At 41.7% G+C, this 144179-nt stretch overlaps 3 protein-coding genes and 1 pseudogene across 6 annotated transcripts; all 4 read right to left on the reverse strand.

Annotated features, from left to right (window-relative positions):
• Positions 1 to 631: 631 nt before the first annotated feature.
• On the reverse strand, positions 632 to 36727 carry AGBL2 (AGBL carboxypeptidase 2). Of its 4 annotated transcripts, none has more exons than XM_070428007.1 (18): positions 36316 to 36727; positions 36004 to 36135; positions 35690 to 35753; positions 34371 to 34505; positions 33107 to 33160; positions 31653 to 31838; positions 29306 to 29413; positions 23017 to 23170; positions 20225 to 21007; positions 19079 to 19235; positions 16144 to 16243; positions 15429 to 15529; positions 13374 to 13504; positions 10807 to 10873; positions 8989 to 9114; positions 8404 to 8511; positions 5799 to 5888; positions 632 to 1350 (listed from the first exon to the last, which is right to left on the reverse strand). In XM_070428007.1, the coding sequence occupies exons 2-18, from the start codon at positions 36055 to 36057 to the stop codon at positions 1183 to 1185; spliced, it is 2586 nt and encodes an 861-aa protein (XP_070284108.1). In that variant the 5' UTR covers positions 36058 to 36135; positions 36316 to 36727; the 3' UTR covers positions 632 to 1182. The 4 variants fall into 4 exon arrangements, with proteins under 4 accessions (XP_070284108.1, XP_070284107.1, XP_070284109.1 ...); XM_070428006.1 differs by having other exon boundaries at positions 16144 to 16270; XM_070428008.1 differs by lacking the exon at positions 33107 to 33160 and having other exon boundaries at positions 16144 to 16270.
• LOC139017602 (large ribosomal subunit protein eL15-like) lies at positions 27759 to 28972 on the reverse strand (annotated as a pseudogene).
• Positions 36728 to 40763: 4036 nt separating the features above from the next.
• On the reverse strand, positions 40764 to 77882 carry FNBP4 (formin binding protein 4). Its single transcript, XM_070428011.1, has 17 exons — positions 77612 to 77882; positions 76455 to 76544; positions 72722 to 72858; positions 71927 to 72113; positions 70412 to 70559; positions 70202 to 70322; positions 64146 to 64481; positions 62734 to 62944; positions 58935 to 59059; positions 56973 to 57077; positions 56275 to 56408; positions 55098 to 55285; positions 49907 to 50253; positions 49633 to 49777; positions 48894 to 49249; positions 43978 to 44135; positions 40764 to 41803 (listed from the first exon to the last, which is right to left on the reverse strand). The coding sequence occupies exons 1-17, from the start codon at positions 77829 to 77831 to the stop codon at positions 41713 to 41715; spliced, it is 3099 nt and encodes a 1032-aa protein (XP_070284112.1). The 5' UTR covers positions 77832 to 77882; the 3' UTR covers positions 40764 to 41712.
• A 1621-nt stretch (positions 77883 to 79503) lies between these two features.
• NUP160 (nucleoporin 160) lies at positions 79504 to 116642 on the reverse strand. The gene is made up of 36 exons (XM_070428012.1): positions 116543 to 116642; positions 116167 to 116278; positions 114303 to 114513; positions 113800 to 114022; positions 112446 to 112524; positions 111840 to 111954; positions 110933 to 111091; positions 109229 to 109306; positions 108635 to 108732; positions 106894 to 106978; positions 105016 to 105084; positions 103054 to 103137; positions 102619 to 102789; positions 101775 to 101874; positions 101230 to 101395; positions 100761 to 100888; positions 100511 to 100671; positions 97706 to 97839; positions 96590 to 96660; positions 95760 to 95919; positions 94691 to 94760; positions 94047 to 94145; positions 93229 to 93348; positions 91881 to 91976; positions 91687 to 91781; positions 91497 to 91593; positions 91299 to 91404; positions 88307 to 88467; positions 87256 to 87316; positions 86357 to 86467; positions 86058 to 86181; positions 85204 to 85305; positions 84027 to 84168; positions 82721 to 82846; positions 81298 to 81402; positions 79504 to 80465 (listed from the first exon to the last, which is right to left on the reverse strand). Exons 1-36 carry the CDS (start codon positions 116640 to 116642, stop codon positions 80376 to 80378), a joined length of 4209 nt encoding a protein of 1402 aa, XP_070284113.1. The 3' UTR covers positions 79504 to 80375.
• Positions 116643 to 144179: the final 27537 nt, after the last annotated feature.

Genomic DNA, 144179 nt, shown 5'->3' on the forward strand with positions numbered 1-144179 from the left:
ATTGGTGGTGCCAACAAAATATCCACTGTCTCTGCCCCACTGATACGTGTGGGCACTGAGCGGTACAGAGCCTCTGGCAAGAGTGGGTGGTTGGGAGATACAAGCGGCTCCACCATATTCTCCTATGGTACAGGATAGAAGTTGCCCATGAAGTTTGGGGAAGAATCTCAGAGGAAAGGGAGCAGAAGCCAGCAGCATAGATAAGAGAAGTGAAAAAAGGTATAGGGCCCTAGCCGGTTTGGCTCAGTGGATAGAGCATCGGCCTGTGAACAGAAAGGTCCCAGGTTCGATTCCGGTCACGGGCACATGCCTGGGTTGTGGGCTCGATCCCCAGTGGGGGACTTGCAAGAGGCAGCTGATCCATGATGAGTGAATCATAGATGTTTCTATCTCTCCTCCCTCTTCCTTCTCTGAAATCAATAAAAATATATTTAAAAGAAAAAGAAAAAAGGTATAGGGCTGCAACTCAATGTGATAGGAAGAAAGTAATTCAAATGGGAAGCCTGGCAGGACCTGGAGTGACCCTTTCTGAACATGATACTAGCACGCTGACAACATAGGTGCTTGTGAGGGACCTAAAATACCTGTTCACAAAAGCTTATGCAGTTAACCAATCAATGGAAACAACTGGTTATAGAGAAATAATTTTAATCAATGGGTTTTAAAACTTACATAACTGTGTTAAACATAATATATGCAACATTAAATTTTGGGTAATACATGAATTGTTTTCTATATGTGGGAACACCTCATCCTGAGCAAGTCTGAGATACCACAGTTTGACATCACTAGCAAGTTGTGACACATTTTTAACATGGCACACTCACAGAATATGTTTAAAACAGAGTTTTATCACTTAAAATTGATTTGCACATAATTTTAGACAGGATATCTACTGGTTAAAGTGAGGTATTTCTGTCTATAGTTCCAGGAGAACACACTTGAACTTCTGATAAAGGAAGCTTTTCCATACATCACAATGAAGCTTCATTTTATGAAAAGTAATTTAATGAATGAGGTGTGCATCTTGAAGGCATGCACACAGTGGAAGGTCAGTGCATGTGAATGCACAACACAGCACACCACCAACAAGCGTAGTTACCCACCACACAACTCCCTCATTACAAATGTGTCTCACCCAAAACATGCCAAGGAAGCACCATGTAGTGTGGCCCCAGTGCCCTACGGGAATGTGTATATGTGCAAGGACGGGTACCCCGCCATGGTGGTGTGGCCTCTCTTTGTGGCAAGAAACCTGTTCCTGGACCAGTATGGCTTCGTATCTGGATCTGGCTCTTTGCCGGTGTTTGTGCTTCTCTTTGAAGAGCATGCAAATCCTGGCTTTTCTCTCTGTGCAAACAAGATATAAAAGTTGAGCTCACTTTATGTTGCAATTTGTAAAGTTAGAATAAGGATTCGGGTTGGTTTACAAGGAGTTAGTGAGAAATAGTTGTTACAGGGCAGAGGCAAACCAAGCATTTGCCTTTGTCCCTCAGATGCCAGCTATCTATGGCCAACGTTTTTTTAAAATTTTTATTGTTCAGATTATTACGGATGTTCCTCTCTTTTTCCCCCCATAACCCCCTCCACCCAGTTCTCACCCCACCCCAGGACCTCACCACCCCACTGTCCATGTCCATAGGTATAAGATCTTTGTCCAATCTCTTTCTGCACCCCCCACACCCCTTCCCCCTGAGAATTGTCAGTCCACTCCATTTCCATGCCCCTGATTCTATTACATTCACCAGTTTATTCTGTTCATCAGATTTTTTATTCATTTGATTTTTAGATTCACTTGTTGATAGATATGTATTTGTTGTCACTTTATTGTTCATAATTTTTTATCTTTACCTTTTTCCTCCTTCTTCCTCTTCTTAAAGAATACCCTTCAGCATTTCATATAATACTGGTTTGGCGGTGATCAACTCCTTTAGCTTTTTCTTGTCTGTGAAGCTCTTTATCTGACCTTCAATTCTAAATGATAGCTTTGCTGGGTAGAGTAATCTTGGTTGTAGGTTCTTGCTATTCATCACTTTGAATATTTCCTGCCACTCCCTTCTGGCCTTCATAGTTTCTGTTGAGAAATCAGCTGACAGTTGTATGGGTACTCCCTTGTAGGTAACTAACTGTTTTTCTCTTGTGCTTTTAAGAGTCTCTCTTTGTCCTTTGCCCTTGGCATTTTAATTATGATGTGTCATGGTGTGGTCCTCTTTGGATTCCTCTTATTTGGGATTCTCTGCACTTCCTGGTCTTGTAAGTCTATTTCTTTCACCAGGTAGGGGATGTTTTCTGTTATTATTTCTTCAAATAGGTTTTCAGTATCTTGCTCACTCTCTCCTTCTGGCACCCCCATAATTCAGATGTTGGTATGCTTGAAGCTGTCCCAGAGGCTCCTTACACTATCTTTATATTTTTGGATTCTTTTTTCTTTTTGCTCTTCTGTTTGGGTGTTTTTTGCTTCCTTGTATTTCAAATCTTTGACTTGATTCTTGGGATCCTCCAGTCTACTGTTGAATCTCTGTATATTATTCTTTATTTCAGTCAGTGTATGCTTAATTTCTGACTGGTCCTTTTCCTTTTTTTTTTTTTTTTTTGCATTCTCACTAAGATCCTTGAAGGTCTCACTAAGTTCCTCGGAGGTTTGAATTCTATATCCAGTAGTTTGCTTTCTTCCATTTCTTTCCTTTATGACATGTTTCTTTGTCTCAGCATTTTGGTTGCTCCCCTGTGTTTGTTTGTTTTTATGTATTGGGTAGCTGCTAAGTCTCCTTGAGTTGATAAAGTGGCCTTGTGTAGTATGTGTCCTATAGGGCCCAGTGGCTCAGCCTCCCCAATCACCTGAGGTGGACACTCTTTGTGTACCCCTTTGTGGGCTGTGTGCACAGTCTTGTTGTAGGTGAGCCTTGATTGCTGTTGGTATCACTGGGAGGAATTGACCTCCAGGCCAACTGGCTGTGAGGACCAGCTGTGTCTACAATGGAAGAGCTGCTGTACAGGAGACACCCTTATGGGGCAGGACTTGCTTCAGTGGGGCTTTGGTGCTGACCCTTCCCCTTGAGTGTGTCGCTTATGGATGTGAAGAGTTGTAATCTGGTATGGCCTCACACTCACCATTGGGTACACTGGCTCTTGGATCTCCAAGGAGGTGCAAAGCCAGCCCCTGCCTGGGTCCACCCAGCAAGAGCTACAGAGAGATCTGCAGATTCCTCCTCTTTTTATCGGGTTTGGAAGTGCCCAGATACAAGCAAGGCACTGTGCAGCAAGGCAGGCTGCTACTGGTGCCAGCCTTGGGCCTTCTTTTGGTGGCTTTGGGGCTCCCTGACCTAGCTGCAGCTTGTTTGACAGGTTTTAGGCTGAGAAAGGACAGGCCATTGATATGCAAAAGCTGCTGTACACAGCTTGGGTGGGATTGTAAATTGGGTGGGGCAGGTTCTCAGGGAATCTCCAGGGTGGAGCAAACATCAATGGCTGCCAGTCAGCCCTGCACCCGGGAGGTCCCAGCACAGGAGCAATGACCACTGCGAGCATCTCTGTCTGGAAGAAAGCTGCCCCCATGTTCCTGCCCCGATGCCAGATATCCAGTTTCTCCCTATATGTGTCTGGGTCCCCCAGAGCCTTGCCCAGCACTGGAGTTCAGAGCAAGTGGGAGCTTGTATCTCCCTCCTGATTAAAAAAGCAGCGCACCTGGGTACCAGCCCATTCCCTGCCTCCACACCTCCTACCAGTCTCGCTATGCTTTCTTCTTTACCTCTCTAGTTGTAGTACTTCCACTCAGCCAGCTTTCCCATGGTTCTGGATGATAGTTGTTCTGTCTTTTAGTTGTAATTTTGGTGTAGTTGTGGGAGGCAGCAAGTACAGGTGTTTACCTATGCCGCCATCTTGGTTCTCTATGGGCAACATTTTAATTGCTCTGAGCAGTTCAGGAACTGCATTTTATAAGCTGTCTTGAAGTTGCATGCCTACATTTCTGTTAGAGAGATACTACACTAGGAACTTTAGGGAAATTAAGTAAAGGTACAGGTTTGGAAGGCATTCATCCAGTACACTGGGTTTCACTGAATCCCTGGTTACATGTTGCAGCTTAACCAGCATGATTCAGTTGCAGGATATGGTTTTAGGCACCCACAGCTTCTTGTAATAAATGCTGAATGGGGAGAAAGGGCAAGTCCATCATTTATTTGTCTGTCAGGACAGAAACTCTCTTTGTTTTAACTTTATTTAAACATCTCTTCTTTTTTTTTAAATTATATTTTTTCAGTTATTTCAGAGATGAAGGGAGATAGATAGAAACATCAATGATGAGAAAAAATCATTGATTGGCTGCCTCCTGCATGCCCCCTACTGGGGAGGGGATCGAGCCCACAAACTGGGCATGTGCCCTTGGCCGGAATCAAACCTGGGACCCCTTTAGTCCACAGGTGACCTCTATTCATTGAGCCAAATGGCTAGGGCTAACCCTCTTTTTTCATTGCTCTTCAGTTTCTGTTATACCAGGAGGTTGGACTATCTTGCCACCCCATGTAGGGGGTCATTGCCTTAAGGGAGGGGTCATATCCTACTGTCCTCAAAGGGCCTGGCACCTACTAGGTTCTCCATAGGATACTGCTGAATAAATGAGAACATCAACCTGACAATTCTCAAGCAACAGATTTGAGAAGAAAGGAGGGACTTCCCCTCAGGAGAACTGTGGGTTCTATATCCAGTATTCCTACTCAATCAAGGTTTCCAATCTTTCCCTGGACACGTGAGCTGCACCCAGTGGTATTTGAAACAACAGCTTACTTACCATCTGTCCCTCTCTGCCTCCCTTTCAGGAAAGAATATGCAAGTGCCAAGGAACAAGAGCGATGGATAAGGATAAATATGAGCTCACGCTAACTTATTCTTCTAAGAAAGCAAACCATTCACAAACCTCAGCATTGAAGGATCACTGTAACACGGTGCGTGGGGCACACGTCATAGCTACCCTACTCCGCTTGCTGCTAATAACTCTTTTTTTTTTTTTTTTTTTTTTTTTTTTCCTCTTAAAGTATTACAAAGGGTATTACATAAGTATCCTTTCCCCCCCCCCCCCCCCCCGCCCTTGACAAACCACTACCCTCCCTTACCCCCCAGTGTCTTATGTCCATTAGTTATGCTTATATGCATGCATACAAGTCCTTCGGTTGATCTCTTACTCCCCTCCCTCCTGCCCCCCAACTCTCTCTGGCCTTCCCACTGCAGTTTGACAATCAGTTTGAGGCAGCTCTGCCTCTGTATCTATTATTGTTCAAAAGTTTGTAATCGTCTTTATTATCCATGAATGAGTGAGATCATGTGGTATTTTTCCTTCATTGACTGGCTTGTTTCACTTAGCATAATGCTCTCCAGTTCCATCCATGATGTTGCAAATGGTAGGAGTTCCTTCTTTTTAACAGCAGCATAGTATTCCATCGTGTAGATGTACCACATGCTAATAACTCTTGAGGTGAGAACTGCTGCATTACACTATCACTGTTTTACCTGAGGCGTTGCCTGGAGTTACAAAACAATAGCTGCCTAACAAATGTTCGTTGAAATAAAGGTACCTTCTTCATGGCAAGCTGTTAGCTCTGGGAGAGCTGTCTGCGCCCTTCAGTACCTGGTGGGCTGTGCCCCAGGGTGAAAATTACCTTGGGCGTTCACCTGAGCAGAACAAATCCGAGAAGGTGAAACTGTGTGGACTGTGGATTACCACCCCTTCAAATCACATAATACATTTCAAAACCAAATAAAGTAAATTACCAGCATATAGGTATAATATATATTAGGTGAAATACCTGCTTTCTTTCTTTATTCTTAGTCAGAATATAGCTAGTTGCTTTTGACGGGTCCAGGGAGATGCCTTTGTCTCTTCCATTTAACTGTGACTAGAATAAATGAACACATTCTCATTAAAATTTCTACTTGGACAAGAGTGAGTATGTAGAATATACATTCTCTGAGTGTTTTTCATTCATGCATGTTGATTCATTATGATACTCTAATACAAAAAGAGAGGCAGGACACAAACAAATAATTCAAAGAAAATAATTCAAATAATTCAAAATAATTCAATAATATTCAAATAATTCAAAATAATTCAGTAATATTTATTGAATACCTACCATATGCCAGGCCTTTTACACAGATTCACATCTAATCTTCTCAACCAACCTTATGTTGCTGATATAATTACCCAAACTAGAGGCCTGGTGCATGAATTCATGCACAGGTGGAGTACCTTGGCCTGGCCAGTGATTGGGGCCGCTTGGGGCCCATCTCGCTCAGTTCCAATCAGGCTAATGGGGGCCAGCCACGGGAGGTTGGCTGTGGGAGTGCATTGACCACCAGGGGGCACCTCCTGCATTGAGCACCTGCCCCTGGATGGTCAATGCATGTCATAGCAATTGGTCATCCGGTCGTAACGGTCACTTAGGCTTTTATATATATAGATATTTTAGATGCAGAAACAGAGTCCCAGGATGGTTCAGTATCTCACAAAAAATTACATGGTGGGGGGTGACGTTTGAACTCAAGATAGACTTCAGAGCTGTTTCCTTGTCATGATTACACTAGACCCCAGATGTCCTCACTACTGAATGGAGATGCCTGCGCCTGTGAGGGTTCCTCAGTGTAACACAGCGGGGCCTCTTTATCTCACTGTTACTCACGGGGTAGCATTCTGCCACAGGAGGGCCAATTTTACATTCTACCCACTAAGAATTAGCTACTGTTGTACCAAAACTTATATTTTTACGTAAAGGAACCAAGGACTACCTTAGCTGGTTTGGCTCAGTGGATAGAGCGTCACCCTGCAAACTGAAAGGTCCCAGGTTTGATTCTGGTCAAGGGCACATGCCCAGGTTGTGGGCTCGATCCCCAGTGGGATCTTGCAGGAGGCAGCCAATCAGTGATTCCCTCTCATCATTGATGTTTCTATCTCTCTCTCCCTCTTCCTTCCTCTCTGAAATCAATAAAAATATATATTAAAAAAAAAAAAGAACCAAGGACTTTATAGCCACAAAACTCCAAAGTATAAAAGTCGGTTAGGTGCTTCTCCTCTGTGTTCCCTGCATCCTACTCTGTTATGTCATTTGCTGTTTACTTGTCAAATCCCCAGCCCAGACTCTAAGGTCCCTGAGGCAGGGATAGTGTTTTGTTCAATGTCATATTCGCAACATCCAGGAGAGGGCCTGGCACATGGTGGTTACACAATACAATTTGTTGAATAAACGGCTGGCTGGATGGTAAAACAGCCTGTTCTTATGTTCTGGATATAAAGTCACAAATCACCAAAATTTGGTGTCAGACTTCAGTGGTGTGTAATCCAAAGCAGAGCCAGTCTCCCCACCAAATTTTAGTGTTTCCCTGCTCCCAGTGTCACTGACAGGTAAGGTTGACACAGAGGGCTATTGTGTTCTTCGCCCTGTGGGAGAGACATACTAATTGGAAAAATTAGAGAATCTGTGTGAACGAGAGTTAAGAATGGACCAGAATATAGAGCCCAGAAATAAAGTCATGCATATATGGTCATTTAATTTTTAACAAATGAGCCGAGAATATACAATGGTGTTGCAAAAACTAGATATTCACATGTGAAAAAATGAAACTGTACCTGTCTTACACTATACATAATAGTCAACTCAAAATGGATTAAAAATCTACATTTAAGATCTAACTCTGGAAAACTCCTAAAAGAAAACATAGGAAGTAAGCTCCTTGACATTGGTCTTGGCAATGACTTTTTTTGTTTTGACAACAAAAGCAAAGACAACAAAAGAAAAAAATAAACAAACAAGTGAGACTACATCAACTAAAAAGCACAGCGCAGAAAATCAATAAAATGAAAAGGCAATCTACTGAATGGAAAAAAAATATGTGCAAACATATGTTATTTAGCCATAATAAAGAAGGAAATTCTGCCATTCATGACAACATGGATGATCATGGAGCACGTTATGCTAAGTGAAATAAACCAGACAGAGAAAGACAAATATTACACTTATATGTGGAACCTAAAAAACTCAAACTCATAGAAACAGAGTAGATGGTGGTTGCCAGCTACTGGGAGGTGGGGCAAATAGGGGGAGGATGGTAAAAGGGTACAGACTTTTAGTTATCAGATAAGGTGTGACGATCTGATGTATAACATGGTGACTATAGTTAATAATACTGCATTGTATAATTAAAATTTGCTAAGAGTAGAAATGGACATGTTCTCACCAAAAGAAAAAAAGATGACCATGTGAGGTGATGGATGTGTTAGTTAACTCAATGGTGAGAATCATTTCACAATGTATGCACATCAAATCATCACGTTGTACACTTTAAAAAACTTACAAAAAAGTTTTAATACATTTTTTCCATGAGTGAGTTAAAAAAAAAGTCAAGCAAAAACATTACCTCATTCATCCTTGGTCTTTCATTTTTTACTGTTGAAGAACTGACATTCTCAGAATATTTTAAAAAGGTAGGCTGCTTTTGCATCGTGGAGGCAAATCCTGGTCTTTTCTAGAAGGATTAGTGCAAAGAGAATGTTTTTCAATTGACAGATTGCAATTAATCTGCTCATAATTGACCCAAGTCACCCAACAGTGAAACTCCCACCTCTGAAAGCATTTTCAACTTTAGAAAGCAGAGGGTATGATGTAGGTACAACAGCTGGGAGAAAGACAAGGAAGGAGCTATCCAGGTGTCTTTAGCATTAGCGGGGTCAGGCCTGACCCCTTAGCACCCAGCAACCCTGACTAGCTCCGGCCCCTCCTTTGCCAGCCATTCCACCACTTCCCTCTGGAAATCCAGACTTGGTCAACGCCCAAACTTGCAGCTCCAGAGCACAGCAGAGGACCATGAAAGAGCTCTGAACTCAAGACAGAAAGCTTTCACCTCTGACCCCCTTCTGAATTAGAGTAAACCTTAACCCCCAGTACTGCCGTCAATGGAATACTCTTTACCTGACAGTAGAGGCAGGCAGCAGAGTTTTCTTACCAGGGCATCTTCTTTTGACTTCAACTCCCGTATCATATTATTTTTCTGATACTGTTCATTTCGCTGTTTCCTCGTCTGAAGTGGCTTCTTTTTCTTCTTCTTGTATATCTTCTTCTTATGATGCAACTATTTCAAAAAGTACAGAGAAACTAGTCATAGAGGATCCCAGAGGACTCTTCACACTCAAGACACGATGGCTGAGCCAGTGTGCGGTCCTCAGAGTTACACTGTTGGTTTGCAGAACAAATGGTTGTTACCTCCTTATTGGAGGCTGCTTCCCATGTAACAGCCCCCAAATCCTACTATCATACATACTCCAATGACCAAGTATTTGTGATTTATAATTTAAAGCCAGATCACTTATGGCAATAATGTCAGGTACAGGCAATACTGACTATTTGATGTGTGGTTAAAAGATTCAATTTGGGTCCTGGATGGTTTGGCTCAGTGGAGAAAACGTCAGCCCGCAGCCTGAAGGTCCCAGGTTCAATTCCAGTCAAGGGCACGTACCTCAGTTGTAGGCTCAATCCCCAGCCCTGGTTGTGGGGTGAGTGGGAGGCAACCAATTGATGTGTCTCTCTCACATGGATGTTTCTCTCTCTCTGTCTCTCCCCTTCCTTTCCACTCTAAAAATCAATGGAAAAATATTCTTGGGTGAGGATTAACAACAACACCAAAAAGATTCAATTTGGTTGTTACTTCAAGCAAATGAAGCTCAGGACAAATTTTCTAGGTACCTATGGTGTGGTGGAGCTTAATCTGATGTTGCTGTAAATCCGGTTGAAGAAATTGCAGGGCTGAGTATAATTTGGCTGGCTCCTCCTGACAGCCTTAATCTCACACTATGATGGAGATACTTCTTAATGCAATTAGGAAATCATGTGCATAATAAATCATAAGAAATATTTTGTTGTTTGTAAATATCTATGTAAGAAAACGTCTGTGAGCAGGTGGGGCAAAAAAAGTTACTTAATATGTGAAAGTATGAAAAACTATCTAAGACGACATGAATAAAGAAACACTTTTTAGTCCTGCCAGGTAGTTCAGTTGGTTAGAGCATCGTCCCGACATGGGAAGGTTTCAGGTTTGATTCCCTGTCAGCGCACATACAAGAGTCAACTAGTGAATGCATAAATGAATGGAACAAGTTAATGTCTCTCGCCCTTCCCTTCTCTCTCTAAAGTCAATCAATAAAAAAATGTTCTTAAAGAAACACTTAAAAAAAATTATGGGTCATTTTTTTAAAATAAAATAACTAAAAACAACTTTAAAATTTCAATTTACATTCAATATTATTTTTTGTTAGTCTCAGGTGTACAGCACAGTGGTTAGATAATCACATAATTTCCATAGTGGTCCCCGATATTTCCAGTACCCGCCTGCCACTATCCATAGTTATCACAGTATTATTGACTCTATTCCCTGTGCTGTACTTCACATCCCCACGACTACTTTGTAACTTCCCAGTTTGTACTTCTTAAGACCTTCACCTTTTCATCCCTCTTCCCCTCTGGCAACCAAGTATCAGTCATTTATAATAACCTATTTCTTAACATGGTTTTCACTTTTAGTTAAACTTTCTTTTTTTCACTCTCAGTTAACTTTGGAATAAATATGGAATCCTCACACCCTCCCCTCCCCCCCCTAGATTTTTAAAATGAAAGTTATAACAGACAAAGACTTCATAACCAGTTGGGACACTATTGCTCTATTTTCTGCAGATCTTAGAATAGTTGGAAAATTCCACCACATTATCCAGTGGTGTCATGCTTTTTTAAGGCTGCTACTCTTTGGGTATAAGAGTCTATCTAATCTCACCTCATGTGCTATGTTCAGGAGTTGAACAGGGAGACCGTCTGAGAGGGAACTGTCAGAACCACAGGTGCTGTTTTCAAAAGGAGAGAAGAAAGGGAAAAACCTGTTATTCATGTCTGGAAGTATACCATTCACCAGGCCATCTGCATGGGGTTAGGATATCTAGTCCACTATTTGCCCACACTGTCTGTGTTTTAATTACTAAGAATTCTTGACAAGCATATCCATTCATTCATTCATTTATTCATTCATTCTGAATGCCCATTGCATGCCAGGTAGTGCATCAGGCACAGGAAACAGAGATGGACACGGCAGAGCTTCTGCCCCAAGGAGTCTGCAATCTGTGTAGCAAAAAACAAAAAACAAAACAAAAATAAAAACACCAACCTGCCCTGGCCAGTGTGGCTTAGTTGGCTGGGCATCATCCCATGCACCAAAAGGTTGCAGGTTTGATTTCTGGTCAGGGCACATGCGAGGGTTGCCGGCTCAATTCCTGGTTGGGGGCTCAATTTCCGATTGGGGGCATGCAGGAGGCAGCCAATCAATTTTGCTCTCACATCAATGGTTCTCTCCCTCTCCTTTCCTCTCTCTAAAAATTAATTTAAAAAATCTTAAAAAAAAAAATACCAACAAGCCAGATGGGCAGAGCTGCCCTTGGCAGCAACTGTGAGAAGCTGCAGGATTCTCAATGTGCAGCCCTAGAGAATGCCAGGGAACTGTAATTTGTTTGGAAGCAGGGACTCTGTCTCATTGATTCCTGTCTGGCCAGTACCAGTTCAGAGAGCCAGGATCCTACCAGGTCTTCTTTAAGAATGTATTCAATATATAAATAAATACACTTAATACAAAGAATCTATAGGTCAGAGACTAGGACTATTATTTTCATCACCCCAATTCACCTTTCAAAAGTTCTGGATGCGTGTCTAGACCGATCACAAGTCCTCCCTCACGAACTGTCCCCGCCCCCAGTCTTCAAGAGCTAGGATGAATGAGTCCTCAGATAATGAATCCTTTCTTCTTTTATCATGTGTCACATTATCTTTTCCCCTTTCCTGGAGAGTGGCTGGCTAGAATTGAGAGCTGTGCTCTGCAACATGAGCTCCATATAAAAAAATGTCTCCGGCACAAAACTCAAATCTGGGTAAAGACAGCATTTCAAATCATCCTTTTGCTTGGCCCTTTCCTTCTGTTCTTGCTCCCCCTCCCTCCCGCCAGTGCACAACAAGGAGGAGCCCGACCAGAAGAAAGCCTCCTCTTCTCTGATCTAACTCCCAATTCCACAGCCTTTGAGGCCACTAGATAACAGTCTCTGAGGTGCCTTTCAGAGGCAATGGAGAGCGTTAACAAATGGGATAAGAGCATTAGGTGCAGTATGTATGGCCCAGAAATGCTCAAAACCAGTGTGTTCACACCCAGACAGAGCAAACTCCAACTGAGCTTGTACACTGTCTGCTTCTCTGTGTAATGGTGAGAATGGAAAGGGGGTTCCTGATGCAGAGGCTGGCAAACGGGTTTCCATAATTCCTAACTGAATGCATCGGCATTCCCTGCTGAGTTGAGTCCCCTGGGCTCTGTTGTATGAGTTGATATGCAGGGGACATTTAGTTTTTGAGGGTGAGAGTGGGGTTGGTGCACTTATCCTGGGGAGTTAGGCAAAGGATTCTGGGAGAATGGAAGAGGAGACCTGGTGAAGGGGGCGCTTCACTGGGCCTGATGGCCTGGCTTAAGGTTCCTAAGGAGGCATCTAGGAGACTCAGCCAGCAGAACTGCTTTAGGGTCAGATGTCGATGTGCCACAGGGAGTGTGGGAGAGCCATCCGCTTCCCACTGTCCACACAGACTACAGTGCAGCCCCTGGCAGAAGACCTCCATGCCTAGCCCAGAAACCTTCTGACTGAGGGCAGCTGGTGCAGGCTTGAGGCACCTTGGCCAGAAGCTGGAGTAGCTGGTGTCCCTGCACACACGTGAGATACCCACCCACCTATAGCTGTGGAGACGATGAGGGTGGGGCTGAGATCTATGTACTAAATTAATTCAACAAGTATTTACTGAGCTCTCCCCATGTGCCAGGTACGGTTGTAGAGATGCATGAGATATAGAAGTGAACAAAATAAATATCTCTGGCCTTGTGAAACCTACATCCTTGTAGGGGAAGATAACAAATAAGAGACATAATACAGTTGTAAATGATACAGAATGACAGAGGTGATAAAATGCTATAGGTCAGAGACTAGGAATATTACTTTCCTGGGTGCTCTGAAAAAGTCCGAGCACCTAAGGCGGATGGGCAATGGCAGGAGGGTGAAGGCAGGGGAGCAAGTTGCAATATTAGCGTGAGGAAGGTAGGCCAAATTCAAAAAAAATTACATTGAAGCCTGGCTGGTTGAGCATTGACCTATGAACCAGGAGGTCACAGTTTGATTCCCAGTCAAGACACATGCATAGTTGTCAAAGGAATGAAGTGTATTTAAGTGTGCCATGATTTATTTAATATTTTGCACCTGAGGTTCAAAACCAACAACAGAGCAGAGTAAAACTTTTCTGGTTTTTCTTTGAAATGAAGTTTGTTACCTGGATTCGATGTCAGAGAAAGGGATGTCATTCCAACTTCTTTCTAAATCCGTATCTTGTCCAAGTTCATTGAATTTCTTATAAATTTCCTTTTGTAAGAGCTCTTTAAGCTCTACTAGACACTGCATGAACTGTGGAAATGAAGAAGGAACTATTTTTGATTATTTATTTATTTACTCATCAAATATTACTAAGTATATGCTAAAAGGCACTTTATTGCTGGGGACAGAAAGATGAGTAAGCTGTGCCCTGGTGGGGTGTGGGGGTGGGGAGGGCTAAGTTGGTTGGAGTGTCATCCATACACCCAAAGGTTGAGGGTTCAATCCCCAGTGTGGGCATGTTCGAGAGGCAACTGATGTTTTTCTCTCACATTGACATCTCTCTCTCTTTCCTGTCCCCCTTCCTTTCTCTTTAAAATCAATAAAAACATATCCTCAAGTGAGGATTAAAATTTTTTTTAATTAAAAAAAAAAGGATGAGTAAGCTGTAATGTCTGCTACTAAGGACATGTTAACAGAAAGCTACATGAGCTGTGGGAACACAAGGAACTCTTCCTTTTTGCAACAGCATGGATGGACCTGGAGATTATTACACTAAGCAAAATAAGCCACTCAGGGAAGGACAAATACCATATAATCTCACTTATATGTGAAACCTAATGAACAAAATAAACTGATGAATAAAATAATAGAAACAGGCATGGATACATGGAACAGACTGACAAATGTCAGAGGGGAGGTGAATGGGGTGGACTGGATGAAAGAAGGTGAAGGGATTAGACAAAGAACACATATGCATAGGCCATGCACACAGACAACAATGTGGTGAGGGCCAGAGGGAGGGGAGGGCAGGGTCTGGGTGGAGGTGGGCACAAAGGGGGGAAATCTATAATAATGTCAACAATAAAATAAAATATTTTTAAAAAAAGGAGTGTTTTTGGGGCAGAACACCAAAGAGCACTGCTTTAGCCACTTTTTCCTGCCCATAGCCCATTATAAACTTCTTAACCCAAAGGCCTGATTAATTTAATTTAATTTTATTATTCTTTTTAAAAATATATTTTATTGATTTTTTTACAGAGAGGCAGGGAGAGGGATAGAGAGTTAGAAACATCGATGAGACAGAAACATCGATCAGCTGCCTCCTGCACACCCCCTACTGGGGATGTGCCCGAAACCAAGGTACATGTCCTTAACCGGAATCGAACCTGGGATCCTTCAGTCCACAGGCCAATGCTCTATCCACTGAGCCAAACCGGTTAGGGCTAATTTTATTTTCGAGTAGTAAGGAAGGAAGTTAGAATGGGGTTGTTCAGATTTTGGCCTATGGCAACTATGATTTAACGGGCCACGTTGCGGTCAAATTCTCCTTTAAATATATTTGTTTAAACAGTTGCATCCAGCCCAGCCAGTGTGGCTCAGTGCTTGAGCATCGCCCTATGAACTAGGAGGTTCAATGCCCAATCAGGGCACATGCCTGAGTTACAAGCTCGATTCCCAGTGGGGGGCATGTAGGAGGCAGCTGATCGATGATTCTCTCTCATCATTGATGTTTCTGTCTCTCCCTCTTCCTTCCTCTCTCTGAAAGCAATAAAAACATATTTAAAAAAACCAAAACAGTTGCATCCAGAGTGGTGCATATCAGGTGTTCCCAGGGCCAACAAGTCAGATGGGGTCTAGAGAGGAGGTTGCAGGGATGCTTAGCAGGTGCACAAAGGGCAGGGTTAGTTTTGGAGAAGAGAAAGGACAGCAGGTTTTCTGAAATGGGAGAAAGGGAATCAAGAATGAGTGCTCTCATGGGTACGCCTGGACGTGAGGGAGAGAAGTGCTGAAGGGAAGCTGGAACAATGGCTTCTATCATCTTGGTGAACTGAGGTCTTACCATTTGCTGAGAGTGTGTAGGCTGGGCCTTTCTTATTTTCTTTGATCATAAAAGCTTCAGAAAAATACTAAGAGGAAATAAAAATCACCTGAAATCGCACTGAGCTGACTGTGGACCCATGGGAAACTGATCACAGTAGCGGCATCACCACACTTCTTGAAGCCCCATTTTTACCTTGGTTCGGTCAGGATCACAGAAATCCAGGAGGGTGTCGCAGACGTGGTAGCCTAGGGACTTCAGATCCTCAGTGGTAAAATGAGTGTCTCTTTTATTGCCTGGAAAAAAACCCATAAACATTTCTCATGAAATCTTAATGAGCAAATAAATGCAGATATAATTTACGAATATCTCATTAAAGACACCACCTCTTATTCTAGAACATTGTGCTTCTGGACAGGGTTTCTCTCCTAGCTTTAGGTTGGTTCAGAAGAATCCTTGACAATGAAAATGTTTACAATCATGATGGCTGTAATTGTGAAGCTGTAATTACAATGATAACGTTTTACTCTGTAGCAGGCACTCTGCCAAGTGCTTTCCATGCACTAGCTCATTAAGTAGTACCCATAATGCAGGCACTACTACTGACGTTCACAAAGAAGATGAGGTTCAAAGAATTAGGTAACTTACTCAGGATCATACAACTCGTAAATGGAGCTGAAATTCAAACCCAGATCTGCCTGATTCCAGGCCCTTAGCCACTACACTATATTGCCCCATCAAATACTATATTTCACACTTATATTCTGGGTGCTCAAATTTGGCATAAAGCGCAGACAAGAAAAGCCTCTAGATCAACTCTCCTCTCAACATGTTTAAGGATTTCATCTCCCCAGTGCTTTACGTGGCTCCCCTTGCCATGCTGGCCCACGGTCTACAGAAGTGAGCTCACCCAGGGTGGACCCGCCAAAGGTAGACTCCATGGTGTAGCTGTTCAGGATTCCCATCCGCCACATCACGACTCGTCCTGTTCCTTCTTTGCACTTTTGGACCTTAAAATTACAACTATGAAAAGAGAACTGAAGAGAAATCCAAATCCTCTGTTAATCATAGACTGGCAAATGTAAGATATAGAAGATTCATTGATATGATACAAGAATGTTTCTCTTGGGAATCTACATATTACTTCTAAAGTGTGTCCCCTACAATACTGGTTCCTAGGGATGCTAATAGGTATTAGGGAGGAAAACATGAGTTCAATGGTCATGTTCACCAGGGAGATAAAGGGCTAAGAAAATGGCACAGGCTTCCTCTGCAGCACCTCTCAGGCTATTTAATATGCTATTGTGGACCGTGATGCTCCAAAGGCGAGAGAGCATGTTGCTTTTCATTGCCCATGAACCCTTCCTTCTCCTCCCCATCTTCTCCAGGGGCATTCTGCAGGACTCGGGTTCCTTGAATGTCTGTCTGGGAATGCTGGCTTTCTTTGGCATTCAAGGCTAGTAGCCAACCTTTCTAAGATTTATTTTCTACCCCTCTCCAATTTGAACCCTTCAATATGGTTGGGTTGATCCTCTCTATGTGATTTGTGTATGCCTCAGCCCTACACTACAGTCTCTGCCTGGAACGCTCTCACTCCCTTATGCCAATGTTCTCAGGTCGAAGTTCAGTTTCTTCCATTGTCTTTCATGACCATGCCAATGCTCTTCCCTCTCTTGAAGTTTGTAACAGACACTTGGCACCTATCCCAACCTATCCTAGCCTGTCCTGCTGAAAACGCTTTACATTTGGGAGATATCTCACTACCTTGTGGTTTCTAACTTGTGCTCTATAGAATCCAGGGGTTCTAATGAGGAGCCACAGGGCATTCCTGTCCAAGGCCTGAGGGAGGAGGCCGAATGGACAGTTGTTCCAAGCCTTCTACCCCTCTTCAATAACATAGTTCTGCTTTTAATTGTTTTAGATACTGGGTTCTGGATGTGATTTCACTTGAAGAGATACCTGGCAAAAATCGAAATGTTTAAAAAAGAAAAAAGAATGACCCTAGCCTGTTTGCTCAGTGGTTAGAGCACCGGTCTGCAGATTGAAGGGTCCTGGGTTCAATTTCGGTCAAGGGCATGTACCTCGGTTACAGACTCAATCCCAGGTCCTAGTCGGGGTGCGTGCGGGAGGCAACCCATCAATCAATCGATGTATCTCTCTCATATTGATGTTTCTCTTTCTCTCCCTCTCCCTCTCCCTTCCACTTTCTGTAAAAATCAATGGAAAACATATCCTCGGGTGAGGATTAACAACAACAACAAAAATAAAAACAAAAAAAGAAGAAATGAAGGAAGGAATGAAGGAAGGGAAAGAGAGAGGAAGAAAAGCTTCCTCTTTTTTTTTTTTTAATAATAAGAGCAGCAGATACAAAATATGTCTTAAATATCTTTATGTGAGAAAATTTGTAATTTAAATGTCTTCTTGAATCCAACCCAGTTTCTTCATTATAAGGACAGTTACATTTTGTGGATGTATTTATAATGCTGAAAACCAACTTTCTAAATCAATGCAGATACTCTGTATATGCCAGACTGTCACACTCAGCCAACTATCAAAAACTTGTTGCTTTAAAAAACAACAACAACAACAAAAACTTGTTGCTTTCATTAGCGCTTTAATATCTTTGTTATTTGTGATCTTGCCTTACTCAAACTTTTCTTTGGAGGCTCATGTAACATTAGCATTTTGTCTGTCCTGCAATCCCTGCTTCCACTGCAAATCACAGGATTAATGATAGATAACTCTACCACTAAGAGTCTGAACTTGTGCCCAGGCAAAGCAGCCAGAGCAATTTTTAAAAATCACATTTATTGAGATATAATTCACATACCATAAGATCCACACATTAAAAGTACACAAGTCAATGGTTTAAGTATATTCACAGAGTTGTAATATAAGTTTAGAACATTTTTAATACCTTCCCAAAACCCAGTACCCATTAGAAGTCACTCCCCATGTCACTTGTCCCCAGTTGAGGCAATCACTAAACTACTAGTAAGTTCTGTCTCTATAGCATTGCATAGAATGGAATCATGCAATATGTGGTGTTTTGCATCTTTTCTTTCACTTAGCATCATGATTTCAAGGTTCCTTCATGACCTAGCACAGTGATGGTGAACCTTTTGAGCTCGGTGTGTCAGCATTTTGAAAAACCTAACTTAACTCTGGTGCCATGTCACATATAGAAATTTTTTGATATTTGCAACCATAGTAAAACAAAGATTTATATTTTTGATATTTATTTTATATATTTAAATGCCATTTAACAAAGAAAAATCAACCAAAAAAATGAGTTCGCGTGTCACCTCTGACACGTGTGTCATAGGTTCACCATCACTAAGTCCTAGCATGTCAGCAGTTAATTATTTTTAAAATATATATATATATATATATATATATATTATTGATTTTTTTACATAGAGAGTTAGAAACATCGATGAGAGAGAAGTATTGACCAGCTGCCTCCTGCACACTCCCTCCTGGGGATGTGCCCGCAACCAAGGTACATGCCCTTGACCGGAATCGAACCTGGGACCCTTCAGTCCACAGGCCAACGCTCTAGCCACTGAGCCATACCAGTTAGGGCAGCAGTTAATTATTTTTATTGCAGAACAACATTCCATTCTCTCGACATACTGCATTTTATTTATCTGCTCATCAGTTAGTGGACACAGAATAATTCTTAAAACCACACCTTTCTAAATTCTTCAAGTCCAGGTTGCAGGGATTTACCCAAGATAAAAAAGAGAGACAAAATGGCAAACCAAACACTATTATTGGGTATAGGAAGCAGAGAGTTTCCTTCTTCCTTAGTCAATGAGCAGAAAATTACCTTATGTGCTTACCTTGTCTGGTACATTTTTGCTCAACATGAAAGGAAAGACTCGTTCATGAAGCCAGTACTTGCGATCGTGGCTATTACAGCCATATAGGAAGATGTTATTCTTGCGGCTGTGGCCATGGAAATCACAATACAAGAGAACTTCCCTTTCTTCGAGAAGTCTATTAAGGGGAGCAAACAAAGGACTCAGTGGACTCCAAATGCATGGATTTTTTGGGAGTCTCTTCCTAAGTATGTCTGTTGACACCTTCCTTTCTAAGAAAACGTTGACCCCTAATGGCCTTCAGAGGACCCTACCTCTACCCTCAGCCACTGCTGTAAACGCGGCATCAGTACTCCTTGCCCCTGCCCGACAGAGGGACTTGAGATGTGCTGACGTGGAAAGGGGTGGTGGGTAGGCCTTGTGTAAATTGATAAGTGGAGGAAATCTGTTGAAAGAAAGCCCACCCTGGTGCAGATTTGTGGGAAGAGGGGAGAGGTAGAGAGGTTGTAATCGCAGGGATGAAAAAGACAGAACCAAAGAAAACCTTGGGTCCTCATTTCCAGGGCTCGTTCCTATAAGGCTCAGATCTTCCTGATCTCCTGATCACCCAGGACACCTATTCTGTCTTCCAAATGAGGTCACCATCCCCCTGATGGTCACAGGATGAAGAGTATGATAACAATGCCACACATTAACAGTGGCTGGGTACTGTGCTAAATAGATGACATGTTAGCTCACCATTTATATATATATATATTTTTAAATAGATTTTTATTGATTTCAGAGAGGAAGGGAGAGGGAGAGAGAGATAGAAACATCAGTGATGAGAGAGAACCATTAATCGGCTGCCTCCTGCACACCCCACACTGGGGATCAAGCCTGCAACCTAGGCATGTGCTCTGACTGGGAATTGAACCATGACCTCCTGGTTCATAGGTCAACGTTCAACCAGTGAGCCACGCCAGCCCGCTCTCACCATTTATATTTTCTATCTCTCCCTCTCCCTTCCTCTCTGAAATCAATAAAAATATATTTTAAAAAAAGACTGTCTCCAAAGACATTTCCAATTCTTACAACATTAGAAGAGATCTTCCCTCTTCCCCGAGTCCCTGCTATTAGATAGTGCTCACAGTAACCAGAGAAAGTTCAACAGATTAGGGGACTCACCTCTTGATCATGTTCCTGGTGTGCCAGATGCAGGGGAAAGACTCCTTCAGAATGGTTTTATAATGCCTGTTCAAGTCCCTGCCAGCCAACGAACACCGGTAATTCCCCACAATCACTCCATCTGGATTTAACATGGGAATCACTTTGAAGACAAAGATATCTCTGAGGAGCTCGGCATCTGGGGAGTTGCTAAGAATGAAGTCCAAAAAGCCTTTCATGATCCAGGAGCCATTACTTTCCCCAGGGTGGACCCTGGCGCTCAAGACCACGGCTTTCTTTGCAGCAGCCTCTTGCGTGGTTCGGGATGGGTTGGTGATGGTAAGTAGGTACACAGTATTTCCTGCTAGGCTCCTGCATAAAGTGCGGAGTTTGCAGAACTGAGACTGGACAGGGTTTTTTGCCACCGACATGAGGTAGCATTGCAAATCCGTGTATGTATATGGGTAGAAGTGTGCAAAGAAGCAAGTGTCCTGGTCATGAGGAAACTGAATGGTCCACGTGAGACAGTAAAAGGACTGCTGCCCATTATCCGTGTTGTTCTTGTAGTACTTGATTTCATTTCCTTCTCTCCTCCAGCCAATGTTGTAGGTGTTGGCATCCAATTGGGAGTACATGAGTGGCTTCATTCCTATAGTATAAAGGCTCTTGGGTTTTAGCAAGTTGACGATGGTGAAGCGATAGGTGGCATCTTTTCTGGTGTTCTGAACTCGAAAATAAAACCACTGAGTGTGTTTGTTCGTGTAGAGGTCAGTTCGTAAGGTGAGTTCATACTCATAGGTGTCTCTGTAATGAAGAATATAGAATATCTCTGTAATACCTCCCTCAAAAAATAAATCTGGGAAAACACTGTTTTTCCCTGGTAAAAATAGATCTAATCACAACAGAAAGGCTGCTACATCAATTTGTTTTCTAATTTACTTAGTTCTCCAACTCATATGTTAGGCTAACAGGGACTTGGGGGAAGAACGTGCATTTGGGGTGGGACAGAAGAGTCTCATAATTCACATGCAGCACCGGATGTTTGGGCGCGCTGGGCTTCTTGGTGCCTTTCTAGAGCCCAGAAGGTGGTTTCCAACCACTTCAACCCCTTTCCCCGAAACATACTGAACTCAGGGAAGCCAGAGCCCTCTGTCGGCTGTACCTATATCCTGGGCATCGCCAGGATGGATCAGACCCTTAAGCTTCCTGTGCTACTTTTCTCTCTTATCATCAATTGTTTGAAGATAAGGGGGCTTTGCCGGAATGCATGCACCTTGAGGAAAAGAAGGCCTAACCTGCAGAAGAGGAAATACAAATGCCCAAAACATGAGAAGATGTTCATCCGCATGCATCATGAAAGAAATACAGATTAAAACAGGATATCGTCCTTTTCTCCTCCATCTCAGCAACATTTCAACATTGGGAAACAGGCCCTCTCATCCACTGTTGATGGGAACTGAAATCATGCCGGAGGGCAATGGGGCAAAAACTAGCAATGCTTAGTGTTCAAACCCGTTGACCCACCAATTTTATATCAGAATTTGTTCCATAACACCAAAAATACTAAAAAGTATACATGCACAAGGGTGTGAATTCTGTTCATTCATTTAATAAAAAATTGTAAATGTCTTAATTTCTCGGCAGGTGGGAATAGGGTAAATAGGTATGGAACACTCATATAATAGAATAATATGAACTATTGAAAATAAGGCCGTAACCGGTTTGGCTCAGTGGATAGAGCGTCGGCCTGTGGACTGAAAGGTCCCAGGTTCGGTTCCGGTCAAGGGCATGTACCTTGGTTGCGGGCACATCTCCAGTGGGGAGTGTACAGGAGGCAGCTGATCGATGTTTCTCTCTCATCGATGTTTCTAACTCTCTATCCCTCTGTAAAAAATCAATAAAATATAAAAAAAAAGAAAATACGGACATATGTCTGTGGTATTGTCATAGAAAAACATCTAAAATGTATTAAGTGGAGCCCTACCTGTTTTGGCTCAATGAACAGAACATGGGGGTCAGGGTTTGATTCTGGTCAAGGGCCCCGTACCTTGGTTGCAGGTACGTGCAGGAGGCAACCAATTGATGTATCTCTCTCACATCGATGTTTCTGTCTCTCCCCCTCCCTTCCACTCCCTCTAAAAATCAATGGAAAAATATCCTCAGGTGAGGATTAACAAAAAATAAATAAAATGTATTAAGTGGAAAAAAGCCAATTTGCAAAAACAGTGTCCGAATATATACACCATTACCCTATTTTAAAAAATATATAATTTGTGTGTATTACACAGAGAGAGAAACAATGCATAGGCATCAAACTGTTATCAATTGCTTGTGTCTGGGAGTCATGATTATAGGATTCAAAATTTTGTCAATATAAATTTTATATGAGCACTAATTTCTTTTATAAACAGAAAAAAACAATTTAGATAAATTTTTATTCTGGGGGAAAATATGAGCTATAATTATTCCATTTCTTTTTTTTAATATATTTTATTGATTTTTTAGAGAGGAAGGGAGAGAGATAGAGAGTTGGAAACATCGACCAGCTGCCTCCTGCACATCTCCCACTGGGGATGTGCCCGCAACCCAGGTACATGCCCTTGACCGGAATCGAACCTGGGACCTTTCAGTCCGCAGGCCGACGCTCTATCCACTGAGCCAAACCGGTTTCGGCTTCCATTTCTTATCATCCTCATAATCATTTCCCTTCACCTCTTTTGCAGAAACACTCCTGGCTCCGACTATGATTCCTGAAGACACTCCTCAGTCACTTTAATCACCATCCCTTTGGGGAAACCCACTTTGTTACTCACACTTTGACAGCTTTTTGCAGATTCCCACTCTCAAACCTTGATTCAAACAGGAGAGTGTTATCTTCTGGTCCCTGCAGTGTGACAGCGAGCTCCTTGATCACTCCCCGCTTGCCTCCCACTCTGGAGCTGGTGAAATAGGAGCCTTTGGTGGGCACTGCAGGTGAGACAGACATAATTAGCCACATTCCTGTCAGAACCCATTCATCAGCATATTCTTTGCACCCCTCTGTCTTCAGCAGCACTGCCCTAGGTTAACAACAATGAATATTCTAATTTTCAGTTGTTCTTGCTGAGACTTTTCATTCTAAAGTATATTTCTCTGAAGGACTCTTTAGATCACTTCCTTTTGCTACAGGCAACCCTTGTCAGTGCAGATAGTACTGCTTGTGCCCATTTGAATACTAATTTAAAAGGATGTTGGCAAAAGGTAATATTCTAAATCAAGCATCTGAGAACATTTGCAACCTTATTTATAAACACACAACAAATAGCACCTATTTATTGATTTAAGAAAAAGAGAAGGGGAAAAACAAAAAAGAGAAAACATAGTAGACGCCATAAAATGTTTTGATATATGCTTTCAGATTTAAATATAACAAAAATAGCAGTTTGAGAATTGGCATGGGTGAATGCCCCTGGGAAAGGAACCAAAATGTAGCTATCAGTGAAAAGGAAGGTCACAATTGAAATTTTAACTTTAAAATGAAATTTTAAAAATGTATGAAATTTATCTTATTTAACAAAATTTAGATTATAATCACAACCTCTTTCTAATACTTGGGATAATAAAGAATCAATTACTATTATTTTTTTGTGGGGTTATAATTTTTCAGACAAATTCAGTAAGGGTGCCATATGACATCTTTGTTTTGGCAGTTACTTTTGCAAAACTTTCTTAGGACTTCATAGTTCCCTAAGGACTTCTCTTTGTACCACAATGTTCTCATCTTTGTGTCTAGAAGAACCTATTTTTGTCATCTTTTGTTGATTTTGTCTTTGCTAACTGATAAAAAATTTCCTAGGTTCTCATTTGTCAGTGGTTTTGCAAATGATTCAAGCAATTCTGTAACATTCATCAACTTCTACTTCATAAAATCCTGCATCTCTTGTTAAAAATCGTAATTTCACTTTGCAATGGATTTTTATTTATTTGCATTATATTACCAGATGTTAATAATATCCATCAATCAGCAAGTGACTGACACTATCAAAGATGCTGACCATGGAACATTAAACAAATAGTAATATGTGTGGGGCACGATTATATAAGTGGCCAGTTCATTAGTAAATACAGTAATGCTATGAAACCAGAGTACAGCCCAGTGACCAGATGTCATTAATATGGAAATTCCAACATTTTCTTGAGTCTCTTAGGTAACATTAAAGATCCAATTCATGGCTCACAGTAACATTTCTCAAAAAAAACCCAAAAAACCAATTTCCTTTTTTCCTCCAATATTCCCACAGCATGTAGTTGCTGTGGGGCCCCTAAAATGACAAACTCCCAAATTCCCTCTGGAGCCCCATCTTCTCAGTTTTCTGCTTCTTTATTCCTCCAATTAGGTGGGTTCAACTCTCCATGAATCCCAAGGACAAGATCAAGGCTGTGACCACAACTGTGTGTTAACAGAACAAGGACAGTCTGTAAGGGCTGCCATATCAGGAGAAAGCACTTCCACCCAGGGTTCCTTCCTGGGTAAGATACAAAAAATATCTCTGGCTAGAACAGATGAAGGGACTCCAAACCTGTAAAACAGGCTTATAATCCCGAGGTTGTAGAAGCAGCACATCCCCTATTATCTAAAACCTAAGTCTACCTACTTATACCTCATACTTTTTAAATGCCTTCCAAACGCCTCCTCGGACATTCCACAAGGTGGAGCTAGGTGGACTGAGTTGCTCCACCTTATTTACTTCACTAGAGGCCTGGTGTATGAAATTCATGCACTGGGGGGTGGGGAAGTGGAGTCTTCAGCCCAGTCTGCGCCCTCTCGCAGTCTGGGAGCCCTCGGGGGATGTCTGACTGACGCGTGGGGAGCAGGCCTAAGCCGGCAGTCGGACATCCTTAGTGCTGCCATGGAGGCGGGAGAGGCTCCCATTACCACCACTGCGCTTGCCAGTTGTGAGCCTGGCTTCTGGCTGAGCAGTGCTCTCGCTGTGGGAGCGCATTGACCACCTGCGTTGAGCAGGACTGAGCTGAAACCAGCTCTCCAGCATCCCCCGAGGGATCCCGGATTGTAAGAGGGCGCAGGCCAGGCCAAGGGACCCCACCAGTGCACAAGGGGCTGGGGAGGGACACGGGAGGTTGGCCAGCTGGGGAGGGACTGTGGGAGGGCTCCAGGGCATGTCTGGCCCATCTTACTCAGTCCCGATTGGCCAGATCTCAGCAGCAAGCTAACCTACTGGTCAAGAATCTGCCCCCTGGTGGTCAGTGCACATCATAGCAAGCGGTTGAGCAGACTTAGCATATCATTATCATATTATGCTTTGATTGGTTGAATGATTGACTGGCCGACTGGCCACTTAGCATATTAGGCTTTTATTATATAGGATTGCTTATAGCTTTTCCCAACATATTATTATTAACATGAGAGCTCATAATCAAGGAAACTGTGGTGGAGTATGTGCAATTACATCTCAGCGGGGCCCTCGGGAATAACTGGCTCATTTTATTCTTCCACTTGAGGAATGTAAGCACACGTTGTCCCTCCTATTTCTGGTTGTTTCTCCGAAAGCTTTCCCTTATGTCACTTCTTTAACCTTTTGCGCTCCAACGTTGAGGCTGACTCGACAGACCAGGCGCTAGTAGCAGGTCCAACGTTGAGTTGGTGATTGAGCTAATTGGCAATTTCCGCCAGAGAACTTCTGCAACCAAGAGAGGAAGGACTTCCAATTTGGACCAGACTGTTTGAATTCCAAAAATAAAATTGGAGTGCGAAGGGTTAACACATTCTCTTTCTACTAACTAAACTTTGTGCAGATTCCTCTTCCAATAAAACAGGTTTCCTTTCTGATAATTATTACTTAACAGAGATTCATTTTTCAAATTAGGAGGATATTTTTTTTGCTATTTCTTGAATACAGTCTTTTCCAACTTCAGAGAATTCCTTTTAAGAAGTTCCAATGAGCTCTGGTACCTGTGGGTTCAACGAGCACCAGGTGATTTTTGGTGATGACAGAGGATGTCCTTGTTGGCAGCTCCCTTCCATGTCCCTCCCTATTACTAACCTAGGATCCTGACATTAATAATTCAAAATTTACTTCCCTTTCCTTGGGAAGGTTCATATTGTATTTCTTGGCTCATTGCTCTTTAACATTACCTTTCCTTTCTGTCTTAAGTGTTAATATTACCACCTGCTCCACATCCTCCCCAGCACTGGTTATTGTCTATATTTTTATTATAGCTATTTTGGTGGGTGTGAAGTTGATCCATTGTTTCCGTAAATACCATTTATCGAGTTGGTTGAGAGAATTCTCTTCTATTCCTGGTTTTCTGAATGTTCTTATCACGAAAGGCTGAATTTTGTCCAATGCCTTTTCTGCCTTGAGATGGCTGTTTCCTCCCACTCTGTTCTACCAATGTGGTTCTGCTTATTTTCTTACTAGAGGCCCGATGCACGAAGATTCATGCAAGAATGGGCCTTCCTTCCCCTGGCTGCCGGCACTGCCTTCGCTCTGGCCTGGAGCTGCCCAGAGGCCCGGGGTGGCTGGGGCGGTGGGGAACGCCATGGCGACAACGAAGGCATCCCGCCCTGCCCCACCCCACCCCCGCCGCTTGGCGCCTGCAAATTAACCTGCCATCTTTGGCGGGTTAATTTGCATGCTCACTCCTGATTGGCTGGTGGGCATCATGAAGGTACGGTCAATTTGCATCTTTCTATTTTATTAGTGTAGATAGTGAACCACCCCGGGCCTCCTGGGACAGATCCCCTTTGGTCATGGTGTGTAATCCTTTTAACATGCTGTGGGATTTGGTTTGCTGGTATTTTGTTCAAAAATTTTGCATTTATACTCCTAAGGAATATTGATCTATAGTTTTCTTGTGATGTCTTTGTCTGGCTTTATTATGAGGACGATATTGGCTTCACCAAAGAGAGTTGGCAAATGCTTCCTTCTCCTCTGTTTTCAGAGTTTATAAGGAATTAGTACTATTTCATCTTTAAACGTTTGATACAGTGCAAAAAAACCCTGGTAAGCCATCTAGGCCAGGGATTTCTTTACAGGAAGATTTTAAATTACTAATTCAATTTTTTTGTTATAATCTATTCAGACTTCTAATTTCTTCCCAAGTCAGTTTTGGTGATTTGTGTCTTTCTAGCAATTGTTCCTGTTCATCTAAGTTGTCTATTTGTTGGCGTAAAGTTGTTACAGCATTGTCTTGTAATTCCGTTGATTTCTGTAGAGTTGATGCTTATGTTTCCTTCCATTGCTGATTTTGATCATTTGTATCTCCTCTCCCTTTTTCTTGGTTGGGCTATTTTGTCAATTTTGTTGATCTTTCCAAAGAACCAACTTGATTTTTCTATTATTTTTCTGATTTCTATTTCACCTATTTCATTAGTATCTTTATCAGTTCCTTTCTTCAGCTCGCACTGGATTTATTTTGCTCTGATTTTTAAAATTTATTAAGGTGAAAGCTTGGGTAATTAATTTCAGATCTTCCTTCCTTCCTTATTTAATTAATTTATTCCCCCCCCCCTTTTTTTTTACTGTCCTAAATTGTTTATTAGGTACGAATTTTACAAACATTACTTATATTAGCGGTAACGGTGGAACTGGAGAGTAGTGTGCCTTCTCCAAGCTGCACTGCGAGAACCACTAATTGTGTGGTGGGATTTGTGGCCCTTTCTAAGGCTACAGCTCTTGTGCCTGCAGATGTCAGCCCTCACATCTCCCTGGGCTTTCAGACTGGTTTGGTGATCCACTAGGTGTCAGGATTTCTTCTGATAGCCTATAGAATGGAGCAGTGAGGATAACTTCCAAGAATTTGTATGTGGAATCTTCACCAACCCAGTGAGAATTCAGGACTCTCAGAGCCCCAGAGTGGTGCCCAGCTAGCTCCAGAGCAACATAATGAGGCTTCCAGCAAACTTTAACTGGTTAGCACCATGATGGACAGGCTTGCCACTGGCTGCACCCTTAGGAACAGGGTGTTTGTGGCCACCACAGCACACACGAGTCCAATATATGACATAACCTTGTATTCCAGTCTGCTGTGCTTTATTGGGCTTGGTAGGCAGGGGTCCCAGTGGAGCGCAGAGAGCTGGTCTACTGCCAGCAGCACAGCCTGGAACAAAAGCACATTACACTGGCCTGCTTCTTCCTCCATAGCTCCTGGATGTACTTGTAAGCGCCCTTCTTGGTTTACCTGATGGCTGTGGGCAGCTGAGAAGGAAAAGACTTTCTCCCACAATCCCTTTTGGGCTCCTCCTCTTCCTTTCAAATATATGTGTTTAAAGCCATATATTTATCTTGCAGTGCTTTAGCTGCATCCCATAAATTTTGATATGTTGTTTTATTTTCATTCCAAAATATTTTTAAACTCTCCTTGTGATATCTTTAACACATGGGTTACTTAGAAATGGGTGTTTCCGTCTTGTTCACCACTGTATCTCTAACACTAAGCACTGGACTTAGCATATGGTAGATGCTCAATTTCTAAATATCTATAGATTTCCCAAATGTCATTCTGTTGTTGATTTCTAATTTAATTTTGTTGTGATAAGAGGATATATTTGGTATCATTTCAATCCTTTTACATAAAAGGTATTAAGACCTGCTTTATAAGCGAGCATATGGTGTACACTGGAGAATCTACCAGGGGCCCTTGAAACAAAGGTGTATTTTGTGGCTGTTATTGGATACAGTGTTCTGTACATTTTTATAAAAGACATGCATTCTATCTCTAGGAAATCTGCAACTCAATGCAGGAAGCCACATGGTAAATGACAGTCATATGCAGTACTCACCCAAGTACATATAGGAGGTGGCGAAAAGGAGAACGCGTTCCCCAGGGATCCAACCTCTGAATTTCAGGAAGAGGAATTACGAGGGAGAAGCTATAAAATGGACTTAGATTTATTAAGAAAACGGTACTGTCATTAAAAAAAAAAATGATTGCAATTTTAAAGCTGATTATTCGTGAATTTCAGGGTTCCTATTCAGATTGGTTTGGAAAAGACAATTTATCACTGAACTATGGATTTTCTAAAATCACATTTATTATAGAAAATATTTATAACCTTATCACGATTAATTAATTACTCACTGCTCAGCGTAATGACAGTACCTGAATCTAATTGATAGACAATTGTGCCTTTTTCCTCTCCTACAATTTCTGGTACCTTTTCATTTCCTGTAGGTTGATAAAAATATTCTGGTTGAGGTGGAACTCCCTCTGAAAGAAGACATTTAAAAAGTACAAAATAAGAAAAAATACAGAATCACTTGTCAGAACCTAAGTTTCTAACTTGTTTATAAGTTGTCTTGCTTCTTTCCATAAGACTATGAGGAGACTTTTAACAAAAAACAATAAACTTTAAATAGAAGACTTAAAAGTAAGCTGGAAAAGTCAATACAGTTGCTGTACTAACTCTTTAAAATTTGGCCCTGAGCTTCCTTTTAAAATCAGGAAAATATGATCTGTTACATACTTTTTATTACCACAGAGGAATAAGTATATCACTTGTTTCAGAGAAAACAAAGGCTTTTTCATCAACATTCAATTCTAAAAGCTTCCTCGTATGAAACTTGGGGAACTTCTCCATATCATTTAAAGTGATGAAAACCAAGGGCATACAAAGACACAACTCAGTAAAAGACAATGTTCCTTTCTTCTCTTTAAGGTAATGGGGAGTAATGAGGCTCTGACAACTCAGTTTAAACAGCAGGTACTTGCTATTAGAGCTCTTTGAAATTAAAAAAAAATGCTTTAAAAAAAGATTTAATGGTTTTTTTAGTGGATTATGTTTTACACTTTTTAATTTTCCTTTTGGAATTGAGTCCAAAATCTTCACAGGAATTCTCTATCTTATTCTATTTTATATAGAGAACTATAAAATCCTATTGTTTGGCCTGATCAACTTGGACTTTTATCTAAGAACGAGAGGCCTGATGCACAAAATTCCTGCAATATAGGTCTTCCTTCCCCTGGCTGCTGGCCCCGGCTTCCCTCCTGCACCCAGGACCTGGGCTTCCCTCATAGCCCCAGCTTTGTCCAGAAGGACGTCTGGAAGGACGTCCAGTCTAATGAGCATATTATGCTTTTATTATTATAGATTGTGCAGAATAGGGACAGATGACCTTAGGAATTCTCAGCTACTGTGCAAACTCAAAATGCGCCCCCCCCAGCCCCGCCACACACATTTCCAAACACCCAAAGAGCAGTTCTATCCCAACTATGAAATAAGCCCATCCCTATATTTCAGCTTCATCTCATCTTTCAGGCTCAATGTTTCACGGTTGCCCAAACATGACATTCTCTTTTTCTGTTTCCTTTAATTGGAATACTTTTCTTTGACTCTCTCAATTGGATTACTTCTAACTTCTCCTTCAGATCACAGCTGACATTTCAACTCATTTTGGAAACCCTTAGTGATCTTCCAAGCTGAGGTTAAGTGTTCCCAAGGGATCAAACTCTATGCAATTGCCTGGTTGTATCTTTAACTTTCCCACTAGTCTGTGAGCTCTGGGTATCTCTGTCTTGTTCATAACTGTATATCTAACACTAAGCATTGTACTTAGCATATGGTAAATGCTTCATCAATATTTATTGAGTGAATAATAAATGAGGAAAGGGAGAAAATAAGAAACATCCAGTTGTTTATCCAGCAGTCTAAAGCAGAGACATTATGTCTGGTAGATATAAGTATCCTACCAATTAGCAAAGTCCCCACTTTTCAATGCAATCCACTTCTGAAAATGCTTCATAAAATGAGTGCTGAAGATTATATTTGCACCAATAGCTCAAAGATATGACCAGCAATGCCATAAAAAAATGTCTCTAACTGCCCAGCCGGTGTGGTTCAGTGGTTGTGTGTCGACCCATGCACTAAGAGTTCACAGGTTTCATTCATGGTCAAGGCACATGCCTGGATTTTGGGCTCGATCCCCAGTAGGGGGTGTGCAGGAGGCAACCGATGGATGCTTCTCTCTCTCTCTCCCCCTCTCCCTTCCTCTCTTTAAAATCAATTTTTTAAAAAGTCTCTACCAGTCCCATAAAAACTCCAATAAACTAAAAATATGATTAAAAACAGTACAAACTACGTTCTGACATATATGGTGTGCATCAACTATATCAAGGCCAGTAAAAATACAACTTTTATAAAACTCAACTAAGCACATTAATACTGAGATGGGAATAATCTAGAAAACAGATTTAAGTAAGAATATATTTTGGCCTCTAATAAGGCATCCTTCATTCCAATGGACTCTGAAACATTCTAATTTACACATTAGTGTAACTTTTGACTTTGGTGAGTGTATTTCAGTATCCCAGGGTGAGATAATCATTTTGGGGTGAGATGAGAGGTGTTGAATTTGTCCTGCCTTGTACTTTAGCATATAGGATTTAAAACTATGAGGTTTTGTAATAAAGTCTGTCAGAACAGCAAGACTATGACACATAAGTCACATACCAATATGCTGAATGCTTTCTTTGATGACCTCGCATTCTATTGGCCACCTGGGAACCTGCAGTTGCCCGCTGCAAGAGTAAAAAGCGAAGAGATCTTGGGGTTCCCGAAGACATGGGTTTACTTCACCAAAATCATTGTGAAGAAAGAGTCTGCTCCTGAGAAGTGATGAACTCAGCATAAAGGAATCTGCCAAAGGGCAAGGGAATGAGTGAGTGGCTTCTTTCTTCCTTGGGAACTTGACTGATCAACTAGAACCACTAAGTAACTCTAAGCACTACTAAAATATGAGCACAGCCCTAGCTGGGTGCTAAGTGGGTAGAGCATTGGCCCTCGGACCAAAGGATTGCAGATTCTATTCCCAGTCAAGGGCACCTACCTTGCCAGAACCGGTTTGGCTCAGTGGATAGAGCGTCGCCCTGCGGACTCAAGGGTCCCGGGTTCGATTCCGGTCAAGGGCATGTACCTTGGTTGCAGGCACATCCCCAGTGGGGTGGCGTGCAGGAGGCAGCTGATCGATGTTTCTCTCTCATCGATGTTTCTAACTCTCTATCCCTCTCCTTCCTCTCTGTAAAAATCAATAAAATATAAAAAAAAAAAAAAAAAAAAAAAAAAAAAGGGCACCTACCTTGGTTGGAGGCTTGATCCCTGACCCAGGTCAGGGCATGTGCAGAAAGCAACCAATCCATGTGTCTCTCTCACATTGATGTTTATCTCTTTCTCTCTTCCCCTCCTCTCATCCTTCCATTCTCTCTCTCTCTCTCTCTCAAAAAAAAAAAAAAAAAAAGGCACAGATGTGCAATCCTATGACATATTTCTCCTTCAAGGAGATTTAGTCCAGGATGATGGCATAGAAATGATAAAAATCAAATTAAAATTTGACACAGCCTATTAAATATTTAAGTGTGAAGTTTTAAGAGTAAATTAGAAGAAACATTTTTGTGTTTTAAAAAAATCAGAGCTATGTATTTAAGACATCTCAACAGTGGGTTGCAAATGAATAAAAAGTTATTTAATGTGTTCTATTACTTTTGTTTAGAGTGAGGCAAGAGAGGGAACTTTCAACTCACCCATTAGCATTTTAGAAAAATGTACATGAAACTATTAAAAACAATCTGCAATTTAAATTTCAAGCTCAAAATATAACCATTCAAAGGACAGAGTGACTTTGAAAACAGAAGATGATACGGGAAGTGGGAGCGTAGTGTGAATGGTCAGGAGAGAGAGAGAGGAGCTCTTGGCAAGTAGAGAATGAGAAAAAAGGGAGGAAAAGAAAGGTTTTCTGGGAGAAAGAAAAAGAAAGGAAATGAGAGGAAGAATGAAAAGACAGAAAATAACGAGGAAGGAACGAAGGCCCCTCAGTGTGGTGATTCTCAGCTCTGGTGGGGAGAGAAGGGGTGAAGACATGTTCCCACAAAGGAGTTTTGAGTTTTCTGGTCTGGAGGGACATGAGATACCTTTGCTCACAGCGTCTGTCTGTTGATGCACAGCTGAGGATAGACAGGTAGGCCCTAAAAAGAGGAAGGAGAGGCACGGTTTTCTTTTTTCTGCCCCTTTCCATCCTCCCATCCCCATTTTGGGGCCCACTATTTCTGTCTCTAAATCTTTTCCTCACTGTTTAATTGGGGGTGGGGCAATAAACATTTTAAAATATGGTGAAGGCCGAAACCGGTTTGCCTCAGTGGATAGAGCATCGGCCTGCGGACTGAAAGGTCCCAGGTTCGATTCCGGTCAAGGGCATGTACCTGGGTTGCGGGCACATCCCCAGTGGGAGATGTGCAGGAGGCAGCTGATCGATGTTTCTCTCCCATTGATGTTTCTAACTATCTATCTCTCTCCCTTCCTCTCTGTAAAAAAATCAATAAAATATATTTAAAAAAAAATAAAATATGGTGAAGCTGTTCAATCTCATTCATAAAGAAATGTAAATCAAAATGAGAAGGAGATGTCAGTTTTTTTACCTAATGGGAAAAGCATGTATAGGTTTGCACACTCATCCTGGCAAAGGTGTAAATAAACAGGTATTCTCAGGCACCGCTGCCAAGAAGCTCAATTGGTGCAACCATTCTGGAAAGCAGTCTAGCCGTATCTAGTATGATTTATATTTACATACTCTTTTTTTTTTTAAACCCTAATCCAGAACCTGGAGAAAAAATTTAAAGGTCATGCTAGCATTTATTGAGCACTTACAAATAATTAGAAAGTATAAGGATATCTGCATATATTCAATAGTGAGAAATGATGGTAGCTTGGGCTGGGGGCAGGGAGGATGTGGAGTAAAGAGAAGCAAATTGATGTTTGGTTGAATATGTATTTAGGGGGGAAATCTATTGAATTCCTGCCCTTGGATTCTAGAAGAAATCTGTGGAATACCTTTAAAAAATTATTTTTGCTTAAGCTGGAATTGGTTTCCACCACTCTTTTGCAAAGAGCCTTAACAAATATATCCATCAAACCTGTGTGAAAAATCAATGTTTTACTCTTGACCAAAAAGTTTTAACAAATTTTCCAACAATTCGGAGGAAGATAATGTATAGTATTTTAATTTAAACCTACAATCCAAAGTAGATCGAGAGAGAACATTTTTGAGTGATGACAGAAACAGTGGCCAAGGCTGCTCCTCTGGCTTCTCCTACGGTAGACCATGTTCTCCGGAATACCTAGAGCAGCTGCTCAAGGCACTGAGGGTTCTGGGGATCACATATAGGGAGTATTACTCACATAGAAGGTTCTCCTTTTCCAGGTGGTTTGGTATCAAATCATCTCTTCCCCCAAAAGAGTCACTCGAGACAAATCGGGGCTTATTCTTCCAAACATGCTGGTGCGTAGCCGCGTTTGGCACACTGCCTCTTTCACCTAAGAAAAGGCAGTTTAAATGAAAGGTGCTGGAAGGCTAGTTACCACCTCTAACATCTAGGTGCATAGCCAAACCACTACTACCAACCGCCACTACCACCGGCCTTTACAACGAATACATCTCATTTTCCAAAGAGTCTTCACATTCCGGTTTATTTGAGTTAAACATCATTTTCTCCATTTTACAGTGAGGAAAAGACTTGAGAGGCAGCATGATATAGTGGAAAGAGAAAGGGCACGGGAGGCAGAAAGACCGGTGGCTCTAGTATAAGAGCAGCCAAGAGAGCCCCACCAAGTGAAGGCCGGTACTCCAAGTGGGAGTGGAACTGCTTTTGTCCTGAGGGCTCTGCTGAATCTGGCAAACTGGAAATTCAGTTTTCAACAACTTAGCAATCACTTAAAAAATGAAATAGTTAATAGGAAAGTTTAACAAGGTTGACAGAAATAAAATCAATATAAAAACTTAATTGTATTTCTAAATAGTAGGAACAAAGTTAGAAAACCAAAATTTAAAAAGATACCATTTCAACAGCATAAAAATATGAACTTCTATGAAAAAACTGTACTAGTAAACCTTTATTGGGAGAAATTAAGGAAGACCTAACTAAATGGAGAATTCGACTATATTCAGAGATTGGAGAACCCAACATTGGGAAATTCTCAGTTCTTGTGAAATTAGATTTTATAGATTCAGTGTAATCCCAACTATTTTTTTAAACATCACAAGCCAATTCTAAAATTATATAAAAAGGCAAGAATAACCAAGACACAATCCAGCATATTGAATTTTTAAAGGCAAAGACAAAAATACTGTCTTACTGAAGGGTCCCGGGTTCGATTCCAGTCAAGGGTATGTACCTTGGTTCTGGGCACATCCCCAGTAGGAGGTGTGCAGGAGGCAGCTCATTGATGTTTCTAACTCTCTATCCCTCTCCCTTCCTCTCTGTAAAAAAATCAATAAAATATATTTTAAAAAAAATACTGTCTTAATGCCATTTGGTAGAATTAACAAAGAGTGGTATTAGTGTAAGGGTAGACAAACAGATAATGGGAAAGGAATACTTTTCATTAATAGTGCTGGAAAAATTCATCATTAGTTTATCCTAGCATAACTCTCCCAGTTAATGAAACAATTTATTTCAGGAACCCAGGAAAAGTGATGCTGGATAAGAACAAGGTATTACCTTTAAAGTAGCCATAGTACTGGAGGTGATGGTACATAAAGACTTCATAGGGATCAGGAAGAGTCTGTAAAAGGAAAGGCCATCTCAATCAGGAAAGTGCTTTCAAATAGTACTGAACTCTTAACAAAAGGTAGGCAAACACTGTTGCAGAGGGCAGTATACTTGACTTCTGTAAATAAACCAAGTGAGATATTTACACAAATCATTCTGTCCTGGGGATCAAGATCTCCAGCTAGAAAAAGGTGCCACCAGCAGATACCTTCTGATCTAGTACTGGATTTCTGTGGAGTTCCTGGAGAGGGGTGTGTACCGACCTTCTGCTTTAGCTCTGCTTCCAATGCTGGCAACATGTTGCTTCTGTATGGCATACTGAAGACCAGTCATTCACATAGGCATCCAGCCACACCCTTGCCCGGTTTCCAAAAGGGCAGCTGATTACACAGAAGCTAAAAAACCAGAACAGGGCAATTGAAACACCTGCCGATAGTCATCATCCCCACCCTTCGCTTCCGCAGCTCCCCCGCGATTTTAGGAAACCCTAAAACATCGCTCCTTTCCTGCCAACTTGGTGTCTGCTCAAACAAGGACCCGGCTGGTGGTTCCCATGATGAGGCCCGGGGGCGTACCTGAGAAATTAGGGAGGGCGACACGTCTTCCAGCCTTCTCCTCCCGAGGCACCCGTACCCTTGCAGGCCCCATGCTTTCCTCTCCGCAAGCAGAGAGATGCCGCAAGATGTGAAAAAAACGAGAAAAGTTGTCTCGGGGTGGATGGAAAAGAAAAGTCAGAGGCCCGAAATTCAGGGGTTCAGGGCTTCCTGGTCCGGGTAAAGGCGTGAAGGGCAGTTTCCCGAAGAGTGGTGGTGGCCGGGAAGGGAGATTTCCGAGAAGCGCAGAGGGAAGGGTGCAACCGCCTCTGCGCGCCTGCCTGTCCCAGGCTCAGTGGAGGGCGCGGCGCCTATGGTGGTTGAAAATCCTAGGCGAGGCGGGGGGCCAGATGCCCAGCTGTGCACGGAGCAGAGGAGCTAACCTCGCTCACCCTCCACCGCTTTCGGCTAGGGCGCCGGTAGCCTAGCAACCAGGAAACCAAAGCAGGAGGGCGGGGCGGCCGGCGCTTCCGGGGAGCGAGGCCCCGCCTCCCAAGGAAAAGTTGCTGCGCCCTGTTTTTGGGTAATCAATGGTAATTGGGTTGAAATACAAAGCCTGTAGTCATACTCCAAACTTCTTTGCTGTTCCATTAGGTAACAAGTATTGCTCTTTTAGGTAACAAGTAAAGCCAGCTCCACGCCAGAAATGAAAAATTACTTTCGCTGGGCAGGTGTGGCTCAGTAGTTGACCTTGGACACTTGAATCAGGAGGTCAAGGTTGAATTCCCAGTCAGGGGACATGCCGGGGTGGGGGGTGGGGGGGGGGGGCGGTTGCCAGCTCCATCCCCAATAGGGTGAGTGCAGAAGGCAGCGGATTAATGATTCTCTCATCATCTCTCTCTCCCTCTTCCTTCCTCTCTGAAATCAAAAACATAAAAAGTAAAAAATCAATTAAAAATATTTGAAAGAAAAATTACTTTCTACAATAAAAATTAAAGAAACAAAGTTAAATTAAACCCACATATTTTGTAAGATTTTTTAAAATCTCAATTTGGTAGGATAGTGACAAAGGCACTGATGCTCTGTAGAAATTTAAGAGCTAGTTGACAACCTCTATTTCTAGAAATTTGCTCTATGCAATTACAAGAAAAACAATTTAGCCTTGGCCAGTTTTTCTCAGTGGCTAGTGTTGGCCCACAGAGAAGGTTCGTGGGTTCGATTCATGGTCAGGGGCACAAATCTAAGTTCAAGTTCTGGGTCCCTGTGGGGGGGTGCATGTGGGAGGTGACTAGTCTGTCTCTTTCATGGCCATGTTTCTCTCTCTTTTCCCCTTCTCCCTCCCTAGAAATCAATGGAAAAAATTCTCAGGTGAGGATTAATAATAACACACAATTTATATACAAAACGGTCACCCCAATACTTGCATAATGGTAACATCTAACACACTAGCATACATGACACTGGTTAGGTAACATTTTAAAATTACATGCATAAATATACCAAAATAAAATTTAAACTATTGTCTTTGGTTGACTTTATATGTCCGTATCTGTAAGTACAGGGTGTTTCAAAACAATTTATATACACTTTTGCATTATTAATTCCAATGGGTTAAATCTGAAAAAGAAACATCAAGTGTGGAGAAACCAAGATGGCGGCATAGGTAAACAGCGGAAATTGCTGCCTCGAACAACCACTTCAAAAATACAACTAAAAGACAGAACGGACATCATCCAGAACCACACGAAGGCTGGCTGAATGGAAGTTCTACAACTAGAAGGAAAGAGAAAAGCATACCAGGACTCAGAGGAGGTGTGGTTTGGAAGTGAAGTGCAGAGGTACGGAGGCGAATTTGGAAAGGGCTGGCGGCTGAGGACATGATTGTCTTTTTCAATCGGGAGGGAGTCTCAACTCCAGTTCCGGGTGAGTCTCTGGGGACCCAGACTCATACGGGGAGAGGCTAGACCAGGGGTGGGCAAACTTTTTGACTCGAGGGCCACAATGGGTTCTTATACTGGACCGGAGGGCCGGAACAAAAGCATGGATGGAGTGTTTGTGTGAACTAATATAAATTCAAAGTAAACATCATTACATAAAGGGGCACGGTCTTTTTTTTTTTTTTAGTTTTATTCATTTCAAATGGGCTGGATCCGGCCCGAGGGCCGTAGTTTGCCCACGCCTGGGCTAGACTGTCTGGCATCGGTCGGACCTCGAGGGTGGCTTTCTCTCAGAGGTGCTTGCAGCGATTACCGGGACACTGAGAAGCGGGACACTAAGAAGCGGGACCTCTTAGGGCAGGACTGAGTAGTAGCCATAGCTGCTTGCTCCACCCTGTTGATCCCCTGGGACCCCGCCCCACCCAAGCTGTGTGCCGGCTTTTGCATATGAAAAGCCTGGCCCTTTGAAATCTGAAAATTACCTAACCAACTGCAGCTGGCCCAAGGCCCCACAGCAGCTTGCTTTCCTTCACAGCTAAGCTCCTGCAGGGTAGGCTCAGGCAGAGGCTAAATTAGCACCTCCTTAGCAATCCAAGAGCCAGTGTACCCAGTGGTCAGAGTGGGACCATCCAGATTCCAACTCCTCAGATCCATAAGGGACACACTCAGGGGGCAGATTCAGTGGGCACCAAAGCCCCACTGAAGCAAGTCTTGCCCCAGAAGGGTGTCTCCAGCTCAGTTCTCCCACTGCAGACACAGCTGATTCTCACAGCCAACTGGCCTGGAGGTCAATTCCTCCCAGTGATACCTACAACAATCAAGGCTTAACTACAACAAGACTGTGCACAAAGCCCACAAGGGGGTGCACCAAGAGTGTCCACCTCAGATAACTGGGGAGGCTGAGCTACTGAGCTCTATAGGACACCTAGCACAGAAAGCCACTCTATCAATACAGGGAAGCATAAAAAATGCGGAGACAAAGAAACAGGTCACAAATGACAGAAATGGAGGAAAGCAAACTACTGGATATAGAATTCAAAACCACACTTTTAAGGTTTTTCAAGAATTTTCTAAAAACCGCCAATAAACTTAGTGAGACACTTGAAATCTAGTGAGACCGCCTATAAATTTAATGAGATCCTCAATAAGTCTAGGGAGACCCTTGAGGTGAAAAAGGACCAACTAGAAGTTAAGCATACACTGAGTGAAATAAAGAATATTATACAGACTTCCAACAGCAGAGGATCGCAAGAATCAAGTCAAAGATCTGAAATACGAAGAAGCAAAAAACACTCAACCGGAAAAGCAAAAAGAAAAAAGAATCCAAAAATATGAAGATAGTTTAAGGAGCCTCTGGGACAACTTCAAGCGTACCAACATCTGAATTATGTGGGTGCCTCAAGAAGAGAGAGAGCAAGATATTGAAAACCTATTTGAAGTAATAACGACAGAAAACTTCCCCTACCTGGTGAAGGAAACAGACTTACAAGTCCAGGAAGTGCAGAGAACCCCAAACAAGAGGAATCCAAAGAGGACCACACCAAGACACATCATCATTAAAATGCCAAGAGCAAAAGACAAAGAGAGAATCTTAAAAGCAGCAAGAGAAAGACAGTCAGTTAGCTGCAAGGGAGTACCCATATGACTGTCAGCTGATTTCTCAACAGAAACTTTGCAGGCCAGAAGGGAGTGGCAAGAAATATTCAAAGTGATGAATGCCAAGAACCTATAACCAAGATTACTTTATCCAGCAAAGCTATCATTCAGAATTGAAGGTCAGATAAAGAGCTTCAGATAAGGAAAAGCTAAAGGAGTTCATCACCACTAAACCAGTATTATATGAAATGCTGAAAGGTATCCTTTGAGAAGAGGAAGAAGGAGAAAACGGTAAAGATACAAATTATGAACAACTACACATCTGTCAACAAGTGAATCTAAAAATCAAGTGAATAAAATAATCTGATGAACAGAATAAACTGGTGATTATAATAGAATCACGGGCATAGAAAGGGAGTGGACTGACTATTCTCGGGGAGGGGGAAGGGATCTGGGGGATGCGGGAAGAGACTGGACAAAAATCGTACACCTATGGATGAGGACAGTGGGGGGTAAGGGCAGAAGGTGGGGTGGGAACCGGGTGGAGGGAAGCTATGGGGGAAAAAAAGAGGAACTGTAATAATCTGAAAATAAAGATTTAATTTAAAAAAAAATCAAGTGTGTATTCATTTTTTGGGGACACCCTGTATGTATTACTTTTATAATCAGAGGGTTGAAAAAGCACATTTTCGCAAAATGTTAAACATATTACATTATTTCCTGGATTTTAGTAAGTCAGACATTAGCTATTATAGAGTACAAACTCCAAAATTGAAGAAACACAGCATCTTCTGGTACTAGAAGCGTTTTTCTAACCCTGCCTGCCCTCCAACCGATTCAAAATCTTGCTCTTTTTTAGAGTTGTCCTTTAATGTTTGCCTCCCTATCATCAATTAAGATTGACTTGTCTTGGTTACATAATCATGAAATAACAGGCTTAGAAGAGCAAAACGACAATCAGAAGTATAAAAAAAGCTTTATTAGTGTATATATACAAATTTACAAGGTCAGAAACTGGAGAAATACAAAGAGCTTTAAGACACAATTTGCCTTTTCTTCAGTTTAAAGTGACTTTTACCTGATTGTGATACAATAGAAAATACAGAATAGTAAACTGCTTTTTAAATACTGGAATTTTATGGAAAATACGTTCACACATGACAGGGAGGTGAATTTTGGAATAAGACAATATCAACACTTCTGTTACATTTACTGCCGCAGATGTAAGGAGAAATTTTCAAAATCAAAGACCCGAACTTGCTGCTGCTGCCTGTACTGAAATTTAAATATTTAATCTAGCATACGAAATGACAGCTATCAATTCTAGAATGTGTGAGATTGAATACTTGCACATGATAAATGACTTGATATATCCTAGCACTCCAGGGGCAGACTGGAGGAAGGTCAGAAAGATCTGATAATCCCAGTTAAGCAAGGTAGAATACAGAGCTGCCTTCTTAATTGCACTTGTTCTGGAGTAGAAGTTAATGAGAGAGAGAACCATACTAGGAACCCTTATTGAGCCTCCATGAGGCAGGAAAAATCCTTCACTTTCTGTCAGTGTCCTCTAAAAGGGTGTCACACTCATGAGCCACATGTTCCAGAGTGATGAGGTTAATGTACCTAACATGCTGAGTTTGTCAGTGTGAGAACAAAGGCAGCCAGGTCAAAGCAGTCATCTTACCCTTCAGCAAAACAGAAAAAATTTCACTTCCCAAATGTGAAAACTTTACAGGTGTTATGTTCTTGCCCAGGAAATTCAAAATTCATATGCTCTCCCTCATAACATTTATAGTTTATTGACAACATAAAACAGGTTAAGACTCTGAACTAAATACACACATCCACACACACACACACATCCACACACACCCAATAAACATTTGTTTTTTAATTTTTAAAAATATTATGTGTTTGGTGCCATTTTCCTTCGTTTTAGTCTTGCTCGCCAATCTTCAGGAAGGGCTTCAAAATTAGCATTTCTCTCTGCCATGCCACTGTGAAAACAACAAACAGATTACTTCACTGGGAAGAAAAAGAATGAATCTGTTCATTACCTAGTACGTAAGAAAAAACCTCTTAACTGAAACTGAAAATTTGACCTATCACATCTATGTTCATGAAAATGTTCAAGTTTCTCAGCTAAGTACTAGCAAATTCTTTATCAAATTTCTTCTGATGGGTCAACAAAAGACATACACACATTTCATTTTTACTCATCTCCAACAACCATTAAAGCCACACTGAAGGAGTAAAACATTCTTATAGAAGTTTATCTTGGCCACTAGGAGTTATGATTCTTTAAGGAAGATTTTTAAATCTTTAACATACCATAAGGGACCTTTGGACCTAATGTTTTAGAAATTCTCTTTTGATCAGTTCTATTTGTAAAGATTGATATCTCATGACAGTCATTTAAAAAATAAATTAAAGTTCATATTCTATCTTGCAATGATGAGAATGGGTGCACTGGATACTTTTATAAATCTAAAATAATCTAAGATAAATTACAAGATCACTGTAATTACCTCCCATCATCTTAAATCATTTGCTAATTTCATCTTATAGGAATTCACTATTCAATTCCCAGCAATACTAAAAAAGACTAAAATAATAAAAAAACTGAATAATGGAATCACCTACGAGGATGATGCAAAAGTGAAATAAACTATCACTAACACCATCCCTCAGTTTTATTATTATGTTGCCGAAAACAGCACATCACTTTTCAAGGAAATATAAAATGAAGTTTGGAGACATTTGCATAGTCTTTTTTGCTTTTACAAGTATAAGATGAATGCAAAGAGACAGAGAGTGGCACTAGATTCAATTTCATAATCTAGTATTTTATAACATGAACCCAGACCATCTTGTTTTCCTAAAAAGATGTGCAGCAGGAATCTTCCCCGGTTTCCGATGCTGCATGATAAAATTTATTTGATAGGGTTCTCAAGTGGACAAATGCTGAAAGCAAGTGTGCAGTGATTGGAGAGAAGTAGGTATTTTAGAAACAAATTCACTGGAATGACCATTCAATTGACATGTATGTATCAAAAAATGAAAATGTTTTCAATTATGAAGCAACGAATGACGATCTTCTCTCAAATTTTTTTCTAGTGAGTACATAAAGTATGATATTATTTATTTTGTATACTTTTTTTAACATTACAATTTTGTTACTTCCAAATATTTTCATATGTACTGTGTTTATGGATGTTGCAAGAGCAAGAACCATAAATAAGCTGGACCTATCAGAGACGAATTTGAAATTGGCATCAATCACTATAAGAGAAGTATGGTCCAGATTACACATGACAACTGAGCAACATCAGAAGGATGCTGCTCATTTCAGTATGCATGCCTTTCAAAACTAGGAAAATAAAGAATACAAATTTGGGTTAACCATGTGTAAATTCTTATTAAAATTTCTTTTTTTAAAAATATTTTGTATTAATTTCAGAGAGGAAGGGAGAGGGAGAGAAACATCGATGAGAGATAATCATTGATTGGCTGCTTCCTGCATGTCCGCTACTGGGGATTGAGCCCGCAACCCGGGCATGTGCCCTTGACCGGAATCGAACCCGGGACTCTTCAGTCCACAGGCTGATGCTCTATCCACTGAGCCAGACTGGCTAGGGTCTTAGCCCAGGTCCTAGGTGCCAGAGGGAAGTCGGTGCCGGCAGCCAGGGGAAGGAAGGCCTACTCTTGCATGAATTTCATGCATTGGGCCTCTAGTATAATAATGATATGCTAAGGCTACTCAACCACTCGCTATGATGTGCACTGATCACCAGGGGGCAGACGCTCTGACCAAGAGGTTAGCTTGCTGCTGGGGTCCAGCTGATCGGGGACTGGAGATGAGCCGGACATGCCCTGGAGCCCTCCCTCATCCCTCCCTGACCCTGATTGTGCACTGGGCCTCTAGTCTGTAAAATAAAATAAAAAAATATATATATATACATATAAGGGTCTACTGTATCCATAAGTAAATGGGGAAGTATGCTGTGTTAAAAACCATTCCTTTGCATAAGATGAGCAGTTGATGGGAGAAAGTATTACAATTCTGATAGTTCTGATGTTGAAAAAGGCCAAAACCTAATTTTTATAGATAAATGTTTCTATGAATTAATCACAACCCACCCCACCCCACCTTTGGTCTCTTTTCTTTTACCTGACCAGCTGCTGCTGTTTCCACTCTTCAATTCGCTTCTGTGCAGTTGATTCCCGGTCCTCTTCACTGGAACTAGAGTTCTCCTCTTCATCTAACTCACGCTGTATGCTCTGCCACTTCTTTACCAGAGATGGCATTTTTGTTTTACTCTTCTTTGCCTATAACAAAGGTTAAAGGTCAGAAGGAATTTAATACATAAGATAAGAAAATGAGTCCTCCATATGACATTAGGATCTTTTCTTAGTGCTAAGGAATAAGTAAACTTTAAAACCAAAAGAACAGAAACAGAAAATAAGTACCATTCTACAGTTTTTGCCACCAAAGATTTCTATCAACTATAAACTTAATGCTTGGTTAAAAAGAAAAACTGTAAATGTAGCTATTTTATGAAATCAGGCCAGAAAAATTTCCTTTATTAGCCTCCTTATTCTATGGAATTCAGAACTGTAGCCTTTATCTCACCTCAGAATTATGGTGTTCCCCTTTACAAATTTTAAATAGATGCAGTGTTAACATCAAGTGAAAAATAGAACTAAGAAACCAATGACCAACTTTTCTGGAAAGAGCAACAAAGTCAATAGCAACTATTAAATATGAAAAAAAGCAAGAATCTATCAAAATATGAATGATGATATTAATTCTAAGAAGGGGGGTATTATGATAAATTTTACTTCTTTTGGCTTACGTTTGTTTATAAATTGTCTATAATACATATGCACTTTTGTAGTAAAGAAAAATAATTGTGATATTTGCAAAAAGAGAACTATATATCCAACATGGCTTGTTCCATCCCTTCAGGCTTTTCTGATCAATGGTACTCTAGCAAAGAGCCCTTCCCCCACACCTTATCTAAAACAGCACTACCTACGTAGCAAAGACCAAACACATTCTGTCATCTAATACTGCTTCCATGCTCCCCCCCCACAGCATTTTTAATGAAAATAAAAAATATTTTTATTGATTTCAGAGAGGAAAGAAGGTGATAGAAAGACCAATGATGAGAGTGAATCATTTATTGGATGCTTTCTGCACCCACACTACTGGGCATCAAGCTTGCAAACTGGGCATGTGCCCTGACCAGGAACCAAACCATGACCTCCTGGTTCATAGTTTGGGGCTCAACCACTGAGCCATGCTAGCCAGGCCTTTCACTGCATTTTAAAACACTGAACATTTATTTGCTTATCTGACTCCCCAATTCTATTCCTGTATCTCCCCCAATCAGCCAGTAGAGAAGCTCCACAAAAGCAGTAAGTATATTTGTTTTACTACCAAATCCCAAGCTCCTAGGGAGAATGCCTGATAAGTAGTATGCATTCAAAATATACTGGTTGACATGTGTGATTAATTATGTGAAATTAGAGAACCATTGTATTAGAAATTGTTTTTAAAGAGGAGCAATGATTCTCCCTCATCATTGATGTTTCTATCTCTCTCTCCCTCTCCCTTCCTCTCTAAAATCAATAAATATATTTTAGCCCTAGCCAATTTGGCTCAGTAGATAGAGCGCTGGCCCATGGACTGAAGGGTCCCAGGTTCGATTCTGGTGAAGGGCACATGCCTGGGTGGTGGGCTTGATCCCTAGTAGGGGGCGTGCAGGAGGCAGCTGATCAATGATTCTTTCTCATCACTGATGTTTTTCTCCTCCCTTCCTCTCTGAAATCAACTAAAAATATATTTTAAAAAAAGAATGTCTTAAAAACATACACACCATATTCCATGCAAACAGTGATCAAGACAAAATAGGCTATAAGTAAAAAACAGTTATAAAAGATAAACAAGGATATTATTTGATAATAAAAGGGTAAATCCAAATAAATTAAAACAATACCACTTAGAATAGCATTGAAAAGTGTAGGGAGCAGCTAAAGGGTTAAGCCTGGGACTGACCTATTGGCAAAACCACAAACAAGTCCCAGCTTAGAGGGCATAGCCCTCTTAGCATAATCAGGCTTGACCTTATGAGCTCCCTAGATCTTATCTGGGTAGCTAATGAATGGGCTGTGGGAGGTGCAGCAGTGCTGCCAAATCAAGTGAAACTCACAAGAACATTGTAAGTATGGTGACCACTACCTTATTTACCTCTGGCTATAAAATAAAGGCTCAGCTTGCTGTCTGGGTCTCACTCTGTGGCCTTAGCCAGGCACAGGAGATCCACCTAGACCCAGCTTATTCTCTCTGTCTTTTCTTACATCCTTCCATGTCCCCCCTCAGGCTCACTGAACCCTTGACTGAGCTGGCCCGGCACACAAAAGAATAAAATACTGAGAAAAATATAGCCTAGGAGGTAAAAGACTTGTACACTAAAAACTACAAAACATTTTGGAAATAAATTGAAGACCTAAATAAATGAAAAGGAATTCTGTGTTCATGGACTAAAAAATTCAATTAAAATTGTTAAAATGGCAACATGACTCAACAGATTAATGCAATCCCTATTAAAATTTCACTGGCATATTATGCAAAAACTAGTGGCCCATTGCACGAAGATTCATGCAATAGGCCTTGCTTCCCCTGGCTGCCGACACCGGTTTTCCTCTGGCACCCAGGACCCAGGCCTTTAGTCCGGCCACAGCAGTGAGGCTTGGCTTCTCTGCTCCAGCTGCTCCAGCTCCTTTTTATTTTTTTTCCAGCCACTTTTGAGCGGAGCCCAGCGCTGGCGGGAAGCTTGGTTTCCTCCGTCACTGGGAGCAACCCAAGCCTTCTGCTCGCTCCAGTTCCATGGCCACCGCCATCTTCAGTCTTTGCTCCGCACCTGCATATGCAAATTAATTGCCATCTTTGTTGGGCTAATTTGCATAGTTACTCTGATTGGCTGGTGGGTGTAGCGGAGTGACACCAATTTGCATGTTTCTCTTTTATTAGTGTAGATGGTAAAGCTGACCTTTAAATTCATATAAAAATATAAGGGTAGAGATGGGGGCGGTGGCATTTCTAAAGGCAATAGAGGTTGATGAAGCAAAGACTCAATTGGACTGAAGAAAAGTCCAGAATGGAGTCAAGGGCCTAAATAGCCAATATTGAAAAAGTACTTCTCAATTTCAAAACATATTATAAAGCTACTGTAATCAAAACATTGTGGTACTAGCATAGAGACCAGTGGTTCCCAACCTTCTGGCTCTTTAAATACAGTTCCTAATGTTGTGACCCAACCATAAAATTATTTTCATTGCTACTTCATAACTGTAATGTTGCTACTGTTATGAATCGTAATATAAATATCTGATATGCAGGATGGTCTTAGGCGACCCCTGTGAAAGGGTCGTTCGACTGCCAAAGGGGTCGCGACCCACAGGTTGAGAACCGCTGATATAGACCAATGGAATAGAATTGAAAGTCCAGAAATAAATCCATACAATCATGGTGAACTGATGGGTACATACCTCAGTTGCAGGCTCTGGTGGGGGCATGTGCAGGAGGCAATCAATTGATGTGCCTCTCTCACATTGATGTTTTTCTCTGTCTCTCCCCCTCCCTTCCACTCACTCTCAAAATCAATGAGAAAAAATATCCTCAGGTGAGGATTAACACAAATAAAATATATATAAAAATAAATAAATTAAAGGACACGATCAGAATGAAGACAACCCACAGAGCAGGATAAAATACTTTCAAATCACATATCTTAATAGGGACTTTTACCTGTAACATATACAGAACTCTTATAATTCAACAACAAAACACAATCAAATTAAAAAGTGAACAAAGGGCCCTGGCCACATTTGCAGCTTAAAAAACATGGGGTCTTGGCTATTGTGACTCGGTTGGTGTTGACCAGTGCACCGAAAGGTTGCCAGCTAGGTTCCCAGTGAAGGCACATGCCTGCGCTGTGGGTTTGATTTCTGGTCGGGGGTGTGTACAGGAGGCAACCGATCAATGTTTCTTACTCTCACCTTTCCTCTCTAAAATCAATTTTTAAAAAATTTAAAAAATTTATTAAAAAAAAAAGGACAAAGCACTTAAGTAGACATTTCTCCAAAGATATACAAATGGTCAACAAGCAAATGAAAACATACACAATATGATTACTCACTATAGAAACAGAAATCAAAACCACGAGAAGATGCCACTTCTTGCCCATTAAAAGTTGTATAATAATTTTTTAAAAAAAAATATTTTTATTGATTTCTGAGAGGAAGGGAGAGGGAGAGAGAGATAGAAATATCAATGATGAGAGAAAATCATTGATCACCTGCCTCCTGCATGCCCCCCACCGGGGATTAAGCCCACAACCCAGGCATGTGCCCCTGACCAGAATTGAACCCAGGACCCTTCAGTCTGCAGGATAGTGCTCTAGCCACTGAGTCAAAACAGCTAGGGCTATAATAACTTTTTAAACACAGAATCATCCTATGACTCAGCAATTTTATTCCTATATACCCAAAAGAAATGAAAACAAGTACTCAACATGCATGTACTCATATGCACATTTATATCAGTACTATTCATAATAGCTAAAAGGGGGTAAAACAATGTCCATCAATGAATGGATAGATAAACAATTTGTGATATATACAAATAAGAACCTTTACTCAGCTATAAAAAGGATGAAGTACTAATACTAATACATGCTACAACATGGATAGACCTCGAAAACATTGTGCTAAGTAAAGGAAGCCAGGCGTTGAAGGTCACATATTCATGATTTCAGATTAGGTAAATCCACAGAGACAGAAAGCAGACTGGAGGTTCCCAGAGACTTGGGTGAAGAGGTGATGGGGAATGACTACTTAATGGGTACAAGGTTTTATGCTGAGGTGATGAAAATGTTTTGTAACTAGAGAGAGGTGGTGGTTGCACATTGTAAATGTACTAAATGCTATAGAATTGTATACTTTAAAATGGTTAAATTTATATAAATACCATCTTAATAAGACATTTTTTCAAATAAAAACTAGAAGGGAGATTTACTATACCTTATCTTTCTTTCCTTTTTTTGTCTTTTCAGGTGGTGGCACTTTGGGAGCTGGTGGTGGTGTTGATGGAGGAGGAGGTGGAGGAGGTGGAGGTGGTGGTGGTGGTTCTACAACAGCAGTTGTAGGCACAGCACCTCGAGCCGGGACTGGCTGCAATGTGGGAGCAGTCACTGCCATCTGGACAGAACATTCAGCATAACTCATAATTGCAGAAGCTGGTGCCAGTCCTAGGTAATTTGACTGTAAGCTTATTCCTCTGGCCTGATGACCTATTCCTGTTGCTGGATGGCTAACTGATGATACTGCCTGGTGTCCAATCCCTGCAGACTGTTGTCCAGTCCCTGTTGACTGGTGACCTAACACAGAAAACATAAAATGAAACTTTACGACAAAGGCCAAAAAAAAAAAGAAGGAAAAGGGAACCGAGGAATTTGTAGATCAACATATCTCTTCCTAAACAAATAAACAAGCCACATTTTCTGGTAGCAAAATGTTAATTTCTTAGTACTTTTAGCATTAAGGTACCTGAACGTAAAAATCATTGATGTTATGTAAATGCACAGAAAACAATCTGGAAGGATACATAACCAAACTGTTAATAGTAACTGAAGTGTTTATCAAGTGAAAAGAAACACATATAGCCCTTGCAGTGAAAATCCATTAAAATGTCTTTATGACAAATAATTCTGGAAACAAAGATATAATACATCGAAGAAAACATTTTAGCCATAATGCTTACCTGTAGCTATAGCTGATTGGCTGTATAGGACTGGAGAACTACCAATGGTAGCTGATCTCTGAACTACTGCAGTACTAATTTCTGTAGCTTTTCTTTTTACAGCTTTAGTGGAAGGAGAACTAGAGGTGGTAGAATCAACTGAACTCTGAAATGCAAAAGATCCTAGTCAGTGCTGCAAAAGGCCCTAGATAAACATCTTCTTCTAAAATAGAACATGGTGTCAATTATGCCCCAGTCCCCGGAAACTCTTTAGGATGTCAAATGGCATTCTCACCTGGCTAGTTACAATTGTAGTTTGTGTAGAAGGTTTCAATGGAGTATCCTCCTCTGTTCCTGGGGCAGGAGGCTCCTCATTTCCCTCATCCTCCATCTCAACCTCCTGGATCTCACTATCTTCTACAGGAGGAGGAGGGGGTGGAGGAGGAGGAGGAGGAGGGGGTGGAGGAGGAGGAGGAGGAGGAGGAGGGGAGTCCGGGGGTGGAGGTGGGGGTGGTGGCATTTCCAAAGGTAATGGAGGTTGAAGCACAGGCACATTTGACTGAAGGAGGGTCCAGAATGGAGTAAGTGGCATGAGTGATGAAGAAGACACTTGACCAGAAAAGGACTCTTTACAAAGAGAACCTAAAAAACCAAACAGGAGTCAGGGAAAAGGCAAGACAAAAACTCCGTATTTACAGAAATGCGCAATTGAGTGGTGAGACAAAATCTGACCCACAGATCTATTCTACACTGATACCACTGAAATACTAAATAACTCAGTTCAAAATGATTCTCATGGAAAGATAAATTTATAAACCTCATAGTGAGCACTCACCCTAGCTATGAAATACCAATTTTGTTTTTTGGGTCCAGATTTATGAACAAGTAAGTGAAGCGTATCACATCAACCCAATGAGAAATTCAGTCATCTGAACCTACATTAGATTTCAAAATACACAACCTGGCTCTAGCTGGGTAGCTCAGTTGGTTAGAGCATTGTCTGATACACCAAGGTTTCAGGGTTGACCCTCGATGAGGGCACATACAAGAATGAAGCAATGAATGCATGAATAAGTGGAACAACAAAAACCAGTGTTTCTCTCCCCCTTCCTCTTTCTAAAATGAAAAAAACCCACCAAACCACAACTAGAAGACAACACTCTAGGTTCTTTTTACGCTTAAAGGTGAGGAGCAGAGAGTGATGCGCATTTGTGTACTGATTCCGTGTATTTTTAGTGGGCTAAACAAGTATTTGAGGATAACCCAGAACTCCCACACAAATTCTATCCATTTTAATTAATTTGGGTTACTAAAGTTATAAAAATCCATTTGCAAGGTGCTATTGTCAAACCTATCTATCATTCCTTCACATTTCTGAAGGAATTGTGAATTATACTCATTTGTTAAATCACAGCAACATAAATCAGGAAAGTAATTTTATTTCTGTGACGAGAAAAGGGAAATTTATGGGAATAAATCCTCAAGGTAAATGATAACTCAGAGGTGTTTGAAGATGCAGAGGATTTGAAATTGCTGTTGAATTCTGAGTTAAATTACAAGCTGAAAAGCTGTAGGATCAGCTTTCCTCTGGTTTTGCAAAATCCAGTTAACTACTGTCCTTTCTCTGCTGGGAAAAGCTTTAAGGATTAGAGAAAATAGGAGGATATACTTACTTGTAGCCTTCCCCATCCCTCTTTATCGTCAATAGGGAAGTTTCACAATATATGAAACTATTAGATATATATCCCAGGAATGTTGAAGGGGATTTTCTCCCTAAAAATCATAGAATTTAGGAGTAGAAGAGACATGAGAAATCATCTAGTTCAACCTTCTCTTTTAAAGGTAATGAAACCCAGGAAGGAAATAAATTGCCCAAGATCATACAGCTCTTAGTGGCCAGTTATGACTCCTAGTCTAGTGCTATTTTTACCAAGATTTCCTGGTGAAATATCAAAAGTCCAAGAGCTTTAGAAATCTCAAATAAATCTCACTTCTCCTGGAGTAGAGATCCAGATGCAGGTACCTGTTAAATTTCATGGTCAAAAGCAGTGGATTAGATAAGGGCTCTATTATAAAAGGCTCCGGGACAAGGATAAACATTTTACTGTAGCTTGCTGAAAATACACCACACAAGGGCATTCAACAAAGTGATCAGGAACCATTTGGCTTTTATAATAGCTTACTTTTCATAGATCAGAAAAATGACACATTATGTAAGACTAAGAATCTGATTCATATGGTTACTGTAATTATTTTGAGTTGTTGATTACTACTAAAGAACACTGAAAAAATTAATCAGAAAACAAAAAATGCAGTTTTCTAGCTAAAGACGTCAAATATGTCATTTAAGACTTTAAAATATGTCATTAAACTTGTATTTGATTATATCTAATATGAATTTAAACACTAACTTTTAGACAAATAAAGTCTTGGTAGGACTATATTCTAATAATATATCAGAATTACATCAGAACTAAGGCAATAAACATTACTAAACTTCCTTCTAATAAACCAACCACAACATATGGTTGGTAAAATGTCAGATTTTATATAATGGCAGATATCTCATCTAGAAGCATAATGCAATGCCAATACAGTAATGATGGTGATATGCTGCTGTGGAGAGGAATTCAAGAAAACATGGGTTCAAAATTAATAATGTGATTCACAACTCCCAAAATTAATCAGAATTAAACTTTGTAAATATAAGGCAAACTAATCTTGATAAATTCTGCAGTGAACAAGAGCATTTTAGAGTTAATAGTTGAATCTCAAACTACATTTACTCAAGACAAAAGCTGTGTCTTAACATTCATTGGTTATTTTCTTTAGCTAAAATACAAAGAACGTCAAGAAATCTAGTTTGAATATTCATGGATGTCATAGTGCTTTTCTTCATTTCTAAATGTAAACCATTTGTTATATATTTTGAAGTCTGAAGTCCAAGGAGATCTTAAAATGGTATACACAGCTTTTATTATATGCTAACAGATTAAAAAACTGTAAGCTTAGTATAGTGCGGGGATACAAATTTTAAATTCTTTAAGAACATATCTTTTCTATGCAGCTTTATTTTTATTTATGGGCAGGCTTCCTTTGCTTTTGTGTATTCCCCTGAGAAAATTTTGCTTAGTATTTTGAGCCAGGAGGCCAGTTTAGCAATGTAAAGCAAGAAGTTATTATATAAATAACAGGTCCCACAGAGACTTTTTTTGAAAAAGCAGACATATTTAAACTAAGTGACACAAGTCCAGTAAGACAGATATACTAGGTATCTTGAAATATTGCTTATCTTTAGAGACATGTTAAATTCAAACACTGACCAACAAACAAAGATTATAATAGAACTCTGGAACTTCCTTGCTCCACACAGTGTAATAATTTTTCTTCTTTAAAAGATGGTTTAACCACTGCTAAACTGACAAAGAGCACATATTAGAAACTTTCTTTATAGGCTTAAAATAGTGATCAGTATTGCTTTTAAATCCTTAAGGCCTACATACAAATTTGGATTCTCTTTACATCAAGTTTACCATATGGTTTTAGTGATTTTCTCAATATAGATGCTGAAGAATGTAAGATGGTCTATCTCTGGCTTTTCCCTACAGTTTAACTTAGTTTTATTTTAATCAGATAGGAATGTCTCAAGGTCTTCCAACTAGTTGTGTCACAAAAAGAAAAACAGAGAAAATAAATTACTTAATTCTGAGGTGGTCATTTTAGACTATCCAGCTTTGGAACATACAAAAAAGGGACATCAGACAGTGGTCAGGAGTGGAATCACCTACCCAGAACCATCACTACGCCTCTTACGTTCACTAACTACAAAAAAAAGCTAACAATAAAACCAACTTATTAGACTCTGTCTGTCTGTCTATCTATCTATCTAAACCAGAGGTCCTCAAACTTTTTAAACAGGGGGCCAGTTCACTGTCCCTCAGACATTCCACACATGCGCACTGAGGGCCTGGGACGAGTCGGCTGCTAAGCAGGACAGGCAGCGGCAGCAAAAACACCCGGCGGGCCGGATAAATGTTTTCGGGGGGCCGCATGTGGCCCGTGGGCCGTAGTTTGAGGACCCCTGATGAACTATCATTGCTACCAAAATAATGGGAAAAGTAAAAGTAAAATGATAGTAAAATATCCCATAACTTGAGAAAATGTATTTCTATGAAAAATAAGGCAGAATAAAACCACCCTTTTGCTGTTATAAAATTATCACTGCAGTGATATGTGGCTTTTTATTTAGAGCAATCTGATAACAATTCCTAGACTATTTAAGAAATTAATATCATGACTAGTTTCATTTGCTACATCATCAGAATTTTTCTACTGAGATTAGGCAGTACAAAGCATCTTTTTGATAAGCAGAGGACAAAAGAATTCAGCTTTTTACTCCCTAATTTTCCAACAAATTCCGTATCTTTTTATCTTCAAAGGTTTATTACTTTAGAAGCCACTTTTGTCTCTTGCCTTCATATGCCATCATTTTAACAAATAGTTACCAGTTTTTTAGAGCAAAAGGTTTATCAGTCTTGATTATACTTCATTATTCACTTATTTTTGTCATTTCAAGATGGACTTTAAGGGAAAAAAATATGTATTATCTTCCGTAACGTGGCAATCAAGCCACAACTCTTAGAAGAGCGATCAGATTCTCAGAGTAACTGAGGAACTATGGAAGCCTCACTCCCCCTTTTAATGTACAGGTCCTCGAATTACGTCATTTTGTTATAACATCAATGAGATGACATAAGAAGTTAACTTGTTTAATCAATAAGCCTATGGTAAAACTGATTTCATTATACATTGTTTTGCTTAAAGTAACAGAAACTATCGAAGAGTTAAGTGAGGACTTCTGTATCTAACTAAAGTGAAGAGCTCTGACAGTACTTTAAATGTGTTAAGCCATTTTGATTATTTTATAGAAGAATGTTGTTGACTATTTGCAATGATAAATTATTTTGTTTCTCTGGACAAGTATGGTCCTAATTTCATAGCATTTCATCAGATCATTATGATTTATAACAACCACACTTCTTATAGGACTTTTTATAAGTGGAGCTGAAAAATGAGGTTATACTACAGAAAGGTGGAACAAATCTCACATTACTCCACATAGATATTAACAATTCAACAATCTAGTCCCTTAGCAATAATTAGCATTCTGTTATTGGAAATCCACAGCTTGTCTGTGACATGAGAGAGTGGTTATGGGACAGCATTTTAAAATCAAAATACACTGGCTCATCATTTCATTTTTTTTTATCAATAGTATGCTGATTTCCAATCAGTCACTGTCTTTGTTTTCTTCAGTCTAACTTCTTCAATTTTTTTTTTAGGTCAAGCCACTAGTTTTTAATTAAAAATCTGTTATGATTTAAATTATTTCCTTTTTTAAAAAAAAATTATTTCCTTTTTTAATGATCTTAAGTCTTTTTTCTAAAATAATTTCTCTCCAATTAGTACAGGGCAAATTGTCCCACCTGTGGAATTCTCAGAGGGTGCTGTAGAATTTGAATCAGTGCCAGTTTTGTCTTTCAAGGTCTGTTTAGGAAGAGTCTCGTCTTTACTTTCTTGTGCTTGGCTTTCTTCCTCCTCCTCCTCACCATCTGGGAACTCCCACTGAGACTCGCCCGAATGTTCGTTTACATAGAAATATCGTCTATGATCCCTAAATTACAAGAAAGAAAAACACATGTCTTAAGACCCATTCTCCAACAAAGACACTTCCATTTGGTCCTGTCCCAGGACAGCAGTCTGCTCTCACAGGGACGAACCTCTTCTTAATGGACTGCTATTCACAAAGGCAACAAAGAGCTTTGACATTTGAGGATGAAGAACCAAGGAAATTCAAAGCTATTTGCACTGCCAGCAGCTCTGTGAATACAGCCCTGAGCCCTCTCAACTCCAACAGATGACTTAGAAAACACCTCTCATATTCAGATTTTTTTTTTTTTGCCAATGCTTTTCAGGATTTCAAGTGTCATTAACAGAGGGACTCAATTTCCTAGAACACTAATTTCCCTTCCAAAGAAGAGAACAACGAAGTTTGCGAAAGGTGACTCTTCCCCTCTTGGACCGTGGAATTCACATTTCATATTCTTGATACCAAACACAGTGAAAGCTAAAGAGAGGGAGAGTATCTGGGAGCTGAAAAATAAAAGAGCAAAGATTTCAAATAACGAAAAAAAAAAAATCAAGAAAAGCCAAATATAAAAAGAAATGTTTTCATCTGACCTGCTGGCAGAAGATAGTAATCTTGTTCTTCATTCACATCTTCAGCCACGAAGCTTTCCTTAACTTCACCGAGGTTAATCAGGAGTAGTTGCTTCCAGAGGTCCTGTAAAGCGCACAGAGCTCTCGCATGCGCTTAACCCCCAAGCCCGCCCTACTCCGTGCAACACTCTGGAGAGTGAACCAGCTTGTCCAATCTTGGAAAAAAATCCGTTACATGGAACACTTTAAACATTGATTTGTGTTTCTCCAACACGTGGCTGGCGCAAACTCTGTGATCGCTTGTGGTGCTTTGCCTGCCAAGCACCGCTAACTGCAGCTGCTCTCAGTCTCCAGACAGGCTGTCATGTTGTCAAGGTGGTGGTGATCACAAATCATGTCTGAGATGTCAAAGGTGAAAGGTGAAAAGGGGAGAAGAGTGCGTACCTGTCCCAGTGGCAGGACCAGCCTTTAGGAGTGGCGTTTATTTCATACTGTTTTAGTTGTTCTGCTGCATCCTGAAGTTTTCGTTTAAGGTAGTTTCCATTAAGAGCACCTTCCCGCCAGTCTGCAATCCGAGTCTAAAATCAACAAACAGCAATAAGTGTTAAAGACTTACTATTATTTCAGGAGACAGAGATAAGAAGTTCATGAGTTTTCTAGTTCGTGACTGTATTACTATACCGTGGCAGGAGTAAACCAAAGAGGAACAACAACAAAAATCCCATCTTAATGACCTAAATAATATTGTTTGTCTGCAGTTTCCTGAAAAATGAGATTGGACCCCAGTATATTTTTACACTGCTAACTCTCCTGTCCTGTGAAAATGAGAAGCAGTTTTGGTTTTCCCCTTTAGATTATATGAAGATTGGTTCCCCAATAATTTTGGATAGATAGTTCATTCAGTTTAGCAATGTTATTAACCAAAGTAAAGGTTCAGTTCTTAGGGACATTATATACAAACTCTCAGTACTCATCTTAATAATTATATTTTGCTTTGGCTAATACAGTTTTATTTCCTGGGTTAGCAGTTAAATATGCATCAAGGTTAAACATTCAAATTCAGAATTAAAACATAAACAAGACAGATTCTTCACTTGTAGCATTTCATTTAAACACTGACTATACCAAAAATGGCTAATTACCTCAGTCTGTAAGAGCAGCACATGAAAGTTGGAGATGGACTGTCTATTAATGCCTAAAAATTCAAATTTACTCATCAGGGTATTTGCTAGTTCTCCAATCTGAAACTGTAATGCAGGAAAGAAAAAAAGTTAAAATAAAAATGGAATCAGCAATATTTTCTGTATTAAATAAAATCTGGTATTTATTATAGACACTAAAAATATGGGTCTCAAGTAGCTGCATCCAAATAGTTATGCAGAAGATAAGTTTATAATTTATAGCAACGTAACTCCAATAAAATGAAGAATAATGACAGAAGGTTTAGAGAAATTAAATACGTACCTACTCTAACACAACATGGAATTCAACAGTTGAAAACAGACCTGAAATGATGTAACTCTCGGTATTGTTCATACTATCATTTATCCATTGTGTACACTGGTCACAAACTGAAAAATATTAATTCTCCCAGTCCCTTCTACATGGTTGTACACTAGCTAGTAATTAGATAAACTCTTTAAGTCAAAAGAATATGCTGTTTTTCCCAACAAACCAACTCGAAATAGCCACATACTTAATATAGGCCAATTCTCCTGTTAGAAATGACATCAACCAAAGGACTTATATGCATGCATATAGGCCTAAGCAGTGGACACAGACAACAGGGGGGTGAGGGCATGAGTGGGGGGGACAAGGGGGTAATGTGGGGATAAGGACACATATGTAATAACTTTATCAATAAAGAAATTAAAAAAAAATCATCCCATGTCATAGAAAAAAAAGAAAAAGAAATGACATTGGAAGAAAATTTGCCTTTGTGTAAGGACATGTAGTTCATGCAGAAATTAAATTTATGACTTTTAATCTCTTTAGTACTTCCAAACTAGAGAAGCATTTACATCCTGGCTGGTGTGGCTCAGGGGTTGTGCTAGGTCAGTTAGATTCCATCAGGGCACATGCCTGGGTTTCAGGCTTAATTCTCAGTAGGAGGCATGCAGGAGGCAGCCAATCAATGATTCCCTCTCATCACTGATGTTTCTCTCTCTCTCTTTCCTCTCCTTTCCTCTCCGAAATCAATAAAAATAGTTTGGGTGTTCTTGGCCAAGTTGTTCACAGAACAAATACCTCAGTTGTTGAATCAAAGTTACAAACTTTTCAAGCTGGTAACTCAGCATGACAAAAAGCGTCTCAGACAATCAACAAAGGAGAGAATGCTTTTATTGCTTGCAAATTAACCATTAGCACAATTTTAAAACATAAAGAGGCCATCATGAGTGCTAATGCTTTTAAGGGTGTGATCATAGACAACTGAAGAGGTAGAAAAACTGTTGTTGATTTGGATAAAGGAAAAGCAGCCAGTGACAAGCCATTTTGGAGGCAGTGACATATGAACAAGTTCAAGATGCTGCATGATGACTTGAAAGAGATCCCTGGACCAAATGCTAAAAGTGATTCGTTTAAGGTGAGTAGGTAGAGGTATCGATATATTTAAGAAAATAAATGTTTATTTATAGATTAAACAGTACATCAGATATGTACTATATATAAGAAAGTTTAAAACAGAATCATTTGGGGGTTTGGAATGGATTAACTCAATGACCCCACTGAGCCATGCCAGTCAGGCTCAACCTATATTATCTCTAATGGGAAAAAAATGATTTGGCTTTCCAACAAATTGCTTCTCGAGATGCCTTCCAGAATGGATTAAGCTCAAGAACTGAGGTTCCACTGTATTTGATAAGCTATTGCTTTCTAAAGGAGGTTTCTTGTAAGAAAGTAATTAAGAATTTATTATTAATTTATCTACATAAAATCAGTCTTATAATTCCTTATTTCAGTCTTAAATATGACCTTTTCACCTAAGTAAATAATTTAGATTTGGAGATAAAGATTACTTTTAGTACTTGCTAATAGAAAGTAATTTAATGGTTAGCTAATTTAAAAATATTTGTCAAGTTACATTAAGGAATATGTATACATACTTTTAAATCCTGTTCTTCTTCTACTTTAGGTGCTGTTTGTAATTTATTCTTCTCTGAAGATTCTTCTACTTCCATTTCTTTGTCTGAATGCTCATCTATTTTTTCTGAATTTTCAGCACCAATTGCTGCAAAAAGAAGCCACAACAAAACAAACACATAAAATTAATTCTAAGAGACAATAATGATAGAGCCCCATAAACATTTTCTTACCCCTGTAGAAGAGAGACCTGAAAAAGGTTACAAATTCTCTCTGTTGCTCGTGTTTCTTTCTTGTTAAAGAAGCCCTATGCCAAAACCGGTTTGGCTCGGTGGATAGAGCGTCGGCCTGCGGACTGAAGGGTCCCGGGTTCGATTCCGGTCGGGGGCATGTGCCTGGGTTGCGGTCACATCCCCAGTGGGAGATGTGCAGGAGGCAGCTGATCGATGTTTCTCTCCCGTCGATGTTTCTAACTATCTATCTCTCTCCCTTCCTCTCTGTAAAAAATCAATAAAATATATTTAAAAAAAAAAAAAAAAAAAAGAAGCCCTAATGCCTTGGCCAGTTTGGCTCAGTGCCTGGAGTGTCAGCCCGTGCACTGAAGGGTAATGGGTTTGATTCCGGGTCAAGGACACATACCTGGGTTGTAGGTTCCATCCCTGGCTCCAGCTGGGGCGAGGGAGGGAGGCAACCAATTGATGTGTCTCTCCTACATCTATGTTTCACTCTCTCTCCCTCCCTTCCACACTCTCTAAAAAAATCATTGGGAAAAATATCCTTGGGTGAGGATTAACAACAAAAAAAGCCCTAACGATTTATCAACCCAAAAAACGTTATCCCTCATAATCACCTTTCTTAAAATGGGCCTATTTGTTTACATCATTACTCTGTAGTTTCTGCTTTCCCTTTCTCTTTTATTAATCTTTTCTAATCTTCTCTTTCAGAATACCACAAATTCACTTACTTACAAAAGCTAGATATCAAACTCAGAATATCTGAGGGTTATCAAGTGAGTTCTGAAAAAAAAAAAAAAAGACTTTCTTTTTATTTAAAAAAGTTTTATTGATTTCAGAGAGGAAGGGAGAGGGAGAGAGAGAAACTTCAATGATGAGAGAGAATCTTTGATTGGCTGCCTCCTACATGCCCCCTACTGGAGATGAGCCCATAACCGGGAATTGAGCCATGACTTCCTGGTTCGTAACTAGTGAGCCACACCTGCTGGCCAAAGGCTTTCAAAATCAGAGCAGCATTTTAAACTACCTAATAACTTCATTTCTGAACTAGCTAAGACCTGAAGACAATTTGTATTGGACCAACCTACTCTTCTGGTTGGTGCTGATTCTGTTAGTAACGGGAATCTCCAAAAGAACAGGTTTACCACCAACTTGGAGTAAAGGATAAGAACTCAAGCCCTGGCCAGGTACATCAGTTGGTTAGAACATCATATCAATACACCAAGGTTGGGGGTTCAATCCCAGTCAGAGCACATAAAAGGAGCAACCAACGAATGCATAAATAAGTGGGTCAACAAACCAATGTTTCTCTAAAATCAATTAAAAAGAAAAAAAATTTAGCCCTGGCCAGTGTGGTTCAGTTGGTTCGAGTGTCATCTATACACCAAAAGATAGCTGGTTCGATTCCTAGTCAGGGCACAAAGGCTGCAGGTGAGATCCCAGTTGGGGTGTATATGGGAGGCAACATCAATGTTTCTCTCTCCCTCCCTTCCTCCCTCCCTTGATCTCTAAAAATCAATAAAAAACATATCCTTAGCAGAGGATTAAAAAATAAGTAACAAATATGAACTCTTTGTTAGGCTTGCTTCAAAACACCTGCTTAACAACTAATCCCCATATAAAATGTAATTTTTTCAGTCATGAGAACCACTTTTTAAAAAAAATAATCAAATCTGAGCCTGGCTGGCATGGCTCAGTGGTTGAGCGTCAACCTATGAACTAGATCAAGGTTTGATTCTGGCCAGGGCATATGCCCAGGTTGTGGGCTTGATCCCCAGTGTGGGCACACGGGAGGCAGATCAATGACTGATTCTCTCTCATCACTGATGTTTCTCTCTCTCTTAAATTAATAAAAACATAAACTTCTAAAAACTGTCCATCAACGGGGGAAGAGTTAAATGTAAAAAAGACATCCAGCTTGGCTGGTGTGGCTCAGTGATTGAGCACCAACCTCTGAACCAGGAGATCACGTTTCAACTCCCAGTTGGGGCACATGTCTGGTTGCGGGCTTGTGCAGGAGGCAGCCTATCAAAGATTCTCTCTCATCACTGATGTTTCTATCTCTCTCTCCCTCTCTGAAATCAATAAAAGTGTGTATATATATATATATATATATAAAGAGATATCCATACCACTTTGTGGTTAAAAACAAAGATTTTCAAGCCATGTTTTGTTGTTTTTTTAAAAAATATATTTTTATTGATTTCAGAGAGGAAGGAAGAGGGAGAGATAGAAAGATCAATGATGAGAGAGAATCATTGATCGGCTGCCTCCTGCATGCCCCCCACTGGGGATTGAGCCCGCAACCCAGGCATGTGCCCTTGACCGGAATCGAACCTGGGACCCTTCACAGTCTGCAGGCTGATGCTCTATCCATCGAGCCAACCCGGCCAGGGCAAGCCATGTTTTTAAGTGAAAAAAATTACGTTGCCTAACAATCTATAGGGCCAATCTCATCTCATCTCATCCATACAGTAATATGTTCATGTATACATAACTTAAAAAGTAAAAGGTCTAGAATACATATGTAGATAAAGGAGAATGGATGACCTTAGGGGTATGGAATGAGAATAGAGAAAAGATGAAGGGGGTCTTTTAGAATTCTACTTTACGTTCTTCTATATTGTTGATTGAAAAGAAAAAAATCAAACAAAGATGTTTTCATTTATCTGTTTTTGTTCATTTGTTGCTTTTTTAGCCATAACCTATAAGGTATCTTCTTCTGCTAGGAATGCTCTATTAAGGTTTGGTAGTCAAATCTTATTGCTAACTTTCCACTACAAAATTAAGGCCAAATGGAGATAAAAGCATTAGTTCTGATAACAGACTGGGAAAATGCAGCAGGATCTCTTCATTACTGTGAATGAAGATAACTTGAGTCCTAATGAAAGCATCAAACGTATCTACACAGCCAACCAGAGGCTGGGAAACTTGCTAGAAGTGGTCAAAATTTGCCCTGCTTACCAACTGGAAATAGTGAACCAAGTAAGGAGAGCCCATGGTCTTATACAGATAAGAATTATTGTGTCCCTAGCCGACTTTCTCAGTGGTTAAAGCGTTGGCCCGAGGACTGAAGGGTTGCAGGTTAGATTCGTCAAGGGCACGTACCTCAAGTTGCAGGCTTAATCCCCAGTTCGGTTGAGGCGTGTGGTAGGGGGCAACCAATCGGTGTGGTCTCTCTCACATTGATGTTTCTCTCTCTGTGTGTCACCCCCTCCCTTCCACTCTCTCTAAATATCAATGGGAAAAATATCCTCGGATGAGGATTAACAAAAAAGAAAAAAAATTACTGTGGCAAGAGTAAGAAAGGAGAAAGAAGAGCCAATCTTGTTTTTCTGTTTCTGAGGGAGAAGTAACCTCCAATCAGTAGTGAATACATAACTGAACAGATGCCATCCTTTCAGAATCTTAACTCTTCCATTAGTGGACAGGAAAAGGTTGAGAGAAGTGGAAGGAAGCTTCCTTCCCAGCATTTCGGTAAAAGGGTAAAGTGCTGTCCCCTTTTGTGGAAGAGGGAACAAAAAAGGGAAATGAAGGAATTTCCTTCCACATCTTTCATCTTTAAAGTTTAATGTAAAGCACGAATTACCAGTTTCTCCATTTTCTGGAGTCTCCCGTCCAGTTTTGCTAGAACTCCGGCTGGTAGATTCTGGACTGGTAGCTCGAACAAACATCTTCCATTTTCCTTTTTTAGACATAAGTTTACGCATTCCATCTTGTGATGCCGGCTGGCTGATATCAGAACATGGACTAGACCCTGACACACTACCATCTCCTTCCTCCAAGGCTCGCAACTCTGCCTACAAAGAACATGAAAATAAAGTTAGTGTCATTAACTGTTAGTAACATTAAAACGTCTGTGAGTAGCCATGTGTTTTCTGAATTTAAATCCTTCGAGGACAGGAAGCATTTCTTAATACATTTTTTTCAACAATATAGAAGAACGTAAAGTAGAATTCTAAAAGACCCCCTTCATCTTTTCTCTATTCTCGTTCCATACCCCTAAGGTCATCCATTCTCCTTTATCTACATATATATTCTAGACCTTTTACATTTGAAGTTATGTATACATGAACATATTACTGTATGGATGAGATGAGATTAGCCCTGTAGATTGTTAGGCAACATAATTTTTTTCACTTAAAAACATGGCTTGCCCTGGCCAGTTTGGCTCGATGGATAGAGCATCAGCCTGCAGACTGTGAAGGGTCCCAGGTTCGATTCCGGTCAAGGGCACATCCTGTTGCATTTTTCCAAAAATGTATTGAAAATTTAAGGGTACATACCATATTCCATATTCAATTGTTACTCAATAAATGCTGATTCATGATTATAGTCAAATATGGATTTGAAGGAGATAGGTTCTAGAGATCCACTAATAGACAAAATTTGCAACACGTGTACAAAACAGACAAAGCTTAACTTTGCTAATCTCTCTTATTAATGTCAAGGAGATATTACTGTTATAACACGTTATGATTTTCCTTCATCCAAGGTAGCAGTAGATGAAACTGTTCAAAGAAAATCAGGGCAGAAAAGATGTGCTTTTTCCCCTTTTAAAGAAAAGCACATGAAATTATAGGTTCCTTGTAATTCTTCTGTTCTTACAAAGTCCATTTAACATCAAAACATGGTATGCCATGGCTGATAAGCAGACACCAACTTGTACTTTGTTGGGTTAAAAAAAAAGTTAATCGCAAGAATTTGTAATGCTTATTTGTTAAGAAGCTAAATAAAATATATTTTATTCACTGTATCTATTCTTAAATCAGGACAATGTCAGTCTTTATTGGTTGTCAACTACCAAAAAAACATTGTCAGGGACCAAAACAACTACAATTCCACAATTCAAGTTTCTATTGCATAAGCTTAAACATACCTAGATGAAAAGATAAGAAAAACAAAACCCCAGTAAGTGTGCTATAATTTATGCCCAATGACCCCAGAGTATGATAGTACTGAGGGAAGAAAATGCACATTAGTTAAAATTTCAAAGCTTACTTTTTTCCTTTCCAAAACGAGCTCCAGTTCAAGGGTATCTTGTTCCTCCTCCTCACTTTCTCCAGATTGAACAACACTGCAAAGATCCTCCTGAGAAGGGTCTTCCATATTGTCCAATACAGTTTCCTGTGACTTTACTATTGCTGCTGTTTCTTCTGTTGTACTTGTTTCTTTCACTTCTGAGACTGGATCTACTTCTTTACAAATTACTTTTCTTCTCCATCTCTCTTCCTCCTCTTTTATTCCCTCAGGCAATAAAGGAGCAAGCAGTGCTGCTGCCACCCCTTTTCTCTCTTCCTCACTATTTGAGAGAGCTTGAATTCCTTCATTTACTTCCTATAAAGAATAAAATAACTTCACTTTTCAAATAAATCTCACCTGTATATAATTGTTCATGTAAAAAAAATGACTGCATTTTTCAGTCATTGATTATCGAAAACCAACTTCCAACAGATTAGTATGTTTGTATCATTTTCTTTACATGTGCATAATGGAAAGATTGCTATTTAGGAAGGCAACCTGAACTAGAACCTAGTTGTGGGAGGAACTCAAAACACATCCTTCCCCCATTCTCCCTATGTAAAAAAACAAACTAATAAGAAGCACAAGTAGATTTAAGGAAGGTCAAAGTTTTGTCAGCTCAACACATGACTGTATAACTATTCACCTTTCTCTTCTCTATGATGAGATAACCTCACATTTATTCTATAAAGGTGATTTAAAGGAAAGCAAAACATTTCTAAAATGAAATGTGTGATTATATTTAAAGTGTCTATTTCTTCCACTGGGATATTTACTTTACCTCCCTCCTAGAGTTGCAAATATTAAATTATTCCAAAAGTAATTTTTGGACACCCCCTACTCCATTATTTAAAAATTCAAGACAAATTAAATTTCAACTCACACACTCTGCAAAATACAACATACTTTTCTTATTGATGAGGCTACAGAAATGCTCATTTCACTAGTTTTAGTTAAGGTAACTGATCACTTTATTTTAAAAAAGAATGGCTATTATAAAAAAATCAACAAAACCCTGTCTGGTGTGGCTCAGTTGGTTGGGGCATCATCCTGTGCACTGAAAGGCAGGAGGTGTGCAGGAAGCAGCCAATTGATGTTTTGCCCTCTCATGGATGTTTTTCTCTCTCTCCCTCTCCCTTCCTCTCTCTCTAAAAATAAAAAAACAAAACAAACTATTTTTTTAAAAAAATCAACAATCAACAAGTGTTTGCAAGGATGTAAAGAAGGAGAAACCAAGATGGCGGCAAGGTAAACACTGAAGTTTGCTGCCTCGAAAAACCACTTCAAAAATACAACTAAAAGACAGAACGGACATCATCTAGAACCACAGGAAGGCTGGCTGAGTGGAAATTCTACAACTAGAAGGAAAAAGAAAAGCACACTGAGACTCAGAGGAGGTGTGAAAGTAAAGTGCAGAGGTACGGAGGCGCACGCGGCAAGGGCTGGCAATTGAGGATGCGGCTGTCTTTTTCAATGGGGAGGGAGTCTCAGGCTCTGAGCTCCAGTTCCGGGCGAGTCTCTAGGGACCCAGACTCATAGGGAGAAGCGGGACTGTCTGGCATCGGTCGGAAACCGAGGGCAGCTTTCTCTCCGAGGGGCTTGCAGCGATTACCAGGACACTGAGAAGCAGAGCCTCTGAGGGCAAGTCTGAGAGCAGCCATAACTGCTAGCCCCGCCCTGTTGATCCCGTGGGACCCGCCCCGCCCAAGCCTTGCAGGGAGGCTTTTGCTGGATAGCCGCAGGCAAAGGCTAGATTAGCACCTCCCTAGAGATCCAGGAGCCAGGAAGCCCAGAGGTCAGAGTGGGACCATCCAGTTTGCAGCTCCCTGGAAACATAAAGGACACACTCAGGGGGCAGACTCAGTGAGCACCAAAGCCCCACTGAAGCAAGTCTTGCCCCAGAAGGGTGTCTCCAGTACAGAAGTTCTCCCACTGCAGACACAGCTAATTCTCACAGCCAATTGGCCTGGAGGTCAATTCCTCCCAGTGATACCTACAACAATCAAGGCTTAATTACAACAAGACTGTGCACAAAGACCACAAGGGGGTGCACCAAGAGTGTCCTCCTCAGGTAATTGGGGAGGCTGAACTACTGGGCCCTAGAGGACACTCAGCACAGAAAACCACTTTTTCAACATAGGGAAGCATAAAAAATGCCGAGACAAAGAAACAGGACACAAACGAAAGAAATGGAGGAAAGCAAACTGCTGGATATAGAGTTTAAAACCACACTTTTAAGGTCTTTAAAGAACTGTCTAGAAGCCGCTGATAAATATAGTGAGATCCTCAAGAAATCTAGTGAGACCCTCGATGTTGTGATAAAGAACCAACTAGAAATTAAGCATACACTGACTGAAATAAAGAATATTATACAGACTCCCAACAGCAGACCAGAGGATCACAAGAATCAAGTCAAAGATTTGAAATACAAAGAAGCAAAAAACACCCAACCAGAAAAGTAAAATGAAAAAAGAATCCAAAAATACGAAGATAGTGAAAGGAGCCTCTGGGACAACTTCAAGCATACCAACATCCGAATTATAGGGGTGCCAGAAGAAGAGAGAGAACAAGATATTGAAAACCTATTTCAAGAAATAATGACAGAAAACTTCCCCTACCTCGTGAAAGAAATAGACTTCCAAGTCCAGGAAGCACAGAGGACCCCAAACAAAAGGAATTCAAAGAGGACCACACCAAGACACATCATAATTAAAATGCCAAGAGCAAAAGACAAAGAGAGTATCCTAAAAGCAGCAAGAGAAAAACAGTCAGTTACCTACAAGGGAGTACCCGTATGACTGTCAGCTGATTTCTCAACAGAAACTTTGCAGGCCAGAAGGGAGTGGCAAGAAATATTCAAAGTGATGAATACCAAGAACCTACAACCAAGAGTACTTTATCCAGCAAAGCTATCATTCAGAATTGAAGGTCAGATAAAGAGCTTCACAGATAAGGAAAAGCTAAAGGAGTTCATCACCACCAAACCAGTATTATATGAAATGCTGAAAGGTATCCTTTAAGAAGAAGAAGAAGAAAAAGGTAAAGATACAAATTATGAACAACAAATACACATCTATCAACAAGTGAGTCTAAAAATCAAGTGAATAAATAATCTGATGAACAATATGAACTGGTGATTATAATAGAATCAGGGACATAGAAAGGGAATGGACTGACTATTCTTGGGGAAGAAAGGGGTGTGGGGGATGCGGGAAGAGATTGGACAATAATCGTGCACCTATGGATGAGGACAGTGGGTGGGGAGTGAGGGCGGAGGGAGGGGTGGGAACTGGGTGGAGGGGAGTTATGGTGGGAAAAAAGAGGAACCAATGTAATAATCTGAACAATACAGATTTAATTAAAAACAACAATAACAAAAAAAAAAAAAAAAAAAAAAGGATGTAAAGAAAGGGAACCCTGATACATGTTGATGGCATAGTAAATTAGTAGTCAATATGGAAAATAGCATTGAGGCTTGTCAAAAGATTAAAATCAAACTACCATACAGCCCAACAATCCTAGTTCTGGGTATTCAACTGAAGAAAATAAAAATGATAATCCAAGAAGATATATGCACTCCAATGTTCACTGCAGCATTATTTACAGTAACAATGATATGGGAGAAATTCAGGTATCTATCGATAGACAAATAAACATTCAATATACATATAAAATGGAATATTACTTAGCCATAAAAAGGAAGGAAATCTTGTCATTTGTGACATGGATGGCTAAGTGAAATAAGTCAGAGGACAAATACTATCTGATTTCACTTACGTGAAATTAAAAAAAAACAACATTCCGAAGTACAGAGAACAAACTGATAGTTGCAAGGGGGCTAGTGTAGGGAGTAAAGGAGAGTAAGAGGTACAAACCTCAAATATAAATAAGTCAAAGGGATACAAGATACAGCATGAGGAATATAGTCAATAATATTGTAATAACTTTGTACGATGACAGATGTTTAATAAACTTATTGTGTTGATCATGTTGTAAGGTGTATAATTGTTGAATCACTATGTTGTACACCTGAAACTAATACAATATTGTATTGGCAACTATACTTATGTGGAATCCCAAAATAAAACTACTCTGAAGTGAAGAAGGGGAACTGAAGCTATGGCTATTGGCTGCTCCCACATCTTTTAAAATGACCCAAGGAGCCTCTATGGTACCCTAACGCTCCAAAAGAATCACTGAACTTGTTTAACTCCCATAAACGCCACATAATAAACAGAAACAGATTAAGTAAAATTTTAAGAAACAGGATTTATCTTATTACACATCTGTGTTGTAAAATACTAACAGAAGGCCTGGCCGGTGTTGCTCCAGTGGTTGAGCATCGACCTATGAACCAGGAGGTCATGGTTTGATTCCTGGTCAGGGCACATGCCTGGGTTGCAGAAGGTAGCCGATCAATGATTCTCATCACTGATGTTCCTATCTCTCTCCCCTCTCTGAAATATCTATATAAAAGCCTAAGTGACTGTCCGACCGTTCACCCAGTAGCTATGACATGCAATGACCATCAGGGGGCAGGCATTTTGACCAATAGAGGAGGGAGCCTTATGCCTCGTGGAATCGGCTGTTAGGTTGCTGCTGGGGCACTGTTGGCCCTGAATTTGCTTCACCCGCACCCCAGACCCACTGGAAGATTGTTGGAGGCCTGGTGCTCATATACTGGTGGGGACACCTGGCCTGCGTCCTCTTGCAATTTGGGACCCCTCGGGGGATGTCAGAGAGCTGGTTTTGGCCCAATCTCCACAGGCCAGGCTGAGGGACCCCACTGATGCATGAATCCGTGCACTGCGCCTCTAGTATATATATATATAAAATGCCAGTAACCTTAACAGCCATAACGACCAGTCGCTATGACGCCCACTGTGGCCCAATCAAGGGGTGGGGCCGGCCAGGGCCAACCTTGCACCCCTCCCCCCTGCCAGCTGGACTCTCCAACCCTGATCAAGAGGGGGGTGGCCGGCCAAATGCTCACTCCCACTCCCCCATACCAGCCCCACCCCCGATCAGCCAGCCTCACCACGATAGGCCCACAGCCCCTCCCCCTGGCCAGCCCGCCCCTTATTACACCCCCCCAACCCCAATAGAGGGTGGGGCTGGGTGGCCAACCCCCTGCAGCCCCTCCCTCTGGCCACCCCACCCCTGATCACACCCCCCACACCAATAGGGGGTGGGGCTGGCCAGCCAACCTCTTGCAGCCCCTCCCTCTGACCGGCCACACCCCCAATGGGCCTCCACCACCCTGATCAGCCTGCAGCCACTTCCCCTGGGCAGCCCTGCCCCTGATTGCCACCCCACCTTGATAGGGGCAGGGCCAGCCAGCCAACTTTCCATAGCCCCTCCCCCGGGCCGTCCTGCCCCGGATTGCCCCCACCTCAATCTCCTGCAGCCCCTCTCTCTGCCTGGCACCCCCACCCCATTCAGGGGCAGGGCCGGCTGGCCCACTGCCCACAACCCCTCCCCATGGCTGGCCCCGCTCCCAATTGGCCCCCTAACCCCAACCCGGGGGCAGGGCTCACCATCCAATCGCCATGGCCCCTTACCACAGCCGGCCTGGCCCTGATTGGGCCCCAATCAGGGTAGGCCGGCTGGCCAACCTCCTGCCATCTCCTCCTCCCAACAGGCCCAGCCCCGATCTGCCCCGATCGGGGCTTGGCGGCCAGACCCCACCCTTGCACGAATTCGTGCACTGGGCCTCTAGTATATATTAACAGACGCCTTCTATACCTGTGCCACAGTAACATTCAAATTCTTTAGATATGGCCCAGCTGGCATGGCTCAGCAGTTGAGCATCCAATCTGGAACCAAGAGGTCACCGGTTCTATTCCCAGTCAGGGCACATGCCCATGTAGTAAGCTTGATCCCCACTAGGGGGCATGCAGGGGGCAGCCAATGGATGATGCCCCCCTCTCACCAATGTTTCTATCTCTCTATTCCTCTCCCTTCCTCTAAAAAAAGTAAAAAAAAAAAATCTTTAGATTTGAAAATATGTAAATGAGGTAAGTTGTAACACTGACCTTTTTAACTTCTCGCTTGGCTATGACTGGTCCACCTTTACTACTGGCAACAGAAATATTTTTCTCCTTGTTATACATGTCTGTATTTACCACAAAATTAGTTTCAGTACCTGTTACTGAACTGAAAAGAAAAAAAAAAAAGGCAATTATCATTAAAAGATAAAGACTTAAATTTCCTTCTAGGTAATTTCTTTTTCAAGGTATTCCTACCTGGGTTGGTAATGTTGTAATCCCTGTACCTGGGTGGCAAGATACTGGGGTAATTCCCATGTCACTTCATTTGTTTGTGTATTCCAATAATAATAGCATCCTGTGTTCTCATCCCAGACTTCTTGCCAATCTCCCATCTCAATCTCAACTATAAGAAAATAAAACAAATTTTAAGAAGCACGAATTACTCCACAATTCTGACTTATAACCCAAGTCCCTCTAAAGCCATAACAATCTAACACAGGATTTCTCAGCCTTAGCACTAGGACATGATAGTTCTCTGTTGGGTGTCGGGAGGCAGTCCTATGTAGTGTTTGGCAGCATCCTGGTCTCTACCCACTAGATGCAGTAACACTCCCCCCACCTCCTGTTGTGACAACCAAAACTGTCTCTAGACATTGTCAAATGTCTCCTGGGAGGCAACTCCCCACACCCCATCATCTTGGCACATGCTTTAAAAAAGCAGTTTGATAGTGCAAAAACATATTTTGAACCCCAAAAGACTTTTTAAAATAATGACTTCAATCATTCACTTGGCAAAATCTGCTACTGGTTAAAAGCGCAAGCAATGGACCTAGTTGGTTTTGCTCAGTGGATAGAGTGTCAGTGCAAACTAAGGGATCCTAGGTTTGATTCTGGTCACGGCACATGTTTCTATCTCTCTCTCTCCCTCTCCCTCTCCCTTCCTCACTGAAATCAATAAAAATATATATTTTTTTTGTTTAAAAAGGGGGCAAGCAATTATCTTTCAAAAATAAAAAATGTGTTCTAGTAATTCTCAGAGGTAACTACCCTCTCCTACTTATTTTTCAAAATACTACATTTAAAAGGCAGAATCCTAGTCTGGGGCTAAAGCACTTGGGTGCTTATCTTTTGGAATCTCAATGCCTAGAACACCTTTTGTGATAGCTCTTCAGACTTCTTTAAAAATCAAAGGATTGGTGTACTCTCCCCAAGCCCTTCCTTGTTTCACTGTCCTTAGTTTTAATAAACATACTCTCAAAAAAAAAAAAAAATATATATATATAAAAATAAAACCAGCCCTAGCCAGGTTGGCTCAGTAGGCAGAGCATCAGCTTGCAAACTGAAAGGTCCCAGGTTCAATTCTGATCAAGGGCACATGCCTGGGTTTTGGGCTTCATTCCAATAGGAGGTGTGCAGACGGCAGCCAATGAATGATTCTCTCTCATCATTGATGTTTCTCTCTTTCCCCGTCCCTTCCTCTTTAAAAAAAAAAAAAAAATATATATATATACATATACACACACATATATATATTTTATTGGTTTTTTACAGAGAGGAAGGGAGAGGGATAGAGAATCAGAAACATCGATCAGCTGCCTCCTGCACACTCCCCACTGGGGATGTGCTCGCAACCAAGGTACATGCCCTTGACCGGAATCAAACCTGGGACCCTTCAGTCTGCAGGCTTACGCTCTATCCACTGAGCCAAACCAGTTAGGGCCCAAGAGATATATTAATAGATAAAAATAAAATAAAAAGGATCAAACTTACCTCCTGCCAGTGAACACTGAGTATCATACTGCCACCCTGATGTCTGCGTTGAGTCTGTTCCATTCGAAGTAGTGGAAGAAAGGGCAGATGCTGCTGATTCCTTTGGCTCTGGGCGAGGTGGAGTTGGAGGTGGAGCAGAAGCTCCTGTAGAAGCAGCAGGCTGAGGAGCTGTTATTGCATCAATCTCCTTTAGAAAGAAAATAGTAACAAATGCATTAATCACATCAAAACCAGAAAATGACTATCACCCTTAAAAAAAATCCTACATGCTCAGTTCTTAGCTTCTCAAATCAAAATCCTCATATTCTAATTAAACAATTTCTCCAAACCTTCCTATTATCCTTTTTTTTTTTTTTTTTTTTTACAACCTTAACAAAAAGATAATACGAAGAGCCCCAGTTTGGCTCAGTGAATAGAGCATCGGCCTGTGGACAGAGGGTCTTGGGTTTGATTCCAGTCAAGGGCATGTACCTAGGTTGTGGTTCCTCCCTGGTCCAGGCCCTGGTAGGGGCACCGCAGGAGGCAACCAATTGATGTGTTTCTCTCACATCGATGTTTCTCTCTCTTTCCCTCTTTCTTACCCTCTCTCTAAAAATCAATGGAAAAATACCCTCAGGTGAAAATAAAAAAAATAAAAAAATAAGATAATATGAAGAGAAACGGGGAGGGACTAAGGAAGACAGAATAGGGGAGAAGAAAGAGGGAGAGACAGATTGACAAGTATGCTAACCAGAGAGTTCTAAGTCCCCAAAGTGGTTCCAATAAGTTAAAAACCCAAACAAAAGCACCACTAACCGCTAGGAAGTTGGCCAATGTACTATCAATATCAGTTGACTGATTTCCATTCGCTTCTTTAGATTGTGCTGGTTTTTCCAAAACATCATTCTCTTCATCATCACTATCAGCATATGCACCAAGTAAGCATAAACCTCCTAGAAACAAAGAGGTAAAGAACTTTAGTAATAACAATGCTAATATGTCCTAGGTAGCATCCAAGGAAATATATGGTTCTTCAACTAAACATTTAATTTACATTTAGTTTACTTACAGATTAGAACAAACCTTAAAATAAACCAACAATGAACTACCTGAGAGGCAGAAATTACATTATGCATTTAGAGCTAAGAAAATCAATCTGCACAGCTACTTGACACTCTACTCAAAATACACGCTCAAGCATTCAACTTTATACTCTGTCAAAATAGCATATTGTATATCCTGACTTTAATATTTGTTGATTTATGTATCCACCTCAAACAAGTAAACCAATTAGGATTTAGTAGATGAAACAGAGATTTTCAAAACTAAAAACGAAGTTCTTTTCCAATTATTTTTCTCTCAAACAAAACAGATTTCAAAACGCTAGGCCCAAAACAAAAAACTAACAACAACACTAGCACCAATGATCAATGTCTCCCTCAAACTCAAGTCCAGGTACGGCCCCTGAAATGCTGCTATGCTATTTCCTTTGTATCACCTGTGTTCACAAACTAAGTGAACACATACAGGGGTGGGCAAAAGTAGGTAAGACTCTGTGCCCAAGTGAGCTTGAGTATAACAACTACACTACAGAATGTGTAAATAATTAAGGCCGGGTAATTTGTACACTTATAAGATTTCTTTGTCATAATTTCATACAAGAAGAGTTCATATTCAATGCTTTAATCACATAAATCTTGTTTTAGTACATAGGTAAGTTCTTACACTATACATTAATTTCCAAAATACTACTTTAAACTGATTAGAATGTGAAGGAGACATTTGACAGTGTTACCAAATACTTCATTTTTCATGGTTTTGGGGTATACCAGTCAATTTTCCTAACAAGAGTATGGAATAGCCTTGTAAGGGTACAGCTACAGAAGTAGACATTTCTGTATGGACAAATTCTGCCCGTTAGCACTCAGCGCTGATGGTTTTTTGAGGGAAGGAGGAAGATGGAAAATTTGTATTTTTACATAAAAACACTTCTTAGTTTAGAAACAATCATAGATCTAATCACCCAGGTCACTGTCTTTAAAGCTTCTTACACTCTTTGATAAAAGGTTCCAAACCAGGTGAGTTGTGTGGAATTTTAATTACGAAATTCCCCAAGCTTGGAATGAATGGGTCTCACAGGCAATAGGTTTCACTTATTTATTCCCTTTTTCTTCACCTAAGAACATTCCATAGCACATACATCAAACCTTTTCTAAGCTCCTAATAATATAATTACTATTAAATAGCAAAGTAAATTATTAAACTTGTATTTGGGGGAAGAGGCATACTTAATATTGTTAGAGACACCATACATTAAATTGATTCAATATATTTTAAGAACAATCTGGTAACATGTTCCAAGAGCTACTACAAGTTTCTTTTAGTTATTCTAATCTTTGAGGATATAACCCCAAGAAAGAATTAAAAAAAAATTTTTGCACAACATTTTCTAACAGCCTTACTTAAATAACTAAAAGCTGTGAACAACTCAAATGCTCTCAAATAGGGGACTAGCAAATCAAACTACAGCACAGTACCAGATGCAGTATTGTTTTATGATTAATCAGATCACTACAGTATTACATGGAACAGTGCTATGGGGACAAAAAGTAATGTTAACAGAATAAAAACAAGATAAAAGCAAATAATGAAATGTATGTAAATTCTAATTACATTTCTGAAAATTTAATCCATACATTGATAAGAACAGGAATAAGTTTAGAACACAAAAAATGTTCACAATATTCTGCAAAATTATTAATCTTAGAAAAATAAGGCTCACAGAACCGTATCTCTCTGAGTACATATACTCTGTCAAAATAGCATATAGTGTATCACAGAACCATGTCCTAGACTACTACTGGGATGTTGTTGCTTCTGGAAACTAGAGGAAGCAAGGCTATTCTTTGGAGCCATAGTCCTTAGCAGCATTTTTTTGAGAAGAATATTAACTCCTCAAATTTCAATATGCGTACCTTTAATGTATGGTGCCACACAATTTGCAAATCAACTAACTATATCTGGCTGTAATTTCTTAGATTATATTTTTTACTTTCCTGATAAGCTTCAAACAGTAACTGCATTATACTTTGAGTAACTATTATAATTTCCTCATAACATTGCTGAATAGTTGTTTTTAACCCTTTTAGTCACAGAAACTATTAATAATCAAGATGATAAAAACTATATACCACCTCCCAGAAACACACATTTGAGTGTGCAATTTCAGGGGGTCCAGAGACCTCTGACACTCATTTTGTGGTTGTTGCTAATCCTCACCTGAGAATATTTTACCCACTGCTTCTTCAGAGAAGGGGGGGAGAGAGAGAAACACTGGTATGAGAGAGACACCTTGACTGGTTGCCTCTGCATGACCCCAGACAGGGATGCGGGGAACGAGCCTGAAACCAAGGTATGAGTATGTGCCCTTGACCAGAATCGAATCCAGCACCCTTCAATCCTCGGGCGACACTATCCATTGAGCCAAACCGGCTAGGGGGCTTTCTTTGTTTTTTGTTGGACAAACTTTTTCCTATGCATTATACCAACTGGTAGGTTAAGAACTTTAAAAACTGAATGAACTGATATATTATTACCTTGTACGATGATGCTGGACAAAATGAAAACATTTCTGTTCATAAGGCATATAAAGGCCTGAAGTGCTGACATAGCAATTAAGGAAATTTCTCCTAGAAACACTGAAATTCTATCTTACATGATTCTTAGACTCAAATGAAATAATATGTGTACTTTACAAATACAAAATGGTATTTTCTAGTTTGGAAATTTCTCTCAGAACCAAGTTTTAGCTTTTCTAACCCACACTGGGTTTTCTTTTTTTTTTAAGTGACAAATGGGAGGAGGAGGGAACAAGCATCTATTATTTCAGGATTTCAGGTGTCATATAGTACAAAAAGTACACCACCCTTAAAAGAATAAAATTACCAATTAATAGAATATTTAGTATCAAAACTATTTTAATCTTTCAATCTATTTATATATAAAACTAACATTTTTTGATACTTCCCTGTCAAAACTTTATATAAACTTTTCAATGTAATCATCAAAATAACATTGAGCTTAAGATCCACTCTACAGGTGAATGAGATCCTGATTTCTCAGAGTGAATGCTGAAGTGAAGATCTGAACTCAAATTTGTCTACAAAACCACTGCTGCAAATATTCCTTAATGCAATTTCAGCTCCACAAACATTTGGTAGGTACTAATCAAAGCAATGTGTTAGAAAAGAAACAGAAATCGATGGTGTTCCCTAAAGCCAGGTGGGGAAGCCAGAAAACTCATTACAAAATGGCATTAGAAGAAAAAGTAGTGTATTTTGGGTACAGATTAAACAACAACAAATTTTACATTGGTTGCAGTGTACATATACTAACAAGCTCTCACAAATAGATTTAAAATTCCCATTTTTGGGGGGAGAAATATAAATTAGCCAACACTGAAGCTGTCAACAAAACACTCAATAAACAAACCCAATTTGATCCTTATGAAATATATTATGGAAAAGATGTAAAAAAAAAAAATCTATACCTGTTGCTTTCACGGCGGTCAGTCTGGTGGTCATGACTGGTTTTGGAGGATTCTGAACTCTGGGAACCTCCACCACCACTTCCTGTTCATCTGGATTTGGAAAATGAACAAAAGAGAGCTGCAGTCATTCGATGGACCAGAGAAAACACTACAGGTGACAAAACCAATCTCTGACTTGACCTTTCAAGTCCAGATTCCATCTTTTTAAAAACAGTGTACAATCCATCACTGACCCAAATAATTCGGGAGATAATAAACAAGCACAGCTAGAATCTTCTGTCTCGTGACTTTAACATTAGGAACCTGAACATTATTAAAAAAAATCAAATTACATCTGAAATAAACTCTCTTTCTCTCTAAATGTGCTCTAGGCTACTACAAAGCCTTTACAACAAGCACAGCCATAGCGTTTGCTTTCGCACAAGCTACCCAGCGTGTTGGGTTTTTTTTTTTAAACATCTGAAACGATCGTAGCTTCTCCGGGGTTTGGTCCCTGGATTAGAGCTATCGAATTACTCTTGTTTTAAATAAAAAAATGATTTAAAAAAACAAAAACTACAGTTTGCATTCCATGTTATGTTGTAGTAGTTTCAGGTGTACAGCGTAGCGGTCAGACAAGCACCAGTCCCGGGAGAAACACACAAACGCTTGGGCTACCCAAAAGTCTCACTTCAGAAATTTTGGGGTGGGGATACCTGCCAATTTGGGGGTTCCCGAAGCTGTGGCTGACATAATGAAAAGGGCTCGCTCACTTCTAAAGAGTCTCGGTTTCCACAAAAGCGAAAGGAAACGCAGATGACGTGCAGAAAAGGCCAGGTCCCCAGTCACCCAGCCTCGGACGCGGAAACTCATACTCTCACGTCCAGCCCGCGAGGAATCCCACACACAGGGCGGACGTTGGCGCTCCAGGCCGCCGCGCCGCCCTCTGCAGCAGAGATGGCGCCTCTGGGATCCCCGCGCGCGGCTCTGCGTCCCTCCGGTCGTCTTGGGGCCCACAGCCGCCCTCCCCGCAGGCCCCACGCGCAGGCCTCGGATGCGGACGCCGCCCTCCCGGTTGGTTGTCCTCCTAGGGTCCTGCCCGAGGGACTAGGCCGCAAGCCCGGAACTCGAGTTTCGGATGCCCCTCCTAGGGGCCGGGGCCCCTCGCGCACCCTTACCTTCTGAAGGCGAGTCTTCCGGGGCCGCGGCGGCAGTCACCGCGGTCGTCGTTGTCGTCGGCGCCGCCGGGGCTGGCTGGCTAGGCGTCGCCGCCGTCGAGTCCGGCTCGGTGTCGGGTTCGGGCTCCGGGTCCCGGCCCGGCGTGCTGCTCCGGGGACCCGGCGGAGAGAGCTGCAGGATAGGCCTTCGGCCGGGTACCACCCGGGACTTCTTCCCCATCGCGAGCCCGAGCGCGAGGTGCGAGCGTCGGGAAGCCGAGAAGGGCGGTGCTCGGCGCGGCGCTGCGTCATCAATATTCATACCTCGCGACACCGCCTCTTGCGAGGATCCGCTTTTAACGGCGGAGCGCGCGTTGCGCAAGCGCCTTGAGCCCAGTACAGTCTTCGGGCTCCTCCCCCCAGGGGGGAGGGCGGGCTTTATTCACAGAGCTAGGCTATTGGCTATTTTGGCCTATTGAAGGGGCCTATAGCCAATGGAAAAAGGAAAAACGAGTGCGCGTCAAGCCAATTGTACGGAAGGGCCTGAGTTTAGAATGATTTCCCCCGCACCTCCGGCTCCACCCATGCGTCTTTTGCGGAGTCTTTTCTTTACCCGCTTGTCTTCCATGTTGTGCCTGTTTTCTGCCTACCGTTCCTTATCACTTGTCCTTTAGGAAGGTGGGCTGCTTTCCAGGTCTTTCCCCCCAAGTTTCTGATTATTGTGGCTTACTTTGTGTATAGCATTTAACAGTAAATAGAGTATTGGGTCTTTCATGCTTTTGTAAATTTTTTCTTAGGGCATAACGATGATGTAGTGTTGCTTATCAGTTGGGGGGGAAAATCACTAGAAATTACACTACACACGAGGTAAAAGCCAGCTGTTGCGGTGAGATACAGGAGCTTCCCAATCTGGCCCACTGGTAGCCTTAACCTGCTTGATGTATCTTCCTTTGCACTCTCCTTTTCTAACCCCAGCCCCCCCCCCCGCCCCCCCTTTTCTGGAGCCAGCCACTAGGAACATCACCTGTCTCACCTTAAGTCCTTCACATTATCTGGAATAACTACTGCATCACATGGCGAATTTTTTTTAATACCTCAAGACCCGTGCAGGCATTACCTCTCTGAACCTTCTATCTCAATGTTGAGCTCCTCCCCAGCACTTGGCGTTTATTTATACTGTTGGTACTCATTTACCCCTTCTAAATTGAGCTTAAGAAATCCAGTGGGATATATTTTTATACCCCTGGCTGCTCAGTTCTTACCAAGCATACTAATAATACCTAACATTTATCGAACACTTTACTATATGTCAGGTACATAGTAGAATTAAATTAAATTAAATTGCATTTAATTCTCAAAACCGTGTGGGGTAGAGATCATTATGCCCTACTTATGGATGAACCCTCATATTGGTTGTTGAGGTCCCTGTAAAAGCTGGCCAGTGTCTTATGAACGGTCACCATGGCAACCACTACTTTGATAAGCAATACAAAGGATAGGTTTCTTCAACAGTGCTGATCTCAAGCTTCTTATCCTCTAGAAATGGCAACAACTAGGCTTGATATTTTTCAGACTGTGGGTTATGATCCATTAGTCACTCATGAAAACAGTAAGAGGATACATCTCTTGTGAAACCTTTGTTTTCTTGCTGTAGTTGGAAGCCACAGGTTTATAATGCTGGGAGGACAAGGGCTCTCTCCCCCAGTCCGGAATTGCATTAAACACTTCATATTTATCATGACAAAAGTTACAATAAAAAAGAACCAAATACCACAATTATCTACCAATAACAATACCACAGGGAAACTTGTTATTTAAAATATATAATGTAAATATGGTGTTGATATTATAAAAAAGGCTTATGAAAAACTCAAGGAAGGTCAAAAGGTATATAAGCAAATATATACAGATGGTTTCCTTAAAAGATAATTTTAATATACAGAATAAAATGCAAGATCTTATTTTTCACTTTCCCCAAATTCGTGGGCATGAATGCTTTTGAATCTGACCAGGAACATTTATATTTTGGCCCAATACATTAGACTAACTGTATGATCAAGTCCGGCTTGATTATTATAAATCACAGAAGTTAACAGAATTTACTTTGAAAATTTATTACTTTTATAGAGGATGGATTTCTAATTTTTTCTTAGCTAAGAGTTGATTCAACTTTAGCCTGAGAACCAGATTCAAAGTAAGATATCTTCTTTGACAGCTGGTCTTTGTTTAGGCTTAATCTAGGCAAGTTATTTAATACTTTATTGAAGATCATACAAAAATTCCACAATAAATAATGAAAAGAGTATGTAAAATCATAGCCTCTGTTTGCAATACAGAAAATACATGTCAGTTCTGGACCAAAATAATCATTGAAATACAAAAAGTGAGAGGGAAGAATGAAAGGATTTGCAGTGACTGCTTTTGGTGGTCAGCTACAACAAACCAACAACCATCACCCATTTGGAAAGTGAAGGTGGGTTTAATTTGCAGATAAAGAATGTCTCCGGTAGTTTAAAAAAATATAAACTCTAAAAAAGCTTGTGAATCATATACAAAAGCAGCTGTTCGAGACCCAAGATGAAACCGGAAATTGTATGTTAGCACCGCCAGCAAGCGCAGGTCCTGTGACTCCTCTGTCCAACTCTCTTACGCAGAATGCAGACTTGAATGTTGTACACATCATTTACAGGTATAAAAATTAGCCTGGAGTACAGGGTTCCTGTAGGGTAAACTCTTAAGCCCTAAGAGGCACCAAGCGGTTACAAAGGCTAGGCGACCATCTGGATCACAAGTTCCGACGATATAATAAATCCCGTGTTGCCTTATCAACTTTTTGTTGGTAGTCCTCCAATTTGTCAAGTATTTTCTGCGACAGCTATTGGAGAAAAGGAGGAAATCATTACAAAATATGTCAAGGACTGCAAAAGACTGAGGCTTTCATTTTGACTTCACCAAGCAGATTCCCGTAATGAAGATGTTAGCCGCTCTGCTTCATTGAATCACTATCCAGTATATGAGTCTGCTTTGGGACTCTACTGATAAAACTGGATTTCTTTTATACTAGTATATATAATACTCCAATCCTGTTTGCCTAATGATTTTCAAATTATGCAAATCACACCAAGATCTTCAATAAAAGCATTGCCAGCTCTCTTCCCAGAACCAGAGAGACCACATCTGATTTAACTAGTCATTTTTTTAGACTAGAGGCCCAGTGCACGAAATTCATGCACTGGGGGGTGGGGGTGAGTTTGTTGTCCCTCAGTCTGGCCTGCACCCTCTCACAGTCCGGGAGCCCTTGGGGGGATGTCTGACTGCTAGCTTAGGCCCATTCCCTTTGGGCCTCTGGAAAGTGGGCCTAAGCTGGCAGTCAGACATCCTGAGTGCTGCTGCCACTGCTGCGCTCGCCAGCTGTGAGCCTAGCTCAGGGCTTCTGGCTGAGTGGTGCTCCCCCTGTGGGAGTGCACTGACCACCAGGGGGCAGCTCCTGTGTTGAGCATCTGCCCCCTGGTGATCAGTGCGTGTCATGACAACCGGTCGTTCTGCTGTTTGGTCAATTTGCATATTACCTTTTAGTATATAGGATTGAGGCAGCATGTTAGGGGAATACATGGTGCTGCCCTTTCCTTAACTCCTTGAGAACTGGAGATCCAGCTGTCAGATGTAACAGCTAGTGCAGGGGCATAGAGAGGAAAGGACTGACTCACTGCAATGTTGTGACTGTTGGCACTATTCTCTCCCAATACTTGGAGAAGCTGATCAATGGAAGAGTATGGGAGCCACACCATTGGAGCCGTTGCAGACAGTGGAAACTGAAAGAAAAAATATTTATAATTTAAAGAAAACCAAAAAGTAGACCATTTCTTCTGGTAGTTACTTTCATAGGCTTAGTAACATAAAATGTTTTACTTTTTTTTCCCTTCACAGTAAGAAATCGCATGAGTGCGCGCATGCCCACATGCGTGCGCGCGCGCGCACACACACACACAATTGGAACCCCACCTACCCCCTTCCTCTTTCCAATTGGAGAACTTGTGCTTTTCTCAAATATGAAATCAAATATATTTTTAAATTCATGTCATCTCTTATTTTAAAGGAGCCCTCAGGCTCCTTAGTTTATCCCATTAAGAATAAACATACTCAACAAAACCTCTCTAAAATATCAAGGAATGATACTATTTTCAGTCTGAAATTTAGATTCCAGTTATTTGGGAAAAAAAGGTTTGGAAAGAAAAGTTTAACTTTGAACGTTCTGAATACTTTCCTGAGAGGTTGGGAGCTTGGCTCTGCTGTTAACTAGACTTGGATTTTAAATGTGGCTCTATTTAACATCTGTGTGAACTTTTGCAACTTCAAGTTAACACCTGAGCCTGTTTCCTTATGGGTTAAAAAAAGGGGATTAAAACAATCCCTTATAGGCTACTGTAAAGATTGAGAAAACACTGGTAGAGATTCAGCATAGTCTTCACACACAAAATGCCATTTTGTTCTTATTGACCTCCCTCTTCCAAGTACTAACTAAAGCCACACTCCTTTGATGGAGAAAAATGAAAGTATTCCCATTTTATAAATAGTTAACAGAAGATTCTTAAGAGTGCCAGTCCCTAATCTTGGAGAAAACTAGTTGTAAAAATTACTAACAATTAAGGTTAAATCTACTACCCTATAGTCTAATTGTTTCAGCTCCTGATTTTACTTAGTGTGCTAACAGAATGAAATGAAGTGTTATGTATACACTAGAGGCCCGGTGCACAAAATTCATGCACTGGCGGGAGTGGAGGTCCCCTCAGACCAGCCTGTGCCCTCTCGCAGTCCAGGACCCCTTGGGGGATGTCTGCCTGTCAGCTTAGGCCCAGTTCCCTGCAGCCCTAAGCTGGCAGGTGAACATCCCCCAAGGGGTCCTTAACGCTACCGCAGAGGCGAGAGAGGCTCCTGCTACCGCTGCTGCGCTCGTCAGCCATGAGACCGGCTTCTGGCTGAGTGGCACTCCCTCTGTGGGAGTGCACTGACCATTGGGGAAGCTCCTGCATTGAGCATCTGCCCCCTGGTGGTCAGTGGGTGTTATAGCGACCAGTTATTTCGCCATTTGGTTTAGTTGCATATTAGCCTTTTATTAGATAGGAAGCCTACCTCAATTCCAAAGTACTGGTGTCCTTTTCCCAGAACAGCATCCACATATTCTGAAACCAAATCCACAGCTTCTTCCAAAAGGTCATAATTTAAGTACAGACGGAGCAACTCAGCAGCATCAACCTTCTGTAAAGAGTCAGCGATTAAAAACATCTGCTTGTTTCTATCTTACTTAGGCAATGATCAAAGGATGTTGTGTCTAATTCTCTTCCACTGATAGTTCTCAATAAGAATAAAAGAGCACCTTGGTTTACTTATCTTGGTTTATTTATCTTGGGATAAGGTTTGGATTCCCAACAGCCCAGTTACCCTTTGGCACCTAATGAGGTCCTATCCATTAAGTGGCCTTCCTCTCCTGATTTGTGATGTAAGACACATTTTGATTCTTTTCTACTTGTTTCCACAGTGGTAAACCTTCTCAGCAATGCTGAGTACTAAAGACAATATATTTACATCAATTCCCAGAAATAAACAAATGACAAATGCAAAAGAAGTTAAAAGAATCATCAATTTTAAAAGCCTGAATTAAATTCATATTTAACTTAGGGTGTGAGAAAAGTGAATACAGCCTCAGTTTGGAAGGGCTCCATTCACATTAATTAGGCTTTCTGTATCCTGATTGGATCACAACCAACCTTTACCATCTTAGCTGCCTTCTCTACTTTCTAACTTAAAAAAATGACTTTCTGGACGTTAAGCTTTACATTCCCTCCTTCTCTATTCTTCCAAGGCATTTCAGATCTAGTACTTCTCATACTTAAGAGTGCATTAAATTAAATTAGGAGCTTGTTAAAATATAGATCCTGCTTCCTAACTCCAGGAAAGTTGATTTTGTAAGTCTGGAATGGGATGGGGCCCAGGAATATATATTTTGAAGAAGCCCACTATCCAAATAATTCTGAAACAGGCTGCCCAAAAATCCAACTTTGACAAAAATGAAAGACTGCTGTAGTAATTTGAAAACTACTCCACCCACTCCTGTTAATTTTTTGAGTAGTGAATAGTAAATACTGTGTCATGCATATACTCACTGTGCTAAATATACTAGTACATTCATTGTTCAGTGAGCACATAAGCAAGCATTAACTTAATCACTAACCTGCAGAACTTTAATCACTCAGTACTTCATGTGGAATAGAAATTAAAACTGTTTTGTTTTTAGCTAAGATTGAGAAGCTGCCCAAAGTATATAAGTCAGTATATTTCCATAAATTATTACTCTTTATATTTTTTTTACTCATCTCAGAAGTTATTCAGAATCTTAAAGATCAGCTTCTTACTCTCTACAAGTGAAGATACCACTTACCTTGTAACTGTTTATAAGCCAATTAGGCAGAGGCACTCCATGAGACAAAAGCTTGTTGATTACACAGTGGTGGTATAAGTTATTTTGGACTTTGTACCTTTCCAGGTATGTTGATAACAGTCGCCATGCTTCATCTGTAGCACTTGATAAAAGAAAGACTAATGAGTTCCAGATTCTTTACAGATATTTATAGTACCATGTATTTACAAGGAAAAAAATCTTTGGCTTTGTCTGGTTTGGCTCAGTGGATAGAGCGGCGGCCTGCGGACTGAAGGGTCCCAGGTTTGATTCTGGTCAAGGGCACATGCCTGGGTTGTGGGCTTAGTCCAATATGCAGAAGGCAGCCAATCAATGATTCCCTCTCATCAATGATGTTTCTATCTCTCTCTCTTCCTCTCTAAAATCAATTAAAAAAAAATTGTTGGAAGCTCACAACTGAATTAATAATATAGCTAAATGACACTTAACATTAGGGTCAATGTGACTTTGGGGTAGTACTAGAAACTAGATGACTTAAAGTCTTATATTTCCTCTCCCACTAACCACATATTTACTGGACTATACAATTCACTTAATTTCTTCCAAATTTCTAAAATAAGAAAAATGGCTTAGATTACTGTTTTCAAACCTGATCAAGCACTACAATCATGTACAGGCCGCGAGTTTGACATGCTTGATGTACAAGTTCTGATTTAGAAGGCTAGGGTGTTATCTCATAATCTGTATTTTACTTTTTTTTAAGAGAGAGAGGATGGGAGAGAAAGAGAAATATCGATTGGCTGCTTCCTGTATGCACCCCGACCAGGGATCAAATCTGCAACCTGGGTCTGTGCCCCAACCGGGAATCGAACTAGCTGGCAACCTTTCTGTGCATGGGACAATGCTCAACTAACTGAGCCACAATGACCAGGTCTCGTAATCTATATTTTAATAGTGATTCTGGTGTGCTAATTTAGGGGTTAAGAGACTTCCAAACTGTAAAATGCTACAACTCTAAAGTGCTATGCTACATGATACAGACTGTAAATGCATTTCAAGGAAGGAAAGTTTTGAGAATTAGAGTTGTCAGAGAAGCACTCTGAGAAACGGAGATAGTCAGGCAGACACTAATTGGCTGTCCTAGGGAAGTACCTGGAGGGTGAGCCATCGCAGGGTCGGAGGAATACTAGGGCTGTACCTGGACTCCTTTGTGGTGATGACTGAAGAGAGCTGATTGGCTGCTAGCCAGGCCCAGGCTTCTGCTTGTGCTGCCTCTCCTCCAAACTGCAATTTGATGCATCTGCAATGAAAATGGTTCCACACACAATAAACCAATTTGCTGAAAAGCACCACCTTACTTTGTTACTAAAACTAGAGATAAGACGACAATTTTAGCTCTCGTCTATTCTGAATTCACTACTGGGGTACTGGCTCTTCCTCCTCATAGCCAAAAAACTGAATGACCCACAAGGCCATTAATAAATGTTAAGAGATTATTTACTTTCAAGAGAAAATTGATGTTGAAAAATTCTGGAAGTTGGTATTTCCAATTCACAAAGTACTTGACCAATATGTAGGTATAAGGTAACTTCAGGAAGGAGTACTTTTTAAGAATGCTTCCAGGGCAGGGACCAGATGTCCTAAAGGACTGAAAAGAGCATACATTGGCTAAAATAGACACAACCAGTCTTTTTTTTTTTTTTTTTTTTTTGGTGCCCTTCACTGGAATCGAACCCAGGACCCTTCAGTCCGCAGGCCAATGCTCTATCCACTGAGCCAAACCAGCCAGGGTGACACCACTATTCTTAATCCAGGTTATCTACTGTCCTGTAGGAATGAGGTCCAGGAATGTCAGATCTTCTCAAGAGAAGTTATAAATTAATTAATTTAAAAAAATCACAATTGTCTAAAAGAAATTAAACAACCTTTGTGTGAACTAAACAAAAACAGTGGGTTATAGGAAACTGGCTTGTGTGACCCCTGCTTCACACTAAGCAACAGCACTTTTGCATTAGGAAAATTAAAACTATGAAAAGACAGTGTCATACATACTTGAAAGCAAGGCCCTCAAAGACTGGCGTTAAGGGAAGCTTAAATGTCTGACACAGTGATATGGCAGTGTCGAAAAGGCCAGCTTGAACCAAGAGAGTGACCATCTCCTCTGCTGATGAGCTTCCTATGGAAATGGAAAAGCACCACTCAATGCAACCAGAGGTATATGCAAATGAGCCCCCAAACTGTTGACAAGTATCCAGAATAACAACGAAAAGCTTTATAGCCATCTAGTATGCCAAGTCCACTAGCTGGCCCTCAAATGTGCTGTTGGTACCGACAGACGAATGCATCCCTACCCGCAACAGCAACTGCTGACGGCTCATGCTGAGCCAGCGCGAGGCGCACTCGAGCCAAGGAGCACTCTTTCTCCAGGTCTTCCAGGTCCAGGATGTCAATCTGCCGATTCGCTATCAGCCAAAGACAAACAATTTCAATTCTCAAAGTACAAAGGAAGTGCCTATGAGACTAACCCAACCTGTCAATTTCCACTAAATTTAATTTCCAAAGGGAGAAAATGGGAGGCTCCATAAAGGCTAACTTAAAAAATAAAGCAATAGCTGAGTCAAATCAAAGCAGTACTGCAGTGAGGAGGTGTTTACAAGGTATTCTACATATAATTTCATTTAAACCTTATAACTGTAAAATACTATCTCTATCAGTAAGAAAGGAACATGCCCAAAATGAGAGGCAGAATTGAAACCAGGTGTCCCACTCTAGAGCCCAGGCTTCTGAGCAAGGTATCATGCCTCCATGGTAGTATAAAGAAGCCTGATAAAATAAAAGCTTGCTATGAAGCTGATTTAAATACAACAAGCAACAAAACATACTTTCAAAGCATTTTCATGTCTCATACAGCCATACCAAGTTTTGAAAGGGCCACCAACCAACTTTTAGCAGATTAAAATAACATGATGTTTTTCTCTCTGTTTCTCCCTCTCCATTCCAATCTAAAAATCAATGGAAAAATATCCTCAGGTGAGGATTAACGACAAAAATATAAAATAACAAAAATACAATAAAAAGGAACTCTACTATATAACTACTAGACATATGTAATATATAGTATATTACGATATAACTACATATACTGCAGTAGAAGTATATTAAAACATATATAAATCTAAATATTACTACTATAACACAACAATATAATTAATTACTGTCCAGCAAAGTATCAGTGAGACCCCTGACTCACTCGGGGCAGCAGTGCACTCTCCATCATGATTCCTCTTAGGGGATGCACCAGGGCGATCATACTGAAAAGACAAATTTATTTAACTGAAAAATTACTATTTTAATTTGAATCCAGAACTTTCCTGCTTAAATTCTCTCAACATAAATTATTCAACTAGCACAGCTTCTCTTATAAAGGTACTATAACTATCAGACAAATGTGGTGTTTGCCAGGTTGGCTTACTTAGCTCTAACATGTTATTGGATTTGGACTTGTTACAAGGACATGGATTTGATTTCCGTATAAGCCACTTGACTTTCCATGGTTGCAGTTATATTCTCCATGGAGAACTCTGGGAAGCAACCTACTAAATGCAGGAACTATACAATAGAAGTAGCTGGGCATATATGACATCAGCATGACAGAAAAAAGTCAAAGTATACATCGACATCCTTTAAAACAGTAATTGTAGATGGAATGAATAAAAACAAATGAAATATTTATTGGGCACTTTTTGCAGGCCAGGCACTGTCACAGTTCTAATGCCCTAACAATTCTATAATGTAGACATAAACATCATTATCGCTTCTGCACTGGTCGGGGGCATGGCCTGCGGGGATCAGCCTTCTGTGGGAGCACCGCTCATCCCGGTCAGCCAAGTGGCACTCCCACTGTGGGAGCGCACTGACTACCAGGGGGCAGCTCCTGCACTGAACGTCTGCCCATGGTGGTCAGTGCACGTCATAGCGACTGGTCGACCGGTCGTTCTGGTAGTTCCACCGTTAGGTAACTGGGCTTTTATATATATATAGATTTTAAGCAAGAGGATAAGTGGACAGCATAAGATTAATTTGCTTTTAGTTAGTCAGGTCTAACTCCAAAAGTGCTTTGTAATACTTCTTCCTACAGTGATTCTGAACTTGGGAACTGAAGGTATAGTAATATATAACAACTGAATTGCTGCAAAAATAAATTAAGTTCACAAATATCCCAGAAGAAATTTTAAATGAGGTCAGAGTTCTAAAAGGACCAGATAAGTGAAAATGAATTCCAGGATGAAAAGTTTTCATACCACTGCACCAGAAGCTGGTTGCACAATCCATGCGTATTCTGGACGAATAAGTCGTAAACAATTAATTGCAGCCAAATAACAGTTGCCTTGCTTCTCAAGTCCCCGGAGAGTTCGAACCTCTCTGCCAAGACGCATTCCATACTCAAACATCACTGTGCCAGCTATGAGACAATAATAAATTAGACATTAGAATTTCAAAAGTATCTCTTTAGAGATAGAGAGAATTTGCTTTACTTATCAAATATTAAAATTTAAAACAAAATTGAGTTTAACCTAAAACAGTATGGCAGTTCCTAAAAAAATTACCTTATGATCCAGCAATTCCACTTTTGGATATATACTCCCCCAAAATGAAAGTAGGGTCTTGCCCTAACCGGTTTGGCTCAGTGGATAGAGCGTCGGCCTGTGGACTCAACGGTCCCAGGCTCGATTCTGGTCAAGGGCATGTACCTTGGCTGCGGGCACATCCCCAGTAGGGGGCATGCAGGAGGCAGCTGATCAATGTTTCTGTCTCATCGATGTTTCTAACTCTCTATCCCTCTCCCTTCCTCTCTGTAAAAAATCAATAAAATATATTTAAAAAAAAGAAAGTAGGGTCTTGGGAGAGATATTGTACACCCTTATTCATAGCAGCAGTATGCACAACAGACAAAGATGGAAGCAATCAAAGTGTCCACTGAGGAATAAATAAAATGTGATACATGCATATAATGGAATATTATTCAATCTTAAAGAAGGATGAATCTGACATGCTACCACATGGATGAAACTTGAAGACATTATATACACTAAGTGAAATAAGCCTGTCACAAAAAGAAAAATACTGTATGAGCCCTGCCAGTGTTGCTCAGTGGTCAAGCATCAACCTATGAACCAGGAGATCATGGTTTGATTCCTGGTCAGGGGTACATGCCTGGGTTGTGGGTTTGATCCCCAGTGTGGGGTGTACAGAAGGAAGCTGATAAATGATTCTCTCTCTCTGAAATCAATTAAAAAATATTTTAAAAAATAATGTATGATTCCAGCGGCAAATTTACAGACACAGAAAGTAGAATAGTCGTAGTTACCAAGGGGAAGAGGACAACGGGGAGTTGTTTAATGGATAGAAAGTTTCAGTTTTGGAAGATGAAATAAGTTTGGGGGATTGGTTGCACAACAATGTGAATGTATGTAACACTACTGAGCTGTACACTTTAAATTGGTAAATGGTATTTTTACACAATAAAAAATTATTCATGCTAATTAACTCTTATTTAGAAAAGTAGCATGTTAGTTATTTCAAGTAATAAATTACAACTTATGTTTTAACACGATTAAAAAATCAATGGGAAATTGTTTAATGAGTATAGAGTTTCTATTTTGCAAGATGAAGAGTTTTGGAGATTGGTTAAAAATAAATAGCTCTCATAAGTATATATAGAAGGTTATAGAAGGTGAAGCTAATTTTGCCCTTAAACATAATATTTGTCCTTAAACATAATAATTTTGTCCTTAAACATGTGAATCTACTTAACACCACTGAATTTTATGTTACGTGTACATACCACAATTACCACCCCACACTCCCATCATGTAAAATGTTTTTTACTTTTAGATACTACATTCCCAGACAAGACAGAAGACTAGCTTAGAGAGCAAGTCTCAGCCAAACTGTCACCTCTCTCAACCCAGGATTCTGATATCAAGTAATGTTTGGATGGTCTGTTTAAGACATACTTATTTTTTAAATAATACTTTACAAGGTTGAAGAAGATATTGACTATTTTCCTGAGAGCATGCAATTCCAGAAACCAAATAGCATTCAGTTTTTGAATGAAACTATTTTTCTTTCCAACAAATATTTTTGAGTGCCTGCAATATGTGAGACATTTTGTAAGAACAACAGATGTTCAGGTCTTGCTCCAGAAAGACACGAACATTTTTCCAGTTAAACTGGTCTTAATCAGATTGATGTAAGGGATGTTGCTATAGTGAAAGCAAACAATGGGAGATCTTTAACCATTATTTCCCTTTCTGTATGATTCAAGAAAATAAATATGCAAACATGTTTTGGCATTAGGAATATTAAGAACATGTTTACAAATTACTTCCATTCATTCTTTCCAATGAAAATCAGCAAAAAAATCTAATGAAAAATTCTGAGTGAAAATGGTATAAAAATGTGGGATGTCCAAAAGGGGAGCCATAATGCTTATCTCATTTTAGCTGTCCCGGTAAAGACTTCATCAATCATCATACAAACATAAATTAAGATGTATTCTACAACAACGACTGGCCTAAACTCTTCAAAACATCAATGTCATCCAAGGGCAAAGTAAGGTTAAAAGAAGTGCTTCAGATTAAAGGAGAAGAAAGAGGTATGACAGGGCAATACAATATGTGGTCCTAGGTTGGGAGTGAGGACAGCTACAGAATGGAAGGAGTGTGTTATTCAAGAAAATCAGTGACAATTAAATATGAGCAGCACATCAGATGATAATACCACATTTAGATTTAATTCACAAAATTAATTTGTTACATTTCCTTAATTCAATAATTGCATTGAGGTTATGTAAGAAAATGTTCCTTAGGAGATGCACCTGAAGCATTCATCCACTGAGTCATAATGTCTACAACTTACTCTCAAAAGGATCAGCAAAAATAAATAAGGAAAGAGAGAAGGCCCATGCAAAATGGCACAGGAACTCAAAACCAGCCACAAGAATTCAAGGTGCCTTTAAGGAAAATTTTGTTTAAAATCAGAAGATTCACATAGAAGGTCATCTTACTGGAAATGCCTCAGGATTGGAGGCGTTTAAGGCTAACAGGTAATCCTCAAGAAGGTGAAGCTGATTTTGTCCTTAAACATAATTTCCCCAAATGCTCATGGAGAACACTTATCCAATATTAAAAATAAGGTAAAAATTACGTAAGTCAAACATAATATATTTGTAAAATGTGATTAAACTGGTAAGGCTGCCTCCAACAAAGACTGCCTGCTTCAAGGGCTTACCCTTTCGGTAATTGTGGCGATAGATGTGAAAGGCATAGAGAAGCTCATAGTAATTATGAGTCATGAGGTCCACAGCTCTGGCACGTGATTCAATTATTCCCACAACCTAAGGAAGGGGAAGCAATCAGACATCAAAGTTAGTAGTCATCATGACAGCCAACACAGTTGCCATCAGTCATCAGTGGGTACCTAAATTACCTCGTTATGCAGATTCACATAGGGAAACTCTACAAGATCCTGTAGCTGTGAGCGTTCACAAAGAACCACCACCAGCTGCCGTAAACAATCTAACTGCCTGGAAGGAAAGAAAGGCAGACAAGGGTAAACTGTCTTCGTGGGTTAAATATGTTTGGTAAATCACCTTCTTCAAAAAGATCAAGATTGATACCTGCTAGAATCGGGAATTTGGGTTAAGGCTTCATATGCTTGGCTATTGTGACCCAAATCCAAATGATGTTTGAAAATGCATGTTCTTAAAGTAGCCTAAATATCAGATACAGGGGGAAAAAGAGTAATAGAAATCAAAACATCACATTCATGACAAATCTCAAGAGAAATAACTAGACTATAGTTAGTTCTTACCTGACTCTTCCAGTCATCACCTGCTTCAGTTACTGCTGATGTAGCCAACTGAATAACGAGTTCAGGCAAACCAACAACGTCTAGTAGGCGCAAAACCTGAGGAGGAAGAGAAGAAACTTGTATTAAAGTTAATATGCATTTCAAATTGATATCTGATTTTAAATCCATTAGATAACTGGGTAATATAAAGCTTAAATCAAAGGTGCTGAGAAAATGAGGATTATTTGGTCAATATTTGAGATTTTCCTTTAGATTCTACTGTTAAATAATAGGCTTGTTGTAAAACTTTCTATTGGTCTTTTTTGTTCACAGCTCTATCCTCAGTGTTTAGTATATAGTAGGCTCTCAGTAAGTATTTGCTGAATGAAGGAACAAATACAATTTCACTACTAACTTCTCATACTAACTGTTTGGGTCCATAGATAAATCTAAAGCCTAATAAATAAATTAACACCATTGCCTTATAAAAAAAACAAAAGAGCCCTGGCCAGTGTTGTTCAGTTGGTTGAGCATTGTCCCATGCCCCGAGAGGTCGCTGGTTCAATTCCTGGTTAGAGCACATGCCTGGGGTGCAGGCTAGATCCCCTGTAGGGGGTGTGCAGGAGGCAGCCCATCAATGTTTCTCTCTTCCTCACCTTTCCTCTAAAATAACTAAAAACACATTAAGAAAATAGGTAATAACACACAGGTTATCTAAAATACAGCATCAAGCACAGTTAAATGCTATAAAGCAGGGCCAGGAGACTCCCCTCGGTGCCTGTCTGCACGTGTGCATATAAGGGAGAGGGAGCAAGCACACAGGACCGCAAGGGTTATTCTACATAGATAGGCAGGGAGGTGACACATGAGCAGACGCCTGAATGCAATGAGGGCATGAGAAAGTTGACTACCTGGTGGAAAGCATTTCAGGCTAAGGCAATGGCAGGCAGAAAAGCTCTGAAAGGACCAGAGTACGTGCTCAGCTTGCATGAACAGTAAGAAGGCCACTATCATTACAGTTGAGTGACCAGAGGAAAGTGGTAGGAAAAAACTCAGAGAGGCCAAATCATAAACTAAAGTTAAATATAGCATTGCAAGTTAATTCTTTGAGTTATTAGCCAAACTAATGTTAAGTAATAAAAATTTTAATGATGACTGAGCTAATAAAATTATATTTAAGTTAAAAACATTTATCAAATTTAATTAAAAATGTTTCTTCAATTTCTCTCAGCAAACTCATTTTCTCTTAGAAATTTAGGGAATGATTACATTTTTATTTTATTTTTCTCCAAAAATACCAAGGTAATGTATTTCAAATAAATTTCTACACAGGAGAGTAAAAAAAGAGCCAAACCATGACATAAAATACCTTATCATAGTACTGTAGCCTGGGATTGGAGACAATCTCCCCATCCTCCGACCGGATCAAGCGATCTAAGAATTCCTCTTTGCCCACTTCAGATGCTGCCTGACAGAAACATTCCAGAGCCTGGAGAAGGAAAAGAATACAAAGCGACTTATAACGAATTGTCCCAATTCTAGGTACTCATTTGCTAAACAAAGCCAAAAAAGAAACAAAATTATTTAAGACTATTGACTACATTCATAATTTCTGCCATTCTAAACTCTGATGAATTATTTAATACCTTGTATCTCACTTCTTCACTTAAACACTATTAAAAAGTGAGCTTTAAGTAAGATAATTGATAAATATATAATAAAGCAACTGAGCAACATGTTTAACATTTGTAGAATTTGAGTGGTATGTATATGACTGTTTATTATAAAAGTCTTTAAACTTTTTTGTATGTTTGAAAATTTAGATAGTACGATGTCAGGGGAAAAAAAATAGAAATGTAAACTACCATACTGGGAAAAGCAGCTGCATTAAAAAAAAAAAGATATAGTGAAAACAATGTAATTGAGAAATACATTATTTATCAAAACGCATCCCTAAAAACACCTGCACGGGCAGGAAGGTTGCACTGTTTCCTTATTCATATTTTCTTGTGTCCTAACTAATCTGCAAAGTACCCGAGGCTGAACATCCTCCACAGGCATATAGTGCCCCTCACTGGCACCTGATCTGGAGGACTCTATGCCTCCCACTCCCTCCAACCTAGTTAGATGGAAACTAAGTGTCCTCCTTGCACTAAAGCTTCTTCATCACTTAAAATGTAGTTTTACCTTCTGTCCCTCTCCTGTAACCAGGTAACACCTTCCCAGCATAAATCGACAGGAACCAACATTGACTTGACACCAGGGATGGAGCAGATGAATATAATCCTTAAAGGCATAAAAGGTGCTTTCTGATTAAGAAAATAAATACTCATTTCCAAGTTCTTCACAGAGGGAGAGAAGATGTGGTCAATCAACACATATATTTCCTGATATCTCTGGAGAGCAGAACCTAATTCTGTGAACCGATTCTTGGGTTAGGCTATTAGATACTTTAAGAAAGCAAACAGAACTCCAATAACACAAACACATACATCTTCCTAAATTTTAGCGATTTTCCAACTTTTGATATTTACTGGTTCAATGACTAGATGCCAGTAAAGGATTTATATGAAGAGAATGGTATGTTTGTTTTACCTAATACAGAGAATTAAAAAAAAAAAAGGATTCTAGGAAAAATTATGTTAGGAATGATACTGTGAAAGAGGCAAGAAGAGAAAATCTGGAGTATGTTTTGGTGCAATGGAGTATAAATTATTATGGTTCTTATTGTAAGCCCAATTAAAATGCAGGTAACATTTACAAAGAAAAATGTTCCAGAAATCCTATTCTTTACAATAATAATTAAATCTGAAATATTCAATAGTACTCACTTGCAATTGTACATACTGACAACTTCCCATCAAACATTCTAGAAAGAGGCAACTGGGATTGCTAGGCCATCTAAGTTATTGGTTAAGGAGATTTTTTTTCCTTTTTTGGACAAACTTAAACATACACACTGGGCAGTCAGACTCCACAAAATGGCTTAATTTTTAAAAAAGAGGGTGAAGAGAGGTTGGCAGAGCACATGTTCTTTCCACATAACCATGTAACTTTAATATTAGACAAAGGTAATGAAAAGGTTATATACAAGGAACCTTGTCACCGAACTCAATTAACTATGGGCTAAAGAATGTATTTCAACCTTGTGTGATCATTTCTAACTCTAGCTGATAAATTGCACAAGCACCTAATATAGTGCCTGGCATATAGAGCCATTCAATAAATATCTGATAAATGAATGTATAATGCTATAAGAGATCTACGCATGAAATTTGTTCATACCAAGAAAATCTGGCTTAACTCCTGAGCAAAAAGCAGACCAAAATAAAATAAAAATTGGGATCATATCTGAAAGTATTATCATCTCCTGTTGGGGGAATAAGCACCCAACCTCATTAAAAATCTTCATTACAGCCCCAACAAGGTGGTTGTTAGTTGGAGCATCATCCCGTACAACAAAATGGTTTAGGGTTTGATTCCTAGTCAGGGCACTTACCTAGGCTATAGATATGATCCACAGACCAGGTGTGTATAGGAGACAACTGAGCAATGTTTGTCTGTCACATCAATGTTGATCTCTCTCTCTCTCTCTTTCCCTCCCTGCCACTCTCTCTAGAATCAATAAAAATATATCCTCAGGCAAGGATTAAAAAATACATATTTATATATAAATAAAATTTTCATCACACAGACAGAATAAGAGCCTTAGACTATTTAGATAGAAGAAAACTTTTAACTGATCTATATATATAAAAAGCCCATTGGCCATAATGACCAATGACCAGCGCAGGTGGGCGGGGCTGTGAGCACAGCAAGGCAAGTGCGGGTGGGTGGGCAGAACGCACAGGGCCACGTTATTTCGTGTGCTGGGCTTCTAGTTTTTAAATAAAAGGATACAAGAGCTGCAATAAATAACTGGTAATTGCAGTAATCATCTCAGGCCAATTCAACCCAGTCTGGCTAAGAGGTGCCTTTGGTTGAGAGAAGAGATGAGATGTAATATGTTTTCTTGCAACTTCTTGGAAGAATAATTCCACAAGTGACTGAGGGCTAGAAACTTAAAAAGAAAAAGTAATGACAATGAGCAACTTGTGATATAATATCAATTTTTAATGAAGAGAGTCTATCAATTCATTTTATGCCTATAACAAAGAACACTTATTATTTCAAAATATAAAATGCAACATTGATATTATCAATGGCAATATAAATAAAAGCAATTTGTAAACTGTGAAGTACTATACAAATGCAATAAAAAAGCCATTTAAATTAACATTGCAGTCATTTTTTTTCTTGATCTTGCTAAACCTAAGTGTCTTCCCTAGAATGTTTATAATAAATACAGTTCCAATATTAAAAAAAACACACAAAATAAATTCTCCAGAACAGTTCTCAAGCATGAGAGGGGCTCCTTCTGAATATTTACTAATTAAGACAGATTTTAAAAGCTACTATGAACTTAGTAAATGTAAAAAAAAAAAATGATTTTGAGTTAATCACTGGAATATCAATATCAATGAGAAAGCAGCAGTATGTCTATCCATGTATTTTATGCCTGACCTGGGATTATGGTTTCCAAAGACCCCTTGCCACAACGAGAGGACTCAGCTGTTGCCTACCCCCTCTCAAAGTGAAAGCAGAGCCTTGTCAAATTTGCTAAAGCAAAGGTGGCAAAGACCACTTTAAATGCTAAACGTAAATCCAATGCGTATCCGCCCCGTCCTTACCAAACTTATTCGCCACTGAAGCACTGGAGTCAGTCAGTTCCAGCACTGACAAGTGTTGGAGGTTAGACTCCCTGTGAGGAAAGGGAGAAAAACAGCTTAGTACTTCTATGTCAAATACAACTTCCACAAGTTATCCTATCCAGAATGCTGTCAGTGTAATTAGCAAACGGCACCTGAAAGCTCCATCGAAAGAAAGCATGAAAATATCTGGAAAACACATCACAGTTTAGACACTTGCCCATGACACCACTCAGTGATTCTGCAATGAGACGCCACGGCAGGAATGTCTCCAAGACCTCCATGTCATGAAAAGCCTTCCTTTGCCAGAGAAAACGGGTGGTTTAGCTTACAGAAAATTTGAATCTTGTAATTGTTGGATTTTCTTTTTTCTTGGGGTTATAAAGAATCTCAGCCTGCCTTTAAGAATTAGCACAATGTTTCTGTGTGTGGCCTAACTTCCCCTCTGACCTCTTATTATTTTGCCTTCAACAAAATTTATCTTTACATTATATACATACATACATAGAAAATACATAATTTTTGTTGTTAATTCTCATTCAAGGATATTTTTCCATTGATTTTTTTAAAAAGTGGAAGGGAGGGGGAAAGGGGGGAGACAGAGGGGGAGAGAGAGAAACATTGATATGAGACACACACATCAATTGGTTGCCTCTTGCATGTGCCTCAACCAGGGCCAGGGATCGAGCCTGCAATCAAGGTATGTGCCCTTGACTGGAATCAAACACAGGACCCTTCAGTCGAAGGGTTGATATGCTATCCATTGAGCCAAACCAGCTAGGGCTATTTTCATTCTTGTAAGTAGCCTTCAACTTTTAGAAAATGAAGCATCTAAAAGCTCCTTGGCCCTGGCTGGTTGGCTCAGTTGGTTAGAGCATCGTCCAGTGCACTAAAGGGTTGCAAGTTCAATCTCAGGTCAGGCACATACAAGAAGCAACCAATGAATGCATAAATAAGTGGAACAAATAGATGTTTCTCTCTCTCAAATCAATAAAAAAAAAAGTTAAAAGCTCTCTGAATTTTAAAGGCAAAATACATAATAGCACAATGTTTATAAATTCCTTCTTGTTAAGATAGTGAAAAAATAATTAAACTTACAGTGTGTCAACTGGAACATCAGTTGCCAAGCATTGACATCCCCACTTAATGAGGCGATAAGATAAGAGTAGGGGAGCTGTTCGATGGAGTAAGTCTTGCTGAGCCTGAAAGAGCTGACCGGCTCCCAAAATCACCTGTACATGATGGGTAGGGGGTGGGGTAAGATAGTGAACAGCAATTAGTAATGATAACTCTTAAGGTTCAGGTGGAGGTAAAATAAAATTAACACAGTTACAAAGGGCATTTAAAAAATAACATTTACACATAAATAAAAGCAACATTATATTTTGGGGTGGCAGATGGCAAAAATATCTACCCAAACATTTAACAGTATAAAAACAATCAAGAACAGCTCACCAACTCATGGGAGATGACGGCGAAAAAGAAAACAATTTGAAAAGCTTAACTTTCATTAAATCTGTGGGTTGAGAATTCAAGAGGGGAACTAGGGAAATCTAAGACCTTTGTTATGCTTCTGGTTTTGGGTAAAAATGGGTATGACTATTAGAGAAAAATTTGGCATTGCAACCAAAAGCCTTAAAAATGTATATAGCCTATGACCAATCAATTCTAGTTCTTAAACTTAATCCTGGAGATATAATCAAAGGTCTACAGAAAGTTACAGCTATAAGAAAAAACTAGCAATAACATGGATGGCCACAAATGAGATTGGTTGAATAAATTAAAATTGTTACTAGATAATCCTATATAATAAAAGGCTAATATGCAAATGGCCATGATGTCCTCACACCATAATGACTGATCAGCAGGAGGCTGCATGTGCGGCAGGCACAGGTGGGCGGGGTTGTGTGTACAGCGAGGCTGGGGGATGTGAGGCTGCGTCCCCTGCTCGGCGGGGCTTGACGGGGGTGGGGCTGGCCGGGTCTGGGTCTTGCATGATATATTATTTTCATATACATTTTACTAATTTTCTTTCATCGCTGACACTTCTATTATAGAGAAAGGGCAAATAGCAATATTAAAATATTTCCTCTAATTAATTCCCTTTTAATGTGCACAAATTTCATGCATCAGGCCACTAGTCCTATATAATAAAAGGCTAATATGCAAATTGACCCAACGGTGGAATGACCAGTCACTATGACGCACAGTGACCACCAAGGGGCAGACGCTCAACGCAGGAGCTGCACCTTGGTGGTCAGTGCACTTTCACAGGGGGAGCGCTGCTTAGCCAGAAGTGGGGCTCATGACTGGCAAGTGCAGAAGCATGGTGGGAGCCTCTTCTGCTTCTGCAGCAGCACTAAGCTGGCAGTTGGACATCCCCCAAGGGCTCCTGGACTGCAAGAGGGTGCAGGCTGGGCTGAGGGGACCACCCCCCAAGTGCATGAATTTCATGCACCGAGCCTCTAGTTAAAAATAATATGATAGAATACTTAATGTGAAAATGCTGATGAAATTTGAAAGTAGAAGAATAGAAACCATCAGATTACAAAAATAATAACATGTAGAATATCCTAATTTTATGAATAAAACAAAAAACAATTTGCATAGAAAAAGGGTGCACACCAAAATGTAAATCGTGGTCATCACTGTGTAGAAGATTACAGATGAATCTTTATTTTCCTTTTGTTTACTAGAAAAAAAAGGCTTCCATATAAAGGCTCTACAATGAACATCTATTACTTCTATGTTTAGGAAAAACCAACAAAGTTTACAATAAAAAAAAACCACAAAAAAACAAAAATCCCAAGCTCCTAGAGAAATGGGAAAATCTATAAAGATCGGAAAGAACTTAATAAGGGCTGCCCTAAGGGACAGACTCTCTTTCTCCTTGGTGGCCCTAAACAAATCATCTTCTCTTAAATATTTTTCCTTATTTTTATCCTAAATTCTACCATTAGCAATGTATTTGAGTTAATAAATTCTGGTTTAAAAGTATTAATACCTCTGGGAACACAAGGCCTTTTAATTCTTTACACATTAACATGAATTAGTTTAACAGACGGCTTCCTGTCAGGCTCATTATAAATTACTGAAGGAAAAACAAAAGGGACTTCTTACTGTGGACAGAAAGCTAATTTCTGAACACGGAACATTCAGCGGGTGAGTGGCAAGGACTGCAGAATCTTTAGAATCTGCTAACCTGAGAATAAGAATACGGTGGAATCCCTAACCAGTTTGGCTCAGTGGATAGAGCGTCAGCCTGCGGACTCAAGAGTCCCAGGTTCGATTCCGGTCAAGGGCATGTACCTTGGTTGCGGACACATACCCAGTAGGGAGTGTGCAGGAGGCAGCTGATCGATGTTTCTCTCTCATCGATGTTTCTAACTCTCTATCCCTCTCCCTTCCTTTCTGTAAAAAGCAATAAAATATATTTAAAAAAAAAAAAAGAATATGGTGGAAAAGAAAGCACAGAATGGAGCTGGGAGGGCCCTAAAGACACACTGCAATCTCAACATCGTGCTTAGGGTAAATCCTGTACTGCAGAAAGAGAATTTTCTTCTCTTCCTCTTTCCTCCCACTAAATGGAACCCAGCCATCACATCCAAAGTCGTACTAATGATATTCAATTTTGGGACAGCCAACCTGAGAAAACTTCCTAGCATTATGCATACAAAGGGAAACGGTGAAACAATCTGCTCCTATGTTCTTGGTCTGTGATTTTAGATTCCTATGCTTACTTATTCCTAATGCAGCAACTTTAATAGAGGTCTACTAAAGGCCATGCATGGGAGACAGAGCAGAAAATAAAGACAAAATCTGTGTGCTCATAGAGTTGACAAACTGCCACATTCCTGTAGGTGTACAAGAGGCTTCATAAGTTTTCTCTCAAATAGTACTTACTGCATCTCCTAGTCTCATTAATAGTTGCTGTAAGATCAAAAGGTCTCGGCAGATGAGGAAGCGAGTTGTGGCAATTTTATGCACACCTCTGCACATGATATACCCTGCTGTGCTACTACCATAGAGCTGGGAAAGATTCATTCGAACATTCAAAGGCTGAGCTATAATTTAAAAAAAAAAAAAAAAAAAAAAGGAGTTAAATCATTTTCTTCTCTAAGTCAAAAAGGCACATCTGTTGTTTTGTCATTACCTGGATCGAATCCCTTTTCCATTTCCACCTCTGTTTCATAATCCATTTCCCGTATAAGAAGCCCAATGGCATGGATTGGGTTCCTAATCTCTTGCAGTTTACTACAAATATCCTCCATCACATTTTCTCTAGAAGGACAATTAGAAAACTCCTATTACTACCAAAGACATAGAAGATAAACTTTGTGTAAGTCCTGAAAACTTAAATGTGCTTAGAAATAGGAAATCCAGCCACAGTAAAGGAATGGAGATAATCATTCTGGCATACAAGATACTTCTACTCCATGAAGCAAATTTTCCCTTATTTTTCCACACATGAAAGACAATATGAATGTGGAAAAAACACTTAACAGTGAACAGTTTAAGCCACTACTTTGTACGTACTTTAATGTATATTAGAAACCTGACTTTGGTGCTAAAAATTGCTAAATTTCCATTAGGAAGTTCACTTTACCCTAAATTCTCCTTACACATCAATAGTGATCAAATCTTCCAGAATCTGTTCTGCAGCCTTTTCTGGCGACTGTAGGTTGAAACAACTCATCTCCATCATTACTGACATATCCATAGTCACAGACTCTCCAATCAGCCGAAGGCATTTTATAAGACATATGACATCCCGAGCAACATCCACATCTATGAGTAAGAGAAAGTTAACAATCATGTCTCAAGCCAATGAAGAGCTACTGATTAATACTATATGAAAACTAGAGGCCCGATGCATGAAATTCGTGCAAGGGGCTTGGCTCCTGCCCACCGCAGCCCTGGCCCTCGCAGCCCTGGCTTCGTCCGGAAGGACATCCGCTCAAATAAGCATATTACACTTCTATGATATGGATATTAATAATTAAATGCCGAGGATTTATCTGAGGTCTTAGAGATGCTTAGGACTCTTCAGGTTTCCTTAAAATATCTAGTGGGATAAAATGACTAGGCAAGGTCACAGTGGCTATCGAAACAAAGCGTAGGATTCATGCAGGATGGGGATTAAATATAGACATAACTTTACTATTACCATCAGATATGGTCGTCTCATCCTCAGTCAAAAGGTTCTCATCAGGCAGGAGGTACAAATGATCCACTAAGGAGGAAGGCATAAGGAAAGACAAGTACCCCTGGAAATACAAACCCAGTTAACTTCATTTCAGTGAATGTTTAAAGATAGAAAACAATTAAGACCTGAATCTTATCATGAGGAAGCAATCACACAAATCCAAATTGGGGGACACTATAAAACAATAGGTATAGACTTTAAAACATGTCAAAGTCATGAAAGACAAAGAAAGGCTGACAGCAGTTTGAGATTAAGGTAAAAAAACCCATGACGTAACTTGCAAGATCTTGGATTGGATTCCAGATCAAGAAGAAACTCATGGGCACAACTGGTAAAATCTGAATATGAACTGTATAATATTACATCAATATCAACTTGCCTGATCATTAACTTGTGCTGTGATTACGAAAGAATACCCCTGACCTTAGACACATGCTAAACTACGTACAGATAATGGGGCATGAAGTCCTCAACTAACTCTCACGTGGAGCAGGAAAAAAAAAAATATAGAAGGAAAAAAAGCAAATGGATGTTAACAAATGGTGAATCTGGGTGAAGGGTATACAGTTCTGTGTGCTATCCTTGTAAGTTTCATATTAAGTTTGAAATCACTTCAATATAAAAGGTAAATAAAATGGAATGCAAAGAAGTACAAACAATGCAGAAGACTATCTAAATACAAATGAAATAGAATTTTGGGGGAAGGGGGAGTCCTAAAAGCCAACTGCAATATACAGCAGACCAGCATTCTGCAAGACTCATCGACTGTCTAAAGGAGTTCTTCTCTACGCCTCAGTGCCCTTACTTTTTTCAGCAGGCACACCATGTTTGTGTGTGGATTCAAATGTAGAGCGAGCGGATGAGAGAGGGCTTCTTGATACTGAAGACAGCAGGCATAGAACTTGCACCAAAATTCCTGTTGTAAATTTCGAAACTGTTCCTGGGAAAATTCATACTCTGTTACACTTCCTTGGAGCTGGCAAAGAAAAAAAAGAAAAAGAAAATAAACTCTTAATACCATTAGGGATCTTTCTCCCCCAAAACATAACTGTCTAATATTATTTTACTAAGCTAGAGCCAAATGAATAATCCTTATGGCTTACATGCCATAGTCTATGTAAATATATATCTAATTCTCCAATTAAAAGATATAAACATACTTCCTAGTGAATTCCTCAGTACCAATCTGCCCATATCAATATGGAAAAATAGATTTATGTTTTCTTTACCCAGACCTCACCTCACTTTCAACAGCTAAAGTAACTTCTTTCTTTAGTTCACTCCAGGAAAGATCTAAATTCCTCTCAGTTCCTCGGCAGAAAATCTAAAATTAAGAGAGACATGTGGGAGAGTTATATAATACCTAAAACTAAATGAAAAATGCTCTAGTTTAGAAGGCATTGAGGCAATATATGACAACACACAGAGACTAGACATGACCGGGATATACAATTATCCCTAACATTGTGCAAATAATTCCCGTAACTGAAATCAAGTTTAGGGTAGTTTAGACCAGAATAAACTATAGAAATCCACGATTCTGAAAGAGTTATAATAGGGCACATTTGGATCATTACAAAAAGCAAAAGGAAGGAGAATGGCTATTACTCAGCTGGAAGGAAGACATAAGGTGATACTGAATATACACACCCTGAGACTGGCACAAGCTAAGCTACAGCAGTGATGGTGGCTCACTACTGACAATGGTTTTCATAGAGGAAAACATCTGATAAATGCCTTACTGATTATTTAGTACCTCAGTGTGCAAGAGACATTGTGAGAAATATTATCATACACTTGATTATTGTTAACAAGGAAAAAGTGCTGATGAGATGAAAAGAAGAGGAGAAAGTGACCATATCATTCAGAAGTTTTATCAGAGGGAAAACAGAAACATAGGGTAGCCAGATATTAAAAAATGAACCTGGGCCCTAGCTGGTTTGAGTCAGTGGATAGAGCGTCAGCCTGCAGACCGAAGGCTTGGGGTTCAATTCCAGTCAATGGCACATGCCTTGGTTGCAGGCTCTTTCCTGGCTCAGGCCCTGGTCAGGGCTCGTGCAGGAGGCAACCAATCGATGTGTTTCTCTCACATCGATGTTTCTCTCTGTCTTTCCCTCTCTCTAAAAAAGCAATGGAAAAAATATCCTCGGGTGAGGATTAAAAACAAACAAACAAAAAAATGTACCTGGAAGAAAAGTCAAGGGTCTGGAACATTTCCCCCCATTGTTTTTGTTTATTTTATTTTATTTTTTAACCAATTGAGAGAAAGTTAAAGAACTGGCATATTAATTCTGGAGAAAAAGAACATGAAAAAATTCTTAAAATATCTGAAGGTTGCTTTATAGGAGAGACAAGTTCTATGATGTTATAAAAGGAAAAAGCCACTAAAAGGATAAGGGTTAAATCTGACCCAATACCGGGAGGAACTTTTAAATGACACAGTCTGCGAGCAATCACTAACACAAAAGCCACTGAACAAGTTGCCACTGGGAGGCAGAGGCAACTAGAAGCTGAGAAGCTGTCCTTCACAGAAGCCTCGTTTCTGCTGTGCGTGGGAGGTCAGATCAGGAGATTCTAAGGGCCTTTCCATCCTCTGAGTGATATTCTATTTTAAATTCACCAAGTGTGGCAATTTAAGGAAGACTAAGTGACTGTAGAGTCCTTTTGTAAAATTTTAAGCATCTCTTAAACCATGTGATTTTGAAGTTTAGATTTTAGATTGAACCGGAACCAAGCCAGACCTTCACTGTACTAACAAAAGGGTAAAAAGAGAGCATCACCAAAACCAACCAAGAAAATAGTTTATTTATTTTTAACTGTTTTTATGTTTTATTGGAAAATATTTTAAACTTCTTTCAAGTATAGAGATTACATGTAGTGTAGCATGGTATCTTTTCATAATAGGGCAGGCACAAATTTCTCTTTGTACCACTGACATGCTTAATTAGTCACTGGGAAAGTACCTCATTTTACCGCCCTGCTGGGAGTCTCACTTAATAGAAAGACCATTTATAAAAATTATAATAGCATTTACAAACACATTTATAAATAGTGTTTACTTAAAAATTGCATTATGCAATTGCAAAAACACATTCACTGTTGATAGTACGTGCAAAACAACAAACATTAATAGCAGTCATTAATTATACAATAGTAATAACACAGATAAACTTAAATGAACATTAAATATTTTCTAACTGACCTGTAAAGCTTTACATAAAGCTGCATTTATGAACCGTCCTGGTGTAAACAGACTCTGCAAATACATCTCCTGTTAGAACATTAAAACAAAAATTAGTATCATTCTAAAAAGATAAAAATTGGAAAAACTGAAGAATTTAACATGTTTCCACCAAAGCTGAGTTTCTATTATAGGAACATGGAAATCTGGCCCTTGGACATTTGAGCAGTGACAGGTAGTAGAGCAATTCTATATCCCCCCGCACTCCCCCCTGCCGCAAGTAAGCGCTGTGGCGTCTGAACCAATTAGAAGCACAGTGTGCTCCTCATGAGCACCACTGGGTTCCACTGGAAACCAGTTTATTAAACTCCCAACTTAAACCAAAGAGAGGCAAATCTCATTTACTGGTGATATGCACTAGTAAGAACAATTAGACTGGTTTCTACACTACCCACAAAGTACACATTTTATGGCTTACATATTAAAGAAAACCCCCCAGCCGAAACCGGTTTGGCTCAGTGGATAGAGCGTCGGCCTGCGGACTGAAGGGTCCCAGGTTCGATTCCGGTCAAGGGCATGTACCTGGGTTGCGGGCACATCCCCAGTGGGAGATGTGCAGGAGGCAGCTGGTCGATGTTTCTCTCTCATCGATGTTTCTAACTCTCTATCTCTCTCCCTTCCTCTCTGTAAAAAATCAATAAAATATATTAAAAAAAAAAAATTAAAAAAAAATTAAAAAAAATAAAGAAAACCCCCCAAAGAATAATAGGAGTTATGTGTAAAAAACAAACAGAAAACTGCAATAAGCTAAGTGGGGAAATGACGGAGTGAGAATAAAATGGAAAATCTCACACTATCTAATTACTGTGACCCAATTTCATTAACCAGATTTGCCAGAATAATAAACCTGACTGACTTTCTTTCAAGTTCTTACCTTGTACTGGGGTTCTGGGCATGATCAAATGACCAAAATGAAGGGGAAAAACAAGGATTTTAATAATCAGCATTTGATTTTGGCGTTGAGACTAAAGTCAAGTGCCAATAAACTCTTGGGATTAGAAACATGGCAATATTCAATTTCAGATATTTAAAGTGGGCTTTCCAATCCCACAAATAGTCAGTTTCAGAATTATAGCCCATAATCTTTTACATCTCATTTTAATACCAAGGCATCAACTGAAAGCTTTTTCTACCATTTATCCCAAGGGTGTCCCTGGAAAACAGGACTGGCCTGTTTGCTCCCTAATGCACTACCTTTTAAAGTTATTTTCTTCATAGCATATACCTCTACCAGCATTTATATTATTTCAAGCTTATATGCATGTACCATCATAGGTAGTACAGTGATTTGTGCCTGCCCAGAATCCATTTCCCCTTCTTTTACTAACAAATCCCTTTTCTTTTTCTACGGAACCATTTTTCCACTATCTATACTCAACTTACTTCAACCACCTTCCACAACAGCAAGGCCCAGGTTGGACATGTTTCTCATGCCAAGCCAGAATACTCTTTCTTCTGATCAAAGTGACTGTGTCAGGAATTACTAGATAACCCAAGCCAGGCTAGTGAGCATCTACTCCAGGACCTGGGACAGAGGTGCTCTCTTCCCTCTGGGGTTGCTTGGTTCACAAAATGCACAGGCTCAGGCAGGGAGCTTGCCTGAGAATAAAGCCAACAAGGAGGAAAGCAAAACAGAGACAAAGCAGAGATCAAGCCTTGATGGCATTGTTCCAACCATGCCTGAAGCCACGTAACAAGCCAATGCATTCTCCTTTTAAACCTGTCAGTTAGAGGTGGTTTCCCTCACCTGCAGCTGCAGGAGTTCTAATATAACTGGCTCTTCTGAAACTAATAATCGGAGTAAACCATCCCCTTATGTAATACTTTAGCATTGCTTACTCTGGGGTCTTGATCATCTCTGATAATGATCTCTTCCTCTGGCAGAGGCTGCATAAAAACTGGATTCCACTGACCTGCAACATTACTAGAGAGAAAAAAAAGTCCATCAGTCTATAGAACAATCCTACATAATAAAAGGGTAATATGCAAATTGACCCTAAGGTGGAATGACTGGGAACCACTGACTGGAAACGACTGGTTGCTATGATGCACACTGATTACTACCAGGGGGCAGACCCTCAACACAGGAGCTGCCCCCTGGTGGTCAGTGCGCTCCCACAGCGGGAGCTCTGCCCAACCACAAGCTGGGCTGATGGCTGCAAGTGCAGCGGCAGTGGCAGGAGCCTCTCCAGCCTCCTCTGCAGTGCTAAGGATGTCCGACTGCAGCTTAGGCAGCCAGACATCCCCTGAGGGCTCCCAGGCTGCCAGAGGGATGTCTGACTGCCAGCTTAGGCCTGATCCTCCGGGGAGAAGGCCTAAGCTGGCAGGTGGACATCCCCCAAGGTATCCCGGACTGCGAGAGGGCGCAGGCTGGACTGAGGGCATGAATTTTCGTGCACCTCCTCTAGTGATGAATAAAAGCAAAGCTTATGCCATTGGCAGTATCTGGGCAGGGAGGGCCCTATCACTGAACCTCTGCATTGACTGCTTGATCAATTGTTAAAAATCACTCTAAAAATCAAAACAATATTCTTAAAGAAAAAAAATTCAATAAAAAAAATCTTCAGCCCTAATCGGTTTGGCTCAGTGGATAGAGCGTCGGCCTGCAGACTGAAGGGTCCCAGGTTTGATTCTGGTCAAGGGCATGTACCTTGGTTGCGGGCACATCCCCAGTAGGGGGTGTGCAGGAGGCAGCTGATCGATGTTTCTCTCTCATCAATGTTTCTAACTCTCTATCCCTCTCCCTTCCTCTCTGTAAAAAATCAATAAAATATATTTTTAAAAAGTCTTCAGAAGCCCTGGCCAGCAGAGGCTCAGTGAGTTGGGCACTGTCCCATGCACTAAAAGGTTGCCAGTTTGATTCCCAGTTAGGGCACATGCCTAGGTTGTGGGTGCAATACGTGCAGGAGGCAGCCAATTAATGTTGCTCTCTTACACTGATGTTTCTCTTTGTCTCTCTCCCTTCCTCTCTTTCTAAAAATCAATAAAATATTCGTAAAGAAAAAAAATTCAATAAAAAAAATCTTTAAAAAAATTACCAGATTTATGTTAGAAATTCTCAATACTGGTACATTAAATTGTATTATAATATTCATAAAACACTAGGTTTGTTATGTAGTGGAGTTCATTATCTTTTGGGGAAAAAAAGGGTTTCCTGTTTTAAAAAATGTTTGGGAAGCACTGTATTTGTGTAATCTATTTCCACATGATGAGGAAACTGAGATTCCCAAAGGGGTTTCAATGTCTTTTGGAAGTGGTGGGTATCAGAAATAGTCTTTGCTTAGAAGCAAAAAATACCCTCCCAGATTAGAAGTATTTTGGATATGTGCTATCTCTCAAAAAAACAACAAAAAAGTTCAGTATTTTCTTCATTTCATTCCAATGCTAAGAATCCTCATTTCATCCTAAAATCAAAAGGTAAGAAATAACACAAACATAAAAGGTTTTTCAGAAACTGTTAACAACAGCCAGAGTTCTTTATATACAAACACTTGATTTTGGTTCTACATAAAATGCTCTCTTTTCCTTAGTATGAAACTGCCTGGGGTAAGGTAGGATGACAGAGGTAAGTGATACATACTGTTCAAAGTTGATGTATTTCACCACTGTTTGGTTCTCAGCATCATGCCACAGGGCCCAGATATCCGTAGAGGTTAAGGCAAAGTCAATCAGTGTTTCCTAGGAGGAAATGGGGGGGACGGGGGGAAATAGGGGGTTTAAAATAAGAAAGGATAGACCTTGCCCGGTTTGGATAGAGTGTTGGTCTGTGGACTGAAGGGCCCCAGTTTGATTCCAGTCAAGGTCACATGCCTGGGTTACAGGCTCAATCCCCAGTGGGAGGTGTGCAGGAGGCAGCTGATCAATGACTCTCTCCCATCACTGATGTTGCTATCTCTCTCTCCCTTCCTCTCTGAAATCAATAAAAATATATTAAAAGTAAATAAAATAAGAAAGGGTAGCAGTTTATAATGACTTAAATTTATATCCGTAGGAGAGATAAAAGCATAAAAACAAAAGACAGTGCCCCAAAACCGAGGTGAAACCAAAATGAAATTTTGTTTGCATACATCATGAAATATTCCATTTTAGCATTTCAATTCCAGGACAATATAGTTGAGTTAGCCAATACTTCTTTCCTGTATTTGTGTGACATGCAAAGGATGATTGAACCTACCTGAGAAGTGAACAGGGAAGAAATGTGATCTAGACTGTAGTGGTTATTCTCAGCGCTCACCAGTTGGAAAATGCAGAACTGTTAAAATGTAAGTTGGCAATTTATTACTCGAAATACAACATACTACTTGTCTAAACAACAGTTTATTAGCATATAGAAACCAATTCTTTAAAAAGTATGGTCAAATACACAAAAACATTTACCATCTTAACAATTTTTAAGTGTACAGTTCAACAGTATCGAGCACATTTACATTATTGTGCACCTGATCCCTCAAACATTTTTCATCTTACAAAACCAAAACTCTGTACCTATAAACACTTCCCATTCCCCTCTCCCACTAGCTCTTGGTAGCCTCCACTATGTTTCCTATCAATATGACTTTGACTACTGTAGGCATTTTATGTAAGTAGAATCTTAACAGTATTCGTCTTTTTGTGACTGGCTTATTTTACTTGTCCTTAAGGTTTACCCATATTGTAGTATTTATCATAACTTTTTTTTTTTAACTAAAATGTATTTATTCTATAGTCAAGTAAAAGCATTTTTGTCTTAGTTAAGCAAAATACAAATAACTTAATTGCTGCTATTGTAATTCAAAAAAGTATAAAACAGCATAAAAACACAGTAAGTTACATAGCAATGAATGGTTCATGTCACCTGTGTTTACTTCAAAACCTTGTTTATGAAAACTTTTACAAAATGTGATATAAAAACTTACAACTTTGAAAGAAAATATTTACATTGATTATTCGGATGTGGTATGCCTTTAACTATTCTACCAGTATTTCATCATAATAAAATTCTTGCCACTTCAATTCCTGGTCAGGGCACATGCCCAGGTTGTGGGCTCGATCCCTGGTTAAAAGTGGGGGTGCAGGAGGCAGCTGATTGATATTTTTCTCTCTCTCTCTCCCTTCTTTTCTCAAATCAATTAAAATATATTAAATTAAAAAATAATGAAGAGTGGTATAAGAGACCAACAGGAAGGAATGAGGACGGCACCCAAGCAGGGTCGCAGCCAGCATGGGAATCAGCTCTAGCACAGTGAGGACAAACCTTACTGGAATGCTGTTAACATTAAATGGATTGGGGAAAAAGAAAATATATGGAAAATTTTAGACAAAAAAAAAAAAAAAAAAAAAAAAAAGAAAAGAAACCCTTTAAAAAAAATGCTTTCTTATATTTGAAAAAAAAAAAAAAGATTAAATGGATACTATCTAAAGTGTGAGCTCAGAGTAAGCAGCTCAAGCATTTGTTATTGAACTTAAATGGCCCCAACGCTGTGCCAAACACACAAACGAAATAAATGGCGGTTTATCACACTATTATATCATTGTATTACTTCCTACTTACCTCATTTACATACAACAGCTAGTGTTTAGATGAGCAAAATTATTTCTAAAATTTAATTTCCCCTTAACCACCTATATCCCTTTTATAACTCCATTTTTTCCTCACAGACTTGCAAGTTTGTTTTCTTGTTGGTTTTTGGTTAACTTTTCCTTTCATAGTCCTTTAAACTCTCTACACCCTTTCATCCTGACTTCTCCTGCTTAATCCACACATGAGCACAAAACCCACCATCTCTGCAGAAAGAACAGGAGACATTGAAGCTGACGTGAAGAGCTGAAACAGACTTGATGAGTTCACAGCCACTTTCCCACGTATAGAATCACTTCATACATGTCATGTGTTTCATACCTGTCCTCGTTTTGGTGCATGCATGTAAATCCCCAGATAGAGTCCCATGGCAGGGGAGTAAGCAAGTCGTAATTTGTGTCCAGTCCCAGCAGTGAGCTGAAGGTCTTTTTTCACAGGGACATACTCCAGTATGTTGGCTACCATCAGGCACATTTGGTCCTGCCCAAGTAATAAGTGGCATCAAAGAATATTTAGGTTAAAAAACAAGTCTCCTCCCCCTTTAAAGGAATCATCCATTACATCTAGCACTCTAATTTATGTGCTGAAGGACCATACAGGTGTGTAGGTGTGTGTGTGTGTGTGTGTGTGTGTGTGTGTGTGTGTGTGTGTTGAGGGTTAAGATGAAATTATCTCTTAGTCTGATAGAGATAATTATCAGCTGTTTTGTGAATCTTGGAAACTATTTTACCAATTGCATTTCAAAAGCATATTTGGCCTGGCTGGTGTGGCTTAGTGGCTGAGCATTGACCCATGCACCAAGAAGTCATCAGTTCAATTCTGGGTAGGGCACATGCTTGGGTTGTAGGCTTAATCTCTGGCAGGTGGTGTGCAGGAGGCAGGCAATGGATGTTGATATGTCTCTCATCAATGTTTCTATCTCTCTCCCTCTCTCTCTAAAATCAATAAAAACATATATTTTTTTAAAAAAAGCATATTTGTTCATCTTAAGGGAAGGATATACTCTGTACTATTATTTCAACTTTTCTATTATTTCATAATTTTCAAGATATAGATGAAAACTTAGCTGAGAAATGTATGAAAAATGAAACCAAATGAAACTGGAAATGGCCCATAATTTTCAAACTAAGTGATCTGATAATCTAACAGAAGCAGCAAGATTAACTTCAATTATCTTACAATTCACAATCCTTTTTTAACTTACTGTAACTAAAAATGTAGCATTTACCTTATAAGACCACATGCGTAGTTTATGATCCTGGCACAGAGCAAAGATGAAGGCATCATTCTCAACACAATGAACAGCAAGACTGAGGGGACGATCTGAAGACCCCTGATCACCTCTAAAAACGTAAGGCCAAGTTTTACTATCGCAAATCATCTGGTTGTTATAAATCCCAATTTAAGAGATAATGTACAGTTAACAGGAGCAACAGATTGTATGTTGGCATAAGGTCACTACAGTTTCTATTTAATTTACAACCAATGACTATGATAAATTTTAAAAGGCTCTACATAACAATGGAATACTGTTCTAAACATCAAATACTTTCTACTTCTAATATTACATAAAATTGGATTTGGTAAGTCAGGGCAGAGTGCCAAACTGGATGTTGAGAGCATACACAGGAAGCCAGCTTCTGTTGTCAAGGTGTCTAATCCCAAGTTAAGTGGGCTTTGCACTGTGGCTCTCCTCAGATGGAATGTGATGTTGGGCATACTCTGACCCTTTCCAGTACCATTTTTATCTGCCTTGGAGTAAGAATGGAAGCACTAACAGTGCAAAAAGATTAAATTCTTAGGCCTTTTGATTTACCTGCCAGGCACCACTTACCTGATAGCTGTTGGCATCCAGCCTACAAGCAGTCGTTGCATTACCGAACTCTGTTTCAGTTCCACAACTGATGCCATCCCTACAAGATTGAAAACAGACCAATGATGTATCCAAGCCACCTTCTGACGATACTCAGTGAAACGCAAAGGTGAGAAGGATGCAACTATGAACTGGGTCTTTATAACAGGTGACAGGCTTACACATTTCTATCTAGGGAAATCTTAGGATGTGCTTTCCATGAATATTACACCTAAAATCTTTTGAATCATTATTGGCTCAATAAAAATGACATTTTCAGATTCCTAGGGAAAATTTTTGCCATTTATAAATAGTAACTCATATTGCTCAGAAATACTTCATTCCTCTCAAAAAAATCACTGTGGACCTTTCATGTGTTGGGCAGTGCTAAGTGCTACAGATGGAGCAGTAAACAAAATAAAAAACTCCTACCCTCATGGAATTTACATTCCACTGGGAGGTGGGAGAAGCAAGAGTTAACAAATTAAGTAGAGCATAACAAATTAGAGCAGTAAGAAGCGAAAAATAAAACACGAAAAGGCTATAGTGAATGCTAGGGCGGGTGTGCAACTTCGAAAAGGGTGGTCAGGGAAGGCTTCACCAAGGGGACACTGAGCAAAGACCTAAAGGAACGGAGGGAAGGGGCCAAGCTGGTAGCTGGGGAAAGGTGACTCCAGGCCAAAGGCCTGAGGAATGTATGCCTGGTATGTTCAGGGAATTGTGCGAAGGGAAGCAGCTGATGCCGAGAAGGTGAGGGGGAAAGAAGGTAAGGTGAGGCAGCAGGGGGTCACTGTATGCCAATGTAAGGACTTTAGGTTTATTCAGAGTGAGACGAAGAACAATCCTCATTTGAATGATTTGAACAGAGTGGTAACGACTCAACTTAGGTGTTAAGTGTATCAATCTGCCCAGGAAGTTTCTGTAGAGGGCGAGGACAGGTCTGGAGAGGCATTTGGGAAGCTACAGCAATAATCCAGGCAAGAGAGGGCGGTGACTTGGAGCAGGGTATCAGCAACCCAACTTCCTTGTGTCAATTATTTTGGTTATAATACCTCAACCTGAAGACAACTAGTCAACTCATCTCTACTAGTGGCCTTACAATAGGCTGTCTTGCAGTTATCTTTTCCCATATTCTAGTAAGCCTTCCAGTTCCTCATCCACTGTATAAAATCTTGCTCTTTTGGAAAAAACAACAGTAAAGCAGTAGGCTCACTACGTAAGTGATAATGAATGACCATTGGTATGGAAGCAATTCCTGTATTGAATGATGGGTTTGGACTTTTAAGTCCAGCCTTCCTTGTTTAAAGTTAAATCCACACTCAGTTCCCATTCTTACCAGGTATGTCATAAGGAGGTAGTTTAAGAATAAAGATTCCCCCAGCAGCAGATGGTAGAGCAAACAGGGCTTCCCCATCACTGCTAAGCCAGGCTGCCGAGGTGGTAGAATTAGGGGGGAGTCCAGGGACTGCTGGAATTAACTGATAGTTGCAAGGATCCCTAAAGTCAACTTTTCCAACGTCAGTGAATATTGACTGCATTTGACTTTCAACTACGAACTCCTGTGGAGAAATTAGAAAGACAAATCTGTTAAATCCAGAATGAGCAGAATTTTGCAGTTCCTCTCAATTGCTAATTGTTGAGCTTAAAAAGAAAGCTATTCTTTTTAATAAAATCTATTTCTTCAACTTAAAATGTGTCTGATCATTTTAAGCAGTAACTACCAAATTATACTTGGTGAGGGCTAACAAGGAATCCACATTTCCTTCACTTCCAAAGGATATTCCTCTAAATCTGTGACAACCAGAGGCACCTGGGAAATAAATGACTTAACCAACTTACACTCCTATACATCCGGGAAGGGTGAGGTAAAAGCAACCTGTGCACTGTCTGATTGGTTAATATCAAGATTATCACATGATTCTGAGTCTCAGAGACATGAACCCCTCCAGGTAAGAGGCTACAATTTTGGAATTTGAGGCGAACTGCATTATTCAACAGATTTATGTCCAGTGACTCTTCTACTAGCTCCAGTGTATCTCCGGAGGTCTTCCTGTTTAAAAAAAAGGAGACAAAAAAAAAAAAAAAAAAAAAAAAAGACATTTGTTCAAAAAGCTGTTTGTTGCACTGAAATATATGAAAATAATTTCCAGGTGAACTTTCCCAGTATGAAAATTTTGGACAAAGAAATTCAGACCAATTTTTACATTCCAAACCACATTATATAGATTTACAAAACAGCACAATATTATGTGCCTGTTAAAAAGAGGTATTTCCAAACTAGATAGTCCACTTATTTAAATTCCACTATAATGAAAATCCACGCCACCTCCCTCCCTCTTTCACATTACTTGCGAAAGAATGTGGCCTCCACGTATGTAACTACAGCCTCAACTTACAGTGACCCTAATAAATATGGGTATTTCCCCCTCTAGTACTTCTGTTACTTATTCCCACCAGGATGCAGGGTAGACTCTTCTTCAGGTGCAACTCTGCCATGTGGTAGCCCAACATCTCATCTACCATATTACCCACATTATTCCCCCAAAAGTGGGTCTCCTTACAGCAGGGGTGGGGAACACATCGCCCATGAAATCATTTGGTGTAGCCCTGCCAAGGCATTAGGGGCAAGCTAAGAAAAGGTTTGACTAACAGGCTATATATATAGCAGGCTAATTTTTCAGTGATAATTTTGTATTGTCTACAAATGTTATAAATATCCAAATGGCCCTTGGCAGAAAAAAGCTTCCCCATCCCTGCCTTACAGCAATTAAAGGCCAATCCCTGATTGTCTCAAGCATATCCCTCCTGCTTCCATCTCTCCTTCTTCCATAAACACTCAAATACGCTCTTCCCAGGCCTCTGCCTTTCCGTCACCCATTCTGGCCCCCATCCAGCTATCATGTTTTCTCCACTGTGCTCTATGGCTGTGCTTTCTCTATTTCCTCACCTCAATGAGTCCCTCCTACCTCCCCAATCTCAGCATCTCTCACATCACTTTCTCCCTTTGCACTTAAGCCACAGACAGTCAGTTCTTCAAGTTCTTCCCGCCTCATGGCCTTTGCATATGATGATCCCTCTTGCCCAACTGCTCTCCCCCCCCAAACCCCTGCCTGGCCAACCCTTCATCCTTCAGATCTCAGGTTAAATGGGACTTCCTTAAAGGCTTTCTCACCCCCACAGAAAACATTTGGCCCTCCCCTTAGCCTCTCACAGTCCCTATACTTTTCTCCTGAAGCAAGTATGAAAAATATGTATTTATATACCTATGCTGTGGTCATCGATTTAATGTCTTTCCTTCTGAAAAGGGCCCCATGGAAGGTGAGCCCCCATCTAACACTGCTACATCTTACATGATGACAATGGTGGTGGTTTTCGTTCATCACTTCATCCCTAACACACCTAGCAGAGTGCCTGCCGGGCTCAAACCTGTCTGCAGAGTGAAGGACGCTATGAAGCATTATAAAAACACAACGGGTTTGTTTACACCTGGTCCCCGGGGCTCTATCCCTTACGCTGCTACGTTTCCTCTGCGTTCAGTACTGCCCTGATGGGGCACATCCCCTAGAACCCTGGTTTCCTTCATTTCCTCCGGATTCACATAGGATTAGAAAACGGTCTTTCTTTCCTGCTGGGCATCGCTTTGGAGAATGACACTCGGAGAACGACCCGACCTTCCTGGGGGTTTGGCGAACACCGCACTTACCAATGAATGAACCTGTTCCTGGTGACGGACAGCAACGTGCCGCTCTCCACATAGCAGAAGCCTCCCGCGCTCTCCGTGTATTTCACAGTCCCGGCCGCGGCACCGGCGGTCCCTGCAAGAGGAGAGCGATCAGCCTGCGCACAAGGTTCCCCGGGGACGGCAGGCACTGAGGGCGCCGAGGAAGCGGAGGACCACAGCCTGACAATCCATACAGAGAGAAAGGGGAGAAGGAAGAAGAAGCAGGACACTAGGAAGCCCGTGCCCGGCTCTAGCCATGTGGACTTCGGAGGATGAACTGGGAATCAGAGACTCAGGGACCCAGGAGAGGGGCGCGAGGGGAAGAAGCGGGTCGCGCCCTCCCCGGCTGCTCCCGTACCAGCGCCGCACACTGTGAATTCCCGAAAGTGCCTCGGCCTTTCGCGCTCAGCACCGCTGAGCTCCAGGAAGCTCCGTTCCAGAGCTCCCGCCGCCGCCATCTTCCCGCCGCTGCCGCGAAGCCCGACGGGACACCAGCGGGACCGGCGGCGGCGTCACTTCCGGGGGCGGGGCGGGCGGAGGCGCCGGCAGGTAGAGAAGCTCGGGGAGGAGGAGGGCGGCTGCGACCCTGCCTGGCGGGGCTCCCACCGAGTTGGCCGGAGACGAGGGCGGAAGACCGAGGGGAAAGGGGAAAGAGGAGCCGACTCTGTCTGCGGAACCTTCGCGCCGCGGCCACCGCGTCTCCGGGGGGGCGGTGCCCTTTTCCCGGCGGCCTCGGGGCGGGGGGCGGGGCCGGGTTTGTTTCCCTGTTTAAAAAGCCGGCGCGGGCGGCGGGGCCGAGCTCCCGGAGGGCGGGGTTCGGGGACCTGGCGGCCCCTGCGGGGTCCCGAGTTCGCGGTCCCCTCTCCCTGCGTGTGGGCGCCCCGACCCGGTCTCCTTCTCGTCACTCTTCCCCGACACGTGGGATCGGGGCGAGCGGAAGTGAGAGGCAGAGGGGCCTTTTGTGTTGGAATTTCCCCCCTCAAGACTGTATTCTGTATAAGGACGCATAATGGATGCAATAAAATGTTGATGCTGCAACCTGCTGAGGTGACCTACGTGCCGTTCGCATGAATACGTGAAAGGAATTTGCCTTTCGTTCACCCGTGATCTGAAGGTTTGGAAGAGACTGCGGCTTTACCCGGATCTAGCGCCGCGCAGATGCTCAATATTGAGGAATATGCTAATTTTGAGAGGAAAGGCTTTCCCCCCTCCCCTTGGTAGAAAGCTTTTGTTAAGCACATCTGTTATTATTTCTTGTTATTACCAGTGACCACAGCCCTTCGTGGTCTTTCTCTGTTTCATCCATCCTACTCTGACCACTCCCTTCTCTCTTTGCAGCTCACTCCTAGGACACATCAATGCAATCCCTTCATTCTGCGTCCAAGCCATTGTTCCTACCCCCTTTCCACCGTGCCTCACTTCCCGGATGTTTCCTTCTTGCTCTGCTTACATTTTATTAAAGCCTGGCAGATGTGGCTCCGCGGCTGAGTGTCCACCCATGAACCAAGAGGCCACAGTTCAATTCACTGTCAGGGCACATACCCAGGTTGCAGGAGGCAGCCGATATTTCTGTCCCTCTCCCTCTCTAAAAATCAATAAAAACATATTTTAAAATGTTTAAATTAAAATACTCCCTTTCTCAGTTCTGCTCATCATACTCGGGTAAAAATGACAACCGTGATTAAATCCAAATTTGCAGCCGAACAGGCCTGCAGAAAAATATAGTCATGCTGACATGCTTCCCTGTACCTCCATCATTACTCTGAACCTTGAGTGCACCCTACTGCTGCCCAGCAAACACATTGTATTTCTTTTTTCCACTTCCTGTCCTACATGAGTATTTCACAGCTCCTTTAACCTTGCCCTCATGTTCACTCTCAGCTTGTTCTGCACTTGGAAAACTGATGCAATCAAAAGAGCTTCCCCAACCACCACATCTCCCTACCTACGAGCATCTATACCAGTGGTTCTCAACCTTGGCTGCACATTAGAATCACCTGGGAATCTTTTTTTTTTTTTTTTTTTTTTTTTTTTTTTGTATAATAATTTTTATTTCTTAAAGTATTACAAAGAGTGTTACATATGTCTCCTTTTTCCCCCCCATGACATTCCCTCTGCCCCTACCCCCCGCCGCCCCCCCCCGTCCCGTGTCTTGTGTCCATTGGTTAATCTTATATGCATGCATATAGGTCCTTCAGTTGGTCTCTTAATCCCCCCCGCAACCCTCCCCAGGCTCCCCATTGTAGTTTAACATTCTGTTCAATGTTGCTCTGCTTCTGTATCTACACCTGTTCATCAGTCCATACTGGTCCCCTTTATTTGTCCCAGCCTCACTGGAGCAGTCTCACCTCACCAGGGCCGTCTGAGCCTCACCAGGGCCGTTTCAACCTCACCGGGGTCGTCCCTACCTCACGGGGGCCGTTTCAACCTCACCGGGGTTGTCCCTACCACGCCGGGGCCGTTTCGACCTGACTGGGGTCGTCCCTACCTCACGGGGGCTGTTTCAACCTCACCGGGGTCGTCCCTACCTCACGGGGGCCGTTTCAACCTGACCGGGGTTGTCCCTACCACGCCGGGGCCGTTTCGACCTGACTGGGGTCGTCCCTACCTCACGGGGGCCGTTTCAACCTCACCGGGGTTGTCCCTACCACACCGGGGCTGTTTCAACCTGACTGGAGTTGTCCCTACCACACCGGGGCCGTTTCAACCTGACTGGGGTCGTCCCTACCTCACGGGGGCCGTTTCAACCTGACCGGGGTTGTCCCTACCACGCCGGGGCCGTTTCGACCTGACTAGGGTCGTCCCTACCTCGCGGGGGCTGTTTCAACCTCACTGGGGTCGTCCCTACCTCACGGGGGGCCCTTTCAACCTGACTGGGGTTGTCCCTACCACGCCGGGGCCGTTTCGACCTGACTGGGGTCGTCCCTACCTCACGGGGGCTGTTTCAACCTCACCGGGGTCGTCCCTACCACACCGGGGCCGTTTCGACCTGACCGGAGTTGTCCCTACCACACCGGGGCCGTTTCAACCTGACTGGGGTCGTCCCTACCTCACGGGGGCTGTTTCAACCTCACCGGGTTGTCCCTACCACACCGGGGCCGTTTCGACCTGACTGGGGTCGTCCCTACCTCACGGGGGCTGTTTCAACCTCACCGGGGTTGTCCCTACCACACCGGGGCTGTTTCAACCTGACCGGGGTTGTCCCTACCACGCCGGGGCTGTTTCGACCTGACTGGGGTCGTCCCTACCTCACGGGGGCTGTTTCAACCTCACCGGGGTTGTCCCTACCACACCGGGGCCGTTTCGACCTGACTGGGGTCGTCCCTACCTCACGGGGGCCGTTTCAACCTCACCAGGGTTGTCCCTACCACGCCGGGCCGTTTCGACCTGACTGGGGTCGTCCCTACCTCACGGGGGCTGTTTCAACCTCACCGGGGTTGTCCCTACCACACCGGGGCCGTTTCGACCTGACTGGGGTCGTCCCTACCTCACGGGGGCTGTTTCAACCTCACCGGGGTTGTCCCTACCACACCGGGGCTGTTTCAACCTGACCGGGGTTGTCCCTACCACGCCGGGGCTGTTTCGACCTGACTGGGGTCGTCCCTACCTCACGGGGGCTGTTTCAACCTCACCGGGGTTGTCCCTACCACACCGGGGCCGTTTCGACCTGACTGGGGTCGTCCCTACCTCACGGGGGCTGTTTCAACCTCACCGGGGTTGTCCCTACCACACCGGGGCCGTTTCGACCTGACTGGGGTCGTCCCTACCTCACGGGGGCTGTTTCAACCTCACCGGGGTTGTCCCTACCACACCGGGGCTGTTTCAACCTGACCGGGTTGTCCCTACCACGCCGGGGCTGTTTCGACCTGACTGGGGTCGTCCCTACCTCACGGGGGCTGTTTCAACCTCACCGGGGTTGTCCCTACCACACCGGGGCCGTTTCGACCTGACTGGGGTCGTCCCTACCTCACGGGGGCTGTTTCAACCTCACCGGGGTTGTCCCTACCACACCGGGGCTGTTTCAACCTGACCGGGGTTGTCCCTACCACGCCGGGGCCGTTTCGACCTGACTGGGGTCGTCCCTACCTCACGGGGGCTGTTTCAACCTCACCCGGGGTTGTCCCTACCACACCGGGGGCTGTTTCAACCTGACCGGGGTTGTCCCTACCACGCCGGGGCCGTTTCGACCTGACTGGGGTCGTCCCTACCTCACGGGGGCTGTTTTCAACCTCACCGGGGTCGTCCCTACCACACCGGGGCCGTTTCGACCTGACTGGGTCGTCCCTACCTCACGGGGGCTGTTTCAACCTCACCGGGGTTGTCCCTACCACACCGGGGCCGTTTCGACCTGACTGGGGTCGTCCCTACCTCACGGGGGCTGTTTCAACCTCACCGGGGTTGTCCCTACCACACCGGGGCTGTTTCAACCTGACCGGGGTTGTCCCTACCACGCCGGGGCCGTTTCGACCTGACTGGGGTCGTCCCTACCTCACGGGGGCTGTTTCAACCTCACCGGGGTCGTCCCTACCTCACGGGGGCCCGTTTCAACCTGACTGGGGTTGTCCCTACCACGCCGGGGCCGTTTCGACCTGACTGGGGTCGTCCCTACCTCACGGGGGCTGTTTCAACCTCACCGGGGTCGTCCCTACCACACCGGGGCCGTTTCGACCTGACCGGAGTTGTCCCTACCACACCGGGGCCATTTCAACCTGACTGGGGTCGTCCCTACCTCACGGGGGCCGTTTCTACCTGACCGGGGTTGTCCCTACCACGCCGGGGCGTTTCGACCTGACTGGGGTCGTCCCTACCTCTCGGGGGCTGTTTCAACCTCACCGGGGTCGTCCCTACCTCACGGGGGCCGTTTCAACCTGACTGGGTTGTCCCTACCACGCCGGGGCCGTTTCGACCTGACTGGGGTCGTCCCTACCTCACGGGGGCTGTTTTCAACCTCACCGGGGTCGTCCCTACCACACCGGGGCCGTTTCGACCTGACTGGGGTCGTCCCTACCTCACGGGGGCCGTTTCAACCTCACCAGGGTTGTCCCTACCACGCCGGGCCGTTTCGACCTGACTGGGGTCGTCCCTACCTCACGGGGGCTGTTTCAACCTCACCGGGGTTGTCCCTACCACACCGGGGCCGTTTCGACCTGACTGGGGTCGTCCCTACCTCACGGGGGCTGTTTCAACCTCACCGGGGTTGTCCCTACCACACCGGGGCTGTTTCAACCTGACCGGGGTTGTCCCTACCACGCCGGGGCTGTTTCGACCTGACTGGGGTCGTCCCTACCTCACGGGGGCTGTTTCAACCTCACCGGGGGTTGTCCCTACCACACCGGGGCCGTTTCGACCTGACTGGGGTCGTCCCTACCTCACGGGGGCTGTTTCAACCTCACCGGGGTCGTCCCTACCACACCGGGGCCGTTTCGACCTGACTGGGGTCGTCCCTACCTCACGGGGGCTGTTTCAACCTCACCGGGGTCGTCCCTACCACACCGGGGCCGTTTCGACCTGACTGGGGTCGTCCCTACCTCACGGGGGCTGTTTCAACCTCACCGGGGTTGTCCCTACCACACCGGGGCTGTTTCAACCTGACCGGGGTTGTCCCTACCACGCCGGGGCCGTTTCGACCTGACTGGGGTCGTCCTACCTCACGGGGGCCTGTTTCAACCTCACCGGGGTCGTCCCTACCTCACGGGGGCCGTTTCAACCTGACTGGGGTTGTCCCTACCACGCCGGGGCCGTTTCGACCTGACTGGGGTCGTCCCTACCTCACGGGGGCTGTTTCAACCTCACCGGGGTCGTCCCTACCTCACGGGGGCCGTTTCAACCTCACCGGGGTTTGTCCCTACCACACCAGGGCTGTTTCGACCTGACTGGGGTCGTCCCTACCTCACGGGGGCTGTTTCAACCTCGCCGGGGTCGTCCCTACCACACCGGGGCCGTTTCGACCTGACCGGGGTCGTCCCTACCACACCGGGGACCGTTTCAACCTCACCGGGGCCATCCCAGCCTTACCGGGGAAACAGGAAGTTTGGCCTTCTGTCCATGCCGGCGGCTCCCCACTAGACAAAATCTCCAGGCGTTCCTGGTGGTTGCACATCCAGCGCTCCTGCCCTCCACCAAGTGCACAGACTGCCTGTCTGCTGTCCCGCAGCGCCCTACCAGAGACTGGGACCAGTGGGCATGTTTGTGCGCTTGCTGGTACAGCAGTTCCACAGTGCCGGCCGAGTCAAGCCCAGCCCTGGCCGGCCCCGGACCCGACTCTGCCCCCCGATTGCGTCCCTCCCAGATGCAAGGAGCTGAAATCTGCAGCCTGCTGGGATGGGCTCTGTACTTGGTGCTTCAGCACATCCTACTCAGTCTCTATGCGCTTCTTTCTATGCGAGGAGTTGAAATCTGCAGTTTGTTGGGTTGGGCTCTGTACTTGGTGTCACATCCTACTCAGTCTCAATGTTCTTTCTCTCCTTCCAGTTGTAAGAGTCTCCCTCGCTTTCTGATGGCTGCAAGGCCGTGCTGCCTCTCCCCGTAGGGTCTGGTGCTTCATGATCCCGCCTGAACCAGCTCAGTGGATTTGAAAGTTTGCAGAAGAAGGCGCTTCTACTTGTGGGTCTGGCACAGCCCAGATGGGAATGTAAATTTCGTAGGCGGGATCACAGGGAGTCGCCGGGGCGGAGACTCAGTGGCCCCTTGCCTATCCAGGACACCCAGGACTTTGCGTCCCCCAGTGCCGGCGAGCAGCCGAGCGCCAGAGCCTCCCTCGCTTTCTGACCGCTGGAAGGCCGTGCCGTCTCTCGCCTTGGGGCCTGGGGCCTCAGAGACCCGCCCGAACCAGCTCAGTGGATTTGAGAGTTTGTAAAAGCACAGTCATTCCCTCTTGTGCCTCTGGCACAGCCCTGAGGGTAGGGCGGGGTCACAGGGAGTCGCCAGCGTGGAGGAAATAGCGATGGCGGCGTCTCCGCGCCCCTCGCCTCCCCGGGACACCAGGACTTCTTGTCCCTCGGTGCCGGCGAGCAGCCGCGTATCAGAGCTTCCCTCGCTCTCCGACCACTGCAAGGCCGTGGCCGCCTCTCCCTGTGGGATCTGGGGCCTCAGAGACCCGCCCCGAGCAAGCCCAGAGGATTCGAGGGTTCGTAAAAAACCGAGAATCCATTTGCAGCCCGCGTGGCGTGTGACTGCGTACCTCTGGTTTTGGTGCCCTCCGTAGCTCCCACTCAGTCTCACTGCGCTTCTTTCTTTTCCTCCAGTTGTAGATCTCCCACTGGGCCAACTTCCCCATGGTTCTGAGTGGCGGTTGTTTACTTCATAGTTGATAGTTTCAATGATGCTGTGAGAGAGCAGCACACACAGGTCCGCTCCCTACGCCGCCATCTTGGTTCCCTCTGGGAATCTTTTTAAAATCCTGATTTCTGGGCCTCATCCACCGGAAATTCTGTTTCTTTGTTACTAATGTTGTGGCCCCCCCATAACAAAGAAACAGAATTTCCGGAGGATGAGGCCCAGAAGTCAGGATTTTAAAAGATTCCCAGGTGATTCTAATGTGCAGCCAAGGTTGAGAACCACTGATCTATACCCACATACTCTGCCTTTCCTTCCCGTTACTATAACCTGAATTGCCCCTGGGCATACAAGGACAACCTTTCCAATTTTTCCTAGATCACCTGCCTAAAGACATCAGTTCAGCAATTCTGTCCTCTCCTACATCCTCAATCCCCCCCATCTTAAAAAAATTATCGATTTCAGAGAGAAAGGGAGAGATAGAAACATCAATGATGAGAGAGAATTATTAATCTGCTGCCTCCAGCATGCCCCACACTGGGGATTGAGCCTGAGATCCAGTATGTGTCCTGGCTGGGAATGGAACCGTGACCTCCTGGTTCAAAGGTTGACGCCCAACCACTGAGCCACGCTGGCTGGGTGCCTCCCTACTTTCTATATCCTCCCCATCCCCCTTATCCTTCTACTTGACTGCAGACTCCAAGAATCATGCCTGGCACAAAAATAGGCATTCAGTAAATATTTGATGAATGAATGAATATTTCAGGTGAGAGTTGATGAGGCCCCTGCATGGCATGGAGAAAACAAGAGTAAATTTGAAGGAATATTTAGGAGATAAAATTAGGATCTGGTGAGTGAGCATGAAAGTAAGAAAAAAGGCCATTTTTCCTATGTTTTTCTCTTTACAACTGGATGAATGGTAGATGCCTTTAACTAGGTGGTAACTAGTAGAGCAGTAGGAGGTCTGGGGAACAGAGGGGAAACCTGAGCTGTATTTCCTTTCAGGAACAGTCAATATTGGTGGTAAAGGTTCTAATGTTGCTGAATGAAAATGCATTGTTGAAAAGAACTACCATTTAAAATACTTTTCCGGAATCAGGATTTCAAGCTCCAGAGATTCCACCAGATAATACGGAATAATCTCCCCATCTCTAGCCCCTTAAACTTAATCACACCTACAAAGTTCCTATTGCTATGTAGGTCTCAAGGATCAGGACAGAGACATTTTTCTTTGGGGATGGTGGTGCTTTTTCTACCTACCATATTAATGATTTACTAAATATGTCACATTCTAGTTTCATCCTCATAAGGCAGTATTATTTCTGCAAGGTAGATAACTTTTCTGAAGCACTTGTTAAAAATATAGTTTCCACCAGTTGTTACCACCTTAACCCAGAATTCGACCTTAGCATTTTTTCACTAATAAGGACAATCAGATATAAAGTATCTCCTGGTGTGATACAAAGTGAGGAATACAGCCCAGCGTATTCTTCATCAACCAATGAACCAGGAGGTCCCGGTTTGATTCCCAGTTGGGGCAAATGCCTGGGTCACGGGCTCCATCTCCAGTAGGGGGCATGCAGGAGGTATTCAATCAATGATTCTCATCATTGATGTTTCTATCTCTCTCCCTTCCTCTCTGAAATCAATAAAAATATATTTAAAAAAAGAATATAGGCATAATTAAAAAGCACTTTAAAACAACTTTATTAAGATAGTATTTTTATACGATAAAACTCACCTCTTTGTACAATTCAATGATTTTTCTCTATCACAAAGTTGTGTAACCATCACCACAATCTAATTTTGGAACATTTTTATTACCCCCTTCTCCAAATTCCCATATCTATTAGCAGTCCACGCCCATCTGCCCTTTCTCCCCAGACAAAACTGCTAGTCTACTTTGGATGTTTGCTTATTTGTTTCCTATAAATGGAATCATACATATGTGACATTTGTGATTGGCTTCTTTAACTTAGCATAATTTAAAAAATAATCCTCACCTGAGCATGTTTTTTTTTTTTAAATTGATTTTCAAGAAAGAGGAAGGAAGGAGGGGAAGAGAGAGAGAGAAACATTGATGTGAGAAACATTGATCGGTTGCCTCTTGTATGTACCTTTAATGGGGCTCAAACTTACAACCTGGGTATGTGTCCTGCCCGGGCCCTAGAACCCACAACCTTTCAGTGTTCAGGGTGATGCTCTAACCAACTGAGCTACACTGAGCAGAGCAGCACACTGTTTTCAAGGTTCATCCATGTTATAGCATGAGCTGAACAATAGTTCATTGTATGGATATACACTTGTATTTATCCATTCATCAGCTGCTGAACATTTGGGTTGTTTCCACATTTTTGGCTATTGTGAATAATGCTGCTCTTACCATATGAAGTGTTTTTACCAAAAAATGTTTCATCCAGATTGTGATAGGCAGAATAATGGCCCCCAAAGATATCTATACCCTAATCCCTGGAACCCGTGAATACTTACATGGCAAAAGGGACTTTCTACATGTGAATAGGTTAGTATGTAGAGATAATAGGTTAGTATGTAGAGATAAGACTGGATCACGCAGGTGGGCCCTGTCTAATTACATAGTCCTGAAAAGGAGAGAGCGTTTCCCTGATGTGGTCAGAAAGAGAGAGATGTGAGGACAGAAGAAAGGTCAGAGATATGTGACACTGCTGGCATTCAAGACAAAGAAAGGGCCACGAGCAAGGAATGGGGCCGGCCTCTAGAAAAGGCACAGAAGCAGGTTCTTCCCTAGGGCCTCCAGACAGGAATGGAACCATGCCAACACTTCAATTTCAGCCCCCCCGATTTTTAAAAATATTTTTTATTGATTTTTTACAGAGAGGAAGGGAGAGGGACAGAGAGTCAGAAACATCGATGAGAGAGAAATATCGATTAGCTGCCTCCTGCACGCCCCCTACTGGGGATGTGTCTGCAACCACGGTACATGCCCTTGACTGGAATCGAACCTGGGACTTTTCAGTCCACAGTCAACCCCCCGATTTTTGCTCTTAGCTGAAGGAAGCTCCCTTGCCTGTGGTTATGCTCTTTGCATCCAATGAGCGGTCAATATGGAAAGTCTAAAAGTCCTGCCCCCTCCCCTTGATCTAGGATGACTCTGAAGAACCATCTCAGCTCCAGAGTGCTGTGTGGGTTGGGTGAAGCCTAACTTCTTTTTCTGCCCAAACCTGCCTCCCTTAGTCTTTTCGAGGTACAGTTCCCAAGATCCCCCTCCAATAAACCTCCCGCATGCAGACCTCTGCCTCAGAGTCTGTTTCCTAAAGAATCCAACATGAGACATACACACATGACATCTTGTCTGAGGATGGGCAGCCAGCTGGGAACCAGCAGGGAAAAAGAATTTGGAAAGGGAAAGAGTTTAGGAGAGGATCTACTCTAAATTGCAAAATGGATGGTGAAATTTTGGAAAGAACATCAGCTGGGCATTAGAAAACGGGTTCAAGTTCTAGCTGGGTCTCAACTAATCTCTTACCACTCGGCAAGCCGCCCGATCCTTAGATTCTAAGGCTTAGAAGATCGTTGAATGTATTGATCCTCAAACTCTCTTCTGGCCCTGAAGCTCTGGGTTTGCGGCCTAAAAGTTAGAGATGGGCAGCATCTTAACCTTCATCTCTCCTTAATTTCCGGCTCTGACCTGAGCCCACACCAGAAGCTCCCAGGACTGAGGACAGGCATGTCCTCCCTGAGTCATGTAATCCGTGTGCATATTTGAAGTAGCCATATTTCTTTTAAAGAACTGTTTGTTAAATTGATGAGGGCATCTTACAGTTTCCTAGGAATCCAAGAATTACAATTCTTGACAGTGAACTATCTCATTCTTCTTCTCCAACTCACCAGAGTTATCAGGATGTAAAAGTTCCTAATAGGTGTTTGGAGGAGTGACTGAATGAGTGAGTCAATGCACATTTGCATTCTTAGCAGACTCAGATACCCCTTGAACTATTAATCTGGTTGGAATGGTTGTACTATAAATGGAATATATTGCCATCTAGTGGTCAGGTGGTAACTTCATTTAGAAACAACATGAGGAATGTTACCAAGGTTATTGTTTGTGCAGCAAGTTTTATTTACGTATACTTTCATAAGAAACGTTGTTGTTGTTTTTATCACTTGGCACTATATTTTGAGAATGTCTTAGTTTTCCAGATCATCACTAAAAGGCACGTATCAGTGAATAGTATTGTAAATTGAACTTTAAAGCAGATTTTCCTAAACTAACTTAATAGCTATTCCTTGAAAGATGAATTTGGTAGCTTAAATAAGTATAGGAAATGGTGATACAGTTCAACGTATTATTTCCTTCAGAACTTCTCGGAGACATTAATATGTGCTTTGTGGAGCTCCAAGAGGGGCTTATGCATGATATGTTTTCCAGATTCTATGGGAAACTATTTGGGGAAACACTGCTTTACTGTCATTGTCACCATATGTTAAAAATATCTATTAGTGCACAGTGTTTTCCTGGCTACAAAACCTGCTCTAACCTTCATATCCACGTTCTAGACACAGTGAATGCAAGGAGCATTGAAAGAAGTCAGTAATCATGCCTTACATTTATATGGAGCCTAGCTTTTAGGTAGTAATTTTAAAATTTAAACTAATATTATTTCACATGGAACCTTTTTGGTTGTTTTTGTTAATCCTCACCAGAGGATATTTTCCCATTGATTTTTAGAGAGAGTGGAAGGGAGGGGGGAGAGACAGAGAGAGAAACATAGATGTGAAAGAGACACACTGATTGGTTGCTTTCCAACCAGGGCCTGGGATTAAGCCTACAACCAAGGTATATGCCCTTGACTGGAATCGAACCTGGGACCCTTCAGTCCGCAGGCCGACACTCAATCCACTGAGCCAAACTGGCTAGGGCTCACATGGAAACTGTTTTATGTAATCTACTTCTTTTGGGTTCTAGGAGTGTGGTCTCCTGCCCCTTGCACAGTTACTTTCAATAACTATTGTTAGTGATTGTAGAAATGACTTAAGATTTTCCACTTCTGTAGGTTTTCTATGTTGCCTTTTACCCGTGTGTGCCTGTGACTAAATTTCAAATTCTTGACAAGAGCTTCATGTGTCCTTCATTTATTCTTTTTTTTTTTTTTTAATATATTTTATTGATTTTTTACAGAGAGGAAGGTAGAGAGATAGATAGTTAGAAACATCGATGGGAGAGAAACATCGATCAGCCGCCTCCTGCACATCTCCCACTGGGGATGTGCCCACAACCCAGGCACATGCCCTTGACCGGAATCGAACCTGGGACCCTTCAGTCCAGAGGCCGACGCTCTATCCACTGAGCCAAACCGGCTTCGGCCTTCATTTATTCTTTCATTCTTGATTGCACATCTACTATGTGCCAGGCGCTGGGGTGAGAACGTTCCCGCAGAATAGGAGTTTATGCAGTCAGGGATCTTGTCTGCCTTGTTTTCTATTGTTTCTCTGCTTTCTAGCATGGTGACTAGCACTGTTCATAAAATATTTGTGGGCAGAATAAAAATGTCACACTCTCTGCTTTTGAGGTCCTCCCAGTTTAATATATATATTTATATAAATAGAGAGAGAGACAAAGGAGAAATACAGATAAAAACCAAATATGATAATTATAAAAGAGATATGTAGAAAAAGGAGAAAGAGCCCTGGCCAGTTTGGCTCAGTGGATAGAGTGCTGGCCCAAGGACTGAAGAGTCTTGGGTTTGATTCTGGTCAAGGGCATTTACCTCGAGTGTCCCAGTGGGTGCAAGAGGCAGCCAATCGGTATGTCTCTCTCCCATTTTTGTTTCTCTCTCTCTCTCTCTCTCCTCCTCCTCCTCCTCCTCCTCCTCCTCCTCCTCCCTTCCACTGTCTCTAAAATCAATGGAAAAATATCCTTGGGGTGAGGATTAACAATAACAACAACAACAACAAAATCAAAAGAAGAAGAAGGAGAGGAAGAAGAAGAAGAAGAAGAAGAAGAAGAAGGAGAAGGAGAAGGAGAAGGAGAAGGAGAAGGAGAAGGAGAAGGAGAAGGAGAAGGAGAAGGAGAAGGAGAAGAAGAAGAAGAAGAAAAAGAAGGAAAGAAAGGAAGAAAGAAAGAAAGAAAGAAAGAAAGAAAGAGAGAGAGAGAAAGAAAGAAAGATCTTGGAAGCATGGAGAAACTGGGGTGAGGAGTACTTGAGAAGGTGGGTCATGTTGTAGAGAGCTTTTCCTTTCTTGTCGAAGATCTTAGATCAACTTAAAAGTCTTTCTTTACAACTCAGTGCTTAATAACTTCTTATTGTAGATTTGATATAAGAATTTTATTTTATCTCAAATAAAACTTTGTAAATAGCTAAAAATATTTTTGAAATGTTGATCCACCCTTAGTACAGTGAGCCTTAACATGTGGGCCTGTGAGAACCTCGCTGAAAGAAAGTAGACCTCACTGTAAGGTTGATAACTACTGGGGATGCCAGGATGACATTGTAGGTGCTTAATAATTGCCCTCTACTTGCTGTCTCGAATATAGAAATTCTCCCCAGGAAACCCCCAAAGCAGAGCCCTAGGAGAATATTCTTTGAAAAGCAAAATTATTGAATAAGTGAAGTATGTCAGTGACTTCTCACTTCCCCTTTCATTTTTCTTTCTCCTCGCTTAGGAAACCACCGCGACTTCAGACACCAGGGCCCCCGGATGGCCCCTGACAGCCCGGGGTTCCCACCCAGACTGACCCTCCTGTGCTTTGTACTTATCCTTGAGGACATGTGCTCTGGATATTTTTCACATTTGATGTAATATTTCTCATACATTTCAATATGTCGTGACTCATTACATGCTTAATTAAATGTTATTTTTATATCCTTGTAAGAACTTGCACATAATTTAATTCACAGAATCAGAGAGAAAAATCCTTGCTTGAACCATATGTCCCGAGGTTTGCTTCTGAAATGTGCTATCTCTATCGAAACCAGCTGTGACATAATTGGAAGTGATCTGACATAGATTCACACAGAGGTGCTGAGAAAATAAAAGCTTAATAAGTTGCCCTTCCCAGAGGTATGGGAACTGCAAGCACGTTGCCTACAAACATTGCCACTCTGCCCTTTCTTGCTCATTAGGTGGGGGTCCTTTCCTTCCTCAATGTCATTTTTGACACAGTGAAGCTGCTTGCAGTTGACTAGAACTGGCATGTGATATACAATTGATTTATCATCTACTTCAAAGGAATGGAACTCCAGTGGTGGAATTGGAGGCATTAACAAGGAACCGGATGTGTAGATAGGCTTAACAGGGGCAGATAAGTCATCGCAGCAAAATATGATTAATATTGACCTTAAAGACCAAGATCAAAGCTGATCCGCTAAAGAGTTCTATTTGCATGTGTAGAGCCCAGAGCTGCTTTTTCATGCAACAGCACTACCATTAAGAAGCTAATCAGATTTTTAAGTATAGATTCTCATTTAGACCTACACTCGTACGAAGTTGAACCCACTGCAGATGCTCCCATCTTATTCTTTCTTTTTGAAAACCTCGGGGCTGTCACTTCTTTTGTTGCTGTGCGACCACGGGCAGTGCCAATCCACCTGCCCACATCTTTGCATCTTGCCCTGCACAGTAATGATGGTGATAAATAGCAATTGGAAGATTATTACCGTCTGTTTAATTCTTTTCTCCTTTCCTCTGCTCCTGAACGTTCTCTAATGTCTTCCTCCCGTTGCTCTACTCCTTCAAAGAGTGAAAAGGTCCAAATCATAAAAATAGGAAGCATTTTTAGAAGTATTAGCCCTTCCTCATTTTGCCTGCCAAGTTTCAGTCGCTGCAGGCGCTGTCAGATGTTTATAAGCAACTAGAAGAAGTCACTTCCATATCGCAGAGCAAGGGTGCCGGGCCACCGGAGTGAGGGTTAGGGCTCTGATTAGAGGCTCCAGTTTGGGGTCAGAGGCCACTGCTTTGCTAAATCCCAGACTGCAGTGTTGTTTCAGCTCGCCTTTGTCATCGCCCAAATCACGCAAGAATGTGTGGAAATTCAATAAGTCAAAATGTCCGCCTGCAGCCTCGGGCCTGGCAAAGCTTCTATAGGCAGCCGCTGGTCGCACCCAGGGACTGTTTATGTTTCCCCGGCATCCTCCAGGGTCCTGCTTACGCACCCGTTTCTGTTGAGTAACATGTGCGGAGCCAAATCGGAACGGTAATGTTCCTCGTCTGCCTGGTCGGCCGCTCCTGACGCTAGGCCCGACAATGCCAGGCTTGAGAACGATTTGTTTCTGATCTCCAGCCAAGAAGCCTAACAATTCTCTCCCTTCCTTTCCATCGCCCGCTTCTTCCTTACCCATGCCAAGTCTGGGGTTTTCCTTGTCTAGAGAACATGCAGGCAAGGAAATGAACTTTCTTCGGATGCGACAGACCACTTAACGGAAAATGTGCCCTTTGTTCTCATTCAAATGCCTTCTCCTCAAATGACATTTCTCTCGAAGGCTTCTGTGGCTAGCTATATGGGTACTCGCCGCTTAATTTCTACCAGGTCCCCGTGAGAAGACAAAGAAGTGGGCATTGGAATTCTGATTCTTCTGATTGGGAAGCAATAGTTCAGAAAGGCAAACTGATTTCTCCAGGGATTTGGTCAGGCAATTCTGTTAGCTGTGTCTGAATCCATTTTTTTAAAATTATCGAAAAATCCTTTTAGCTCCTAGCAGCCATGTCCAAGACAAAGGAAGCAAACGCTTATAGTCACCTCCAGAAAACAGAACGGTAGGTCTGGTTGTTGGTCACTGATTCCTCCACGAGTCAGAAAACGTTAGGTCATGTGGACACAGGCCAGGACAGCCCAGCAGGGATTAGCATCCTCCTTCCCACTGTTAACGAGGCACTTGACCCTGGGCAAGTCACTTCTCTTCTCTGGCCCTCTGTGTCCTTGTCTGTAGAATCAGGTGGGTGGGTTTCCTGAGCTCTTAGGTTTCCTTCTAACGGTAGGAATCCACAGCCAGGAAAATGCCAAGATAAAGGCCTAAAGCCGAAACATCTTTAAAATGTCAGCAAAGCATCTATATATCACACTTTAAAAAGAATCTCTGGTAAATGAAAATGTGCATACATTGTGACTCAACAATTTCACTCTTGGGACTTTACCCTAAGGAAACAATCAGAGATATGCTTCAAGATACAAGGATGACGGTCACAGTGGGGTGTGTGTGTGTGTGTGTGTGTGTGTGAAATAACTGTTTAATTTTAGATTTACAGAGAAATTACAAAGACAGTAGAGAGAGTTCCTGTACACTCCCTCCCCATTTCCTTCATTGTTAATGACTTTTATTAGTACCTGCATTTATCACAACGAATGAACCAATACATTATTATTTATAACTAAATATACTGTTTTTAACTAAAACCCATTTTATTCATATTTCTTTACTTTTTACCTAATGTCCTTTTTCTGTTCTTGGATTCTATCCAGAACTTCTCACTGCATTTAGCTGCTACGTGTCCCTAGATTCCTCAAGCCTGTGAAAATTTTCAGATTTTCATCCTATATAATAAAGAGGTAATATGCAAATTAACCCTCACACTGTCATGCTGTCACAAGACGGCTGCACCCACAGCAGAGGCAGGGTTCCTGTAACAAGCCATAACGAGCTATCAGCAGGGACCTGAGGCTGTGTGGCGCCAGGCCAGGGCGGGGGAACCTCAGGCTGTGCCCCCCACTCAGTGGGTCTTGATGGGAGACCTCAAGGCCCCCACCCCCAACCCCCCCGGCGCTGGGCCTGGGGATTCCAGGCCGCGCCCCCCACCTGGTGGGGCTTGATGGGGGACCTCAAGGTGCACCCCCCACCCTGGTGCTGGGCTGGGGAGCTCAAGCTGTGCCCCCTGCCCTGGCACTGGGCTGGGGCGCCTCAGGCCACACCCCCGCCCTGGCGCCAGGCCAGGGGACCTGAGGGTGCACTGGGGGACCTGAGGCTGTGCCCCCCTCCTGGCACTGGGCTGGGGGACCTGAGGTTGTACCCCCTGCCTGGCACTGTGCCAGGGTACCTGACTGTGCGGCCCCCCCCGCCTGGCGGCGTTTGACGGGGGTGGGGCTGGTTAGGTCTGGGTCTTGTGCGATTTCGAGGCGTGTGTGGGTGGGCAGGGACTTGACTCTGGGTCCCACGGTGCACCCCAGACTCTGACAGGAGGAAGATTTTCATATACATTTTACTAATTTTCTTTCATCTCTGACACTTCTATTATAGAGAAAGGGCAAATAACAATATTAAAATATTTCCTCTAATTAATTCCCTTTTAATGTGCACGAATTTCATGCACTGGGCCACTAGTGTGTGTGTGTGTGTGTGTGTGTGTGTGTGTGTGTATTAGTATATATATTTATTGATTTCATAGAGGAAGGGAGAGAGAGATATATATAAACATCAATGATGAGAGCGAATCATTGATCAGCTGCCTCCCGCACAGTACGTAGTGGGGATCGACCCTGCAACCTGGGCTTGTGCTCTGACTGGGAATTGAACTGTGACCTCTTGGTTCATGGATCGATGCTCAACTGGTGAGCCACACTGGCCAGCTGTGCTATCGTATTTAATAATAGACAAACATGGTAATTGACCGTACCTTCGCCACGCCTCCCACTGGCTAATCAGCATGATATGCAAATTAACCGCCAACAAAGATGACGGTTAATTTGCATACGTAGGCTCCAAGTGGCGGAGGGAAGACTGAAGATGAGCCAGAGCAGTGGAGACGGAAGACTGAAGGCGGCTCCGGCCAGAGCGAAGGCCTGGGTCCCGGGTGCCGGAGGAAAACCTGTGCCGGCAGCCAGGAGAAGGGCTATTGCACACATCTCTTCGTGCAACAGGCCTCTAGTCTTTTTAATAATAAAAGTTCTGAAATAAACCAAAGGTCAATAATAGGACTGTGGACTCCATAAGGGCTGGGTTTTGCCTATTTCACTCCCCACTGTGCAACTAGTGCCAAGCACAGTTCTGACACATATTTGGTGTTCAATGAATAGGATTTGTTTAATGAAAAGAAGATTGATTAAATAAATTACTGTATACAATATGATGGAAGACTAGCAATCATCATACATATTTGGTGATGAGGAAAAACTGCTAATGATATATTCAGTAAAGAAAACATAAAAAACAATTTCTATACATCCTATTTTCTATAAAGTATGTGCATGTGTGTGCATGTGCGTGTGCGTGCGTGTGTGTGCGTGTGTGTAGAAAAAATAGAAGAATATTGTCAGCCCTGGATGATGTGGCTCAATTGGTTGGGCATCATCCTGTGCACCAAAAGGTTGCAGGTTTGATTTTTGGTGGGGTTGTGCAGGAGACAGTTTATCACTGTTGTTTTGCTCTCACACCCATGTTTATCTCTCCCTGTCCCTCCCTCTCTCTCCCTAAAAATCAATAAAAAATCTTTTAAAAAAAGGAATATTGTCAGCATATTAACTGTGGTCATTAGTTTTTTGGTGGGTAGAAGGATTATGAAGGATTTTAATTTTTTCCTTGTTCAAATTTTTCAAAACTTTTAATAAATAAAAACAAATTACTTTTGAAATCGGAAAAAAATACAATAAAAATGAAGAGAAGTTTTCAGTTTCAAAAAGATTCTCGAGCAAGAAAAACAGATGTTCCGATGCAATGCCCAGCAACCGCATTATTATTTAGCCGTGTATTAGTATCCGTGGAGGAACTGAAATCAGTGGTGTAGTGCACAGAGCTGTTGTCCTCAAAATTCTGCAGTTTCTAGGAAACAGGGTACACTAGGCACCATCTGGTTCTGATTTAAAGCATTAGAGTTGCAAGATCATGAGCTATATCTTTGTTACTCTCATAACAAATTGTTTAAAGTAAAAAAAAAAAAAAGGAGCAAAGAACAAAACCAAAAGCACAGGATGCCAGAGTAAATGGCATTATTGTATCGTTTGCTTTCTCCTCCCTGGGGCTTCGCATTTTAAAAACACATGTTGTGGTTTTTCTATGATTATCTTCCCACTTCCTGTGTTGTATCTCCCTTACTGTAAATATCCTTTTGTATAGTCATGCTTTTCTTTCCTTGTGTCTTGCCTGTGTGTCTTTCTTAATATCCACGAACTTTCTCCAAGCTTCCACTAATATATTTTTCTAATGCTAAGTTGTCTGAGTCTAGTGGTATTTTTACTTTCCAATGAGATTTTTAGGGCCCTGGTTTCAAATCCTAGTTTCATCTTTTATTAGCTGTGTGATCTGGGGAAAGTTGTTTAATTTGCCTCTCTGAGTTTCCCCCTCAGAAAACAAGGACACTATTACATGCCCACTGTGAGTATTGCAGGGATTAGGTGAGATTTAATAAAAATATATAGAGGATCTATCCAGTGCTAGTTACTAATGGGGCACTTAACCTTCTAGATCTTTCCTTTACCTCCTTCTCCCCTTCCCTGCTTACTCTGTACTGGGTCTCTCAGTCTTTCTAAAACGCCAGGAGGTAGTAAAAGATCAAGTTTAACGTAGGCTTTCAGGGTCTCTTCAAATGAGCCCCAACCCATCTTTGTGGCCTCACTAACTTCCAGGCACATTCTATATATACATTACGCTCCAGCCACAGCAAATTACTAGCTGTTGCCTAAATACATGTTACTCTTTCTTTTCTGTCCATGCCCCTACGCATGCTATTCTCTGTGTCTGGAAGTCTTTTGTGCTCCTACCTGACAAACTTTGTGAAGCCTTCTCTAACCGCTTGAGGCCTGCACGTTCCCCTTTGAACACAGTACCTTGGTCAGAACTGTATTAATGCAATTCCTTCCTCAAGTGTCTACACCATTCACTCACTTATTTAACAAATAGCTATCCAGCCCCTACTTGTGCCAGGCACTGAAATGCAACCTCTAGTTAAATTGTGAATTCCATAAAAACAGGGGTCTTGTCTTGTTTTCCCCATCAGTGCTAGCACAGCGAAAAATCAAACACTCAAGATTTGTTTGTTCAATACTGGATAAAATTAGATAATTTACTTTCCAATAATCAAATTGAAAAATCATAATGCTACCAAGTACTTCCTCCTTTGCCCTTTAAAGGCAAAGATAAAAAACACACACACATTTTCTTTTGCATATGACATATTGTTATGCTTATTAACAATTCCAGGGGGCTCAGAAATATTCCTTTGCTTTGAATGTTCTCCATCTGGAAGAGTTTAGCTAATTAAACCAAAGACTGCAGATGAGTTGGCCCCATTTATCTCCAATGGATGCAATCTTTTTCTCTCCAGAGGACCCCTCAGACAAATATCAAGAGTCAATGTTATTTTTAGTAACATACCATATAGTTTGAAAGTCTGTACTTGTTTTTTCAATTTCTCAATTTGGTAACATATATTTTGAAACTCTTTTTCTTAAAAAAAATTAAATTTACTAGTAAACCTTAGCCTATATATAGAAACATTTTACTTACTTATTTATTTTTGGTAAGTGTAGGATTCCTGTTGGCAATGATGTTCTGTGCAGATTGAATGGTGATTCAGAGAAAGCTATTATTATCTTTCTTTTTTAGGGATTTTCAATTTTTGGTGATTACTATTTGCCACTATTTCTGAGTTTTCATTCCGGTTCATATCCTCTCCCCTTCTCCATTCTCTTCTAATGTAGGCAAGCATATGGGCCTTGTTTTCTTGGATTCATTTGGATCCCCCTTGTATACTTCCCAGAACAATCATGAAAATTCAAGTACCAATTACATACTAATTTCTTTGAGCAGAATGGAAACACTTTATAACTTCACATTAGCAACCATTAAACATGGCCACAAGTCTGAGTTTTCCAAATTCCAAATTCTTGTTTCTCCAGTTGGAAACAACTTGCCCATCTCCTGGGATATCATGAGATTTTAACTGACAGGCCTTGACAAGAAGGAGCTAAATCAGGCTTTAGTGAAAAAGTTACTATGTGAACTCTGAGAGTGAACAAACCAAATGTAATGTCTAACACTACCATCCTTGCTAGGCGATGTCAGCATGCACAATGGACTCAACTGAGTTTCATTAAAAGCTAAAAACCAATAAAGTCGGTGTGGAGCCGAAGAACCCGTAGGAGTTCACTCAGCCCTCTTCAAGGAAGGTCCTCTATCACATCCCACCCCGGGCTGTAGCTCAGCTTTTATAGACCCTGACCTCCTCGTTCCTATTCTTCTGGGGGGACAAAGGGCCCAACCAGGACAGAGTTTTGGGGGGTGGCTGTGGGGTTCAGATTATTGAGTTTAATAAAATAAACAGGTTCTGTGGTCATCACAGCCCCAAGTAATAGATTTGATCCCATCTTTGGCTCCTGGGTGCTGTTCGGCATTTTACGGTACCCCAAATGTTAGAAAGCTGTCGGCAGACACTTTTCTCATGTCTCGGAGACCTCACAGTCCTTCACAGCTTCTGGTCACTGGTGCTTTGGTATTATAAGGACGGTCCATGAAATCCTTCTCTCTGCTTTGAGAAGGATATGATTAGGGCACTGTTCACTGAAGTCCTTTGGGAGGACTCATGGGAGACACGCCGGTTCAGAACAGCTGCGCTATCTTTAGGGTCACTGTGCGTCTGTAACTCATCCTATTTTCTCTTTGTGTTGGTTACCGGAGGCTCTGAGCCAACTTTTGTCCCACCTATAGCAGAGCCTTCCTGACTTGCATCTTACTTCCGTCTATACTTTTGCTTTCCCTTTGCTCTATGTTTATTTCAAACTCATTTTATCTTGCTATGGTGTTTGCATTTTTATAAGCAGCCTTAAATGCTTCTTAGAAGAAGGCAGGTTATAGATAAATTAGTAAAATAAACATTTGTGGATAGGAAAGTCCAGAGACAATGAGTTCTGACAGGCAAAAGACAGCTACGTCGGCTGGACCTAGGCCGGGCACAAGACAGCCACAGCATGGTGTGGACTGTGATAGAAAACGCAGCGCCCTTTTGAGCTTCATGGCAGTCCTTATGCTGTGGGTAAATATGGCAACTGATGTGCGAACTGCACCCAAGTCATGAAGCCCAGGAATCACTGAATGAATGGTAAAGCGGGGATCTAGCAAGGTCTTTTTAAAGGTTGTTAAAGAGATGAGATTTTCCTACGGGAGAAAAACTCAAGTGACCCAAAGGAAATGATTCACAGGAGATGAAACCAGAGCCTGGTGACACCAGGCTAATGACGGCGGCCCAGAGGGAAAGCGGGAAGTGCCAAGCAGAAACTCCAAAAAAATAAATAAGCATTTGTTGAAAGGCGAGTACCTAAGCCGTCCAAACCAGGGTCACCAGCTCCCAGCAAAGTGGCTAGAATTTCTGCTGATGAATTGAAGGAAATTTGCAATAAGGAAAAATACACCCATTTGAAAAGAAATCCAGTTCATAAGGTCAGCCCAACCCAAACAACATCAGTGAATAGGAATTTCATTCCCTGAACAATACCAATCTTAGCCCTACAGTGGCCAGCTCATTCCTTTCCAGAGTGCACACAGTTCACACCTATTTTTATACTAAAAATTCTGCAGAGAACGTTTGAAAAAAAGTCCTGGACAGTCAGGAACCCTTCGAAAATGTGACTTTGTTTCCTGGTACAGCTGCATGCTGGCACGGGTCCCTCGGACGATGTGAGCAATTGCCAACTTCGCTAGACTGCACAAGTGAGGGTAGTGAAACTGCCTGTCACCTCACACACACAAACCCTCTCAGAGCAGGGAGACAACGTTGCGTCGTAAGAGTTCCCATTTAAATCCCAGCAAATAACAAATGCCCACAACCTCTCACAAGGACAAGTAATGAATACCAATCTCTTGTAGATGTGATGATCCTAATAATTAGAATAGCTCTCTCTCACATAGTGGTACTCTAGAAATGCTGCTACTAGTAAGCGTTTAACACACATCGACTCCTTTAATTTAAACCTCACAATACCTCCCTTTCAGGTAGTCATAGAAATCACTTCCCTTGAAGGCAGTCATGTGGTATCCAGGCTTTACCATTTCAATGCGTCTCCATTCATTTGTCTCATTGCCATACACTAGGTCAGCAATTTTCAACCCGTGTGCTGCAAGAATTTTTAACACATGCAATACCTGACTACTTAGCCAGGGGCACTGATTTCTTTTCCTTTAAAATATATTTTATTGATTTTTTACAGAGAGGCAGGGAGAGGAATAGAGAGTTAGAAACATCGATCAGCTGCCTCCTGCACACCTCCTACTGGGGATGTGCCCGCAACCAAAGTATATGCCCTTGACCGGAATCGAACCTGGGACCTCTCAGTCCACAGGCCGATGCTCTATCCACTGAGCCAAACCGGTTAGGGCTGATTTCTTTTCCTTTAGATCAGCGGTTCTCAACCTGTGGGTCGCGACCCCTTTGGCGGTCGAACAAGCCTTTCACAGGGGTCGCCTAAGACCATCCTGCATATCAGATATTTACATTACGACTCATAACAGTAGCAACATCACAGTTATGAAGTAGCAACGAAAATAATTTTATGGTTGGGTCACAACATGAGGAACTGTATTTAAAGGGCCAGAAGGTTGAGAACCACTGCTTTAGATTGTCAAATAAAAAACCGACAACAGCCAACACAACCATAGCAGTCCAGTGTGAATGAATCAAAATTATACCCATTTTTTTTGTCAGATCGGCAAAAAAGACAACATGTTTTTTGGTGTACCACAGAATTTTAGGAATTAGTTTGTGTGCCATGAGATGAAAAAGGTTGAAAATCGCTGCACTAGGTCAAAATTCCCCTGAGACAGAATATTTTTCAGCCCCTTCAAATTCCTTGGTCGACTCTTTGTTGAATCCCGAGTCTGGGCCCACTCTAGGCTGGGCACACACATATATCACAACACCGGGTCTTTACGACTACCCTTTGAGGTAGTTTCTACTATTACCCCCACTTCACATTTGCACCAGTTAACTTAAAAAAATTAGGTGCGTACAGTACCACGTGGAAAGCTGCACAGCCTGCAAGTGGCAAAGTTGGAATTTAAACTCAGATTTGTTGAGCACTAGAGTTTTTTATTTTTTTTATTTTTTTACAGAGAGGAAGGGAGAGGGATTGAGAGTTAGAAACATCGATGAGACAGAAACATTGATCAGCTGCCTCCTGCACACCCCCTACTGGGGATGTGCCCGAAACCAAGGTACATGCCCTTGACCGGAATCGAACCTGGGACCCTTGAGTCCGCAGGCCGACGCTCTATCCAATGAGCCAAACCGGTTAGGGCTAGAGTTTTTATTCTTAACCATGGCTCTGTACTGTTACTCTGCTGGGCTCCATCTGAGGGGGTGGGTGTCTCAATTGCTTTCAAGTTGAAAAGGGAGCAGAGTGAGGAGGGGAACTGTGGGTTGGCCATTCAAGATCCTCCCAATTTTATCAGCTGTCAAGGCAACCAATTTAAATGAAATGAGTAGATGTGTGTTAAACACTTAGCACTGTGTCTAGCACAGAGTAACCATTGTGTAAAACATTAACTTCAGGCCTTACATCACACTGATGAAACATGCAATGGCTCAGAGCGGGGTTACTCTTAAAACAATAATATGGTTCCCAGAGCTTGCGTCTAAGCTGATTGAAAGTCGTCAGTAGAAGTAAAGAATGTGTTAATTAAATAAGGGTTTTGATCAGATAAGAAAGTGGAACATTTTCTGCTCACCCAAGCACAACCCAGGAAGACTCAGCCAACAAACACACGTGTAAGATTTCTGATCCCTTGCTGTGGACACTTCCGATTGTCAGAGCCTGATGCCATGAGACTTGAATCCTTGCTCCCTGCAGCAAGCACCTTCCCATTTATTTCTTCCCACACCCAACAGGTTTTTTTTTTTTAAATTAAATCTTTATTGTTCAGATTATTACATTTGTTCCTCTTTTTTCCCCCCATAACTCCCCTCCTTCCAGCTCCCACCCCACCCTCCGCCCTCACTCCCCACCCACTGTGTTCATCCATAGGTGCACAATTTTTGTCCAGTCTCTTCCCGCATCTCCCACACCCCTTTTCCCCCCAAGAATAGTCAGTCCATTCCCTTTCTATGTCCTTGATTCTATTATAATCACCAGTTCATTCTGTACATCAGGTTATTTATTCACTTGATTCTTAGATTCATTTGTTGATAGATGCATATTTGTTGTTCATAATTTGTATCTTTACCTTTTTCTTCTTCTTCCTCTTCTTAAAGGATACCTTTCAGCATTTCATATAATACTGGTTTGGTGGTGATGAACTCCTTTAGCTTTTCCTTATCTGTGAAGCTCTTTATCTGACCTTCAATTCTGAATGATAGCTTTGCTGGGTAAAGTAATCTTGGTTGTAGGTTCTTGCTATTCATCACTTTGAATATTTCTTGCCACTTCCTTCTGGCCTGCAAAGTTTCTGTTGAGAAATCAGCTGACAGTCGTATGGGTATTCCCTTGTAGGTAACTGAGTTTCTTTCTCTTGCTGCTTTTAAGATTCTCTCTTTGTCTTTTGCTCTTGGCATTTTAATTATGATGTGTCTTGGTGTGGTCCTCTTTGGATTCCTTTTGTTTGGGGTTCTCTGTGCTTCCTGGACTTGGAAGTCTATTCCTTTCACCAGGTGGGGGAAGTTTTCTGTCATTATTTCTTCAAATAGGTTTTCAATATCTTGCTCTCTCTCATCTTCTGGTATCCCTATAATTCTGATGTTGGTACGTTTGAAGCTGTCCCAGAGGCTCCTTACACTATCTTTGTATTTTTGGGTTATTTTTTCATTTTGCTTTTCCGGTTGGGTGTTTCTCGCTTCTTCGCATTTCAAATCTTTGACTTGATTCTTGCGCTCCTCTGGTTTGCTGTTGGGAGTCTGTATAATATTCTTTATTTCAGTCAGTGTATGCTTACTTTCTAGATGGTCCTTTATCACACCATCGAGGGTCTCATTAGATTTCCTGTACATCTCATCAAGTTTATCGACAGACTCTAGAAGCCTCTTGAGAGACCTCAAAAGTGTGGTTCTGAATTCAATATCCTCCCTTGATAGTTTTGTCCTGTTTCTTTGTCTCCGCATTTTTTTACGCTTTCTTGGTACACCCCCTAGTGGTCTTTGTGCGCAGTCTTGTTGTAGTTAAGCCTTGATTGTTATTGTTAATACTAGAGGGATTTGACCTCCAGGCCGACTGGCTGTGATAATCAGCTGTGTCTGCAGTGGAAGAACTTGTGTCCTCTAGGGAGGTGCTAATCTAGCCTTTGCCTGAGGCTATCCGGCAAATGCCTCTGTGCAGGGCTTGGGCGGGGCGAGTCCCGTGGGATCAACAGGGCGGAGGAGGGAGCAGTTATGGCTGCTCTCAGTCCGTCCCCTGGGGCTCTGCCTCTCTGTCCCAGCAACCGCTGCAAACCTCGGAGGGACCGTAGCCAGACAGTCCTGCTTCTCCCGTTTGAGTCTGGGTCCCTAGAGACTCGCCCGGATCTGGAGCTCAGAGTCTGAGGCTCCCTCCGGATTGAAACAGACAACCTCGCCCTCAGCCACCAGCCCGCGCCCCGCGCACTCCGCACCTTAGTATTTTACTTCAGCACTGCGCCTCCTCTGATTCTCGGTTCCTCCTAGTTGTAGAACTTCCACTCAGCCAGCCTTCCTGTAGTTCTGGATGATGTCCATTCCGTCTTTTAGTTGTATTTTTGAAGTGGTTGTTCGAGGTAGCAAACTCCGGCGTTAACCTATGCCGCCATCTTGGTTTCTCTGACCATACCCAACAGGTTTATTCAACACTTAATTACTATTTGCTGAGGCCTCTGTGTGCTTAGGCACTGGGTATGTCCTGGGGAAGAAGAAGGGAGGATCGGTCCTTGACTTCATGGGGCTTCTAGTCTTGCCTGGGAGCCACATATAAAGCAACAAAAGCCACACATAAATAAATACTACGAAGGGAAGCAAAAATCAGGGTGCTTTGATGAAAGTAACAAGACCTATATGCTTTGGCTCCTGCCCCAGCCTCCTGCATCATCTCATGCCTTGTCCCCTTCTCCATCAGTTCCAGCACCACTGGTCTTGTACTTTCTCTCAGCTCCTTGTTTGTTTCCCATGTACACTTATTGCAGTTTATAATTACAGTGAATTTTATCTTTCTAAAAATGTATACTTGTTTTTTAATGATCATCCTCATTAGAATGTGAGTTCCTCAAAGGTAGTGATGGTGTCTTTATACTCATTTGTGTCATTGGCATTAGCATATTCCTGGTTCTTAGCTGTTCCAAAGTTACTTATCCAATGAATGAAGGTACAAGGTGCCTCAGATGGGTTGGGACAGCTCAGGGAAAGTGTCTCAGACAGTTTGTGCTCCATTTTGGGTCTTCTCAGCTTCACTTGTCTCTTGTTCCAGCTCTGTGGGTTCCTGATGATGTCATATGGGTGCAACCCAATAGCACACTGTCTCAGTCTAGACCTCACATCTCTGGCTTCCTGCTCTGGTGCCACCCTTTGGTGCTGCCAGAGTCTAGAAATGCAGGGGAGTTAACGTCCCAAGAGGGAATCCTTGAGCATGGGAGCCAGGAGCCAGAGGATAATATCTCCCCTTTGCTCACCTCTGTGGGATGTTCCCAAGACAGTCTTTTCAACTTCTTGGGGATGTGACCCTGGGTAAAGCAATCAGTTGCATTTGGAGATGGCCAGCACATCCTCCATTCCTGCATCCCTCCCTTCAGATGTCTCCCTCCTACTCCCTGGATTGTCCTCCCTGTTAAAATAATAGCCCAGCAGCCTTTGCCTTGGGCTTTACTTTCTGGGGAACCCAGGCTAACATGGAA

This window comes from Myotis yumanensis, unplaced genomic scaffold, assembly GCF_028538775.1.
Source record: "Myotis yumanensis isolate MYYU_CA2020_CCGP unplaced genomic scaffold, mMyoYum1.0.hap1 SCAF_10, whole genome shotgun sequence".
Taxonomy (NCBI): Eukaryota; Metazoa; Chordata; class Mammalia; order Chiroptera; family Vespertilionidae; genus Myotis; species Myotis yumanensis.

Bases quoted from the DNA above. Each gene is read 5' to 3' on its own strand.
- AGBL2 (XM_070428006.1), bottom strand. From the start codon at position 36,057: ATGCCATACAGAAGCAACATGTTGCCAGCATTGGAAGCAGAGCTAAAG. The intron at 31,839-33,106 runs GTATCTCATGTC...GCCCTTTGGCAG, and splicing joins GACAGACGCTGTGAGCAAAG to ATTCCTTTATGCTGAGTTCA. The intron at 19,236-20,224 runs GTGAGTCCCCTA...TCCCCTTAATAG, and splicing joins ACCAGGAACATGATCAAGAG to ACTTCTCGAAGAAAGGGAAG.
- FNBP4 (XM_070428011.1), bottom strand. From the start codon at position 77,831: ATGGGGAAGAAGTCCCGGGTGGTACCCGGCCGAAGGCCTATCCTGCAG. The intron at 49,250-49,632 runs GTAAGCATTATG...TTTCTGTGTTAG, and splicing joins CCAATCAGCTATAGCTACAG to GTCACCAGTCAACAGGGACT. The intron at 44,136-48,893 runs GTATAGTAAATC...CCTTTGTTATAG, and splicing joins AAAAAGGAAAGAAAGATAAG to GCAAAGAAGAGTAAAACAAA.
- NUP160 (XM_070428012.1), bottom strand. From the start codon at position 116,642: ATGGCGGCGGCGGGAGCTCTGGAACGGAGCTTCCTGGAGCTCAGCGGT. The intron at 106,979-108,634 runs GTATGTATCACT...TTTTCTCTCTAG, and splicing joins AAATACATCAACTTTGAACA to TAATGTTGCAGGTCAGTGGA. The intron at 103,138-105,015 runs GTCAGTTAGAAA...TCTTAATTTTAG, and splicing joins CTTTATGTAAAGCTTTACAG to ATTTTCTGCCGAGGAACTGA.